Raw genomic sequence first — 110,385 nt, forward strand, 5'->3', positions numbered from 1 at the left:
CCGGAAGCGAATAATTTGCTGTGATTAAGAGAGTTTCAGCGTGTGCAAATTATAAAGGGCGTAATTAGCCTCCTTGGTTTTGCCAACAGATAGTACTCAGGGCATGCAGACATTGATTTTGCTAATGACTTTTAAGGCATCAGGCATCAATCAAAGCTTGTGGTACTCTGCCGGCACACGAAAATTCTTAGCTGGAGTGCCAAGCAAAAGCAAGATGCAGTCCTTGATGGACCAATAGGACATTTCTTAAACATCAATTGTCATCCCTAATTTCTCTTCAAGTAGTATACTACAAACTAACCCAGTACAGTTCTGCTCAATCGAATTTCTTAATTAGGCCTGCATGCAGGCACATTTTTGTTCTTGACAAGACGATTTAATTAATTAGCTGGAGTACATGAGAAGAACACAACGAACTGTGTTAGCCAAGAAACGTCAACTGCTGGGAACTGAACTTCCGATCAAGTTGGTGAGACATCCACGGCTTAGAAACCACAAGTCAGAAGTTCAGAAATCAGAAACAGTTAGTTAGCTAGGAAAAGAGAGAAAGGAACACATAAAAGCAAGGGCAAATCATCTGTGTTATCCATCGATCCAACTCCATCAACCACAACGATCATCGCCCCCTGCTTTTCCGATGGATGACGCATGCGTGTTGCTTAATTGGTTTGTGTTTTCGTTGCATTTCACTGCATCCACACACACTTCAGCCTGCTGATCTCTGCATTCTGCGTGATATCACATTACACAATCGCATTCAACCCGCACAATAACTAGAAGATGCATCCACTCTCCAAACAAAATAATGGTGGATTTTTTTTTATTTTGTTTTGTTTTTTAAACTCCGTCCTCGTTTGAATGAATGAATATAATATAAATCCACCGGCCAAGCTACACACGCATATAGACTGTATATCAGCTAAAAAATTAAGCTCTTTTTTTTAGATGCAAATTGAGCTCATTGGGATCGAAGAGGCCGGTGGTTTTCTCTCACCTTGATTAATTAAGCTGTTTTTAATCCAGAGCGGGATGCATGTGTGCGTCGTGTTTGGGGGGGCAGAGAAGCTGCAAGTTGGACGATCGAGTTGCTTGGAACAGCGGGAGAACGAGCGCGCGGCAAACGGCCGCGGACATATTCGATTTGTCAGGAAATAGCGACAAATATATCGGCACATGAAATTGTTCTGCCGATCGATCGAACTAGTACTAACTGTTCGTATACGTTTTGAATTTCAAATCGATTAACCTCTTGCTGCTCTTGGAATATTCTTGGTCACTTGGTTTTGAATTTCATTATTTCAAATCAAATGAATTAATGAAAGAATGAAGTATCAAGACACAGATTGCAGTTTTTGCAATAATATTCAGAACCATCAACCATGCAAGCATATCGATCATGATGCTGATCAGTGATCACAGGCTAACTAATTATTCCTCTTGTTGCTGTTGGTGGCTTCTTAGGATGGTATACATAGATTAGATAGGAACAGTGCAAGTTGTAGTAGCTGAAGCCATTAATCAATTAGGGTTCATCACATGGGAACACCATGTGCATGCATGGATCATGGATGCGCCCAGCTTCAGTGGATGCGTCACATGATCAAGCGAAGGCCGGGGGCCCTGACCGTGGAGAAGCCCCAGCAATTGACTAAAAGGAAATTTTATGGCTGGTCGAATGAACATGTGAAGAGCATAATTAAACTGCATTTAATTAATTACAGTGCCTTTAAGCCTGCGACGACGATGAGTGAACACTGCAGCTGTTGCATTTGCAGGTACACGAGGAAACAAGGAGAATCCGATGTAGGATGTGAGTCCCATCAGGCCATCACTATCGCTACTGCAGTACTAGTACATGTTCGACGAATCGATCGTACGATCGATTGAGGATTTGTTATTTTAATCATCGCCTTTTTGGTTGATGCCTTGTTTTCCTAATAATTGATCAGATCTGGTTGATCGATCTCCGTTCGAATTGAAATCGATACATGGAGATGCACAGCAAGGAGATCGATGCATGCTGCTAGTACCAAAATGTTCGAGCCTACAATTATCGACGAATTAACCATCTCTCACATCACAGAAACCAAAATGTTCAGTGTTGCTCACGTCGTGAATTAAAAAGGCCAGGCGACGTGCGACGCCACCTGAATCGTTGGGAGAGCCGGCCACAGCTATCTCCGGACAGCTATAGTGAGCGCGTCGTCGTTTGCACAGCTATAGCTGCTGCCTGCACTGCACGCGGGTAAGGCAGGTTTCAGCTTTCAGGCCGGCCGTCCATCTCGGTGAAAGCGCGGGAGCATATGGAATAAAGTTTTCAAAAGAAGAGAAGAGAGCAAATGGAATAAACAAGGCAGGAACGCAAAAAAGAAAAAAAAAAGTTAATTTGATCCATGCCATTGTAAATGTGGCTATTTAGAAAAATAACATTATAATTCGTATATTCATAAACGTGCCACTCCAATTTTACGAAATTAAAACCATGCCACTGCTGTCACATTTTCCATCATCCTCTTTCTTTCCGTCTTCTTCCTTCCTTCTCCAGCCCGTCCGCCGCCGCCCACGCCTCCGCGAGGCTCTCCGGCGACGCAACGAAGACACGGACGCGACGGGGGCGGCGGCGGCGGCGCGCGGCGCGTGGCGCGACCCGGAGGCGACGGCGACGGCGACGGCACGGCTCACTCCTCCGGCCGCCACCTTCTCTCCGGTGAGCACGCTTCCTTTATCCCCCTCTCCCCTCCCCTTTCAAATTTAGGGTTAGGGTTTCCTTCTCTTCTCCCTTTCCCGTCGTCGCACGCACCGTGCCGTAGGGGCCGGCCGTCTGGTCGTGCTCCGGCGCCGACGCCGACGCCGACCGCATGTTCAGCTCTGGATCCGGCGGCGGCATGGCCGGGACACGGGAGGGTTCTTGGACGCCGGAGAGGAGAGGAGAGGAGAGGAGGAGGAGGAGAGAAGAGGGTTCTTGGTTCTTGGCCCGTAGCCTTCAAAGTGTCGGCACCCTCCATGTCGGCTTCAGCAGCCGGTGCAGCCCCTCCACGTCGCTGATCTTGTTCTCCGCCAGGTGCAGCTCCCTCAGCGCTGTGCTCCCCGACAGCCCTGCGAGATAAGATTCAGAAAGTCATCATCGCATCTCTGCAAGACTCGCCAAAACCCTGATGAAATTGAGAGTCATGTAGATGTAGTTGCAGTTGCAGGTTTGCGAAATCTGAAGGAATTCAGAGTCATGCTGCAGTACAGAGGAGTTTCTTCTTTCTTTTTCTTTCCAAAATTGCAGGGTTCGAACTTGATTCTTCTCAGGATTGCAAAATCTGAAGAAATTCAGTCATGTAGATATAGTTGCAGACTTGCAGTGCAGAGATTTTTTTTATTTGCTGGTAATAAGGTGTCAAGAAAGAATCAACCAGGTGTTTCACCATGTACAAAGAATTGTACTGTTATGCAACCGGAGAAAGCCGCTACTAGTTCACTGTTATACACTTGAGTCTGAAACTTTCTGCATTATAATGTTCATTGCATTAGTTCACTGGTTTTATTTTATGTATGTACAACAAGAAATGGATTGTTGCATTAGTTCAGTTCAACATGTTTTCATAAGATTATACTTCCTCAACATGATACTTGTATAAAACATGTTTATCATAGCTATTCAAGCACTAATATGTCTAGTGTTAAATGAGCTGATTGGGTAATTAATTCTGTACCCATGTTATATTGTATTTGATGATGAGATCCTTCTATTTGATTGAAAAACAGCAGCTCCTACTTTGATGCTAGCTAGCTCTAGTTCTGGGTTTTATGTAACTCTAGCTCTAGTTCCGGATATATAATCTTGGATGCTGAATTTGAATAGTCAGTGATGTGTATAAGTTGTGCTTGTTTTGTAGATTGCACACGCACCCATTAGACTTGGAGAAGACCAACCTCCTCCTTCCTGGGACCTTGTACCCTCTCCTTCCTGGGACCTTGTACCCTCTCCAAGAGGTACTAGATCTATTTATTCCCTTTGCTTTAAGTTGTTTATCTATATTTTGTGATGTAAATATAAAAAATAAAAGAAGTGGTGTAATGTAGACCAAAATTTCTTTTCCTTTCAACATACGGTTAAATTTGTATAAAAAAGCATAGAGAATATACAAGTTCTCAGATTTTTCAGATTTCTTAATTCTGAACATGCTCGGCGCTAACTAATAAAAGATCATCTTTAACTAAATTTGACAACTAAATTTGGTAAGTGCTACTGCCATGTAATCTGCTTTTTCATACATCCTGTAAGTGCTACTGCCATGTAATCTGCTTTTTCATACATCCTGTAAGTGCTACTGCCATCAATTATTGTTGCACTGTGCACTCTTTAAGAAAAAAAGATCCTTATTGCTCTTTTCATTTTCCCATCAATTTTTAAATATGCTTCATAACTTGGATCTTCTTAAGATTAATTCCCATAGTTTAGTGATTCTTTTGTGATTATCTTTCTAGATCTTTTGTTGATGTGCTAAGTGCAAAATTGTAAATAATTTGTGTGCTATCTATAGTACTACTATGGATATGAGAGCAAGATACCTCGCTAGAAAGAGGAGGGAAGAGGAGGACGATGATATGATGTTGTTTATTTTCCCTGCACTACATTTGTTGAGTTCTAGTGGAGCAAGGGAAAAGAAGCGACACCATACATCAAAGCTAACAGGTGATGAGCGTGTTCGGGAGTTGCTTGAAGGGCATGTAAAAAATTGCCGGGTAGCATTCAGGATGGAGCCGGAAATATTTATATCTTTGGCCAATTACCTTAGAACTGAAAAGTTGGTCGATGATACTAGGATTAAAGTTGAAGAGAAGCTGGCATTCTTCTTATACATGCTTAGTCACAATGCTTCATTTGAGGATTTGCAAGAGAAATTTGGGCACAGTGGGGATAGCTTTTATCGTCACGTAAAGCATTTCTTCAACTCAGTTGTCCCTACGCTCTTGAAGCGGTTTTTGAAGCCTCCAAATCCTAATGAAGTTCATTGGAAAATAGAAAAAGATCCTAGATTTTATCCCTATTTCAAGGTTCTTACCTAAACACATATCCTTATTAATATGCTGTTTTAAATTTTTAGAAAATCATATGTGATTTTTTTTTCTGCAGAATTGCCTTGGTGCAATTGACGGCACCCATATACCCATATCTATATCATCTGACAAAGCAGCTCCATTTAGAAATAGGAAAAATACTCTTAGCTAAAATGTGATGATAGCTTGTGATTTTGATCTGAAGATCACTTTCATGTCTATTGGGTGGGAGGGGTCGGCTACAGATGCCAGGGTTCTTACCTCTGCAGTAAACAAAGGCTTCCAAGTACCCCCTGGAAAGTTCTATTTGGTTGATGGTGGATATGCCAACACCTATTCTTTCCTTGCACCATATCGTAGAGTCAGGTATCATCTAAAGGAGTATGGGGCAGGTCGGCGTAGACCTCAAAACTACAAAGAGTTATTTAACCATCGCCATGCGGTATTGAGGAATCATGTTGAAAGGACTTTGGGGGTTGTAAAGAAGCGCTTCCCTATCCTCAAAGTTGCAACTTTCCACAAAATCGAGAACCAAGTGAAGATACCAGTGGCTGCTGCAGTGTTCCATAATATTATTCGATCACTGAATGGGGATGAGCAATGGTTAAATAACCAACCACATAATATCCATCCAAGCAATTATGTTGACCTGCCAGATGGTGATGAAGGCAATGATCAGAGCACTAATCAAGGGAACCTTTTGAGGGACACGATAGCACATCAAATGTGGAATGACTATCGATAGCATAGGAATTAGTGGGCTGTAATAAGTAGTATATTTGATTTTTTTTGATGTTTTGTGAGCTGTAATAACTACGACATATTACAAATATTATGTTATGAATGAACTATGGTGGTTGCATGTTACATACATTTGCTACAATGCTTTTGTTATGAATATTGTGTTATGCATCCTTTCTCAGTTAATATGCTTGGAAGAGGTTCTCCAAGGTTGACCATGCTTTTAGCGAAAGCTGCACAAAAGAAGAACTCTCTGAAAGGTCGTCCTACAAAAAAGCATGGAGGTTCTCCAATAGGTATGCAATTATAGAACATGTGAAATTCATGTTTGAAATTATTAAATGTAGATTATACATCAATTCTTATCTTGTGTAGAAAAAACAAGAGCCTCTTGGAACCCAGCCCTAGAGAAGATTCTTGTTGAGTTATTGCATGAGCACAACACTCCTGAGTATAGGGGTCAGAATGGATGGACTTCAGAAGCTTGGAACAAAATCGTGAAGGAATTCCATGAGAAGGACATATATGTCTGCTTAACAAAGTCCCAAATCTAAGAAAAGGAGAAAGAGCTAAAAAGAGAATATAGGATGCTGAAAGAGGCTAGAAAACAAAGTGGAGCTTCATGGAATAACCAGAGATGCATCATTGAGGCTGAGCCTGCTATATGGAACAATATAATCATCGTAAGATTATTTCTGACCATTACTTAATTTTGTAGTTAATTACATTATGCATCATTTTAGTGTTTTCCTTTTATTGTGTAGTCATTTCCTAAAGCCAAGAAGTTTCGCACCAAATCTTTCCCTCTATTTGAGGCCTTGGAGAACTTTACGATGGTTAGTTCTATCACAAGCTATAATCCTTGTTTTCAATATCACAAGTTATAATCATGCTTTCTTGCTTACCCTTTCCTGTACTCAATTTTCTTGTGTAGGACATACTGCAGAAGGAACCTACAATTTCACCTCAACTGAGCCATTGCAACATCCAATCATTACTCAAATTGAGAGTGATCAAGATGATCTCGGTAACACTGAGATTATCTTTCCAGATTATGAGGACACTTTGGCTTATCAAGTACAAGATGATGCAGATGCAACTGAAGATGATAATGCAAATGCTGAAAGGCTTAAAGAGATGCCGCAAAGAAGGGTTGTTGCTGTACCAAGAAACAAAGAAGAAAAAGAACCCAAGAGGCAAAAAAAGAGTGTTGGCGTAGAAGGACTTATGGAAAGGTACCTTGATATGAGGACCAAACAAACTGAAGATGAGGCTGTACAATTAGCAAGAGAAAAGGAGGCTCATTTAGCAAGAGAAAAGGAAATTAATGATTTTTCAATCAAGAGGTGCATATCTGTTCTGAATTCGATGGATGTGACAAAGGCAAAAAAGGTCAAAGCATATACCGTCTTCAAGAATGCAGAGAACAGAGAGATTTTTGTGAGTGCTTGTGATGAGGATCCAGAATCTGCCTTGAGTTGGTTAAGAAGTGAGATGGCTTGATAGGTACGGCTTCTCTTCCATATAAATCTTTTTTGGTCTGCTAGGCGAGTAAGATGGGCTTCACTCTGTCTTGTGTGACTCTCTGTTGTTAGTTACCTGCATGTTGTTTAGGGCTGTAAACCATATACTTCATCCTAGCAACAATAGGTGCAAGTTATATACTGTACCCTTCAATTGATTTCCTTGTCTTTGATTCACCAAGAACTAGTTCTACCTGAAGACAAAGATTGGTACTGTATGATAGATATGCATGTTTTATGGTTCTAGATTTTTTGAGAACTCATGTTCAAGTCTTTTCTGCATTGGCCATATATTTATCTGTTATACATGATTTCTGCATCTTCTGAAAATTCAATCATCTCAAGTTTTGTTTCCTTTTATCTGTTTGTGAGATAGGAAAGCTGATGTTTACTCATTGTGCTTTGTAGGTTCCTTGAAATCGACTGGTAGGGAAATTCCAGATAATTTATTTGATGGTAGCAATTTTCTGAAGTTCATGAAGATTTATTGCTTCAGATAGCATGATGAAAGTCAGGGCATCATTATAGTGTCTCCTGCTGCTCAGCTCATTCCACTCATAAACCTGTTTAGTTTGTGATTTATCTGAGTTACTAAGAATGCGTTTAAACTGAGTGCTTCCATGCCACACAATGAAATGTGTGTGATATTTGATATTGTGGACATTTTTTTTCTTTGTACCCATCACTGTTTTTCCTGTGCTTCTAATCTGCAATACTGTCCCAGCAAGCTTTGAAGCGTTGTTGCTCAGATTAGCTGCTCATTACAGCCATTGTAAATGAAAGCTTTGACGTAATTCAGGTCTGATTACAGCCGACTGATAGAACAAAAGCAGGTCTGCTCGGAGGAGCAGCCACGGGATTTATCATATTTTGATAGCTAAAATCCCTGGCTAAAACGAACATGGGGTTTAAGAGAGAGCAAGGAATTTCAACCCCCATAGGGATTGAGTGACATGGGAGGGATTCACTCAATCCCTCCCTGGATATATTCCACTTGGAGATTAAATCCCAAGGAACCGAACAAGGCCTCAAGCGGGACAAGCTGCTTGAGTAGCACAAGTTCACTCAAATAGAACTTTACCACTTGAATAGTGTTTTCCCAATCGCTAGAGTCTTTTCCGAGTTGGATACTTAGAATTCTCAAGACCTCCTTTCCCTTAGTGTTTTGACCGAATGAGGAGAACGGTGTTTACCCCCTGCTACAACACACCGGACTGGGGGATTTTTGCCATTGCATAAAGGGATTCATTCCATAATGCTCACCACACATGTGGAGAGGGTTGGGAAGTTGGCGCTGTGAAGTGGGACGACAATCATCGACGACGAGGTGAGGGGCGTGATGCTAACCCGCCGATTCACGTCCACCCACCGCATGGGACTGTGAGAGGCAACAAAATGCTAGGCGTTGGCTGGCGGCTAGTTCTGGGGTGAACTACAAGCTAGGGGCCAATGATGAAAGGGCAAAGCTGCAGACAGCAGACCATAGGAACACACTCATCGAGTTGCATCGGTTGCAGGAACCGTGAGCCCAAGCCAACCGTTAGTGGCTCTTGTGTGCATCATAGGCCTAGTGCGCAAAGGCTGGTAGGATGGTGACATCGTGGTTTTGGGGCCAGCTTATTGACTTAACCGGTTTAACTATGGTCAACGCGCCATGTCAACCGAAACCACCTTCAAAACAACAGGGGAATTGTTTTGCACTTGTTTTAATACTTATGGAGGCAATAAACCCGGTTTTATATCATAGGGATGCGAATTGGATTCGACTGATAGTTGAGAGAGCCAAATAGACTTTTTCCTAAACCTAGCTGGGTGGCCCGCGCAATTGCGCGGCTAGCAAAAAAAATCATATATTTTTTTAAGTATGATTTTACTTGAAATTTATTAAATAGCTATCTCATTCTTAAGACTATGAAAGACCAAACCTTATCATCATCATGTTTCTAATTATATAGTTTATAAAAATCACACTAGTTGCTACCCCTTATGTCATCTCCTTTATTTGCTTGCTCGATCTATCACTATTTCTATTCATTCTTCTGGGAACTTTTAAAAATTGGATTTTACAGTTTTTAGAGTTTATTGTCACGTTGGGTTTCATTTTTATAATTTCTAGATGTCTCGTCAAACGTTGCTATTATACTCCTCTACGGCTCGTCCACTATCTCTTCTCTTTATTGTCATTAATTGAGATTTTAAAAATCGAACATAATTATAGTTTGGGTTCATTTTTACTTTCTAGAAGTCCCGCCAAACTGTCAGCGGTTTTGCTATTGTACTCCTCTACGACTCGCCCGCTGCCTCCCTTCTTTATTGTCATTGGGGTTTTAAAATCGAACATGATTATCATTGGTTTTTTTACTGTTTAGAAGTTCCGAACCTTTAAAAATTGGACTTATAGTTTCATTTTTTACAATTTTTAGAAGTCCCATCAAACGATGCCACTATGCCCCTCTGCAGCCCATCCGCCACCTACTCTTTATGTCATTGTGATTCTAGAAATCGAACATAACTATCGTTGCAATTCATTTTTTATTTTCTAGAAGTCCTGTCAACCGTCGGAGGCTCTGTAGCTATACTCTTATATACCCCGTCCGCTGCTTCTCCTTTTTATTGTCATTGAGATTTTAAAAATCGAAAATGATTATCAATGTGGTTTTTTTTTTACTTTCTAGAAGTCCCGGCAACCGCCTTACTTGTTTGCTTCACGGCATGCCCGACGTCTCCTTTTAATCATTATTAGGATTCTATTTGGTGTTTTATTAACAGTTTTTATATGCCGTATCAACCGCCACCAACTCTATTCTTTTATAGGCCTGTTACTTAATTTATCTCGTCATGTGTTTTAGATAGTCTTTTCTTTCAATAGTCTTTATTTTTATCACAATTTTTAGTTATTTATAAATTTTATTCCTAATTGAATTTTTTTTTTCTAATTTCAGAGTTTATTTTTTTAAAAAAAATTAGTTAATACTGTATTGTGTTCTTTTAATGTTTTTATTTTTTATTTTCAATTTAAGTTGTTTTAAAATTGTATTCCTACTTGAACTCTGTTTTATTTTTTCTAATTTTAGATATTATTATATTTTTATTTGAAATTTTAATTAATCTCGTATTGGGTTCTTATATGGATTATTCTTTCAATATTACTTATTTTAAATTCCGAATTTCATCTAATTTTAAATTGTATTCCTACTTGAACTCTTCTTTATTTTCTTTTGCTAATTTTGGATTTATTTTTATTTTTATTCCGAATTTTAATTAATCTTATATGGACTCTTCTTTTAATATTCCTTATTTTTAATTCCGAATTTCAGCTAATTGTAAATTGTATTCCTACTTGGACTCTCGTTTCCTTTTCTAATTTTGGATTTTATTTTATTTTTATTTCGAATTTTGATTAATCTCATATTGGGTTTTTATATGGAAATTTCTTTCAATATTGGTTATTTTTAATTCCGAATTTTAGCTATTTTTAGATTTTATTTCTATTTGGACTCGCCTTTTCTTTTTTTTTCTTTTTCTCCGATTAATGTGGGAATTTCTAGCCCCCACAGCAGACGTGGTGGCTCCTTTCAAAGCTGTTTTAATAATATATAATAGATAGATAAAATAAAAGGTGCCGCTGCTCTGGGTTTATTTGGGCTGAAACATAGCCAACTGGACTTAACTTAAGTAGGCTGACGTCGGTATGTTTTGGGCTCTATTGGGCCGCGCTTTCTATTGGGCTGTGAACAGTGGGCCTATGGCAGGTTGCCTTTCCCTACCATTTATTCAATCTCAATCATGACACCGAATCAATTGTTTCACATTTTTATTTATCCTACAAATTTAATCTATTCATTGCTCATCCAAGAAAAAAAATGACTGACAAATATTAAACCTGAAAATTTTAATGGACATGCCTAATCAAAACACACAAGTCAACCACATTAAAGAACAAAAACCTGTTGTTAATTCTTTCCTATAGGTGCTATACATCAAAAACAGGGTGAGTGATATTTTGAAAGGAGAAAGGAGAGGGTGAGTGATATTAATTTTGCAGCTCTAACCACATCTAATCATGGTTGATTAATCATCTCTATGTTCCAACTCCCTCCCCAGAAGCCATTTTCAGCTACTTCTTGTTGTTCCCCCTAAACCTGCTCTTCACCACCCTCGTCGCTGTCGTTGTCACCTCCTTCAGCTTCTTTCTGGCTACTCTCTCTGTCTAAATTCGGGGCTTTGATCGGCAGAGGCTCAACGTCATCAGGAGGATCATAGTTTGGGTCAGCTAGAAACGTGAGCGCCGTCACCACGTCGCTGATCAGAGGCCGGCTGCTCGCCTCTTCTTGCAAGCACATCGATGAGATTGCCAGTGCCTGGTACAGCCCTTTCAGTGGGAACTTCATGTCCAGCAGTGGATCAGCCATCTTCACGAACTTCTTCTTGTCCCTGAACAGTGGCGCTGCCTGCATTTCAGACATACAGTATAAGATCACCATCTTGATTCTGAACTGAACGAGAAATTTTCATTGACTGAATTCTGAATCTCTGATCTTTTTTTCACGAACACGTCAATATATTAGAAAAAGAGCAGCATACAACTGTGGCACACTGAGGCGAATATAAAGGAATGTTACCCAGTGAACAAGAATCTGCTCGCGAGTGGGCTTGGTGGTGTCGATGGCTCGGCGGCCGGTGATGATCTCGAGGAGGACGACGCCGAAGCTGTAGATGTCGGACATCTTGGTGAGCTTGCCGGTCATGGCGTACTCGGGGGCGCAGTAGCCGTACGTGCCCATCACCCTGGTGGTGACGTGGCTCTTGTCGCCGACGGGGCCCAGCTTCGCCAGCCCGAAATCCGACAGCTTCGCGTTGAACCCGCCGTCGAGGAGGATGTTGGACGCCTTGAGATCCCGGTAGATCACCGGCGGGTTGGCTATCTCGTGCAGGTACTCCATCCCTCTCGCCGCGCCCACCGCGATCTTCATCCGCGTGTGCCATGACAGCGGCGACGAGTTCGGTGTCAGATCTGCACAAAAATTCAGAACAAAAAAAATCATGAACTTTAGCTCAAACCCGTCTGCATTTTGCTATGCAGATGTAATGATAGTTACTATACCTAGGAGATGATCTTGCAATGAACCGAGTGGCATGTACTCGTAGACCAGGATTCTCTGGTCGCACTCGGTGCTGTAACCGAGCAAGGTGACGAGGTTGGGGTGATGGAGAAGGCTAAGCATCAGCACCTCGACGAGGAACTCGCGGTTCCCCTGCAATCCATCCTTGTCCAGCTGCTTAACCGCTATGACCTGTATGAACATGGACACAAATTCACATCAGATACATGCTACTGATGCATTCATCAGTCATCACTGAATCTTTCAGGGTGTCAGGTTGATGAAGAGACTGAGGAAGGACAGTTCACAGTTAAATTCCGTTCAAAAAAAAAAACAGTTCACAGTTAAATGGTGCTTACTTCCTTGGTGTCTGGGATGAATCCTTTGTAGACTCTCCCGAATCCACCTTCACCAAGCAGGTTTTCCGGGCTGAAAGAGCCGGTTGCATCGGCCAGCTGACGGAACGTGAATACTCTGCTTGGAATGTTGTGGTTGCCGATCCGTAGTATCTCTCCTGCCGCTGCCCTGTTCCTGGTACTATCTGCACGAACAAAGTTTAGGATCTTGTTAGCTTATCAGCCGTAACCAAATTTTAAATTTCGACACTCCAATTTTAGAATTGATTTTGAAGTTTCTTTTTTCAATGTAGATTTTTTTTTCAACCTTACCTAACACAGTTAATAATACAAATATAAAGGTTTTACTCATAAATTATTTTTAGTTGCTTTCCTTTATTTTTCTCTGACTTATAAGTCATAGCTCAAAGGTGAAACTAGGTCAAGAGCATGGTAATTTTCAGATGAATTATACATATCACATTTTCGCCTTTATAAGATATAAAAGGAGATATTTTTGCTATTTCGGCACGAAGAAATCAGGAAAAGAAAAAAGGGAAGAAATGGTAGTATATTTTATTACTCTCGAGGGAGATCTCCTTGACGAGGCTGGCCAAGCCGGTCGGTTGGGTCTTGCCCTTCTTCTTCTTCCAATTCTTCTTGGTCCCCCACTTGTTCTTCTCCAGCTCCGGGCTCGTCGCGGCGCTCTTCCTCTTCTTCATCGTCTCCAGCGTCAGCGGCTCCTCCGCCTCCCGCGCGGCCTTGCCGAAGACGCCGCGCACCACCCACTTCCGCTTCTTCCTCTTCTTCGCGTCCGACGCCGCCGTGTCCTGCGCCGACGTCGTCGCCCCCCCGCCGCCGCCGCAGAAGCCGCGGATCCACGAGCAGCAGCTGGCGCAGCCGCCGCGCACCCAGGAGCAGCAGCAGCACGACCTGCTCGCCGAGCTCAGCAGCCCCATCGCCGGATCGACGCGAGAGTGGGCGAGCACCCTCGTGCCGACCCCCGCGCGCCGCCGCCGACGCCGACGACGACGCCGCGGGGTGACGATCTCCTCCCGCGGCGAGAAGAACACGGCATGCAAGGCGCTGGAAAAATAAAAATGATGTTCTATTTTTTTTTCTCTGTGGATGGGAATGAGCCTGCCAGACTCTGTTTTTCTCTGGATTGATAAAAATGGAAGGCCTGAAGCCAAGTGCGTCTCTGTGTTTTTAATGGTTGTTAATTTTAGCAACACTGTTATTTCCATTCCCTAATTTTTCGCATTAAAAATTGGTGTTAGTTTCTTTGCCATGGTTGATGGTTAGCCGAGGATGTTTGCATGATAGGGATTAAAACATTGGAAAACAGTCTAAACCATTTCCATAATCATATTTTTCTCGAAAATAAAATCAAAAACAGTAAAATTGGAAACGAAAACAATATCGAAAATATTGAAAAATTGGAAAAATACGGAATGAAACATGACGGTACATATTGGAAAACGGTAGCAAATACAGAAACATTAAACCATAAAAACGTATATTTAACTTTGCATAACTATGTAATATATATAAATAATTCAAATTTATACTATATAAATTATAAATTAACTCCATTTTAGACATGCATTCAAGTTATGTATTTGATTGAATGATCAATCAATCTAAATTGTAGGTCAAGTAGAGACATACTCTATAAATATATAAATATATAGACATATTTAGAAGTACAACAATTTTAATTTTCACAAAATCACGCTAAATATGGAACCATTTCCATTTTCAATATTATTTATTATTTCTATTTTCGTTTTGGTCGATTACCATTTTCATATAACTCGGCCGGCAGAAAGTCAGAAACGAACGCCGATCGGCCAGAAATTTCCATTACCTTTTTCTGTGATTTTATAATCCTTAAGTGTCGCACCCCAATCTAATACCGCCGTACAACGGCACCTGACAGGAGCATGTCATAGGGAAAACGGCGCGAACCGCTTCCTACGAAACCGCGATCTCGGTACCAGTCCCAGGACATAGTGCTGGTACCCACGGTGACAAATATGAATCATAGCAATCCTTAAAATAAATAGAGGACTTATTTACCTTAACACCAACAGCAGCAGCAACAGCAGCGGAACCAACGGTCTAACACCCAACACCACAGGCGACGGCTGGGAACCAGGACGAAACCCTAATCTTCACTTCACTTTATCTTCTCTTCAGGGCAGAGGAACTATATATATATATATTTATATAGAGCAAGGGTGAGTACTTTCGTACTCAGCAAGTCACGGGAACTTAGGTGGTTAATGCAAGCTTGGAAGAGAGGCAAGGTTGTTTTGCAAATCTTTTGTTTGAAATCATTTTGAAACCACTAAGTGATTTATTTCTTTCTAAGTTTGGGCCGAAAAGAGACTTGCGTCTCGATTCGACTTTAAGAGATGTTTTTCAACAGCTCATTTAGTAATGTACCGACCTCCCGGGTCAGATCATTACTTCTCGGCTCCCAGAGCCATTCCACTTGATTAATCGGCTCCCAGAGCCTTTTTCATTTTCTCGGACTCCCAGAGTCCAGCTGCCCAGCAGCACAACAATCCGCTTCCACTCGGGAAGCCTAGTCTATGATGCCCGCAGACATCCCGAATCACACAGATTCGTTTCTGACCACTCAGGTCGTCCATCTGCCACATAGGCTGATTCTGGTTACGATTCCCACACCACAACAACTTTTCACAAAGCACAGGCAAACAAATCTACGCAACGGGAACCACCTCACATCCGCCCATGACCGTGGGCACGGCTGTTCGAACAGTTAGTTAACCTCTGCAGAGGGGTACACTTTATCCACAAGATACGAACTTATTCCGAACACCCGTCGGTATCGGAGGTTCGCAACAAAGCCTTTCCCAAGCCGACCCAGGGATACCTCATGCCACATAGAAGGATCAAATCCTCACATAAACATAGGCCATTTTAGGCGTTCACAATTCAAACTCCAACCACCTCGATCGGTAATTCAGCAAGCTTCTCGTTCTTGCATTACCAGGAACCCGGTTTGGCTCCAACCGACCCCGCCCCGGCGTTCCCAACTATTGGCATGCGAGGTTTCCCTGAACCGACTAGTTACTTAGCCAGGGTGTCCCATTCCACCTTGTGGTTGCACTTTGATTATGTTCGATGAGTTTCCCACAGGAATCGGTCCTTATATGCGAATACGGGACAGTGCCACATAGGCACAACCCCCGCATCGCGAGTTTTCACAATTCATTTTATTTTCAAACACACCGACACCACATGTCGGGTTTTGAAGGCTTCACAAACCCATTTCCCAAGTTTTCGACAAACAACGGTGTATGTGGGATATTTGGTATACACGCTTAGAGAGCACGAATACCGAGGTACCACAAGGGTGGAGCGACAAGGAATCAGGGTAGTACGACCTACGGAAATTAGTGCGACTACTGGGTAGGTCCGTCGGTTTGTCACGCAAACCGAGGCCAAGCAAGTTAAGTGTGTGATTCTACTAATGCAAGTTGAAAACAAAATAATAATGAATTTCCAATTATAGGAGCAAATGATCAAAGGGTGACTTTCCTTGCTCAAGGTCTTCACGAAGCTTCACGAATCTTCGAGAAATCCCACGATCGACAAAAATCCGGTAACCGCAACTATACGCAATCAATCAAAACCTAAACAAAAGACCAAGAAAAGGATCCTATTTAGACTAAATAATAGTGCCATTAAATAGATCTCAATTTTACGGGAATACTGGAAGTGGAACGGGGTTAATCGGAATTACGGATCGGGAGATATGAATTTTGGGAGTTTAATTGGAATTTCTGGACAAGGAAATGATTTGTCGAAATTTTTTTTTGAATGCGGGCAATGATTTATAAATTTTATAGAAAAGAATATTCTTGAGAATTGACACGTGGGACCAACATATGGTGAGAGAGGTGAATTGGGAGGGAGCAGATATGGACTTTTGGTCACTGCATTTGGGAAGGGAGCAAAGATGGACTTTAGCTTTTGGGTGGGGGTACTGGGCTCGGCATGAGGGAATATAACTGGACTTTGGTTGATTGGACCGGGGGAGCAGCGCAGCCCAACGGCTGGCGAGGCCGAGAGAGGGGGGGGGCTGGCTGACGGGGCGTCAGCTTGACCCGGTCAAGCCCACGTGGACAGCCACGTTGGATGGAGGAAAGGGAGGGGAGGCCGGGCGGCCGATCTGACGGCTGGCGGCGAGCGGTGCATACCGGCGAGCGGCGGCGAACCGGGAGGGGCGGCGTGCACCGGAAGCAAGCGGGGATCAAGGGGAGCTAATTCAACGGTGCGGATGAGGGAGAGGTGGCGCTGCAGCGGCTGGCGAGGCGGGCGGCCGCGGCGGCGCGCCGGGGAGGCTCGAGAGGGCTCGGGGGTGGTGGCGGCGCCGGGAATCGGCGAGAGACCGGCCGGCGGCGGCGCGCGACGGCGCACGGCGGCGGCGGAAGCAGAGCTACGGCGGGGCGGCACAACACTGAGTGGGGCGTCGCCGGGAAAACAGAGAGGGGGCGCGAGAAATTACGGGAGGACGACGGCGAGCTGGTTAGACGAGAGAGAAGGGCCGACGACGGCGCGCGACTGCTCGGTGGCGGACGCAGCACCGCGTGTGGTACGAGGAGGAAGAAGGCGGTGATGCGGAAACAGAGCGCACGGCGAGCTACGCGAGTGCGGGGACGGCGAAAAAGGAAGCTGAGGAGCTCACCGACGGGAGGAACGGTGTCGGCGGCGAATTGGGGATGGGAAGGGTTGGAAGGCTGAGGGTGGCACGCGACCGAGCGGCGGCGCACGGCGGATGACGCCGAGGCGGCGCGGTGTCGAGGCGTGTGCGCCGGGGAAGGAGAGATGGAGTGCGGCGATGGGGCGGCGCAGAGCTCCTCGTTGACTCCTCGTGCGCACGTCGGCTTCCCGGCACGCGCGACGGCGGAGGAAGGGCGACAATGGCGCGGCGGCAGAGGGAAGTAAAACGGGAAGAAAAGAGGGGGAGCTCGGGCTTGGGTTTTATAGGTGAGGAGGAGAGGTCGGTTTGGAGGAGGGAAACCGACCTTGGCGGTCGAGCGCTCGGCTGGCGCTCGGCGGGCGGTCACGAGCGGGAGCAGCGTTTTCGCGGGCTGCGCGAAACGTGGCGACGGCGAGGATGCGAAGGGGCGGTGGAGGCGGTGGATCGTACGGCGGGAATTGAATCGCGGGCGCGGGAGCATCGGCGTGGCGCGGTCAAGGTGGGGGCACAGGCGCGGCAGGACGTTGTCGGCGTCCTCTGCCTCCGCGCGCAAGAAGACAAGGGCGAGAGGAGAGAGGCCGGGTTTAGAAGGGAAAAAGTGAGGGAGGACGGTGGAAAGGGAAGCCTCTCCCTTCCGTTTTGGGCGGCGGGCAGGCGAGGCGCGTGGGAGCGGCGTCCTTGCCGGTCGGCCATGCGCGCGAGAATCGGCAGCGTGGCTGGGATTTTGGGCGGCGTCGGCGGGAGTCAATGAGAGAGAGAGGGAGAGAGAGAGAGAGAAAGGGTGAGAGAGAGCGAGGAAGAAGGAGAGAGCGAGCGCACACGCGCAACGCACGTGCGAGGGGGAGGAGGAGGAGCGGCTGAGAGGAGATGGGCCGAGGGAGGCAAAATAGACTTTTTCGGAGGAGATTGATTCGAAGAGAATTTGAACTTGGAATTTGACTTAGATTTTGGAATTGGGATCTGGATGAGAGGAAGGAGTAGACGGAGGATTCAAGATGGGGTTTTGGATATTTTGGATCCGGGGAAGTATTTTGGCGATGATTCAAAGAGAGGGATAGAATTTCAGAGTTTGATTTGGAGACTTGAGTCGGAAGAGGAATTTCGAGGAGGCAATTTTTGATGGTGACGAGAGGGATCAAGGACGGATTTGAATTGAGATCTTGGCACAACTTAGACTCGCATACAAAGAACGGAAATTTTCGCATATAAGATTTTGCCGAATTAGTTTTTAACGTCTCACGAAAAGCGGAGCGTTACATTAAGGTACTAGGAAGTACCATATTTTCTAGTATAAAATTTGATATCTCTCAATATTATTTCCAGTAATAGGAGATATCAAATTTACATTAAAAATGTTGGTGCCCGTTGCTACCTCTTAACGCCGGTAAAATTTCTCTTTGTTTTTTTTTTTTGTCAAGGTTCTGATTTTGATAATTGTCAAGAACTATTATCCAGGGATTATTGCAGTAGTATTGAAGAATAAAATTGTCCAGAACGCACAAAATCATATATAGTACTTTATCACCAGCTATTTTGTTTTCAAAACATTTCATTATTCATTATTTGTTTTGATCACTATCTCGTTGCATGCAACACAGCAACGGTGTGATCCTACTAGCTATGAGGCAAGCCAGCTAAGCCTAGTACTGGCCGGCGGCGAAGATGCTGCACTGCTGGGGCTCAACCCGGCACATCGACGGCAGCTGCGCCGCGTACTGCCTCGCCCTGGTCAGCCTCACGCGGGTCATCCCCGGCTGCTGCTGCTGCTCGCCGTAGTAGCCCTCCTCCGACGACCCCTCGCCGTAGTACCCCTGCTCCGACGACGACCCCTCGCCGCCGTAGTACTCCGACGACGACGACGACCAGCCTTGCTCCAGGGGCATCGGCATGCTCTCCTCGTAGCTCCTCACCATCCGGCGGATGGCGGCGCAGCGGCACTCGCGGCTCACGTCCTGCAGCTGCTGGCAGCACTGCATCCGCAGGCCGAGCGCGCCCGGGCGGCGGAACATCGGCTGGAACCTCTCCCGGCCGGTGAGCTGCCGGTCGAGCACCTGCCGGCACGCGTCCAGCGGGCTGTCCTGCACCTCCCGCTGGCACTGCCTGTCCCTGAACCTCATCTCCGACTCGCTCAGCTGCGCGCCGGAGATGGCCACCATGGCCGCCATGAGCGCCGCCGCGAAGAAGACGACCTTGCTAGCCATTGATGATCAATCAGACAATCACTAGAAGTGTATATGTTTTTTTTCCTCTTTTGTTTGTTGGTGATGAACTGATGATGAGATGATGGCGATCGGATGGGGTTTTATAGGGTTTTTGTGGCCATGGTTGTGTGCACGGTGAGCTTCGTGTAGATCAAGTAGAAGCTTGAGGGTGACATGGATCGGTTGGAAAAAGAGCAAGAGTACAATGCTGCAAAGAGTGAAAAAGGTTTCCAAGATTTGGAGCTTGCAAAAAGATTTTTTTTTATTTTTCTCTTGGTGTTGGGTAATTTCTGAAGTTATGTATGTGGCAGATAACACTTTTGTGTCACCTATTTTTGTCATAAAGAGCGGCTTTACGTTTGCCTCTGATAAAAGATTAATGGATGTATCTACACTAATGAGATTGTCCTAGGGATAACTCTTAGCTCTTTGTGACGTGGTGGAAATGTGCAGAAAATGTGTGTAACTGCGCATGTTGCTTGTTGGTAGTAGTTTTGTACTTTTATGGGTGACTGAAAGAAGGCAATTATCTATTTTAAAAAGGCCCTTTAATTTGAGGAGGATTGGAAGCCCACGGTATATATGGCTCACAGAATATTTTGAAATGGAATAAGTTCATTTAAGGTCCCTTAACTTGTCAACAAATTTGATTTTCGTCCTTCAATCGAAAAACCAGATACAACGGGTCCCTCAACTATCAAAACCAGTGCAGATGAGGTCCCTCGGCGGTTTGGATGGTGGTTTTGGCTGACGTGGCGCTTACGTGGCTAATTTGACTCGGTCTTCATCTGACGTAGCATTGACGTAGCGCTTACGTGGCAATTCGATCCGAAAAATAATAAATCTCATGGGACCCACATGTCAGTTTCAACAAAAGAATGAATTAAAAAATGGTGGGGCCCACATGGCCCCACATATCATTGTCACCCCTCCTCTTCTTCCTCCTCTCTCACCATCTCTCCCCTCTCCTCCCTCCAGGCGCCACGGGGCCACGGGGAGGTCCGGCGGCGGCGGCCGGCGACGTGGGAGAAGGGCAGTGGGCAGGGCGTCGGCGGCGGGAGCGCTGGGTCTTCGCTCACGGCGTCGGCGCGGACCCCGCGCGGGGGCTCGTGGAGGAGATCGGGGCCGCGGCGCGCCGCCCGTCTCCGACGAGCTAGAGCTCGTGCGAGCGCAGTGCCGGGAGCTGCACGACTGCCGACGAGAAGCAGAGGAGGTTCGAGGTGTACAGGAGCAACGTTGAGCTTGTTGAGAAGTTCAACTCCATGTGCAATGGCTACAAGCTGGCTGACAAGAAGTACGTTCGCCGACCTGACGAACGAGGAGTTCAGAGCCAAGATGCTGGGGTTCAGACCTCATGTCGCAATTCCTCAGAGCAATGCCTGGAGAGAGCAGTGATGATATTCTGCCGAAGAGCGTAGATTGGAGGAAGAAAGGAGCAGTGGTGGAAGTGAAGTACCAAGAAGATTGTGGTGTGTGAGCAATAGCATGGTAAAGAAAGATTCAAACCTGTAAAAATGTTGGAGATTAATCGATGGAAATCTGGGTGTTGTGTGGATGCAGGTTCTTGCTGGGCGTTCTCCGCCGTGGCGGCGATAGAGGGGATCAACAAGAACGGTGAGCTGGTGTCGCTGTCGGAGCAGGAGCTCGTAGACTGCGACGACGAGGCCGTGGGGTGCGGCGGGTACATGAGCTGTTCGAGTTCATCGTCGGCAACCACGGCCTCACCAGTCACCACGGAGGCGAGCTAGCCGTACCACGCCGCGAACAGCGCGTGCCAAGCGGCGAAGCTGAACCAGAGCGCGGTCAGCATCGCGGGCTACCGGAACGTGACACCAGCAGCGAGCCCGACCTGGCGAGGGCTGTGGCGACGCAGCCGGTGTCCGTCACCGTCGACGCCGGCAACTTCATGTTCCAGCTCTACGGCAGCGGTGTCTACACAGGGCCGTGCACCGCCGTCCGCCGACGTCAACCACGGCGTCATCGTGGTGGGCTACGGCGAGTCCCCCAACACTCCCGCCACTGACGGCCCGCCCTTCCCCCGCGTCGTCGGCCGCCGCCGCCAGACCTCCCCGTGACCCCGTGGCGCTGGAGAGAGGAGAGGGGAGAGATGGGGAAAGAGGAGGTGTGAGAATGCTACCCACCATTTTTTAATTCATTCAAACTGACATGTGGGTCCCATGAGATTTATTATTTTTCGGATCGAATTGCCACGTCAATGCTACGTCAGATGAAGACCGAGTCAAATTAGCCACGTAAGCGCCACGTCAGCCAAAACCGCCATCCAAACCGTCGAGGGACCTCATCTGCACTGGTTTTGATAGTTGAGGGACCCGTTGTATCTGGTTTTCGGTTGAAGGACGAAAATCGGATTCGTTGACAAGTTAAGGGACCTCAGATGAACTTATTCCTTTTGAAATCTGGATCAAAATGTAGACTTCCTGGTAGCCCCAACATTACCGCTATGGGCCACGGATGGGCCTACTGTTTGGGCCCAATTGGGTCTAATATTCAGGCCCAACCGCCCAAGAGCAACGTCCATGTTGGGCCGGTTTAATGGTCACATCTGCCTTCAGACTGCTAGCAATCGGCCTGGTTAACCGGTTTAACTTCCATTTTTTTAAAAAAAAAAAAATCCTCGTCAACTAAAAAAAAAGTGACTCGTCCCAGCCTCGTGAAGTATTACCAGTTCATACTTTGGCTGTGCTAATCATTGGCAACTCCGAAGGTGAAATCTCGTTGTCAAATGACAAAAGTGATTTAAGTGATCAATCATTCTACTCGTGTGTGCAGGCAGCTAGCAGAAGGCCACCGGCCACATGCACTGATGCACCATCCAGTTTCTTTAATTCTTAGCATCTCTCCAAGCAGCCTGCAGTTAGCAGAGTGTACTGGGGACAAAAGAATCGGAGTTAGATAGCACAGGTTAATTAGCTTCCAGAAACTGGAAAAAAGAAACGGAGCAAGTAAGCTAGCTAGCTAACTAAAACAGTTCAGTTCACTGAGATGATGAGTCGCCATTGCTGCTGTTTCTGAACTGTCTAGTGTCTACTAGTTGCCCATGTGGCCATGAGAGATGAGCCCCCCGATGAAAGCTGGTGTTTGTTTCTGCTTCTGCCTACCTGCTATGCCTTTTCTGAACAAAATGATACCACTTCAACTACCTAACAGTGTGTCCACTGGTCCATCCATCTACGAGTTGTTGCAGGCTTAGCCGGCGACCCGGCGTCTCTCGTGCGTGCGGATGATTGATCAATTCCAGCGCGGCGACGCCGACGCCGCCGCCGGATGTTCGATCGATCGCTTCTCATATCATCGTGTATTCGTGGTGATCGCTGATCAGAGCTCTCTTTCCTGTTAGTTGCACATGTGCATTCCGGCTCTGACGACTCAAAATGCATCGTCAGCTGCTTTGAGTTTTCAGTTTGTTCGTTTCTCCTTTTTGTTGGTGACTGGTCGTCTCGCTTGATTCAACCTAGCTAGCTATAGCTTTCAGGTGTAAACTTGAGCTGGATCGGAGCACTCTCTGATTGGATTTTCAGCTCGCCGGTTCACTGTGTTCATTTATTTCAGGATTTGAAAAAAAGGGGATAGTTAGCTAGGAATGGCTCAGCTGACGGACAACGTGTTGTGGACTCATCGATCAGGCCTGTCGCGTGCAATGAACGATACGTAAGTTAATTCAGTACATAAGCGTAGAGTTTGTACTTTTTGCCTACTACTACTTCGGTTCTGCTCATGATTCAGGGTTCAGGACATCGTCTGGATTTCTACATTCAAACAGGCAAATATAACCAGTACTTAGTGTAGACGGATTCTAATCACCCAGTGGACATTCACTTGTTTATTATATGTCAACTAAATAGTTATAAAAAATTTTTAATTTTTTTTGACAAGATAGATTAATATGTAATATATCATTCCACAAACATGCAAGTTGAAATTTAATTTCTATAAGTCGTAACAAAAACAACAAATTTAACTGCAAATATACATATACTAATTTGAGTTTTATTTGTTATTTTTCTTTTACAATTTGTAGAAGTTAAATTTTAAGTTGCATGTTACGTTTGTGGAGTGATATATTACATATTGATTTATCTTACCAATTTTTTCATAATTATTTAGATGACATGCATTAAACAGTGCACATCCATTCGGGTGATTAAAAGAGTTTCCCCATAATAATCCTAACTCTCGTTCTAGAACCCAAATATTAAACTTATAGCATATTTGTCATTTTTCACTCCTTAAATGGATGTTCCCTCGTTTCTCGCATGCTATCTAAATAGTTATATTTTTTAAATAATAATAATAATAATAATAATAATAATAATAATAATAATAATAATAATATAGATCAATATGTATATCATTCTACAACATGTAGGTTTAAGTTCAAGTCATTTTTTTCATAATTGTTTATACGATATAAATAAAACAAGGGGACATCTGAACAAAAGAGAACTATCTCAGAAGAAAGCAGCATTTTTTTTAACTCCCATTCTAGTACTGAATCTTGAACCCAAATAGGTAAAGAGGTTAAACGGCACATTTGCCATTTTTTTACTACATTTTCACATAACTAACTTATCAGAAGCGCAGGATGGTACATGTTCTCCCTCCGTTTCAAAATATTTGACACCGTTGACTTTTTAGCACATATTTGACCGTTCATCTTATTTAAAAATTTTTGTGAAATATGTAAAACTATTTGTGTACATGAAAGTATATTTAACAATAAATCAAATGATGTGAAAAGAATAAATAATTACTTTAATTTTTTGAATAAAACGAATGATTAAACACGTACTAAAAAGTCAACTGTATCAAACATTTTAAAACGGAGAGAGTAGTTAATTAAGGTGTGAAATGGTATTGTTTCCTCGGGCATTAATCTTTGTCAGTTGCTACAGCCTGCAACAGTGCACATGGCTTGAACCGATGGTTACAGGCCACAGAAAAAAAAAAGGGAATCCACAGTACTTTGTCTGATCATCACCTCTAAAGTTAATCAACATGACAGCATGTGGATAATCTCCCACGTCCTCTCAGTTGCGGTTCAGAAGTTCACAGCGAGAAATAAATTACTCTTCAAATTGACCAACTTTGCTTTAGATTCCATGCAAAGCACACGCCTACAGGATCGATCAAGCAGCAGAGACATCTCGCACTGATTTTGTCAGTACAACGTACAAAAATACGTTCTCGATCGACGAATTCTTCTCCTCATCTCTTTCGCTGCTGCTGCTGGCCTGCTGCTAACAACCAGTAGGTGCTGCATTCTTGACTCCTGCCCGGCGCCCGCGATGATCAGAACTCCACAACCAACTGTTTCCGTAGCCGATTTTAAAAAAGTTTTTGCAGTACAATTGGTACTTCGTTCTTGGATGGCAATTAGTATCTGAATGCGTACCTGCTACAAGAAAGATTCGGCAAAGCGAAAACAAGAACAGCTCATTGTGCCATTTGCATAATTTGCATGCGTGATTCTTCAGAAAGTGCAGCTAGCAGGTAGCTAAGCCAGCCTACCACATGGGGGAATAGGGACAGGATGGGCCAGGACGGCGCCGCGCTATAAATCTCGCGCCAATTCTTGCCCGCAAATTCAGCAGCAGCAGCTACCAGCAACAAGCATTCTCTTCTAGCCTTAGCCTAGCTAGCTAGCTTTGTTGTCTAGCTCTGATCGAGGTTGGTGGTGATCATGGCGTCGTCGAGGGTGATCCTAGCGCTGCTGCTCGCGGCGGCGGCGGTGATGGCGTCGTCGGCGCAGCTGGACGAGAAGTTCTACAGCAATTCGTGCCCCAGCGTGGAGGCCGTCGTCCGGAAGGAGATGGTGCGCGCGCTCGGCGCCGCGCCCAGCCTCGCCGGCCCGCTCCTCAGGATGCACTTCCACGACTGCTTCGTCAGGGTAAGCTGTGCATGCAGTGTCCATTCTCCATTGCGTCGCGGCTGCTGGTGTATAGTAGTAGTGTTCGATCAGGTCGCCTGACAACCTCGTCGCCGGCCGGCGTCGACTGTCTGTGCATGCAGGGTTGCGACGGCTCGGTGCTGCTCGACTCGGCCGGGAACAGCACGGCGGAGAAGGACGCGACGCCGAACCAGACGCTGCGCGGGTTCGGCTTCGTCGAGAGGGTGAAGGCCGCCGTGGAGAAGGCATGCCCGGGCACCGTCTCCTGCGCCGACGTGCTCGCGCTCATGGCCAGGGACGCCGTGTGGCTGGTGAGTAGAGTATAGTACACTGCAATGCACGCATGACACGTGTACTCTGACACAGTTTGCAGAAGCAAAAAGTTCTCACCTCGACTTGTCGTCGTCGTTGTCTTCTCTTCCAGAGCAAGGGCCCGTTCTGGGCGGTGCCTCTCGGCCGCCGCGACGGCAGGGTGTCCATCGCCAACGAGACCGACCAGCTGCCGCCTCCCACCGCCAACTTCACCGAGCTCACCCAGATGTTCGCCGCCAAGAACCTCGACCTCAAGGACCTCGTCGTCCTCTCCGGTAACCATCACCATTGCCACCACACAAACTCTCTTCACACACGTACACACATCCATCCATGGTGTCTGACACGATCCATTGTCGATGTTGATCAGCTGGGCACACGATCGGGACGTCGCACTGCTTCTCCTTCACTGACAGGCTGTACAACTTCACCGGCCTGGACAACGCCCACGACATCGACCCGACGCTGGAGCTGCAGTACATGGCGAGGCTGAGGAGCAAGTGCACGAGCCTCCAAGACAACACGACGCTGGTGGAGATGGACCCGGGGAGCTTCAAGACGTTCGACCTGGGGTACTTCAAGAACGTGGCCAAGCGGCGGGGGCTCTTCCACTCCGACGGCGAGCTGCTCACCAACGGCTTCACCCGCGCCTACGTGCAGCGCCACGCCGGCGGCGGCTACAAGGACGAGTTCTTCGCCGACTTCGCCGCCTCCATGGTCAAGATGGGCGGCGTCGAAGTGCTCACCGGCAGCCAGGGCGAGATCAGGAAGAAGTGCAACGTGGTTAACTAATCATCTCTCTTAATTATCGTCATATATCATCAGCTGCTCGCCGAGACTGTGATTATGGATTTCAGCTTTTGATTCCGGCCGTGACCATCTTATAATTAATTTCCATGTAGATCATTATCGTAAGATTTACCTGTCCCTTCTTTTTTTTTCTTGATTTCAATCACTTCATTAATTAATTGTTTTGTTTATATAGCGAGCCATGCATGTATGTAACAAAGTTTTCTCCAAGTACGTGCTCATCATGATCATATGAATAAACTTCATTTTTTTTCACCTTGCATTATTATACATTTATTATTTTTTATCACTCATTGGTGCCTCTATCTCTTTGTCAGACAGTTACTCAGTTATGATGCCACTGTCGTCATTTTAACATGAAAACTAGTAAACCAAAATGAGTCATTACTAAAGCTGTAACACACAGCAACGCATCACATGGGTTGCACATCTGATCATTCGCAACTGACAACTATAATTGGAGGAACAATCTGGTCAAGAATGGACTCATCTATCATGCGTGCCATGACAAGTGTTCCAGGGCAATTTGATAATTGATATGCTGTTCAGTACTGTCAGCAGAGTCCCACAAACCTCTCTGGCGCCCTGCATTTTGTTAACCCCATTGTGCCTGCAGCTCTCTGGCCTGAATGTCTGTCCAAACTGAACGACAGAAACATTTCTTAAGTAGCTTTGGTCACATGGCATGCACTTACGAAAATGCAATTGATTATTGCTGATCATGATGGCATCTATGACACCAAATCAAATTAAGGCCGGTACGAACATTGGCTATTATTATACGCGACCGGCCTGTATAGTATGAGATGGGTACTGATCAGTCCTGACACCCTGAGTGCTATCTGCGATCTATATTTCCGTATTGTAACTTCATCAAGCAGTTAATAATTCGGCAAATTTAGCATCTCCCACGTTTAACTGAGCACTGGCACACGAACCTACACATATGCCATTTACGCGGGCCGACCTATTCAAAGGAGGTATCAAAATTTATAATTATAAAAAAAATTATATCTCTCGATATCTCTCTGGGACAGTAAATTTTTTTCGAAATGATTTATATACGCATGTTCAAGGGTCCTTACTTTTATGCTCGGCTGCTCAGGGACCTTGAAATTGGAAGAATTAATCTTAACAACAGATTAGAACGACAAAACCGTTGATGGAAGAGCTGCTAACGTGTTGTAAACCAATACGCTTATTAGTGGATCATTGGATCTGTTCCTTGTTTTTCGCACAACAGTAGAGGCGTAAGAAGATGTAGAACACATATGTCCTTTTACTTGTCCTCGAGAATATTGCAGAAATAGACAATTGACATAGAGATATAGAATAGAACTCTCTCTTATTAGATTTGTTCTCAAGACTATCTAAAAAATTGCTGGAAAAAACTTTCAAATCTAACTATAGTATAATTATAATATAATTTCCACTATAACTATAGTATGACATGTATATAAGTATTAAAATAATATATGCAACTTTATATCTAACTTATATAGAGATTACAATATAGTTACACTATAGTTATAATATTACACTACAACTATACTATAGTTACATTTAAAAGTTTTTTTGCCCAAAAAACTTGGGACGGTTTTTTAGCAATTCCGTTTGTTCTCGTGTACAATCAACCATCAATGTCTCATCCTACTCTCTACATATAATATACAAGGGTCTTAATAGGAGATAAATATTACTATCTTTACTCGGCTTTAAATTGGTCCAGAAGAAACGAACTTTATCTCCACAGGAGATATTATTTTCCAACTTTGAACACACACCTTTCAACATAAAATCCCCACTTGAGCTAACTAGCTTGTCCATCTAGGCCCAATATGGTTGGGCCTGGGTGACCCAATTCGGCCTGTCTCTCCCAACTAAAAGAAACGTACGGCCTCATCTGATACAACCCAACTCCTCAAAGGCCCCAACGCTTTCCCTCGCGAAAACGCCGCGCCACCGAACACCAGCAGCAAGACGCGTCCGCGAACGCGCGCCCTGGGCCGAACGGTTGCCGCACTACAGAATTTTTTTCGGTTTTAGATCTTTTGGCCGTACTTTTTTTCATCTGGGTCCCTTGCCGTCCTCTATTAGGGCGGCAAGGGATCCAGATGAAAAAGTACGGCCGCAAGCTCTTTATGGGCGGCCAAAATTGTAATTAGCCCCTTGCCGCCCTCTGTATGGGCGGTAAGGGCCTAATCGCAATTTTGGCCGACGGCGGCAGACGGCGCGGTCGACCCACCGTCTGCCACGTCAGCTTGCCGCCCACCATTAGGGCGGCAGGGGCTATTTCTACAATTTTTTTGGTCGATAGATTATTCCTGTAAATATTAAAAAAAATCTAAAAACGAAAAAAATTCTTCCCGCACTACACTGCACTCCGGCGCGCGCACCAACCAACCAACCAACCAACCAACCAACCAACCAAGCCTCCCAACTCCATGAGCAAGTTGCAGCAGCCGCAGGCCACAGGCTCGAGCTTACTAGCTAGGCGGAGTAGAGTCCGTCGCACTCAACGCTCTGTTTCACACACGCACGCACCCATCTGAAAGCACGGCGCGACCAAACGCATCGACCTTTGGTTTGCCCGCGTCTCGTCGCCATCTTTGTACTACGCCAATGGCTCTCCGCTGCCTAGCTGCTGCCGCAGTACAGCTTGATCGTTGCCCGTAACCTCCCGTGGCTCCGATCCCGTCTCCGGCGCGGCGCGCGGCTCGGCGTTGAGACAGTTTGCCGCCTCATGTCCCGGGAGCTGGAGCTGCTGCTGTTTTTGCTGGCCCTACGGGCGAGCGGCGAGGTCGTCGCGGGTTCGGCGGAGGCAGCGGCAGCGGCAGCGGCGTGGCCCGCGCTGCAGGTGGGGTTCTACCATGCCAAGTGCCCTGTCGCGGAGGACGTCGTGCTGGGCGAGATGAGGATGATCCTCGAGGAGGATCCCACGCTCGCGCCGTCTCTGCTCCGGATGCACTACCACGACTGCTTCGTCCAGGTAATTAACAATTTTTAATTGCCCCAAGCTACTTCATGCTCGTCCATGGCGATCATCGTGGTTGGGTTGGTTGCAGGGGTGTGACGGATCGATCATGCTGAGGTCGAGGAGCGGGAAGGGGGAGAGGGACGCGACGCCCAACCGGAGCATGCGGGGCTACGACGCCATCAATCGGATCAAGGCGAGGCTGGAGACCGTCTGCCCGCTCACCGTCTCCTGCGCCGACATCATCGCCATGGCGGCGAGAGACGCCGTCTACCTGGTACGCGCCTCACGGAACAAATCCATGGCTTCTTTGCAAATCGATATCGCGCTCTGCTTCTGAATGCTCCTTGATTCGCACAGAGCAAGGGGCCGTGGTACGACGTGGAGACCGGGAGGAGGGACGGCGACGTGAGCGTGGCCGAGTACGCCGAGAACGACCTGGCGCCGCCGGACTCCAACATCGTCGACGTCAAGACCTTCTTCAGCGTCAAGTCTCTCAACGCCAAGGACATCGCCGTGCTCTTCGGTACGTATACTACCACGCCGTCTCCTTTTCCCCTTTTGCTTCTCGCGTTGGACGACGGCGACAGCTTATCAGAACGCCGGTAATGGCCATTGGCCGCCGCCGGCGGCGGCGGCGGCGTCGTGCAGGATGCCACAGCATCGGGACGTCGCACTGCGGGGCGTTCCAGAAGCGGCTGTACAACTTCACCGGAAGGATGGACCAGGACCCGTCGCTGGACGCCGGCTACGCGGCGAAGCTCAAGAAGCTCTGCCCGCCGGGGCACGGCCACGACCACGACCACGACGGCCATGGCGGCGCCGGCGGCGCGGCCAAGGTGCCCATGGACCCCGGCAGCGGCTTCACATTCGACCTGAGCTACTACCGGCACGTGCTCGCCACGGGCGGCCTGTTCCAGTCGGACGGCAGCCTCCGCGACGACCCCGTCACGAGGGGCTACGTCGAGAAGCTCGCCAACGCGTCGTCGTCGGAGGAGTACTTCGCCGACTTCGCGGCGGCGATGGTCAAGATGGGCCGCACCGACGTGCTCACCGGCGATCTCGGGGCGGTCAGGCCGACGTGTGACAGCCTCGTCGACTAGTTTATTCGGCGTCCCGCCACATTTGTGATCTGTAGAATTTTATATGGTTTTCTCTGTAACATATATGTAATTTCGATTTAGATTAGGGAAAGGTTGAGACTTGAGAGAAGTTGCAGTTTCTACGCTTTTGAGGAGACTGATTGGAACAGCGTATGAATCTAGAGTTAAACACTTGTCAGTTGTCAAACTACTACAAACTAATGAATCTGTACAGATGGGCTTGATGACGAACCTTGCAGGGTGTAGGTTGGTTATTCAGCTGTTCTTCGTAGTAGCATTGTTAGTTTGGTGAATCCACCGTTTGGTCAACCATAAGTTGGTCACCAAATCTGACCAGATTGTATAGATTACTTAGGAACAAAGACTGCATCAACCTTATGCAAGCTAACCTATGTGAAAAAATAAGCACGGAATGCTTTTGCTAGTTAGAAGTCTCTTTCATGAGCAGCTCTGTTGCTCACTGCTTCAAGCTTAAGTACAATGCCAGGATGCAGAATATAGAAGTAGCGCCCTTCTGTAAGGGAAGGAGAAAAAACATAGCATTGGAAGCAGACAAATTTCAAAATTCAGTATATTTGTCCTTTCATTTGTTTTGACTTCAGTATCGGAAAATTGCATCTATTTGTAAATTTAAATTTATTTGCAAAAGGTAAATACAATGTTAGGCATTATGGCAGGATGAACAGAGAATTAATGGATTGACACTGTTATTTTCTACTCCATATGTAGATTCCGGTTGCTATTACTACACCACCTAATGCTCCAATGGATGCCAAAATTTTCATCTTTGAAGCACCTTGCTTAGTCACTGGTAATACCAGTAAACTTTCTATCTGCAGGAAAAGTTGAAAAAATGGTGCATATAAAATTAAAACCTGCAGAACTTTTCTGTTGAATAACTACCTAGATGGATGATGGATTTCCTATTGGTACGAAGCATATCACTGTTTAAAAATATCTAACCTCGATTGGTTGTTCCCAATTTTTCTTTATTCCAGAAACATGCCCTTTTCCTACAACTGCCACCACCGAGGAATGTTCCTTTGCTACCTTCAATAATTTGGAGGACATATACCTGCAAACACAATTTCAATAATTCAAGCACAAAAGATTGTGGTGGTAATCGAGAATATCAACACAAACTTTTTTAAGTAACTCACATATCACGTTCATGTAGGAGTGTCTCCATCAAGGTAGGAAATGCCTTACTCATCTCTTGAATAACAAGTGTTAGCATGTCAACATCCTCCATGTCCTTCAGCTGTATAGACAAGCATTGTCATTGCTATGCAAATGGAGTAAAGTCTGGTTAATTGTCTATCTATACTAAAGTCTAGAAAGTATATTGAGTTATATGAAATCACACACTAGAACTGTACATTTCAAGTCATCCAGGAAGACATCATACCATTTTATTAAGTTCCTCCGGGCTTGGTAAAAATATGGACTGGAAAACAATGTAGTACAAAAACTTTGCCCTGTGCCATAATGACATTCTCCCCCAAGTCCTTCTCAAAGTGATCTTCGAAACAGATAAAGACGATGATAAGATGGCACCACTGCTAATGAAATATAAGTACTGACCAAACTATTGTTTATTCTGTAGAAAGTTCTAACGATATCAAGATTCATATTCTATTAATCAAATCTTCTATATGATAGAGATCATTGTAACAAGATATGGAGTACATCTCAACTTTTGAGTTAAATAACAAAATATCTAACCTCATTAGTCCATATCATATAGCAAAAGATTAAGACGCAAGCAAACAGTGGCAACTATCTTTTATTCCATCCAATCAGCCAGATGTGATGAACATTTGAAAAATATGTAGTTTTTTTCCAGATGTCATGTCAAAAGATGCACCATTATGATAAAAATATCTCATCACAATTCAAAATAATGACAAGTGAAAAAGTCAATAGCATGAATACGTGGTTGCTTAACTTGAGGTAACATAATAAACTGTTATCATTTGTTTGTACTAGGTTCACAAAAAAATCCACACTAAAAGTTTATCACATTTATCCACGTATGAACCTTAAATTGGCACAGCCAGTCAGCTGTTATGAATATCCTCTCCCTTCTTCTTCTTGCATCTATCTATAACCTGTATGGAGGTTATAGACAACCAAATTCAACCACTAGATAAGTAGGTTGCATACCTGGACAGGGCGATCTCCAAGGATAACTTTGCCGCCATAACTCATTGCTTCCTCAAATGCCACTCGGAATTCGGCCCCAGGTAACACATCAAGTTGGCTAGCAACCTTGGATGCCAAAAACATAGCCCACCATGTAAATTTTTTTTAAAAAAAAACTTACCTAACAATAAGTACGAACTGCAAAACAAGCATCAAGGCATACCTTTGCAAGAAACCAGCTGTAGAGTATTCCAAAAGTGTTCATCTTCTTTTTCTTCCACATGTCAATCATTTCGTTCATGGTAGGAACCTATGATGATAACAGAATGATAAAACAAGTTAACTACGAGTAGATATAACATCTCGAACACTTATGTCAATGATGGCTGCAAACCATTAATAAGGCTAAAGTCTGTTGCTACACACTAGCATAGTGCTATAAGTTATATGCACTTAATCAAATACTGATAGAAGGCATGTCAGCACTGGCTCCTATTTATGATTGATCAGATAGTCTTTGGCATGGCCATCCATGCCAATTGCCAATACGAAAATGCAATACAATGCCACTGCCATAATTCCAACTTCTAATTCTCTCGCGTAAATAAATCTTAACCAGTGTTGTAAGAGATATATCCACAAGAGATATCTTTTCCCAGTTGAGCTTAATTCCATGAAGTATAGAACCACATTATCACTCTAAATAGTTTGTATTCACTATTTGAGGGAAGATAACAGACAAAATTCAGACGACAATAGACTTCAGCACTCTCATAGTGTATTCTCATGGTTCATAATTCATTCAGTTTTTACATGTACAATAACCTCAAACAAAAAAAAGAGGAAAGTGTTCCCTTCCTCGTGCAATGTACATAGGTAACAAACATGACAACCCAAAATGAAGTAAATTCTGCATGATCATACCTGAAGGTTTTGTGGTGTCAGAATGGCGACTCTGCTGGCACAGAGCTCCAAGAAAACAGCCTACATTTGTTAAAGAGGTGTTAAAATAATTAGTATAAGGTGTTCCGGATCAATTATCAATAAGCACTCCACAAGAAGGCAGCCAACCTGCCAAATGATTCACCAACTGGTAAATTATCGGTGATGAGTAAAAAGAGGAAGAACCTGAGGTTTCAGGTAGTCGATGACGGCTTTTACTTGGTCACATGATTCCTACAAAGTGAATCAACATACGAATATTCAATCCACAGTATAATCATAGTAAGCGCGACTTTGATGCATATAAGTTGAAAGTACAGGACACAACAACAGTTAACTAAATTTGCATCGGTCATAGCGCTACCACTACCACTACAAATACACGTCTATATAAATTACTATAAAGGAAAAAAGGGTAGTCTTTTGTTGGTACAGTTCGTGTTCATGAGGATTTTACGAGCCTGTTTGGCACAGCTTCAGCTTCAGCTCCACCTCTCTTCTAGAGTTGGAGCTCAGCCAAACAGTTTTAGTTCCACCTAAAATGGGAGCGGGGCTAGGTGGAGCGCTCTCACAAAATGAACTAGAGATGTAGAACCTGGTTTAGGCAGCTCCACAACTCTACTCCAGACCCAACTCCTGGAGTTAAATTTATGAGTTGGAGCTCTACCAAACAGGCCCTACATGTTTGCTGTGTTTCGCTCTCCAGTTTTTTCTTTTTTTTCACTGGTAATCTCAACCCTGCAAGTTCTTCACTTCCTAAATAAGTTACTAACGAAATTTGAACTAAGTTACTAGTGAAAACTTAAAATTTGGACTAATGCGAACCCGCAATCCAAATAAATCGAGACCAGATCGTCCCCTAGGTGTTCTCCAAAAAGTTCGAGGCTACATCATATATCGAGCTGACGAGGAGGCCAATTCACCTGTGAAACATGGGCGGTGCCGACGACGTAGACGCGGCAGGTCCCGCCCGCCCCCGCCGCCTCCGCCTCGGGCGACGTCTCGCACTCGAGGCACACCACCCCCTTGGCGAGCTCCTCGGGCAGCTCCTTCCTCTCCCTCTCCCCCTCCCCCTCCCCCCGCACCACCTCTCCCCCGCCCGTCTCCGCGTCGGCGAACTCCGACGCGTCCTCGTAGCCCCCGCCCTCGCCGTCGGCGGCCGGATCCATGAGCAGACCGAGCGGTGTGAGGCCGCGGCCGCCTCGGATCGGGCCAGTGCACAGCAGGGCCTGGACCAGTGAGGCCTGGAGCGGCGACAGGCGGCGGCGGAAGAGAGGCGGAAGCGGGAGGCGGCGGCGGTGGATCGGCGGCGACGACGAGTCTGGGAGGAGGCGACGAGGAGCGCGAATCATGCGGCGGCGGGCGTCGAAATTTTTTTTTTGAGAGGGATTTTTTTTTTTTTTTGATGAAGAGGAAGAGTTCGTCGTGCGGGCCGGAGATGGAGTGGACTTGGGGGAGGAGGTGGGGCGATGTACGGTCTGGATTTGTTTCGTCGTATCGTAGAAGGGATCTGGCCCGTCCGTTCGGTACACTGGACTCCGAGTCAGTGATAACTACGGCGCAGCCAGTTTTGTCTTTTTTATTGCTTCATCGGGCCGGAACCGGATGACCGGGCGATGGAATTCAGGGTCGGTTTGTGTCATTTAATTACGACGTTAACGTTAAACATGTACAACAATAATAAACTGATCAACGTTAATATTTTGTAAAGTAAATTTTTAGAGTAAATTGTACCCACGGTACAAAGAATTTGGTAGATACGTGCGATATAGTATAATAACTTGAAGAAAAACGAGTAGACTGGTATATAAACTTGACAATCACGTGCATTTTAATCAAAAACATAAATATATATCTTTGATTAATCTTAACTGCTAGGTTTTGGCTCATGAATTCAATTTCGTGTTTTGCCATGTTCATAACCCAATACAATGAATATGTTGATTAGGCGAGTCGCTCGAAAATTATGTTATTTGCATGCACTTATTTTTGATAATCATATATCTTTTGGTTTCAAATAGATAGATTATTTTATTGTTACAACTAACAGATAAAGCAATATATAATACATCTAAATCCTTGTCAAGATGGCTGGCATGAGTGGCTGCTTTTTTTATATGGCATAAAAAGTATGGTGTGCAATATTGATATTTAGCCAAAATGCACGCACTAGCCAAGTTGTTCCCTTATATACTCAGTTTTTAAATTTTTGCACTAGATTACACCCACCTACCCCAAGTTTACGTATTGTAGATGTAATTTACTCAAAATTTTAAAATAAGATCATCTATTGAAAAAACAAAGATAGTATGTAAAGAGCATTATAAAATAATTTATCGTTCTATGGGAGAAAAGAAATGAAAAGAGGAGTGAAATGAAAAGAGGAGTGCCTCTGCGTCGGTGGTAAAAAAGAAATGCTGTATGTCAGTGGTAGATATCATCGACCAAGATCCGACTGTGCCCAATAATCAATACTACACATGTCTAGCATGCCGGTTATGGTTGAAATAAAGTTATTTAAATGATGCATTCGTTTTTTTTCAAGTTTTATTGAGAACCTTTTAAAACAAAGGATTAATGTATAAATTTTGTAGGATTTAAATCTTATAGAATTTTTATATTTGACCTTTTTTGATATAAAGGATTGAAAGAATATCTAACTTAATTGCATGTAGATTTGTTTTACCGTTATACTTATTTTCTCCGTCAAAAAAAGACAAACCCTGAGTTTCCGTGTCCAACGTTTGACCGTCCGTCTTATTTATAAAAACTATGAAAAAAACTAAAAAAGATAAATCACTTATAAAGTATTAATCATGTTTTATCATCTAACAATAATGAAAATACTAATTATAAAAAAAAATTATATAAGTCGGACAGTTAAATGTTGGACACGAAAATTCACTATTTGTCTTTTTTTTTTTTTTACGGAGAGAGTATGTTAGAATCATGTATTTTTTTCTGCTTCTCTGTTATCCATTCATGGAATTCAGACAGGCCATTAATTCGACACATCATCAATATTGGTCCCGCTGATATTTACTCTAACCAACACCAACTAGAGTGTCAAGAGAAGAGTAGGAAAGCTTGAAGAAATCAAACACATCATCATTCCAATTTCCAAAGAGGAGAGTCGCAGAAAGCAATGGCTTCTACTGACCGCAGCAAGAAGCTTCGCGTCCTGCTCATCCCATTCTTCGCCACCAGTCACATCGGCCCCTTCACCGACCTCGCCGTCCGCCTCGTCACCGCCAGACCGGACGCCGTCGAGCCCACCATCGCCGTGACCCCGGCCAATGTCTCCGTCGTCCGATCAGCCCTCGAGCGGCATGGCTCAGCGGCGACCAGCGTGGTCAGCATCGCCACCTATCCGTTCCCGGAAGTGGCCGGCCTCCCTCGGGGCGTCGAGAACCTCTCCACTGCCGGCGCCGATGGGTGGCGGATCGACGTCGCTGCCACCAACGAGGCGCTGACACGGCCGGCGCAGGAGGCGCTCATCTCGGGCCAATCTCCTGACGCCCTCATCACGGACGCCCACTTCTTCTGGAACGCTGGCCTCGCCGAGGAACTCGGCGTGCCCTGCGTTTCGTTCAGCGTCATCGGTTTATTCTCCGGGCTCGCCATGCGCTTCGTCACCGCCGCCGCCGCGAACGACGACTCCGATTCGGCGGAGTTGACTCTCGCGGGGTTTCCAGGGGCGGAGCTACGGTTCCCCAAGTCCGAGTTGCCGGATTTCTTGATCCGGCAAGGGAACCTCGACGGAATCGACCCGAACAAGATTCCCCAGGGGCAAAGGATGTGCCATGGTCTCGCCGTGAACGCGTTCTTGGGCATGGAGCAGCCGTACCGTGAGAGATTCTTGCGCGACGGCCTCGCAAAGCGCGTCTACTTGGTCGGGCCACTCTCGTTGCCGCAGCCACCGGCCGAAGCTAACGCCGGTGAGGCATCGTGCATCGGTTGGTTGGACTCCAAGCCGAGCCGGTCAGTGCTGTACGTATGCTTCGGCACGTTTGCTCCCGTCTCGGAGGAGCAGCTCGAGGAGCTGGCTCTCGGGCTGGAAGCCTCCGGCGAGCCGTTCCTGTGGGCGGTCAGGGCCGACGGGTGGTCGCCGCCGGCGGGGTGGGAGGAGCGCGTTGGTGAGAGGGGGGTGCTGGTCAGAGGGTGGGTCCCACAAACGGCGATACTTTCTCACCCGGCGACGGCGGCGTTCCTGACGCACTGCGGGTCGAGCTCGCTGCTGGAGGCCGTGGCGGCCGGCGTCCCGCTGCTGACGTGGCCGCTGGTGTTCGACCAGTTCATCGAGGAAAGGCTGGTCACCGACGTCCTGAGGATTGGCGAGAGGGTGTGGGACGGGCCACGGAGCGTGCGGCACGAGGAGGCGATGGTGGTGCCGGCGGCGGCGGTGGCGCGAGCCGTGGCGAGGTTCTTGGAGCCTGGTGGGGCAGGGGACGCGGCGAGGCTCAGAGCGCAGGAGCTCGCCGCCGAGGCTCACGCGGCCGTGGCCGAAGGCGGGTCCTCGTACCGCGATCTGCGCAGGCTCGTCGACGATATGGTCGAAGCAAGGGCGGCCGGCGGCGAGGCTGCGGCTGCACCGCAACCTCAGTAGCCTATAATGCCAATGCGTTCGTCTGTACGATGTCGAGTCATTCCACTGTTGCAGGCTCCCAGTTCATTTCGCTCAGTTGTCATGATGCACTGATGCAGGCCTTGTTGTGACTTTGAGAAACGTTTATTCAGAGTGCAAACCGCAGAACACTTCTTCAGTTCAGTTCAATGAAATCAGTATATTGACTTGGTTTGTAATTTGAAGCTTTTAGGGGTAGTTTGGATATAGGGACTAAACTTTAGTCTATGTTACATCGGATATTTGATATTAATTTATAATATTAAATATAAGCTAACTATAAAACTAATTACATAGATAGATGCTAATTTGCGAGATGAATCTATTAAGCCAAATTAATCCATTTTTAACACATATTTACTGTAGCACAACATTATCAAATCATGTACTAATTAGGCTTAATAGATTCGTCTCGCGAATTAGCCTCCATCTATGTAATTTATTTTATAATTAGTATATGTTTAATACTTTAAATTAATGTTAAACATCCTTTATCCAAACTACGCTTTAGTAGTTTGGGAAATCTGATAAGAAATGGGTTGGGTAATCTTTTCTTCTCTTTTTGAAGAAAAGAAATTGTGGATGATTTGAACAGCTATTCTTCGCCATTCTTGACAATCTCCAAGGGTTCTCTTACAACGCTCGGGACGAGCCAGGTGACACCGATGAAGATTGCAGAGAAGCTTGCCTGAACAAATGCTACTGCATTGCATACTCAAGTGAATCTGGATGTGCAAGCTCTGTATTACGACCTGTACAATCTGAGCTCAGCTAATAAACCTCCATACAGCAAGATCTATGTTGGGTTCCAAGCTCAGGAGCAAGAGGGGATTGACCACAAGATGTGTCCTCTTGGTGGTTGGATCAATAGCTGTAGCTTCTGCAATGTTTGCAGTGTTGCTTCTATGCAGGTACAGGAGAGACTTGTTTGGTTCGAGTAAATTCGTCGTAGAATGATCTTTGGTTGCCTACTCATATGCACAGATCAAGATCAAGAAGGCAACGGAGTGGCGACGGCGTGGGCGGTGCCCGGTGGTGCGGCGACGGGCGAGGCCGACTCCGCGTGGAGGCGTGCGCGGAGCCCGTGCGACGGCGGCAGCTTCGGCTGGCGCAGCATTGGCGGGGCAGCTCGGCCAGCGACGGCGAAACCCGGCACGGCACAGTGGCGGCAGTGCGTGGCGTGGTGGCGGCGGTGCATGGCAGGCGGAGGCCGGCACGGTGGCACTGGTGGCGGCGGGGTGACGGCTGGTGGCAGTGGTTTGGTCGTGGGAGCGAAGGAGGCGACGGCGGCGCCTGGTGGTGGTCGTGGCGGCGCGGTGCTCGGTGACGACGGCGGCGGTGTCCTCCAGATCCGTGCGACTCGGCTGGATCTGGAGGGTGGCTGGCGGTGGTGGCTGCGGCAGCTAGCGGCGGCGGCGGAGGACAAGGCGGCGGCGTAGGGCCGGTTTGCTGGCTGCTTTGGTGGCGAAAGGCAACGATGTAGCGGCTGCTTTGGCGATGGCGGCGGTTTGCGGAGACGACGGCTGGTGATAGCGGCAGCGGCGACGGCGGCCGGCTTGCGGCGGTCGTGACTGTGAGGCGGTGGTGATGTCGCCGGATGCGGCAACGGCATCGCCGGCGACAGCAAGTGGAGGCGGGGAAGGAGTCGGGTGCAAGGTGTGGATGGCGACGGGCGTTCGGCAGCAGCGGTGGTGACCGTGACTGCGGTCACCGAAGGCATGACGACTTCGGTCGGCTAGCCAAGGGCGTGGCAGACGGCTACTTCTGACTGGTGTGGCATCGTTTGGAGGAGGGGTCGGAGACCAGCTTGGCGCAGAGAGGCGCAGCTGATGGTAGCGGAGGCCGGCTCGGCGTGAGAGGCGCGGCTGGCGGAGATGGAGGCCGGCTTGGCGCGAGAGGCGCGGCCGGCGATGGAGGAGGCGACCTTGGTGTGAGAAGGAGCTACTGGTGGTTGTGGCGCGGTCTTCGGCGCACGAAGGCTGGCCGGCGGGGGGGCGCCAATGCAGGGGTCCCACATGTTGGCAGAGCTTGAGTGGTGGTGGAGCATCGGGGCACCACCCATGGATTTGCAGGTGGTGAGCAGCGGGTGAAAACCCAGCCCGGCCTTGGCCGGACTGGCAACGATGATTCCCCCTCCTGAGGGCGTTGTTGTGCTGTCTCATCCCTCAAGGGTGGTTGCCGGGCAAAAAGCCCAGTCTTGCTCCTTTGAGCCCTGACGGATGGCGGCGGCGGTTCTTCCGTCGCTTCTCTTCTTGAAGACGTCGTTTTGACATCCCCTAGGGGGCGATCTCGTCTGTGTTTCTTTGTTGGTCTAGCAGCGATCGGTCACGCTTAGCAGCGGCCGGTCCGGTGCTTGCCTTTTCCCAGGCTTGTGTGTTGGCGTTGTCGGTGTGTGGGTGGTAGTATATTTTTTCCTTTTTGCTGGTTACGACCCTTCAGGGTTGTAATCTTGTAATTTTTTCCTGCTCTATCAATAGAACTTCGCACCGTCTCGTGCGAGTCGTTCAAAAGAAGAAGGCAACGGAGAATTTCTGTGATAATCTCGGAGAAGGCGGATTCAGAAGCATTTTTCAGAGGTACTTGCCCGAGAAGAAGAAGAAGATGGTAATGAAGGAGACGAGTGTTTCCGAGAACGTGGGAGCACACACGACGGCAACATTGGGCGACTTGAAGTCACCCTCCATCTCCTCCCACGGCGGCACGTTCTTCCGGTCTGTGAACAGTGACAGAGGTGAGAATGCGTCGCTCCCGTCCTCCTCGATGCCACCGCCGGCGGCGGCTTGTCGGTGCAGGTCGCTTAGTTGCATCATCATCGGCTTGTCTCCCCCTTCCCCGCCGCCGCCGCCACCACCAGCCCCATCGATCTAGTGCTGCCGGAGGCGGGATGCGAGCAACGCCGACTCATCAAACACCTGCTCCGCCACCAGATTGCCCTTCTCATTGTGCATGCGCCGAAGTCGCCGTAGAAGAAGCCGTGCGGACTTGTAGCCGGAGGAAGAACGCCTGAGAGAGAGGAGAGAGAAGAGGAGGGAATGAGAATGACACGTGGGGCCCATGTAGGCCCCACCATTTTAAAAAACATTTTTATTGTAACTAACATGTGGGCCCACGATTATTATTATTATTTTCCATATCAAGTTGCCACATAAGCGCGACGTCAATATCATGTGGGAGAAAGACTAAGTCAAACTAATCACGTAGGCGCCACGTCAGTTAAAACCGGCGTGCAAACCGCCATGGGACCTATATTGCACCGGTTTTGTAATTGAGGGACCCGTTGTATCTGGTTTTACCGTTGAAGGACGAAAATCGGATTGGTTGACAAGTTAAGGGAACTCAAGTGAACTTATTCCTTCTTCTTTTCCACCGAAGCAGCAGGCCCAGGCCAATCGGCCTGTTTGTCTTCCTCTCTACCAGCTAGCCCAAACCAGCTATTCTTCCCGGACCATCTTTGTTTCCTCTTCTTCGGCCCATCTGTCCCAACTCGACCAGCCTCGCCAGCCAGCCAACCAACCAGGACGCGAATTTTTTTCGTTTTTAGATTTTTTTTTTAATATTTACAGAAATAATCTATCGACCAAAAAAATTACAGAAATAGCACCTGCCGCCCAAATGGTGGGCGGCAAGCTGACGTGGCAGACGATGGGTCGACCGCGCCGTCTGCCGCCGTCGGCCAAAATTGCGATTAGGCCCTTGTCGCCCATACAGAGGGCGGCAAGGGGCTAATTACAATTTTGGCCGCCCATTCAGAGCTTGTGGCCGTACTTTTTCATCTGGGGGCGGCAAGGGACCCAGATGAAAAAAGTACGGCCAAAAGATTTTTCTATGTTATGTTAATAATAAATAAAGAAGTATTTATTGGTAAAACTTGTTAATATTGTTATAAAAATGTATTGAAGTTGGTTGTTGCGCAATTTCATATGTTAAGTGAGGTATTATTTTGTACCTTATTTGACGTATTAGTACTCGGATAATTTATATAGGCCTATCGCAGTCTAGGTCGTAGAAACATTATATGGACTTAAACAAGGAGAATTATGTAACATGAAGAAATAGTAGTACAATTTGAACATGATACAACTATTTGCATTGCGGTTACATAGATGATATTAGATTCGAACTAGGAGGGAGGTAGTGCAATAGTTGAACACAACGACGATGTAGTAATGGGACAAGGAAGCATGACAGTAGAAATTTCAATATGCCAAGTTGTCCGATAATAGCTAACCCCTACGTGAGGATCCCTCTCCTCTCTCAAACCGCGCTTTAGTAACCCTGTATTGCTCTGGTAGTTCAAGCTGCACAACACAGCTAGGTGGAGTTAGAACCCTTCTGGTGTCTATCCATTCTCTGTATTGACATCTCCTTGGTGGTTCCTGGGAGGAAAGAATAGATGTAAAGCAAGCAAAGTTAGTAAATGTTGTGAGAAAATAAGGAATCATGTAATTAAAATATTCTTACCATGAAATCGTCGTCAAGAATATTTGGACAAACAAAGAACCTTCGACCCAATGTTGTAGGATTTATGGAACGAAGAACCTGACAACGATCACCACACCTACATCTTGGACGGGCTTTCCATGGAGGGAGTGCCGTAGTTAGCACCCGCCAGTCGCTCTGTTGTTCACGACATTGTCGTTCATAAGCCGCTTTTCTCTGTAAGTATTGCTCAGTACTTTCGGATGCGAAATACCAGCGACCTTCTTGTAAACAAGTGGTTAGGTCGAGAACGGGATTTTCTGTATCGACCCACTCGATGTATGCGCAAGCCGTAGTGCGGGTCTGCTGAATAGAGTAGTGTTACGAAGAATAAAGCGATTGCCCATACGGAATGAATAAGCATATGCAGATAATAAAATACCTCACGGTCATAGTTAGGGCACCTAAAAAAGCGCCTTCCTCGAATATCAGGATTCCTCGAAGCCATTAGTTGGCATCGATCACCGCATAGGCAGAGAGGACGCTGGCACCAAGGTGGTAGTAGGTATACACAAGGATCGCTACGCCAGTTTGGATCCTCAACACCCCGGCGTCTAGCCATTGACGAAAGCCGGTCGGATTTGTAATGAAGCAAGTGGGGAAGAGAGTACTGAATGTGACTGAGTTCTGAAAGATTGTGAGGCCTCACTCGTTAAGGCGACTTATATAGGCGCAAAAAATCGAGTGATACCCCTGACATGTGAACGTGGTGGGGTATGGTGGGTACGCCTGATTGGTGCCGAAAGATACATGCATGATCGGCACCGAAAGTTACATTGGTCGTATGCGCCAAATGGCGGGCAAATACTCGTATCACACGCGAATAAAGGAGGCTGCATCGGTGCGGCAGAAAGTAGTCGTGCATGCGCCGAAAGGTATCGTGCATGCGCCGAAAGGTATCGTGCACATATAACAACAACGTAGTCATTACACAAGCATACAGTACTGGAAAGTGAAGCAAGTAAACAAAAAGAAGACTGCTCTGCTGGCCCTGCCCCGCGCCGCGACCACGCTTGGTCCTCCGGGCCTGTGCTCGCACGTGGTCCTAGGAGTAGGTGAAACGATCCGGTGGCACAGCACGGGTAGCACGAGTGTCCCGCGGAGGAGTGGCCTGCGCCTGGACCTGCGTCTGCACCGGCGGTGCGCCTCCCAGCTGTGAGGGGCCGATGACGTCCTCTGTCGAGTCTGAAGCGAAGTCGAAGTCAGTGATGTCGAAGAGCACGGTGGAAGACAGGAAGGGGTCCGACGAGGTCCCAGCATGGTCCAGTGGTGGACCCTGACTCGACGTGCCGGCTGCCTGTGACGCTGACCCTGCAGCCTGGGAGAAGTGGGCGGCCTGCGTCATAGCGAACTGGGCGAAACCTACACATCGACAACGGGACCCTTGTAAGCTAAGACATAAAATGTATGTAAATTGATTGTGGAAGTAATGTTGTTTTTTTAAGTACCTGTGGGGGGCACAACAGAAGGCCTAGCCGAGGAAGGCAGGGTGCTGAACGGTGCACGAAACCCTGAAGCAATCGGCAAGTGAAACGGCTCACTTATATGTGCGAGGCATGTACAGAAGTAGTAATAAAAATACTTACCTCCGTGCGGAGGAGGAGTCGGCCTAGGAACTTGCGCAGCTGGACGGGGACCAGTCGGTACGGGTGGCCGCTGTACAGCTGCGTCTGCCCGAGCAACGTCGTCTGCACGACAGGTGAGCACTCGGAGAATCGAGCGCATCGAGCTCCTCATACAGTGACTCCTCGTACGCGTGCTGGTCCACCTCAGGGCGGCCGATCGCAATCCTCTCAGCTGCCCAGATAGAAAGAAAGAGAGGGCACCCACCAAAGGTCGCGCTGGGATCCGTCTTCGTGCAAGACTCACAAAGTGCACGGTACAGAGCCGCCAACAACGCGGAACCCCAACTCCACTGAGGCACCTCGCCTACCGCGGCGTCGGCGATGCTCCTGGCGTAGTGCACGAGTCCCTTGTCGACCGCGTGCCCATGACCGCCACAGAACATCACCCAGCCAAAAAGCCAGAGCAAGTACGCCTCCAAACATCGGCTGTACGAGTACTCGTCGGCCTCCGCCTGTAGCTGCTCAACCTGCAAGCAGTCGATAAAATGTTAGGCACCTTAACTGCGGACTAAATATGTAATACGATTGTCATTTCGGTACAAAAACACTCACGGTGAACTGAAGCAGCCACCTCTTCGTAGGTCCGGTGTTGCGGTGGTGTGCCAACGGCTCGAGCGGGAGGTGCGGTGCGCGCTGTACTAGTGCGAAACGTGCCGTCAGATCGTCCTGCCAGTCCACAGCCGTGGTCACTGGCCCAACAGCGTCTCCCGCGAGCGGTAGCCCCAACAAGTACGATACGTCCTGTAGGGTAGGGGCTACCTCACCGCACGGCAAGTGAAAAGTGTGCGTCTCTGGCCTCCATCGATCGACCAAAGCTGCTACGAGGGACCTGTCCACAGTCCATCGTCTGGCCGGGTCCGCGTCGCCGGCCGCAGCCTCCACCAGCCGACACATCGGTAGGAGGCCGGCCTCACGTAGCCTGCAATAACAAATTAATATGTCATTATAAAAAATATTACAGTGCAACTAACTTATAGTAAAACACTGTTCGTACCTCTCGACAAAGGAGTCGTGAACCGTGAGTAGCTCACCGCACGTCCGTGCCCGGAACGTCCCATCAATGCAGAGAATGTCAAGAATGTCCCATCAATGCAGAGAACAGGACGACAGTTCACGAATGCCATCTTGCATGCATGTAGAGCTAAGAACGCCCTTTGCAGCACACTCTTGCCAGGATGTTCAATTGAGGGGAATTTCTTCACTTCGTAAGAGCTCCCAGGGTTTCTTTCCTCGATAACACCAAGCAGGCATGGCAAATTGTCATACAAGGCTTCGTAAGTTCCAAATCTCATCTCTATTATTTTCTATTTGGCCCTCCAGGCCTTGGCATAGCTAATAGTATACTTGTATGTCTCCTCGATGTGTCGGATTATTGACCTTGGTTCATATGTGAGATTATCGATGACATGCGCATACATCTCAGATGCAACAAATGCACATGTAATGTTCCTGTGGTATTTCTGAACACCAGGTAGAAAACATGTATGCTTGGTAACAACTGACACTGTCCAATAATCCTTCCATTTCCCCTTATACGCGTGCACTCTCCAGGGACAACCATCTTTTTCCTTAACACACCGAACTTCATATTGCGACCGGTTCGACTTGGCAACCCTAAACTCTTTATGAAGTGACACTGCAAAATGTTTTACCGCCTCCTTCATATCTTCTGCTCTGCTATAAATCGCTCCCTGAATAACCTCATTTTCTTTGTACTCCCATCTCACACTATCCTATTCAGAGACGATCAGTCCAGAAAAATCCTCACTAGCCCATTCTGCTGGATTAATATCCGTCTCATCATCTGACGAATCACCTTCCTTTACACGCTCGTTGTCAGAATCCTCCCTCTCCATTTCATCCACAATGGCACCGACAGTCTCCCCCTCGTCGGCCACTCCACCTGGTTGAATGCCCACTGGAGCAACTACGCCCCCGTCCTCTCGTGCGTTGACCTCCTCCACAGAAGTCTCGTTTACTTCAGCACTTGGTCCCTCGCCATCATCCATGTTCATCTGCACACCTGGATCCTTCGGGTGAACAAACGGAACCAAAGCTAGAGGCCACCCGCGTTGCAATGCATTTTCCAAATACCATCTCCACACTCGGGAGTTTTGAACTGGCATTAGTTCCCAATAAAAACCCTCAGTTGCCCGACTTACTATAACATTGATTGTTATGTCACTTGTCTGTGGATCAACTCTCAAGCCCCTCATTAACCATCCTTTTATAGAAGGTACACTCCTCTCAGCCGGTCTATCAATTCCCCTTTCTGATACAATAAAATCTGACAGATCTACCCCAGTTGGCCCGTAACAGACGTTTCGTGGTCCATGGTAAACTTGGAATATTTGTTTGTTCGACATATCTGTCAACGAAATAACTAGATCATATTACTCTTTCATGCAATAAACATCTACAACGTAATATCTTCTTGTGTAAGCCAATGCAACGGTAATGTATTGATTCCAAACTAGCAGATCTACGTAGTTACCGATATCTATAATACGCACTTCTAGATTAGTACAACTAAAACCCTAAAAATATAATGCATTTATTCAAACAAATTTTTAAAAAATACACACTATTTTTAAAAAATATAATCCCCCGTTTGCCACGTCAGCTTGCCGCCTCAGAGGTGGGCGGCAGGGTCTATTTTTATAATTTTTTTGGCCGATAGATTATTTCTGTAAATATTAAAAAAAAATCTAAAACCGAAAAAAATTCCCAGGACGCACCTGGACCTGGTGCGTCGGCCGGCCTCGCCGCACCTCGCGCTCGCGCGCGCAACCCTAACCCGCCCTCCCTCCCTGCCGCACCGAGCTCGCCAGTGCGCCGTCCCGCGACAAGCCGTGGACAACGCGCCCCCCTTTCCGCTGCCCCTTGAAATCTCAGCCGTGCTGTAGTGCCAAGCAGACCTCACAACGACGACTTCGTCGCTTCCCCGTACCAACCACCGCACGTACAGCGCCAGCTGTACGTAGATCGCGTCACCCGAGCAGCGTTTCGCTTGTACCCGCCCGGCGCACCGGCCCCGCGACCGCGATGACGCCGAGTCGCGCCAACCATCCACTCCCTGTCGCGCGCCACGTCGCCTGCTGCCGCCCGTTTACTTTTCCTCATCTCCCGCGCGCGCCTTCCGCTGCTGCACCCAGTCCACCGCGCCGCCATGCCGCGCCACCGGAGCTCGACGCAGAAAGTGGTGCGCCGCGTCCATCCTCCCCACCACCACCACAGTCCTCCTCCTGTAACATCCTGTGCCCCTTTTTCATCGTCATCGGCCTCCTCCTTTCCCCCACCAAACCCATCTCCAGTTCTCCACCATCACACGATCGAGCATCTCGGGGCCGCGACTTCTTGCTTTTCCGCCCTCGCCACCACATCGACACGCCGAGATCCGCCGTTGCATCGCCTCCAATCGAGCCCGCTCACCTCCTGCATCACCAGCACCACTCTCCGCCTCCCTGGCCGCCGTCGCGCCGGGTCGAGTGCCGCTCGCGTGCGCGCCTCCTTCCCCACCGCCGATTGGATTCTTGTGCAGAAATCCATCAATTCCTCAATCCTCACTAGACACATCAACGCTCCAACTCCAGGCTAGAGAAGAGCAGAAGGCTTGCGGAGAAGAATGGCTTCTGCCGAGCGCAGCAAGAAGCTGAGGGTCCTGCTCATGCCCTTCTTCGCCACAAGCCACATCGGCCCCTGCACCGACCTCGCCGTCCGCCTCGCCGCGGCCAGACCGGATGTCGTCGAGCCCACTCTCGCCGTCACCCCGGCCAACGTCTCGGTCGTCCGATCAGCCCTCAGGCTGCATGGCTCTGCGGCGAGCACCGTGGTCAGCATCGCCACGTATCCGTTCCCGGAAGCGGCCGGCCTCCCACCGGGCGTCGAGAACCTCTCCACCGCCGGCGACGAAAGGTGGCGCGTTGACGCCGCTGCCTTCGACGAGGCGATGACATGGCCAGCACAGGAGGCGCTCATCAAGGACCAATCTCCCGACGTCCTCATCACAGACTTCCACTTCTCGTGGAACGTCGGCATCGCCGAGGAACTCGCCATGCCCTGCGTTCAACTCAACGTCATCGGTTTATTCTCCACGCTCGCCGTATACCTTGCCGCTGCCGTCGTGAATGACTCCGATTCGGAGGAGCTCACCGTCGCAGGGTTTCCGGGGCCGGAGCTACGGATCCCGAGGTCAGAGTTGCCGGATTTCTTGACCGCTCATCGGAATCTCGACTTAGTGGACAATATGCGCAAGTTGGTACAAGTGAACACGAGGTGCCATGGCTTCGCCGTCAACTCGTTCTTGTTCCTGGACAAGCCATACTGTGAGAAGTTCATGTGCAACGGCTTCGCGAAGCGCGGCTACTACGTCGGTCCCCTCTGCCTTCCGCAGCCACCGGCCGTAGCTAGCGTCGGTGAGCCCACTTGCATCAGCTGGTTGGACTCGAAGCCGAACCGATCGGTGGTGTACATATGCTTCGGCACATTTGCTCCCGTCTCGGAGGAGCAGCTCCATGAGCTGGCTCTCGGGCTGGAAGCCTCCGGTAAGCCGTTCCTTTGGGCGGTTAGGGCGGCCGACGGGTGGGCGCCGCCGGCGGGGTGGGAGGAGCGTGTCGGTGACAGGGGATTGCTTGTCAGAGATTGGGTCCCGCAGACGGCGATACTTGCCCACTCGGCGACGGCGGCGTTCTTGACGCACTGTGGCTGGAACTCAGTGTTAGAGGGTGTGACGGCTGGTGTCCCGTTGCTGACATGGCCGCTGGTGTTCGAGCAGTTCATCACGGAAAGGCTGGTCATGGACGTCCTGCGGATTGGGGAGAGGGTGTGGGACGGAGCACGAAGTGTACGGTACAAGGAGGCGGCGCTGGTGCCGGCGGCGGCGGTGGCGCGGGCCGTGGCGAGGTTCTTGGAGCCTGGAGGGGCAGGGGACGCGGCGAGGATCAGAGCGCAGGATTTCGCGGCGGAGGCTCATGCGGCCGTGGCGGAAGGTGGCTCTTCGTATGGAGATCTGCGCAGGCTCATCGACGATCTTGTTGAAGCAAGGGCGGACGCCGGCGAGTCCGCGCTGCAACCTCTGTAACCTGTCGTTTCTCTATACGATACCGAGACATTCGTTCCAGACTCCATCCAGTTCATCTCGTTCTGTTGCGTTCAATCAAAATAAATTACGATGTGATGTATTGATACATGGGATCACCTATATATTTGTTGATATAATTTTTTAAAAAATTTGACAGATGTAATTATAGTATAATTGTGATATAATTACACTGTAACTTATATGTAACTTCTATGAAACTTTCAAAAATATCTTGTAATATAATATTGGTGAAACGGAGGTTGTGGGGACGAGTCCTCTCACATGTGTGCGCTGTGACTTTCTTATTCCTCACTTTTATAAGTCTTGAAACAAATATAACGGTTCAAAATTACGTGAAAATTAAGTTATATATAAGTTACACTGTAGTTATATGCATGCATGTTACAGTGTAACACTACTGGATAAAGGGTTTTTAATCCTAGTTTGTAACCCCTTAGTCCCGGTTTGAAATAATCAGGATTAAAAATCATTAAGATGGAGCCAAGGTAGGTTCGTTCTTTTCTTTTTTTCATTATTTTTAACTTTGAATATTGATTTCACTATATCCCAAATCATCCCGTGAAATCCCCAAATCGATCATCACATAACAAAAAGGATCATCTCCATATCCCCAAATCAATCATCTCCAAATACATCACAAATACATCATATATTCAAATCACACACAGATCAAATACATCACAAATTCTCAAAAACAATTTCATCACAAATCCTAAAAAAAAAACAAATCTCCTGCCGCCGCCGACCCCGCCCCTGCCTGGTTGCTTGCCCTCCCGGCTCCGGCGTGCGCAAGCCACCGCGGCCCTCCGCTGGCCTCGCTCGCTCACTCCTCCTAGCTCGCTCCTCGATCTGCCGACAGGAAGGAGAGGATAAGATCGGCTTTAAAGAAAAGGATAAGAGAGAGAGGAGGAATAGGAATATGAGGAGTTTAGGAGGATAAGTAATAGGAATTATATACAGTATATGGATTTTTAAGTACCGGTGTTACCAACCGGGGTTAAAGATCAATTTTTAGTCTCGTTTGGTCACACCAACCGGGACTAAAAATCCCTGGCCCCCTGACAGCCTCTAATAGTAAATGAACCGGGACTAAAGATGATCTATAGTCCTAGTTGGTGGGCCAATAGAGTTTTAAACTGGGACAAAAAAAATCATCTTTAGTCCCGGTTTCTATTCAAACCGAGGCTATTGTGGATTTTGGCCGACCAGGCAAAGATGGTTTCTCCATCAGTATAATTATACTAGATTGTACTGTAATTGTATCTGTCAAAATTTTAGGCGAAAATTTATTGATAAATATATAGCAAAATTGTTGATACATAACTTTTTTTTTTCTGCTGCTGCTGGAAAAATCACGTTATGGAGAGTACAAATTAACCGAAGAACATTTCTGACCTCACTTCATCGAGAAAAAGACTATTTTTCTGAGTACATGTAATTTTTGCTAGCTTGGATATAACGTGAAGCTTTTAGTTTCCGGCTTGCTAAAATTATGACGCTATATTTTTTTAAGGGATTTCAGTCACTTTTTTTCTCCATGTGATTGCTCGGTCTCTTATATGTATATGTATGTTTTCATCTCTCCTATTTTCTATTTCAAGTAGATAATAAATTACTTGAATCCTAATTCTCTCGTACATTGTGCATTAGAAAAATTACAATCATAATGTCGACGTTTGATGTCGCGATTTCGGTATTTGCATATTATGGGGATCGTTGGAACTAGGATATACGCGAGACTGAGATAAAAGATATGGGGACAGAGATTTTTATACAAGTTCGGGCCCCTTAATTGTCAGGTAATAACCCTACATTCTGTTGGCCGAAGCCGGTATTACTCTTATTCACCATAATCACACCAGTACAATATTTGGAGTAGCCTATTTAACTGTTGTCGACATGGCGGTCTGAAGGTCTGACTCGTAGTCGATAACAGGGTCCTCCTCGAGTTCGTGCCCGGCGAGATCAAAGATAGCGCTTTCGTCTCTCCTGACAGTATCCGGAGACACCATAGGGGACTAGCCGTGCCTATCTTCGAAGTCGATATCCAGCGTCTTGTCTTGGCGTATGTTGATATTGTGTCTTGATTTATTGTTTCGTGTCTTCTATGGTGGTTGTGTGTTGATCGTCTGTGTCCCCTCTCCTCCTAAGGGGCCTTGTATTTATACCCATAGGTGTCCCCTTGTCCAAATAGAACCAGAGAAACCAATATGGATACAATCCGAGTAGTCCTTGTCGTTTCCATGTAGAAATTTGGTTATCCTTCCTTATGCGGAACTCCTCCTATATCCGAAGGTTGTTTCCGTATAAGACATAGTATGTGGTGGGTCCTGCCGAGATTTAGTCAATTATTATTAGGTATGTGGTATCCATAACACTGACACATAATATTGAAACTTACCATGTAATTATAGCGTGAGTTTTGATACTTTCAGTTACAAATATAAGTATATGTAATTCATAGTTGTAAATATAGCTAGTTTCGAGGGAGGTCAAGCAGACTACACGCAGCAAGTCAACACTGAAAAGGAGAGTGGCGATGAGTCATGGGCAAGGCCAATGTTTGTGACTCAATTGACAATAAGAGTAGGAACCGCTGAAGATAGCAATAACTATGGCAATGTCTGCAATGGTTAAGCTCATGGAAAAACACAAGGTGGTCCTACCGAAGAAAAAAAATTACTTCCCAACCATGCCCAACAGGCAAAGAGCAATGAAAATATTGTATTATATTCCTTGTGGTAGCACCTTAAGCTTAAGATCATTTTTTGTTGCACTAAACTTATCATGTGCTCACACAATGGCTAAGGTGTTATACTATTGCAGTATTTAATGCTTAAGGTTAACTTTTTGGATACATTGTGGTTGCCTGAGGCCGCAAGCATCAGCCGCGCCACCGCCCGTCCTCAGACCTCAGGTGCGGCGAGCGGCGAGCCTGTGACTTGCAACAAGTTCCCGTTTTTATTTAAGAAGAAAGCAGTTCTCATTTTTTTTAAGAAGAAGAGAGTTGGTCTAAACCAGCCATAAATCCTCACAGTCGCTTGGTTAATTAAAGCAATCAGAAAAACAAAGGACAGGGTAAAAGCCTGCGGCAAACAACTACTGAGACCACAGTGCAACACAGGGTTGCCAAGCTCTTACTCAACCTAAACCACCAGAACATGTCCACACAAATTCTATCTGAGTTTTAGCCGACACACTTGGTTGCCAAGCTCTTACTCAACCTAAACCACCAGAACATGTCCACACAAATTCTATCTGATTTCAGCCGACACACTTTTCAAGCTACTAAAACAGTATGGTCTGTAAAAAAAAATTCTATGTAAAAGTTGGTCTGCAATATAAATAAATTAACTTTTCAATTTTACAATAATTAAAACTCAATTAATCATAACTTTCCCGTTTCATGTGCCCTCACTTAAAATCTTCATGTTAAGCAATTTCAAACATAGGCACATGTTGGGAAAAAATTTCTATGGAAGATTTTTTAAGGAGTAAAACAGCTTCAAAGACGCTGTTTTTTGTTTGAAAGACGCTGTTTAACTGTGTATATTGCTTATCGATAGAAAAAAAAGGGAATATTTCATTGTTTAGATAGGATTAGTGGCCTAGTGGATGGCCATTACAACTTTAAACGTTATTCGGGGCATTATATACGTCGTTCACCGAGTAGTTATTCTGCATTCATTCAACCAACACAGCAACGTTCCAAACTAGAGAAGAACAAAAAGCTAAGGGCGTCTTTGAATCGTAAGAATGAAAAAATGTAGGATTTTGATAGAAATGTAAGTGTAAAACAGAGGATTGCAAAACACAGGAATGACCGTTTGATTGGACCGCAGGAAAAACACAGGAATTAGAGGAGAGATAAAGACTCAAAGGAAAGTTTCCATGAGGTTCTACCTCATGTTAGAATTCCTCCAAAATTTACATGGCATTAGGCATTCCATAGAAATTTCATAGGATTCCATAAAATTCATTCCTTTGATTCAAAGCGCTATATAGAAAAAATTTCTATAGGAATGAAATCCTCTAAAATTGTTATGAATTTCCTTTAAATAAAAAGGGGCCTAAGCTTGCGGAAAAGAATGGCTTCTGCTGAGCGCAGCAAGAAGCTTCGAATCCTTTTCATCCCGTTCTTCGCCACAAGCCACATCGGCCCCTTCACCGACCTCGCCGTCCGCCTCGCCGCGGCCAGGCCGGACATCGTCGAGCCGACCATTGCCGTGACCCCGGCCAATGTCTCGGTCGTCCGATCAGCCGTCAAGCGGCACGGCTCCGTGGCGAGCAGCATGGTCAGCATCGCCAAGTATCCGTTCCCGGATGTGGCTGGCCTCTCTCCGGGCGTCGAGAACCTCTCCACCGCCGGCGACGAAGGGTGGCGCATCGACAACGCCGCCTTCAACGAGGCACTGACACGGCCGCCGCAGGAGGCGGTCATCAGGGAGCAGTCCCCCGACGTCCTCATCACGGACTCCCACTTCTCCTGGATCGTCTACATCGCCGAGGGCCTCGGCATGGCGTGCTTCCGATTCTGCGTCATCGGTTTCTTCTCCATCCTCGCCATGCGCCTCCTCGCCGGCGCCGCTGCCGACGCGAACGGCTCCGATTCGGAGTCGCTCACCGCCGCGGGGTTTCCGGGGCCGAAGCTGCAGATCCCGAGGTCCGAGGTGCCGGACTTCTTGACCCGCCAACAGAATTTCGACAAGTTTGACATGCGCAAGTTGCAACAGTCGCAAGACAGGTGCCATGGCATCGTCGTCAACTCGTTCTTGTTCCTGGACAAGCCATACTGTGAGAAGTTCGTGTGCAACGGCTTCGCGAAGCGCGGCTACCATGTCGGCCCACTCTGCCTTCCGAAGCCACCGGCCGTAGGCAACGTCGGCGAGCCGTCGTGCATCAGCTGGTTGGACTCGAAGCCGAGCCGGTCGGTGGTGTACATATGCTTCGGCACATTTGCTCCCGTCTCGGAGGAGCAGCTCCATGAGCTGGCTCTCGGGCTGGAAGCCTCCGGCAAGCCGTTCCTTTGGGCGGTCAGGGCGGCTGACGGGTGGGCGCCACCGGCGGGGTGGGAGGAGCGTGTCGGTGACAGGGGATTGCTCGTCAGAGATTGGGTCCCGCAGACGGCGATACTTGCCCACTCGGCGACGGCGGCGTTCTTGACGCACTGCGGCTGGAACTCGATGTTAGAGGGTGCGACGGCTGGTGTCCCGTTGCTGACATGGCCGCTGGTGTTCGAGCAGTTCATCACGGAAAGGTTCGTCACGGACGTCCTGCGGATTGGCGAGAGGGTGTGGGACGGGCCCCGTAGCGTGCGGTACGAAGAGAAGGCGGTGGTGCCGGCGGCGGCGGTGGCGCGAGCCGTGGCGAGGTTCTTGGAGCCTGGAGGGACAGGGGACGCGGCGAGGATCAGAGCGCAGGAGCTCGCCGCGGAGGCTCACGCGGCCGTGGCCGAAGGCGGCTCGTCGTACGACGATCTGCGCAGGCTCATCGACGATATGGTAGAAGCAAGGGCGGCCGCCGGCGGGGTTGCACCGGCACGGCAACCTCAGTAGTCTATTAATTTCGCTCCGTTGCCATGAGCGATGCACTACTCCTGCAGGGACTTCAGAAGTGTTGTTCTTGTCACTTGTGACTGTGAGAAGCGTTTATTCAGAGTGCATGCAAACCGCAGTCTTCAGTTGATCAGCTCCAACGAAGATCTGCACCTGCAATATATATTGGCTTAATTTGGCCTTGTTCTAATTTGAAATTAAAGCTTTTAAGTTGCATCTGATATCTGTCGTTGCCTTCAGAGGTTTCTAATATTTCCCTTCTGAAAATTTCATCTTGTTTACGTGATCATGCCAAGTTAGTGGATATTCACGTTATCATCCACAAGTTTCTAAAAGATTGCTCATTCCTCATCAGATTCCCCGGAAATATCATTTTTGTCAATCCACTTGTACTACCTAATCTCTATTATATAAAAGAACCCAGTGATGGTAATGAAAATCTCCCATCACTTAGAGTTGGTGGGATTTTCTAAGGCTAGATAAATATATCTGCTTGTTTTTTTTATGTTTGCTTGCAAATTATATTTGACAAATATAATTTCAAGTCAAGAATCTCAGATATATCTTTTGAAATCGGTTGCAAGTCACGGGTACTTTGCTAGTTACTTCCTCTGTTTCGTAATGTAAGTCATTCTAGCATTGTCCACATTTATATAGATGTTAATGAATCTAGACAATCTAGATATATATGTATGTCTAGATTTATTAACATCTATATGAATATGGACAATACTAAAATGACTTACATTGTGAAACGGAGGGAGTAATAAATATCTAAAGTCATGGAAAAACTAATTAATCTTTCTCATAAGCACATTAGGCCTCGTAAGCTGAAAAACAAATGCCATCAAATGCATGATTGGATAAAATGATGACCGTCCGATCAGATACATACTCCCTCCATAAAAAAACAAACCCTAGGTTTCCGTGTCAAATGTTTGATTGTCCGTCTTATATAATTTTTTTTATATTAGTATTTTCATTATTGTTAGATGATAAAACATGATTAATACTTTATGCATGACTTGTCTTTTTAATTTTTTCATATTTTTTAAAATAAGATGAACAGTCAAATCTAGGGTTTATCTTTTTTAAAGGACGGAGGGAGCATATGTATTATCCCTCCGGAGCCTTCTAGTGCCTCTCCTCGCGCACTTGGCAGGCATGAAAGAGAACAAGCAACATATTTGGGAACTTAATTGGCGGCAATTTCATAAGTTGAGTACTTATGAATTTGACACATGGACCAAATGAAACAAATATTGTCTCTAGTTTTTAATATATGATGTCATTGACTTTTAAATACATATTTGACTATTCATCTTTTTCAAAACTTTTTTTCAAATAAATAATATATAAATCATGCTTAAAATACTTTCAACGATAAAACAACTCACAACAAAAATAAACTACAAATATGTAAATTTTTTTAGTAAGACAAATAGTCAACCGTGTGTTTACATGTTAATGATGTCATCTATTAAAAACCGAAGGTAGTATGAATTGTTTATGTAAAAAACATAGAAATTCTATGGCGGTTATGTATGTGACCTATGGGCAACTTCATAGTAATATTTAGGTCAAAGATCATTTTAGCTACAAAAGAAAAAAACAATCTTAATCTTTAACAAAGATGGTTTCTCATGGTCGTGCAAACACGCGACTTTGAGTAGCTAGTATTTGTGAAAGGACGACGGGTACCATTATGTTTTATAGAAAAAAAATATATTGTCAGCAGGTAAGCGACCCAGATCGTAGCTGATCAGCGTGCTTACTTTTTTAATTAGTAGTTTCAGTTACCATCGCATCGTGACTCACGGAGTGTACCTGCTTATATTATTTTAAGTCGATCATAAATCAAATTTTGAAATGCAACTATACGTCGAGCGCCCAATTCGAGGGTGGAAAAATCGGACGCCCACATCAAGCTGACGTCAAATTACTTTAAACTATTTTTTCTCTTAAATTATTTATCCAAATCATAACCGAATTGCACCATTAAATTCATTACAATTAAATCTTTAAAATAAGACCACATAGGGATATATTCCAATGGAAAAAATTTAACTTATTATTCAATTATTTTTAAATATTGCACGATGTTCCACCAAGTATATCGAAATTTGTTTCACTAAGTAAATCGAAAATGTTTCAATCGTTTAAATCAGGCGTTGTTTCACCTTATATGAAAACAATGTTTCAGTTCACTGCAACCTTTGGTCCATACATAGTGAAACATTATAAGTATACTAGGTGAAGCATTTTTTTTTGGAAAAAAATGAAACGTATTCCCTTATTAAAGGGTTTTCATAATACGTGGGTGATTTGTTGTAAAAGAATGTTTCAGTTCACTGCAACATTAGATCTATACAAATAAAACATTATTAGTACATTATTAGTACACTAGATGAAACATTTTTGCTAGAAAAAAAATAAAATAAATTCTGTTAATAGAGGGTTTCAAAATATGTGAGTGATTTGTCACAACAAAATATATATAGTGGAGACACGTGACAGATAAGATCAAGGACATGTGGTGGAGAACAGGAGCACGTGACAGGTAAGATCAAGGACATGTGGTGGAGAACAGGAGCACGTGCACATCCGGGGGAGCGTCCGATTTTACCTGCCCCGCCTGTCGCCCGAGCGCCACGATTCTCCCAGATTTTGGCCCCTTTCCATTAAAAGAACATGAGATATTGTTTTCCAGACAAGGACAGAACAAAAGCAGACTATTATCTGTTCTTGCCACGACACAGTACGAATCTTCGATGACAAGAGGGCAAGACAAAAATACGTGGCAAGCATGCAGCATCAGAATACTACCCTTTAATTAATCGTAAAATAATCAAATCAATTCAGCAAATATTAATATATAGTCTGTGAGTGATCTAGCTGAGATTGAGAAGCGGCTATTCCACAATAGTTCGATCGTCATCTGATTGCAGACATCGCCCACTTTCGCCAACCAAGAGCAGGAAAATGGCTTCGGATGGCAGCAGCAAGAAGCTTCGCGTCGTGCTCATCCCGTTCTTCGCCACCAGCCACATCGGGCCCTTCACCGACTTCGCCGTCCGCCTCGCCGCGGCATGGCCGGACGCCGTCGAGGCCACCCTCGCGGTCACGCCGGCGAACGTGCCCGTCGTTCGATCGCTGCTCGAGCGGCACGGCCCAGCCGGCGCGGGGTCGGTGGCGATAGCCACCTACCCGTTCCCGGCGGTGGACGGCCTCCCGGCGGGGGTCGAGAACCTCTCCAAGGCGGCGCCCGGGGACGCCTGGCGCATCAACGCGGTGGCCGACGACGAGGCGCTGATGCGGCCGGCGCAGGAGTCCCTCGTCAGGGAGCTCCGCCCTGACGTCATCGTCACCGACGCGCACTTCTTCTGGAACGCCGGCCTCGCCGACGAGCTCGGCGTGCCGTGCGTTCAGTTCTACGCCATCGGCGCCTTCTCCACCATCGCCATGGCCCACCTCGTCGGCGCCGTCAAGGAAGGCGCCAAGGAGGTGACCATACCTCGGCTCCCCGGCCACGACTTGACGATCCCGACGACCGAGCTGCTCCAAACCCAAGAACGCCAATTCGGGGCCATCAGCCTACTTTGGCGTCGTCGTCAACACGTTCTTGGACCTCGAGGCCGAGTACTGTGAGATGTACACGCGAGACAAACACGCCAAGCGTGCCTACTTCGTCGGGCCCGTCTCGCCGGCGCCGCCGCCATTGCCGGCATCCGGTGAGTCACCATGCCTCGACTGGCTGAGCTCCAAGCCTAGCAGGTCAGTGGTCTACCTCTGCTTCGGTAGCCTGACCCACGTGTCAGACACTCAGCTCGACGAGCTGGCCTTGGGGCTGTAGGCTGCCGGGAAGCCATTCCTGTGGGTGGTGAGGACTGACATGTGGGCCCCACCCGATGGCTGGAAGGAGAGGGTCGGGGACAGGGGGATGGTCATCAGAGGTTGGGCCCCACAAAAGGCGATACTGGCCCACCCGTCAGTGGGTGCCTTCGTGACGCAATGCGGGTGGAACTCGGTGCTAGAGGCGGTCAGCGCCGGTGTCCCGGTCTTAACATGGCCAATGGTGTTCGAGCAGCTGGATTTTTCACATTTTGGTCCTTTTGAAAAACTTATTTCACAAATAGACCCCTAGAAAAACTTATCCCAAAAATGGTTCTTTGGGGCGCCAGAGTAGCTGGCGCCGTCGTCCAACAGGACGGCGTGGCGCCGTCCCCCTGCCGACGTGGCGGGGCGATGCTGAGGTGGCTAGGGAGTGCGCCAGAGTGGCTGGCGCCCCCCCACCGGGAATTTTTTTTTTGTTTTATTTGTTTGATATTTTTTTCACGCTTAGGGACACACAAGAACCAACCATAGAAAAATTGAACTCAAATGGACGTAATATGTGACCTGTAGAATTTTTCCTCTCCTCTCCTCTCTCTCCGAACTAGTGCAAAGGAGAGATGTGCAACTTTTTTATTTTTATTTTATTTTTTAATTTTTTTTTCACACTTAGGAACTCACAGGAATCAACCATGTAAAAAATAAACTCAAACGGACAAAATATGTGGCATGTGGAATTTTCCAAAGTTCTACCGAAAAACTTTTCTCCTCGAAAACACAATCTTGCAAGCGGAATTTGGAGGTTTTAATATCTCCGAACCCGGCAAAGCTGGGGAGAATCGGATGTAACATTTTCTGTAGATGTCCGTGCATATATTATTTGCCTGATTCCGAGTCCGTATGAGAAAGTTACGCCTATTTTAATAGATGACATATTCTGTCCGTTTCGGTAGAGTTTTGGAAAATTCTAGTTTGAGTTTATTTTTTATACGGTTGGTTCCTATGTTCTCCTAAGTGTGAAAAAAATATCAAAAAAATGAAATAAAAATAAAAAAAATTGCATCTCTATGTACTGTTTAACTTATATATGTCATTTCATGTGGTTATATTTTGAATTAGAGTGCATTATATTTAACATGCTGATCAAAGGGTTTTACTAAAGGAATTATGGTCTAATTTTAGTGAAGGTGCAAAGTAGACTAAGTGGTATGCTAGCTATTTTCAGACTTAGCTAAGTGGTAGTTTGAGTTTAAATTTTTTTTGTGGTTGGTTGTATCGTGATCCTAAGTGTGAAAAAACATCCGAAAAAATAAAATAAAAATGACACCGTTGCAACTCCATACAGAGAAACAGGAATGGAGGCGGCGGCGCCAGCATGGCTGGCGCCCTCCTCCTGCCACGTCGGTTCGCGTGCGCCACGGTGGCAGGAGGACGGCGCCAGCCTCTCTGGCGCCGTCCCGTTGGATGACGGCGCCAGCCACTCTGGCGTGAAAAAAGGACCATTTCTGGGATAAGTTTTTTTAGGGGTCTATTTGCGAAATAAGTTTTTCAAAAAGACCAAAATGTGAAAAATCCAGGTTCGAGCAGTTCGTCACCGAGAGGCTCGTGACGAAGGTGCTCGAGATCGGAGAGCGCTTATGGCCGGAGGGCGCCGGAGTACGAAATACCAAGGATGAGGAGAAGGAGGTCGTCCCCGCGAAGGCGGTGGCGGAGGCCGTGACGAAGTTCATGGAGCCAGGAGGGGCAGGGAGGCGGCGAGATGCGCCATCAAGGAGCTCGCCGTGAAGGCTAATGCCGCCGTAGCAGAAGGCGGCTCATCGCACCGTGATCTGCTCCGCCTTATCGATGATCTCATGCAAGCCAAGTAATGGTAATGCTTGTAAGATAAACCAGCTCTGTTTTAAAATATTTGTTGCTCTAAATTTGTTGTAAGTTAATTGGCCATCAATTTCTATGAACTCATACAGTTTACTATCATAAGATTAATATTTTTAAATTCACCATAAGAAATGCTTTCATAATATATAATTTACATTTACATGCCGTTGAACTATATAATTTTTTCAAAATTAATGGTTAAAAATAGACATGTTTGACTTTAGACAGATCTAAAATAGCAAGTAATTTGAAATGGAAAGAGTAACCTTTTTGTTCTATTTGATGCATTGAGCTCCTGAGTTTATCAGATTTATGTTTAAAAGACGAGCTGTTTTACTTTTACCTCAAGTTACAGCTCACTGCAACATCTACTGATCAATTCGCTCAGATGCAGCCTGAACCACTTCCCAAACTGTAGCAGTTCACTGAAACATAGGCTATGTTTAGTTCGTACTAAAATTGAAAGTTTGGTTAAAATTAAAACGATTTGATGGAAAAAGTGAAAGTTAATGTGTAGAAAAGTTTTGATGTGATGGAAAAGTTGGAAGTTTGAAAAAAAAAATTTGTAACTAAACACGGCCATGCTGATGAATTCACTGCAACACTGACCTCTAAGAAAGATCATTGCTTCTCCTCTCTTCCAGTCGCATTGGAACGCCCAGGAGAAATCTAACCAACTTGGCTGTGTTCGTTATAGGAGGTTGGGAAACGAAACGGTTCATTAGCACGTGATTAATTAAGTATTACCTATTTTTTTAAAAGAATGGATTAATCTGATTTTTTTAAAGCAACTTTCGTATAGAGTTTTTTTTTTTAAAAAAAAAACGCATCGTTTAGCAATTTAAAAAGGGTGCGCGTGAAAAATGAGGGAGAAGGGTTGGGAACAATCTCATACGAACGCAGCCTTAGGTCACCGGTGAATTGGTCGCCATGAGATTGTACAGCACTAAATACCTGGATATGAGAACTTTCACTGTACAATATACTTGTGGTATATACTGTTAGTATAAACGATCTATACTTGTGATATATACTGTTAGTATAAACGATCTAACGGTGTATATTGATTTAATTTTCCACCTAAAATATATGCTAGTATAAAATTTACAAGGGTTTCCCTAGAAAAAGTAAAACTTACAAGGGTCAGGAATTAATTTAGATAAAAAAGTTTCGGTACCCGCATCGAGTTGTATGAATGTGTTTACCTAGCTAGGAATGTTCAGAACGTGTAAGGCATTTCACGCACATCTGTTATGTTACACCTTACATTACGTGATCGGTAATTGGTCACTTGTAATCAAAGTATGTAAAATTTTAATGATGATTAAGGAATTGTGCCACCGCAACACGCACCATCATCTCTCACAGGCGTACAAATGAAATCCAGCAGCGATGCCGGCAGCCTGACATGTGAACGAGTCCCAATTAGACCGGAATAACTCTTAACCACAGAATTCAATTTTCTATAAAACTTCTAATTTACCCATCTATATACTAGCACTACAATGTAAAAGTTCTCCAGTAAAATATGCACAAACATATCATGGAAATTACAATAATCGTTTTTTTGAAAAAAAAAGTTAAAAAGGATCAATGAAGTTCTCCGTCTGCTTGGCGCCTTTTTTCCGCATACTTTACGGCAACATCTCTGTTCCTCTGTTCTCATTCAAGATAATAAAAGTTAGTGCAGAACTTCCCCAACAGAAAAATGCATGTGCAGCTAAAATCAGAAAACAAAAAATGAAATGACCAAGTGCATTTTTTGCCAAAAAAAACACAATTTGTGATAAAGACTACTTGTTAATACACAATTCTCCAGGTAGTTTTTTTATTTTGGAAAGAACACTAATTACTGTGCAAATAATTACCGAGATAACTAGATACTACAAATTACAAAGAGTAATGACTGAGGAAGAAGGTATTAGTTGCTTCATGAATGGCAAATGCAGCAGCTAATCACTTACTGGAAATCGAATGACTACTTGAAAATTGAATGAGCAATTGGGACAGTTCTAAAGTAGAGAGTTAGGGAATTACCTGCTTTATAGCGTTGAGAGACACATCTGGATCATTACTAATGAACCTCCCATGAGCATTCCGCTGAGCAATGTACAGGTTCCAGTCGAACTCGCGACGGAGATCCATGCGCCTGAAGTGTTCATCCGTCCAGCCCGCGTATCTCGTACGACCAAAAGGGAGGCCCTTTGCGTCTTCGGTCTCATCGAGCTGCTCCGCAGCTTCGTTCAAAATACTGAGATAAACACGCCAGTTAATTTTGCCATCTTTGAACAGGTACCCGCATCCTCCTCAGCATCACCAGCTGCTGGCACTGCTGCTACAGTACACATGAACAACATTAGGTCACAAGAAACAGGAATCCCATCCGAGGCGACTCCAAATTCATCATACCTGAATCCGAATCCTCTGTGTTCTTGTCGAGATGCAGAACTGCGACCAACCCTGCCAACGCACCACTGTAGAATACTCGCCTCCCCGTCGCCGCCGCCGCCGCCTGAATAGAGAGCCCCAGCCAGGGCTCCGCCTGCGCCTGCGCGCGTGGCGAGAGCCTCCGGGTGAGGAGCGAACCGAGGGTCCGGAGGGCCATGGCCGCCGGCCGGAGTGCGCGCCTTCTTCCTCCGACGACTCGAATTCCTCTTCGCCCTCTCCTCCGCCGCCGCCGCGCGCCTCGATTCGATTTCTTAGTGGTTCATGGGCTTGATTGATGGGTTTCGCTTCCGATTTCCGATTGACACGGCTTTGGAGAGGCGTTGGGGGGCCAAAATATAGGATAGGAGTCCGGTTTGCCTCCCTCAAGTGTAGCTGCAGTCTGATTCGAATAACTAAACCCTCAACTGTAGTCACAGTCTGATTCGTATCCTTAACTGTAATAAAAACTGTAATCTCTTCTTTTATAAAAATTAAAGGTGTTTCCGTGTTCCATCATCCGTGTTTGAGTCGATTATAAAAATTGAAGATGTTTATGTGGTTTGTTATCCGTGTTTGAGTCGGTTTTAATTTTATGTTTTGGTTTTAATCTATATCTCTTCTTTACTATTATAGAAATTAAAGATATTTTTGCCAGTATTTTGGTACGTCATCCGCGTATGAGTCAGTTTTAAGTTCGTTTGCTTTTGGAAATACATATCCGTATTTGAGACGGTTTTTAAGATCGTTCACTTTTGGTAATACATAAGGAATCATATAAGAAATCTGTTTAAAAAAGGATAATCGAACTCCTAACTGCAGCTTATGATTTTCTAAAAATATATATATCCAAGCGAACTCCCACAGTGAATTTCATCTTAACTAAACCATATAATAATAATAAGATTAAAATAAACTTCACCTGTTGCAATGCACGGGCATTTTTTCTAGTAAAATAATATAATAAAGCTTCCTTTAACTATTAAAACCGAGTTAATTTAACCTTCCGTAAGGGTTTCCCATCATTCTGAGCCTGCACATTTTGCCACCCATTTATAGGGAAAATTGGAGCCATGCCATTATAATTTTGCAAAATTTAAGATATGCCATCCTGACCCACATGTCATTGACTCATGTGGGTCCTACATGTCATTGAGATACCGATGACATATCTCAAACTTTACAAAATTATAATGGCATGGTTCTAATTTACCTTTTTTATATCACATGAATGCATGAACTCAAAATCATTGCAGTTCACTGCAACATCTACGGACGAATTCACTGCAACACTGACATAGAGAAAGATCAGTTTTAGGCTCAGGTATTACAAATTTTGGCCTTCAGATCAAAGCCAAACAACTACGTGTCAGTGTACATAATTTTGGCCTGTGGACAAAGCTCGTGAATTGTCAATTTTTGTGTTTAAACCACGAACTGTTTTACGAATTAAATTTGAAAATACATTGTTCATTCATTTTTTTCTTAGGAATATTCGGGATGCAAAATCTTTTGCAGAAATATACCGTCTATCTCGCATAACCGTTGCGCGAAAATGACGTGGGAATAACGTTGCGGACGGTATCACTAAGTGAAAACGCGAGACCGCGCGGCCTCACGGAATGGAAGAGCGATCAAGCAATCAACGATACCGGTGCCATGCGGTCTCGCTCAAGCAATCAACGATAATCCGTAATCCAGATAATTAATCACTAATTATTATTATTAGTTAATTGTTAATGAAGTAATTAATAACTAATCAAATGGAGTCGTTGGACAATGGACTGTCGCTGATTGCTTGAGCCGGTCTCGCTCTTCCATTTCGCGAGGCCGCGCATGGTCTCGCGCTTTCACCGCGTGATACCGTCCGCGATGTCATTCCCACGTCATTTTCGCGTAATAGTTGTGCGAGACAGACGGTATAGTTCTGAAAAAAAATTTGTATCCCGAATATTCCTGATAAAAAATTGAATGAACAATATATTTTCAAATTTAATTCACATGGAAGCATATGAACTCATCAAACTCGTTATGGTTCACTGCAAACTTCTACTGGCGAATTCGCTCATATGCAGTCTGAACGAATTCTCGAAATCGTAAAATTACATGAAAACATCTGCTACTGTCGAATTCATTCAGAAAAGAAAAAAAAATCTAGTACTGATGAATTCACTGCAACAATGGCCTCGAGAAAGATCATTGCTTCTTCTCCTTCCTTCCTCCGGTGACATTGGACACGAGCCCCCGGAGGAATCTTGCCGACTTGGTCACCGGCGAGTTTGCGGCCATGACGTTGTACAGCATGGTCTCCACCTCGCCGATCGTCGGCCGCCGCTTCAGCCGCGACACCACCTTGAACTGCTCCGACGCCGGCGCGGCGGCGTCGTCCTCCACCATGAGCACCCAGCTCTCGCCGCCGAACCTGCCGCCGTCGACGCACCGGAGCAGCACACCCTTCTTCTTGCTCAGAAGGCCCCTCACCTCCAGCCCCGTGAAGGAGTACACCACGCTGAAGGAGCCCACGAATCCCCTCGCGCCGCCGGCGAACCCCTCCTCCTCCTCGTCGAAGCTCCACGCCGGGTTGAACATGACCACCGGCTTGGTGTCCAGCGCGTCGGCGGCGGCCTTCATCTTCTCCACCTGCGACCGCCCGGGCGCCAGGAACACGGCGGCGTCGCAGCTGCTCAGCGCGTCGGGCGCCACCGCGTCGAGCTGCGCGTGCGCCGTGGATTCCCCCCAATCATGGGGCTCCCGTAGAGCCACACCCATCTCCTCGGAGGACGGCCACACGAGCAGCAGCCTCGCCGGCGCGCCGCCGCCGCCGCCCTTCCTCGACAAGCCGAGGCCCGACGAGAACACGTCGGAGGCGAGGCGCGCGAGGGAGCCCGGCGAGTCGTCGACGACTGGTATCTCGGCGCGGAACCGCGGCTGCCGCTGCTGCTTCCTCTGCTTGCCGAGCGGCTTGCGCAGCGCGGCGGCGAGGCAGGACCTCGCCTGGGACACGGCCTCCTCCCTCGACGACGGCGGCGAGGGGGCCGCGCCCGCCTGCGTGGACGACGAGGAGCGGACGGGTCGCGGCGGCTGCTGCTCGCGGAGGAGCAGCGAGAGATGGAGAAGAGATCGCTGCCGCTGCGGTGGCGCGAACTGCCGAGATGGTGGCGGGAACGACGGTTTGGGCGCGAGTTTGGAGGGAGGAGTGTTCAGGAAGCTCAAGGCCATTGGCGCCAGAAGCTTCGCTGCCGGGAGGAGAAGATAAGGTGGCTGCTTGCTTTTGACATATCAACTGCTCTAGTATCAGTATGTCTCATTGGCCATAATTTCTTCAGAGATTCAGTGCTCAAGCTAGCCTTTTTTTTTTTTTCACTTAGATGTGATTACAAAGATGGTTATGACTAACTGACAGCATGCTATGCTTAACCTTTGTATTGAGGCAGACTTTCAACATCACAAAATGGGCAACGAATTCCATCATTAGTCACTGAACTTCAGCCAACAATGAACAGTCAGTGTGAAGAATACACATATTGAAGTGCTTCATCAAATGAGCACACCGAGGATTATATATGTCGAGAATGCTTGTACCCACACAAACTACAATAATTACAAACAAATAATTTCATATTCTCAGTGTCATTGGACTGTCGAGCATGAGTTAGCGTAAGCAAAGCATTAAGCTGAACCAGGAATGCTGAATTTGCAGGTTTTGAACCATGATAAAAAGTTATTCGGTTCCCAGACTCTCAACTCAGGCTGTGTTTAGATCCAAAGTTTGGATCCAAACTTCAGTCCTTTTCCATCACATCAACCTGTCATACACACACAACTTTTCAGTCACATCATATCCAATTTCAACAAAAATCCAAACTTTGCGCTGAACTAAACACAGCCTCAGATGAATATTTCAGGAACAGAACTTGTCAAGGATTCCAGGGTTGGGTCATGAGAAGCAGCGTTTCCTTGCATAGGCAGAAAGTGGTATGTACAAAATCATGCGAAACATTATAGGAACTATTCAAGTCAAATTACAGGTCATGCCTCAAACAATGAGGTAGATATTCATGTTCTTAATATTCAAATTCAAGCATTGTTCACTAGAGGTTCAGATTCCAATTTGTTCAGATTCCAATTTGGTAATCGATTTACGGTTGCCATGCAACCTGTGGCCCTACAGTAGATGTTCATTCAGTGAGGTATCTTCAGAAAACATTCATGCCATCAGCCATGTCAACAACTCAACATAAGAAACATGAGGCTGTTCAGAATCCCACTCCTAGGGGAGTAACCACAAGAGTAAAACAAGTTACAGTTAAGAATTGTGATGGCCAGTTTCATAATTCAACAAGGCAACTTCACTCAACAAATCATCTAAGCAGGTAATAGCTCACCTCGTTTTGTGTATCTTCTCAATCTTCTCAATCCCCTTCTCCTCAAACTCACCCTAAGTGACCAAACCCGACAGCATGGACAAATGAACCCTCAGAAAGCCAGAATCAGGTGCACTAATTGATCCATTGGTTGGGGATTAGAACATCATCTTATTGCTAGTCAGATATTCGGATGACAAAGAAACAACTTAGTATTTTTAACATGTGCTACAATTTAGTTCCCAGGGGCGGAAATTCAGAAAGGTTGCAGGAAGAGACACCAGCACGACATATAACAGAATATATGTGATCAACGACTCAACGAGGAAATTGGTGGTTAAATGCAGGGCTATGTGATCAACGAGGAAATTCGTGGTTAAATCGAGGGCTATGTGATCAACGTTTGATTTCTTTCCTTCTGAATGAATAAATTGTATAACATTCACTTCCTACATAAATTGAGTTTTCTGAAATTAGGCCAACATTACCCACGAATTCCAGTGTTGTGGACCTGCTAGTAAACTGCAAGCTTCTATAATCCTAGCGAGCACACAAATTCGAAAGCTTTCGTTGGTGTCAAGTGAACTCATCTACAGCAGAATACAAAATCAAACATGATAGCTCAAATCTTATCAAGATACTCATCAACAACTCAAGTTTTATTTCAAGATAACGCCTGGGTAGCTGATACAGGTATGCAGACGAAAGATCACACCTATATTACTCATAATATATAAAACCTGGTACAGCTCAAGATGCCCAGGTGCCGGAGCATGTGGGATGCTCAGAAGACGATGCGGAACTGCGGCGCGCCCTCGCCGGCGGCCGGGACGAGCTCCCAGCGGCAGGGCTCGAGGTCGTCGGACACGGGGCAGTACCCCGCGAGCGTCACGGCGGCGCCGGACTCCGCCGCCGACCCGAACTCGAAGACGGTCGCGTCCGCCTGCCGCTGCCGCCGCAGCACCTCCACCGCCCCCTGCGTGCCCCCGGCCGCCGCGACCTCCGCCACACCCGCGCCACCCGCTCCCTTCGCCGGCTCCGGCGAGCCGCCGCCGCCCCGCCGCCACCACGAGAAGAGCCCCATCTGGATTAGGGAAATATTAGGGTTTTTGGACTTTTTGGTGGGCGAAAAAAAAATCTGAAAGAAGAAGAGATCGTGGAGATATCACTACCCAGTGGGCCCCACATGTCAGCCTCTCCACAAGTTTTTAACTAAAGCTATATGGGCTTGTGAGTTGTGATGCGATGGGCTTCTGGGCAGCCCAGTAGGAAGAAGCGGCCCACGGAGATTAGTCGTCGTCGTCGTCGTCTCCCTCGCATGGCAAATGCAGTGGAAATCTCCAGAAAAAGGAAAAAAAGGCGGGAATCACATCGTCTACTACCTCCAAACGGAATCACACCTCTCATCCTCTGCTTTCCGCAAAAGCCATCACCACCACCACCACCGCCTCTTCTTCCTCCTCCTCCGCGTACAAGAACCTCTCCCCGCGTGCGCCCAGCACACACACCTGCGCCTCATCTAGACAGGCAGTCGATCGATCAGTCAGTCGCCATCAATGCCGCCGCGGCGGGGGATCGAGGTCCGGCAGGCGGTCGGCGACGGAGCAGCGCCGAGGTGGCGCATGTCGCTGCTGGAGAACACGTTCAGCTCGTTCCTGCAGTCGATCGGCGGCGGCGTGGCGGCGGACGGGGCGGCGGCGAGGGCCGTGTTCGGGGAGGGGTCGCTGTTCAGCCCCTTCCTGTTCGGCAAGTTCTTCGACCCGGCCGACGCCTTCCCGCTGTGGGAGTTCGAGCCGGAGGTGCTGCTCGCCGCGCTCCGCCGCGGGGCCAGGACCACCGTCGACTGGGCCGAGACGGACTCCGAGTACTACCTCAGAGCTGACATACCAGGTAAATTCACCATCTCGAGTACTGGCTTTGATTAATTTCTCTCCTGTTTTTCTCCATTTCTGCGTAGTTAAGGTCCATATCTGCTTTCTGTTTGTGCATATTGTGATTAGTTCTCATCACTAATCTTGTTAGTAAAAATTAATGAGTATAGCATGTTTTAGTTTGTGTATGCTCTTCCTTAGTTCATAGATTATCTTCTTTAGCATGTTTTAGCACGTTCTGAAGGGAAAAAAAACTGAGTTAACCTTACACATTTGTCAGAGATTATCTTGCTTGTGCGCAATCCAATCTTCAGGTTAACTGGCAGGAACAGCTGAGCCTGATAAATGTTTGTACTTTGTACTAGTGTTGCTGGATCAATTTTCTGAAACAGAAGTTCTTGCAAAGAGTGCACCAAATTAATTCACATGCCGTATTGCTATCAGCAAGAACTTCAGAATCAGATTCAGATGCCACGGAGACAGGGAGTTTTTTCAACTTCCTGTAGGAAACCAAACAGTTGACATTTGCTAGAAGTAGCCGGGTTATACCAGAGGATAAAACTTGCAACATGAAAGTAACTAGGGTCATGTGGTTTCCCCCTTTTTCTTCCTGCGCTTTTCTCTGCTTTTTCACTACAGTAACATTGCGATCTCGCTGTCTCTGAATTTACATATTCTTTGCGTCTGGTTGCGGTGCACCATCCACCATGGTCCAAAAAAAAGCAGACATTTTTTTAATCAGATGAGGAAGAGAAAAAAGCAGTCATGGCGTGTGCCGGACGATTACGAAACCCTAAAAAGAACCTAATCGCTTTCACATTATTGTAGTGAAACTAGTGATCGAGTTAATCAAGAAGCAACTGCTGAGAGACTAGCCAACTGATTTTTGTTCAGGTGGGAGGAAATGCGACGTGGAGGTGAGCGGCGACGACGCCATGAGGGTGGTCGACGTCAGCGGGCTGTGGCGGGCGGCGCCGCCGCCGCCTCCGCCGGACGGCCGGGACTGGCGCGCCGGGCGGTGGTGGGAGCACGGCTTCGTCCGGCGCGTCGAGCTGCCGGAGGACGCGGACTGGAGGAAAGTGGAGGCCTTCTTCGACGACGGCGAGGGGTTGCTCGAGATCAAGGTGCCCAAGTCCGGCGACGCCCACCAAGCGGCGGCCGCCACCGCCTGAGAATCCTAACCTCGCCGGCGTCGCCGCGCGATTGGAGAGAGCAAATTATTCTTCTTCTGAGTTCTGACAGTGACGGTGAAGATGGCACAAAACTTGATAAGAATTTCTCAAAGATATGGAGGGACCAAAAAGTGAGCAAAGATCATCTCACACATGTTGCATATGCATTAACGTCCAATCCATGTGCCTGCAGATGATTTGTACTAGTACTAATGTGTTAGCTTACCGTTAAAAATGGATCATTAATTAGCATCGTGCATATGCATCAGCATCACAGTCACAGCATCGCTGTCGAATTGGTCGACGATAAAATGGGTCATCGAGATCATAAATTCGATTCCGGAATACATGAACATATATACATATCTAGGTCGCTGCTTTGAGAAAGTTGGATTCTTCCATTTTCTTTCGGCCATGATGTCTCGCTATCACCCCGTTCTTTTTTCTCTCCCAGTGGCGGCAGATGAGAATCGGAATTGACGAAAGCAAGACTGCTTTTTCTTCAGATCTTCAGGTAATTGTACCGCGTCGAAACTTTGATTGGCCTGATGGCTGATGGCACTCATCATTTTGGTCACTGGATTGCTTTAGATTTTTGGTCACTGGATTGATTTAGATTTTCAGCAAATAAATAAAAAAAATAAAAAAGCATTTTTTTTCACTCTCAGTGCGCACCTGGCAGTTGTTCGGTTTTTTTGTATCACTGTAGCCTGATGCCCTATTAACTGAATTCTCATGCCACTCGATTAGATGAACATGTCGACAAGTGTCACTAGGAACTCCCTGTTCTTTCCGATTCTTTATCAGCAGCTTTTACTGGTGCATCATGTATGGTATCCTGGAGTAATCTGTACTGGCAAATGACAAGAAAGTGCAACCTGTGAAGTATCAGTACAGGTGGCTCCTATAAACCGGAGCTGAATTCCATGTCCTTTTGCTCTGTTTCTCCAACCTAACGTTCGTCAAAATCAATGAGAAAAAGACAGAGATACGACAAAGCAGGGAAACAAACATACCCCAAATTGTGTTTCAGTCACGCTCAGAGATGCTGAATCCTGTGGATTTTACCCATCTAGAATTGGCCTACATGCTCGTTGTGTTCTTGGAGAGACCGCCCCTGGGATAGAAAATTGGGGTGCAGTCGTGCAGAGAATGACAGGTTCAGGTTATGTTTATTGGGGAATTTCAGCCTGTATCTGAACTGACAAACAAGAGTCTGGCCGGCTATGGTTGCTTCCGCAGTCACCTTCTCACGGGCTAATAATGCAGATAATATTTTGGTTCTTGAGAAAACAACGAGGAATGCCATATTTTTTATGTAAAATTTAGTATCTTACTTTAACTAATCATCTGAGTTATGGAGGTATTGAGAGACTAAGAGGCCAAATTCTACACTGAAAAATGTGATACATAATACCTCTTCGAATACAATAAAGTCACGCAATAATGTAACTACTAGTCTACTACAAATAATCATCGTGAAAGTGAAACATATCAGATACAGTTACTAAGCTGACTGATACAAACATGAACAAGAACTGTCTGAATTGAGCTTCTCCTTTGAGCTTTTTGGTCAAATGATTTGGGGACTCCCTTTGTAGTTTGATCAGGCCAGTATCAAGAAGCCACGTATTTTACTCCCTCTGTTTTCCTAGATAGTACTTCCTCCGTATCATATTATAAGACTTTTTAGCATTGCTCACATTCATATATATGTTAATGAATCTAGACAAACATCTATATGAATGTGGGCAATGCTAGAAAGTCTTATAACCTGAAATAGAGGTAGTAGATAATTTGTTACCATTGATCATCACTTTTTCAATTTTGACCAGTACAATAATTATTGTTATATGGTTAGTCTATGATGAATGAAAGTTTAATACCTATACACTTTGATAATTTGGTATCTTTTAAAGTACTTATTCTTTTTTTTGGAAAAAAAAGAAGAAAAATTGTCAAAGTTGAAATGTGAATAGTACCTTGTACTCTCTCCTCGAGACTTCATAATATCCCAAACGTATCTACCATAATATTAGCACACCAAATCTCATACTAGTATATAATCAAAGCACAATCAGACAAGGATGTTGTGGATGACATCACAATTGTCTTTTACCCCATGGAAAGAGTCCAAAGGGATATCCTATTTTTCTACAAGGAAATGAAAAGAGGATCTTTCACAGTGGTCCTATAAGTAGGGACCATGTCATTCCAACAAGCAAACCAAAACAGCCTTGCAAGCTTCTCAATCCACTTCACTAATCACTAACCTTGCAAATTTTCACAACTCCAAAGAGCAAAACTAAATTGTACGAGGTAGCAAAGCAACCCAATCCTTCAGCAAAAAATGATCCTAACTTGCCCAATGGACACTTGACAAGTGTCGCGGATCGCAGCCATCGGATGCAATTTGATTGGCTCTTGATCAGCCTCCGGATCGTGTAGCGCAGTGGTGGCTAGCACGTAGGTAGCAACAAAGCCATGGACATGGAGCATGAGCTCAGGGGCGGCGGCGTCGGGGCGGCGGCGCATGGGCATGGCTCCATCTGCTTCTCCGGCGGGCCGGTGCTCGTCGACGGGCGACGCATCCAGCAGCTGCTCCTCCACTGCGCCGCCGCGCTCGAGTCCAACGACGTGACGCTGGCGCAGCAGGCCATGTGGGTGCTCAACAACATCGCCTCCTCGCAGGGGGACCCCAGCCAGCGGCTCACGTCGTGGCTGCTCCGCGCGCTCGTCGCCCGCGCGTGCCGTCTCTGCGCGGCGGCGCCGGCGGGCGCCGCCGTGGAGTTTCTGGAGAGAGGCCGGGCACCGCCGTGGGGGAGGGCCATGTCGGTGACGGAGCTCGCCGACTACGTCGACCTCACCCCGTGGCACCGGTTCGGCTTCACGGCGTCCAACGCCGCCATCCTCCGCGCCGTGGCCGGCGCATCCGCCGTGCACGTCGTCGACCTCAGCGTCACGCACTGCATGCAGTGGCCGACGCTCATCGACGTGCTGTCCAAGCGGCCCGGTGGCGCGCCGGCGATCCGGATCACCGTGCCGTCCGTGCGCCCCGCCGTCCCGCCGCTTCTCGCCGTGTCGAGCTCGGAGCTCGGAGCCCGGCTCGCCATCTTCGCCAAGTCCAAAGGCGTGCAGCTGGAGTTCAACGTCGTCGAGAGCGCGACGACGACGTCTCCGAAGAAGACGTCGACGACGCTGTGCCAAGAACTCGCGTCCGTGCTGTCCGACCCGCCGTCGCTGGGGCTAAGGGACGGCGAGGCGGTCGTCGTGAACTGCCAGAGCTGGCTCCGGCACGTCGCGCCGGACACGAGGGACCTCTTCCTCGACACGGTCCGGGCGCTGAACCCCTGCCTGCTCACCGTCACCGACGAGGACGCCGACCTGGGCTCCCCGAGCCTCGCGTCGCGCATGGCGGGCTGCTTCGACTTCCACTGGATCCTGCTCGACGCGCTCGACATGTCGGCGCCCAAGGACAGCCCGCGGCGGCTGGAGCAGGAGGCGGCCGTCGGGCGGAAGATCGAGAGCGTCATCGGCGAGGAAGACGGCGCCGAGCGCTCGGAGCCCGGCGCGAGGCTCGCCGAGAGGATGAGCCGGAAAGGGTTCGCCGGCGTCGTGTTCGACGAGGAGGCGGCGGCGGAGGTGCGACGATTGCTGAGCGAGCACGCCACGGGGTGGGGCGTGAAGCGGGAAGACGACATGCTGGTGCTGACGTGGAAGGGGCACGCCGCCGTGTTCACCGGCGCTTGGACGCCCAACTAGTTGAGCCTAGCTTAGCAATCTACAGTATACATCAAGTGATTAAAGCTTAAGCTGGTGTTAGACTGTCTATTAGCTCAGAAGTGACAACGGAGAATCAACTGAGGAGGAATTTCTGGTTGGATTTAGTGGATCGTTTTAAACTTCTACTTCCATGACAAGATATTTCAGTTGAATTCTTGATGTTTTACTCTCAATCTAGATTGTTTTAGATCAATTATAAACATGCACCTCCCCCAAATTAATATCCGTGAATTACTGTTGGAATCGAAATATTTTCTGGTGAGAATGATGATTCAGAGGGAAAAAAACGGACGTGAGTTTGGATGCTTAATTGGGTTTAGGCCCATTATATTGAAGCCTACACTAAAATTCACAACCCAATCCAATTATAATTGGCCCAAAAGTTATACATCATGTAAGATTCATAAGGCCCAATAATTATTGGGCCGTGATGAGCACGATCCAATTGCTACCCACAAGGCCACAAATCCAATCCCATGGTCGCCCCAACCACCACCGCTGCATCGCCGCCGGCGATGGACCGGCGAGTCCAGCGGCTGGTCAGCGGCGTCGCCGCCGCCGCGGCCACCGTCTCGCTCCTGTACCTCATCTCCCACGCCTCCACCTCCTGCTTCCCCGGCGCCACGACGCTTCCCCTCGCCCGCTTCCCGCGAACCTCCTGCGACGCCGCCTCCCGCCGCGTCGTGCCGCCGGGCCGCCGCCTCGCGAAGCTCCGCGCCTCCGCGCGCTGGCGCCGCCGCTCCGTGGCACTGGCATCCTCCTCCGCATTCGCCTCGCTCCGTGGCCTCCGCCTTCTAGCTGGCTCCTCCCGTGCCCTCTGCCTGGCCGCCGGCGCCGGCCACGCCGTCGACGCGCTCCGCGCCGAGGGGGTCGGTGACGTCACCGGGATCGACTTCGTCGACTTCCCGCCGCTCGTTCGCCGCGCTGACCCCCACCACCTCCCCTTCTCTGACGGCGCCTTCGACCTCATCTTCTCCGACGACCCCGCGGGGTTCTCCGGCGCCCTCTTCCCGTCCAGGTTCGCCGCGGAAGCCGAGCGCGCCGTCCGTTCTGGAGGCACCATCGCGCTCGCCGTCGATCGGCACCTCGATCCGTCGGCCGTCGCGGTGCTCTTCAAGAGGTCCCGCATTGTAGACCAGAGGGATCTCACCATGGATGGATCACAGGTTAGGATGCTCATCTTCCAGAGTAATGGCACTACCTTGAACTCGCATTAATTCGTTTATCATTGATTGATGCCATGTTATGCTAATTACTGTTTATGTTCATGTTGTAATGTTAGATGCGTGTATAAAACTAAGCTCCGATTATGTGTAAATTAAGCAAGGAAAAATGTGACATTATCTAATGCCAGTTGATGTGCATGAATACTACCATGGACCCATGATTTTCCTTCAGCCATCACTTTTATTTTGCTGCTACAAAATACTAAATCAGCAGCTACCAAAGCTACCATTTCATCATAAAAAACATGTGCTGAAGCCTGAAATTGCTACTTAACAGACGATACTGGAATGCCCTCTAAATAATAACACAACCCAAAAGTTTCATTTTTTTCCGATGTACTTGTTATGCGCTGCAATTAGGATAAACATCAATAAACTTAACCCTGAGTATGAAGCTTCTTGGAGTTTGGCCAGTCCATTTTCTTCGCTGCGACTGGTCACTTGTTGCTACAAGCTGCTTACTACGATAGTTGATTGAGAGACGTTAGTAGTTAATTAAGCTATTTGCATCTGGCGCCACTGCCACACTTTGGAAGGAGAAAAGCATAGTATCTACTATAATACTACTTGAACACAGTGAAGAAAATGGCTCACATATGATATCTTAAGATCTTGTGCAATCCTTTAATGGCGTCACTATTAAACAGGACAATTTCTGATAGGAAACTAATCATAAATCAGTAGATTTCCTTGTATGGAGTAAGCATTTAGTTATCTATTCTTCTTTCACTAACTTTTGGAGAGTGGTACCCTGCTAAGTGTTTAGATTAGCATCGAAATATAGGCATAAGCAATATTGTCCTCATTTCAGAAAACAATGCAGGTCAATGTTCACCAAGGTGCCAAGCCCTAATCAGAATGTGGGATTACATAACAGTGTCTAGCTCCTAATTTGCGATAGGACTAGGATCATTCACCTAGCTGGGATGCAGATCAGAATGTAGGATTACATAACAGTGTCTCTTGCTTTTCATCTTTCCATGCATTCTTCATTTTGCATATTTGGAAGAAATTATTTTATTAGAGTAAAGGCCAGAAGGCCATGCTTTTTCTGAAAGCGAGTAGTTTTGCAGAGTTATGCTGGGGTTACCAGCTTTACATTCAACCCAGAGCACACAAGGCAAAAAGAGGAGGGCAACCAAAATGCCAGAAAGCAGGGTAGAAAAACAGCTTATATCTAATCGAAGCAGAAAAAACCACAACCAACTCCAGAACAGTACTCCTTAAGCAGTGAACAGTCTCTTGCAACGCTGCTATCAGGGACTCCAAGGAACTGAAGGGAACAATCTCACACTGTCTCAGCGACACCTTACACTGCAACAAAAGATGATAAGAAAAGGAATTGTTAGGGGGGTTAGAACCAGCTTGTGTCTGAAAATAATGCCATTTCACACAATCCAGAGTTGCCAATACGCTGCAAGACGAAGCATAATCTTAACTCTAGAAAGTTGAGATCCAGTTCTCCCAATGTCAAGGTTAAAAGAATCCTGAAAGCTAATATAGGGATCATATCCCACCCCAAGGCAACCCGACAAACACACCAAATGAATGTGTCTATAGGGCAAGTAAATGAAATGTGATTTGCATCCTCTAACTGGTCACAGAGTTGACAAAATTTAGATCTCACCCAATTTCTTCTCTTCAGTTGACTTGTAGACTGAATTATGTTTTTGCAAGCCAATCAGGGAAAGTGTTTATGTTTCAAAGGTATGGGTGCACCCCAAATATCTTTCATTCTCAGGTCTAGAACTCGTCTAAAGGTCAGGGCTCTATAGACTGACTTTTGGTAGTACAATTCCTGTTTTTCTCTGAAAGCCACAGGTTAGCTTATCAGGATTTGCTTGCAAAGCTACATTTTGCAGCAATCCTTCTAGCTCTTCCCAAGAAGTTAACTCAGCGGTCCCAAAAGACCTCGTGAACGTTAAAATCCATATTTGGATGGAATTATGACGAAGGTGTCTCTCTTTTTTGCCAATGATTGTCCACCTATCCCTTTATTTGCAACATCTATAATGGCATAAGACATATATAGTACAATGTTTTGTTCTCTTCTATTGCTGTTCTGTTGGCTTTGTGTTCTCTTCTACCTCATCATGCCTGCCTGCCTGCTGAATTTTCTTCGTTGGAGTCTTCGTCTTTCCTGGATGCATGCATATCCACGGCTGGAAAATGTGTGGAATGGTAGAATGATTGGTCTTTTTCTAGGTAAAATCAATTCAAAGTCTTTTCAGTAACTGTTCACCATTGACAAACTGCGGTAAATGTTTGTTCTTGCCGGGCCTTTGTTGATGGGCGACACCTCGAGGCCCAGCGACTTTCCTTCGGTCTATAGCCTACAATTGTACATATATGCACAAGTCAAGATGCCGCTACAAGAAAAAAAGGGGGCCCATATCACACTTAAAAGCTTGGCCTGCCAATAATTTTGATGAATGTTTTGTTCATTACCTCCAATTTGACCAAAAAAATCAGCAAGAAACCCATGTCATGTGGTAGTGTGACCAAAGAGCTTTAGGTGGCCCTGTAGCAGAATTTGGTAATCACGAATCCAAATATATGAAGCCCAAATTCTCGGTACTGTACCAGACAATTGGACACAGAACCAAGCATACCATTTGGCTTTTGCAACTTGGGGATTTTTTTTTCTTTCTGTTTTGTGCAGAACTGGCTGTTATTGCAGAAATTCCTGCATTCCAAACAGGCCAAGGTTTATACTAGCTGTGTGGAGGTTCTGAATATCTTCGTTTGTTGTGAAAAATCCTGCACTCCAAATAGGACTAGGCTTAAACTAGCTGAGCTCAACCGTAGGGTGTGTTTAGTTCCACGTTAAAATTAGAAGTTTGAAGGAAAAAATTAGAAGTTTATGTGTGTAAGAAAGTTTTGATGTGATGAAAAAATTGAAAGTTTGAAGAAAAAATTGAAAACTAAACAAGGACTACAACTAATGAATTCTTCTACCCCGGAGGACGCTGGAGCTCCCGTGGGGGGTTTGAGGGGACCCTTTGAGTCGAACTTGATAATTGTTTACATGCACTACACTACACAACACAGGCAGTACTACTACTTAATATCTACTAGGCAGGGGCGGAGCTAGTGTATACTAGGGGGTGTCCAGGAACCCGATCAAGAAAATTTTTTAGCTATACCTTATCTATTTTCATCATGTATACACCTCCTCAATGCAAACTTAGACACCTATATTAGTTTAAACTCAATCTAAAGTAGAGTAAATTAAGTAAGTGACACCACCCTTTATTTTGCTGTAGCTCCGCCCTTGTTACTAGGCATGCTGCAAGCATGCATATGCTCTATATAATCCTAGAGCAAGCTGACAATGCAACCACAGTACAGCAGTCATAGCCTCCGATTGATTGTGCGCATGTCGGTCGATCGGCTTCACGAACTGCGTCGCGACGATGACGACGACGACGACCCGGCCGATCTGCCAATCACATCATATCGGCGCGTGCTGCAGGCCAGGCTCCATCGATCACACGTACACTGCACCCCTCGCACGCACATACTGTACATCTCGCTGTTAGGTCGCGACGCCACTGTCGCCCGACGGCGACCGCACTGGCGACCGCGATCGCTGGCGAGATCGGAATGTTCCCCCGTCCTGCCGGCTCGATCGATCGTCCCCTCCTCGTCGCCACCGTCGCCGTCGCACTTGACCGGCCGGCCGGCCGGCCAATCGTCGGAGCAACCACCACACACCCTGTACGTACGTGTCACCTTCCTCTTGTTGCCTATCGCCTAATCGACCAACTGTACTGCAAGTGTGCGTGTGTGTGTGTGTGCAGCATCATCGTTCGCCAGCTAGCTGGGTCACGCACTGTGTGTCACAAGCCACGAATTATGCCGGGTAGTGAGACTATGTGTCGACTACTGCCAATCAGTAGGGATTGTCTGCAGTAGATGTCGCTGATATATGGGATCCCGGGTCCACGTGTCAGCCACTGCGCCACGGGAAATGCCAAGCAACACCGCAACTGTAGGAGTAGATGAAACACGGGTGCATGGGCCTGGGGGCTAGCTTGTCGTCTCGTCGCCGATCGATGCAAACGAGAGATGTGGCTTAATTCCTGGGCACTGCAGAGCGTGGCCGTTCTCCAGTCCCAGATATGATGATGATGAGGAAGGAGGAGGAGGAGGCCGGCGACAAACAGCCAGGGACAAGCTAAGGCAATGGCACCAGCTGACACAGCCATCTCCCTACCATCCGTGCACCAGCTCTCACGGAATGGGGCTCCTGCCCTACATGTCCCCTTCGGTTCCTTCCTCCTGCACGTGTGCATGCATGCACGCCAGCCACTTGGGCTCACTGTGCTGATCTTTTTCACATGAGATATATATCCTATTGATTAAGAAATTGAATAAAAAACTTTGTTTATACTCTTTTGGAGCCCATTAGTAACATTAAAGAATCGTATGTGTTTCAATCTGGATCACTATTCTCGTCACGTACATCATTCACACGTTGCAATCTGATTTGTCTAGGATCAGGTATATATATATCGATCCCAGCTCCCAGCTGTACTTGTGTGTGCTTGTGTGTTCAACTACCTTACCCAACCACCCAAGTTGTCACTTGCCTCTTGATGAAGATACTAATACTAGTATACTACTGAATATTAATCATTGGACTATTGTGTGCACGTAGAACAAGTGAGTGTGCATATACACTATTCTTTTCATCTCGTATTATAGCAATCTATTACGAATCTGGATATGAACATATGCAGATTCATAATAATTTAAAATGTTTCTCGTTAAGTATTAGTTAAGTATTAGGGAGCGGAGAAAGTAGCCAGTATTCCACGTATTTGGATGGATAATTCATGGTTATGGACGGTCAAGATGTAGACACGTTGTGACATGGGGTGTGCCACCCTGCAGGTGGTGGTGTGGTCAACAGGCTGGTTGCCGTCGAGCTAGGCGCACGTACGATGGAACGACAAGCGAGCGTGAGACGCGCAGGGCACGTTGCTATCATGCCTCGCCTGCCCCATGCAGCGACCGGTCGTCCCGGGAGACGATTAAATTCGATCTATCGATCTCCCAACGCTCTGGGCCGGCTGCCGCCCAGCTCGCTGTGTGTGGCATGTAGTGGGTGGATGGATTTCTCCCACGTGTGGAAATTTAGGGTTCACGATTCCGATGCCGGATTGAAATCCACTCACGAGCGATATCATCAGATTTCGGTGGAATACGTTAAGAAAACCGATAAAAACCAATAAAATCTGAATATTTTTTATTAAAATTTAAAATTCAGTGGTATATGGTGGCCACCACACGCATGCCAAGAGAATAGTAGATATGGAATAAGGGAGAAGCCACACTGGCTTAGGAGGAGGTAGCAACTAGCAAATACTACTCTCTCTGAGTTGATAATAGTTGTCGTTTTGGACAATGATACGGTCTCTAAAAAACAACTTTGACCATTATTTTTTATTAATATGTATAAAAGTGTTAACAAATATATGATCTTATTAAAGTACTTTTTAAGACTAATATATACATGTAGTCACTATATTTGAAAGACAAATATTTTTAAAATGATTCATAATCAAAGATTCTAAAGTTTGACCTCACTTTTATTTAAAACGACAAGTATTATCAGCCCGGAGGGAGTCCTAGCTAGTCCGCACGCATCGTGACAATGCACATATGAGTAACCAACCGCACATTGCTAGTACTATCCGAAGGCAAAATTGCCACAGAATATAAAATAAAAAGTCTGCTCTTTAATTTGTTGGTGGGCATCGTGAGAATGAGGCTTTACCCAACAACACCTAAAAACAAAATAATTTGTTACATCACACCGCGAACATTAAAAATACAATATTCACTTGGTTGAGATGAGAGAGGAACCACATAAAGTATTTATTTTACCCTTGTCTTAGACTTCCTTCCCAATTGGTTGTGCATGGTGACGGCGGAGCTGTCTTGGGCCTTCGTCTCATGACAGAGTGGCTCTTGCACGGTGATGGCGAAGTGATCTTCACGGTGTTTGTGGTAGCAGAACCACCCCCAAGCAGCGATGGTGTTAGCCCTGAGGACCAGGGGATTGGGCGATTGGCCTCAACAATAGCGAACCGGCTTCGAGATAATGCCAACGAAGCGACTCCATCCGTGTGGTATAGCGTGCGTTGCTTGCCATGGCATACTTGGCACGAATGCACTATTGAGCCCACTATCATCACTTGTTGCGTCGTTGTTGTCGTCGAAGCCGTATTTGGAGTCATGGGGATGAGGAGCTGCCCATTTGATTGGGTCAAAGATCGAACCACTGGGCTAGGAAAAAAGTTTGGTCCTAGGGGCAAAGTATCCATTTCACAAAAAAATGTCTCTCGAAAACAACAAGAAATCATAAAAGATGTGTGCGTGTGATATTCACAAGTAAATAACCACGTCTTTACAGTGTTCATGGACAAAGCTACATTATCACATTGCCTCCAACAAAGATCATATTTTTTTTCCATGGCAAATTCTTTGAATGTTGGTGATTGATAGAACAACTCTGAATAGTTCTAATAATGTTTATTTTTCTATATAAATTTTAAATCTAGAAGTGATTAATTATATTTTGGAACGGATGGAGTAAGGAATAACAAAATGAATTATACGTTTGAAAACAAACGACCTGGGAAACAAAGCTGTAGTACTTTTCCAGAGGAGAAATCAACAACAAAGATACGGTTGGCTAAAACGACAGCAAACGGAACAATCATGTCGAATCCGAGAAAAGGGGCGGCCCTTTCTTCCTCCTCCTACCCCTCTGCTGCTATAGCTGCTGCATCGATTTGCATATGAATGCATGCATTGATCGATCCTACAGACAGATCGATGCTTTCATTTCTCCTTTGGATTCAGGCATCGAGTATTTGGATAAGCTTCTCCTGCCTTTTTCTCTTGTCACAGTCACTGACATCGATCGAGCTAGCTCTAGCTATGCCAGGGTTAATCTGAGCCAAAAGAATCAACACAACTACAGAAGCAGTGTTGAAAAAATGGGGCAGTGCCTTTTGTAGTTTTTCATCAGCTGCAATGGAGTGCAATACTGCACTGGACCAGGCAGGGTCATGGTCTTCTCTTGAACAAGGACTCATCAGATCATATCACCAGATGCAGTCAGCATCTGCTTCGAGCTGTTGCTGTTCCTGTCAGGAATCTGCTCCTTTTTTTCACTGCAGTGTACTACTAGCCATGCAAGAGCTAGGGGGACATGGAGTCATGGAGCTTTTGCATTCTGGCCGTTTGGTGCTTGTGCTTCATCACATTCACATGCAGTTTCATGATCAAATAGCTCAGCTAGCTGCTGCTGATGCTGTCACCAGCCAATCTTCAGAGAAAGCTTGCACCAACCAAGCACGGACTTGCCGATCTTGGAGCTTTCCTTTGCAATAAGTTTCGATGAACTTTTTGCCGGTGTGACGTTTTTCCACAAAAGAGAGGACACGAAAAAACAGCGAGAAAGAAGATGAAAAGGTGACTTCAATTTTTTGTCTCTGTATTCTGTCATGCTTCATAGTTTATACACAAATGGGAGAGGCACGCAAGAACAGCAAGAAAGAATATGAAAAGTGTAACTTAAAAAAGAATGACAAAGAGACAGTCTATCAGGGAAAAAGGATGGATTAATTGGTGCAGAAACGTGAAACGAATAGATTGATCCGGTCAAAAAAAAGGCCTCCTTATTGTGTTGATTTTAGCCACATATATATGTTCATGATTCATCGTGACTCATGTGTACAATCCTATATGCTTAATGTATCACCATATTAACAATGTAAAAATGGTTATAACGTGAAAAAAAAACTATTGAGAAAAATGGTTAGATGCGTGGTGAAGTAATTAAAAAGACAATTCTCAGCCAACACCATGGCAAGGAAACATTTTTCTTCAACTTATCAACTTATGGATAATGTGTACCAGTTCTCGAACTAAAATTTCTAACAGAAAAAAAAAATTCTATGGACGTTAGTGTTGCTTTGATACATTAAACTAAGCTATTTGTTAGATTAATATATAGTAAAATAATATTTAGTTCATCCCAATATAAGCAATTGTTCATGATATGCCCGACCATCCATAAAACAAAATACCCCCTAACATTATTGCTTAATCCATCTGAATCAAGTTCTTTTATAGTATCCCGCATTTCTATTTCTACAATTATACACGTGTTCTATACTGGAATTATAGATATAGCTGGTTGATGAAGTTTCTGGAGGGTGCTCATCAGTCATCATGCCGCTGGCATGGGATCTTTTGCATTTCCAAGCTTGACAAAGTTATTCCGTTCCTGCTTGCTATGGGGGCTACCAAACCATAATGAACTTGCAAGCAAATCCAACGTACCCAACTGATCAACCAGTACAGCAAGTTTATCACAACAAACCATTTCAGTCTAGACACATGGGAGCCACTACTAAAGGCCAATTGTCTTTTCAGGGAGAGAGAAGGATAAAGGGGAGACTAGAGATTTTTTTATGTGTATTTGAATAATATGAATATAAATTGGAAGGAAAATAAATTATCAAGCTTAAAGCTAGCTAGGCTATAGAGTTGATATCTGCTCTAAGTATACACTCCATTCGTTTTAAAATATATGACACTGTTACTTTTTAGACATAGCATTTGATCATTTATCTTATTAAACAATCAGTGTAAATATGTAAAAGAATTATAATCTATGCTTTAAGTACCATTAATGATAAAATTGATTCGTAACAAAACAAACGGAATTTACATAATTATTATTTTTAATCAGATGAAAAATTAACATCATTACAAAGTGAGCACAACTTAACTGGTTAGATTCCTTATGGTGAAACATATATATCCGGATTTAAGTACTATACTTAACACTGGGCACTTATATTTACGATTAATTAATTATTTTTATTGGTATTGCGACATACCCGTCTACAGTCTTGGAGGTGTTTATAGCAGCATGGTGAGCGTGTGCGCGTTTATATGGGTTACATGTGTAAACTTATACGTTTATATTGTGTTTCTAGAAAAATGGTTGACATCTTCATATATTTAGAAATTGGGTATTAATCATATTGAGGTTCTTCCTTAGTAGAAATTGCAGGATATGGTTCTAATTGTGGTACCTCTCACGGGTAGTTCCAACCCTCCACATCAACAAGTTTTTATAGCATTGAATATATTGTCATATAAGAAAAAGATGATGCATCAAGAGAGTTACTAGGAGAGAGAGAGAATGAAGATACAATTTCTCATGTAAGAAATTAATTCTACACAGAAACCAAAAATGAAAACAATGAACGTGGATGAAGGAAGAGAGACAAAAGGTGATGGGATGATAATTTATTTCGAACAAACCATCTATTGGGTATATATCCAGTTTTTACGGATAGTGTCTACTCCTATATGATACGTCAACTATAAAAGCTACTGGCTGGTTTATAGGTTGGTTTATAGTATTATAGTATGATCAGGTTCATACCAGAGCTGATCGTTAATTCATAGCAGCTTTTATGTCCTGCCATTTGCTTAGTTTTCTTTAATGAAGACAAGTGATCGTACCAACTCCAGCCACCTTCCGTTTTTGGTCATGTTCGCCATAGCATTAAAAGCTGGGTAAGAAGCACATCCAAATTGACTTTGGGAACACTTCCGGTACATTCAAATTAATACTCCCTCTGTTTATCTCTAGAATTAGATTTATTTTTCTTTAACAGAGGGAGTACAGTACTAGTTATACTTTCAGCTTAACGGTTGTAAATTTGGGTTTGGAACAACAAAAGCGAGTTCATAATTCTCCTCACCATGGCCATAATGAGATCATGATGTGCATTAGCAAATCAAAGGTCGTCTAATATAATGTACATACATTCCCAAAGATAAAAAAAACAAAAAGGAAAATTTTAGTACTTTATTACAAAAGTGAGAGAGGAGAAAAGAAAAGAAAACAAAAGCCCAATAGCTAGATGATCATACGTACGTACTACTACCCTGAACTAACACTCGTTGATTAGCTAACCGATTAATCAACCATCCATGCTTAATTAGCTCCTTAATTAATCACCATAGCTAGCAAATTCTCTCTCACACAGCCAAGCTATCACAGGTCGTCGTCGTCTTCTTCGCGGCGGCGCCGCTGCTGATCCACTGCTTGTTGCCGCCGGCGCACCATTTGGGGCACTTGGGGCTGAAGTAGGTGGCCTGCACCCTGCCGTCGAGCAGCTCGACGACGGGGCCCGGGCGCACGCAGCGCGGCGCCTTGTACTGGTTGATGGACGCGCCGCGGCTGAGCGCGTAGTCCATGAGCTTGTCGAACGTGCCGTCCGCCACGACGCGGATCTCCAGCGGCCCGATCGACCGGTCGGCGGCGCGGCACTGGCGGTACACGCTGTTGAGCCCTTCCTCGACGGCGAGGCAGCAGTCCTCGAACACCGACGCCGGCACCGGCGTCCCGCCCGCCGGCGACCTGAGCTCCCAGAACAGCACGTAGTGGCCCGGGATGGTGGTCGCCGTGTCGGCGTAGCTCGTGTACTCCACCAGCGACGCCCCGAACGGCGCCAGGTGCTGCACCGCCTCGGTCACCGCCGCGTGCAGCTCCGCCTCGTCCGTCTTGTCGGAGTCGATGCTGAGGGCCACGTTCTTCCGCCGCACGAAGGCGAACATGGGCGCCGCGTTCTTGAACCCGGCCACGCGCAGCACGTCGCCCACGCGGTAGCGGTACAGGCCGGAGTAGGTGGTGACGACGAGCTCGTACTCGTGTCCGAGCTTGACGTCGACGAGGTCGACGAGGCCGCGGTGGTCGGGCTCCGGGGCGGCGACGTCGTTGGCGCCGGAGTTGACGGGGAGGAACTCGAAGTAGCACATTGTTGGGATGAGGGTGTAGGCGACCTCGCTGGGCTTGCACATGGGGTTGAGGTTGAGGCCGAAGTAGCACTCGGAGGAGGCGTACATGGTGCAGGCGAGCGGCAGCCCGCCGCCGTAGAACTCCAGTGTCGGGATGTACTGCGCCATGGCGCCGGTGACGATGACGTCGATGTACTTGGTGCTGGGCCACACCCTCCGGATGATGCCCTGCCACGACGGCCTCGCGCACTCCGCCTCGATCGCGTCGGCGAGCGCCGGGTCGGCGCCGCGGAGCACCCTCCCGACGGCGCCGCGCACGGCGGGGTCGGTGACCCCGCCGTCGAGCTCCCCCGCGCGGATGTCGCGGCACAGGCTCGGCCAGTGCTTCTCCAGGAAGCGGATCGCGCGGAGGAAGCCCGACGCGAACACCGCGCCGACGCGGAGCACGTCGGCGCGGTGGACGAGGCCGCAGATGAGCTGCGCGTACATGCTCTGGTACGCGTCCTCGCACAGCACCGCCTCGTCGGGGCTCGTGTACACCGTGTACGGGTCGTGAGGCCGCTCGAGGAAGTAGCGGCTCCGGTAGAAGCTCGTCAGCACGGGCCTCGCCGGCAGCCCGCCCGGCGTGCGCCACTCCGACTTGACGAAGTAGAGGTACATGGCCTTGCCCTTGTCCAGCCCGGGCACCTGCCGGCTCATCACCGGCATCAGCAAGCTGTACAGCCCCGACCGCCGCTCCATCTCCTCCTCTATCGTCGGCATCAGCTTCCTCTCCCCACCCGACGTGCCGGAGCTGCACGCATTATACATCACCACACCATTAGTTCACGCCGGCGAAGTGCTCGACCATGTGTACACGCATGCAGGAGTAGAGCACACCTACCTGGTGAGGAACTCGCTGACGGGCTTGCCGGAGAGGATGGGCGAGGTGTCGCCGTTGGCGATGCGGAGGACGTCGGGGAGGATGTCCTCGTACGTGACGAGCGGCGCCAGACGGCGGAACGCCTCGTCGGCGCCCGGCGCGTCGCCCGGCACGCCGAGGCGGCGCAGGTACTCGGCCTGCGCGTTCTGCGCCAGGATCTCCTCCAGCACGCGGCGCTGCTCCTGCCCCGCGTTCCTCGTCACGCGCTCGATGTGCTCGAGCTTCTCCCGGTGCTCCGCGCACATCGCCGTCGCCGCCGCCGCCGCCGGCGACACCGCGGCCGCTACCGCCTCCGGCATGGCACGCGTGTCGTGTAGTAGTAGCTAGGGAGTGCTTGGCTTAGCTGAGCTTGTGATCAGTGAAGTGAACTAGGCTTGCTGTCTCGAGTGATAAGTGACAGCGAGCGAGGTGAAGGCGGTATTTATAGGGGAGTTTCCAGGGGCAAAACCGTCTTTGCACACTGCCACTTTGTCCTCACTGTTTTGTCCCGTACGTACGAACGGGAATATCACTTTAGTAGAAAAGTAGGAGTATATAAATAGCAGGCAGCAGCTAAGATAATGGATGATCTATTCATCGTGTTTATAACTACTAGTTTTATTTTTTTTGAAAAGATTTTAATTTGTTCGTGGTTTGGTATAGCAACAAGGCGTGGTTCATATGATGAGTCACATAAATGACGTGCAGGCCTGCAAGTGGCAACAGTTTGTTCCAGATTGCCGAGTCCCTATCGGCCATACGATTTGCGTGATCCCCTCCAATTTGGTTGTGTGTGTGTGTTATTCGTAGCCAAATTTAAATCAAGAAGTAACAAAAATGTCAGTAATAAAACGTTAATGGAGCAGTGCCAATTATTGCTGCCGCCACATGCTGCGCGCCTAGAGTGCTGGAGATGATCATCACGAACCAAATGTAGAAGTAGAACCTTTGCTTCCCCTCGGCTTAAGCCGCGGAGCAATTAATTTTATAATCGCTCGTTCAACGCCACTTCGCCAAACTTTGTGGCCTCATCAAGAGTCATCATCCTTATATACTCCCTCTGTTTGTTAATAGATGACACCGTTAATTTTTAAACACATGTTTGATCATTCATGTAATTCAAAAATTTTATGAAAATATATAAGATATAAATTATGATTAGGTACTTTTTGATAAGACGTAATTTTTTTAATAAAACGAATGGTCAAACGTGTGATAAAAAGTTAACAACGTCATCTATTAAAAAACGGATATAGTATATAAAAAGATAATCCCCAGGTTTATAGCCGAGAGTTGTCGGTTGATTAACACTAAGGCCAGTCTCAATGGGAAGTTTCACGGCACGGTTTCACATACGCCACACCATGTATAGTTAGATGAAACTATGAATCAAACGTTCACAATGGAGCATTTCATTTACACGGTTTCCAAAACAAAATAAAGCAATTAAGGCCTTTCGGTTGCTTGATAGCAGCCTGATCATATGCACCAGGTGATTTTGTAGCCATGCATATACAAATATATTTCTGGAACAAGCATACAAGTTCAGATAAAATGGATAACTGCATACGGCAAGCAAACTGCTCATGGAATAGCAAAGTTCATCCATATATAAGGTAGTTAAGATAACTTGGATAAGTTCAACCATACGATAAACTGGATAAACTAAAGTGACTGAAATCTGGTATACTGGACCAGATTGACAAAGATAGATAAGGTAGATAAAAATAATTCAAATAGACTTCAGCCTTCAATACTGCAGGATGATATTGACTTCAGCCTTCAATACTGCAGCAAACAAAAGCACATATCTATAGCAATCAACAGCATCGACATATAGGATTAAATTAATAGATAGCATCGGGGCAGCAGGGGAGGAAGAACAGAGATGGTACCATGAGTTTGGGCCTTGCTGCTCTCCATGACCGAATGGAAAATTGGGGGGAATGCCGCCCCATCCTCCTCCTTGAGCAGGCCATGGGGGCATGTTGCTCATCGGGGCAGCAGGGGACGAAGACGCAGCAGCAGGGGTCGGAGTCGGTGCAGCAGCCGAAATCGACGCAGCGGAGGTGGAAATCGGAGGCAGCGGGGTTCGATGCGGTGGTGATGGGGAACCTGGACGCGATGATGGAGCAGGCGCCGCCGGTCTCTTCAGTCCAAGCTGCTTCCCCGCGCGATTCTTGCCTCCTCTGCCACCTCCGCGCCGCCGTGAATCGGACGCCGGCGGCGGATCCATGCCTGCTCGATCTGGTGCCGTAACCCTAGCCACGACGCTCAAGAATGGACAGATGATGGGCGGGCGGGAGGAGGAGGATTGGGGAGAAGGAGGCGGGAGGAAGGGGCGGGAAGAAGGACCTGGGGGGCGGGAGAAGCGCGCGCGCGCGGGAATGGCGAGCTCGCCGTTGCCTCTGCGCACGGGATCGAGGATGAAACAAAAATCGCCCTCAATGGCCGTTTCACAGAGTTACCGAGGCCTAGGAAACGACGCAGAGTCGTTTCACCATGGTGAAACGATTCTCCCCTCTTTTCTCCCTATTTCATGCAAAAATGCCTTCTATGCTGATGTGTCAATGCATTAAATGTGCATGAAACTCTCCTGAAATGCCCATTGAGACTGGCCTAACGAGAGGATAATCTAATCTGAAGTGCACGTGATCATCAAATCGTGTTGACGCCATCGCGCCATTCATGGTCTCTCGCAGGTAGTAGTAGCTAAGACGCGGCAGACACGGCGGGCGGGATGGCGCGCGCGTGCCGGGCGTCGGGCCGGCACGGCAGCAGCGGCGTGTGTGCCAATTCCCGGTGGAGATGCAGCCGCTCACGCCGGCCGCCTCAGCCGCGCGCACGTCGTCCTTGCCCGTACCCACCCGCCGGTAGGGATTCTAAACTCTCTTGGAATATCCACTGTTATTTGTATGTTATATTCGAATTATTATAATTCTTTTCAAAAAAAAAGATAGGTTAATATGTGATAGACATCACTCCGCAAACATACAAATTAAAATTATCTTTTACTCCCTCTGGGCTGATAATACTTGTCGTTTTGGATAAGGGTGAGGTCAAACTTTAGAATATTTGATTATGAATCATTTTCAAAATATTTATCTTTCAAATATGGTGACCACATGTATAGATTAGTATAGATTAGTCTTAAAAAGTACTTTAATAAGATCATATATTTGTTAATAATTTTTTACATATTATGATAGAAAATAATGGTCAAAGTTATTTTTTGAAGACCATACCCTTGTTCAAAACGACAAGTATTATCAACCCGGAGAGAGTACTGTTTTCAAAAAAACAGATTAAGCTATGATTAGTTAACATATAATCACAATCAAATTGATTCTTTAGTTCCAATGTGTAAAAGTTACATTTATCGTTGCATGTTTATGGAGTTATTTATCACATATTAATATATCCTGTTAATTTTTTTTATAACTGTTTACATGACATGCAAATAACGAGATGATGTTTTCTCGAGAGTTTTGAATAGTTTCCCTACAATTCACAGCTTGCTAGTACTACCCAGTACCCACGTCACAAACGTTTCGTCTTCGGCTGATTATAAGCCATACGATTATAAGACATACTAATTTGCGAGTAAATTATATTTATAGCTAGACCTTTAAAAAATAAACTAGTATAATAAAATGGCATTACATCGACTCCAAAATTTTAATTTTGGCATGCAACCATAGGATAGCTTGGCTAGATTGTCGTTATGTGGATCGAGCCGTGAAGGGATTAATTAAAGCAACTGCAGGTAGAATGAATCCGAAGACAATTAGGGCAAGTGCTATAATGCTCCATATGCTGCTCTTAAAAGTGTCACATTAGATTGAATGATGAGGTGGAGGAGAGAAGTGAGGAGAGAGATGATGAGTCACCCCTAAATTAAGAGGCAAACTCCACACAAATTTCAATAAGGGTGTGAGAGTATTAGAGACATTGGTATTTGTGTACTAGAGGTGACATATTGTATGAGTTGTCTCTTAGTTCATAAATAAATGATATGAATAAATTTGGAGGTGGTAGTTCCATCTATCATAGCACTTGCCCTTAGGTGATCGATGATCGCACGTCCTAGGATTCATATCCGGATAATCAGGGCTACTGATTCAGGAGGGGTGGAAATCAAGAAAAAGCTGCAGGCTTTTGGGAGAAAGATGCATGCACGGGACGCAAGAGCAGACAGACATGCATGCCAGGCCCAACCACATGCCGCTTAGCTGCAGCATCAGGTGTTCATGTAACTCTTAATAATCGATCAGGTAATAGTTGAGCAATCACAGTGCTGTCAGTGCATGTCGCCCTGGTCATCAGGGATAAGGTAAGCTACGGTAAGATCATTAGCTCGGTGAAAATTGCAATTATATATCTACAGGCAAGACTCAAGAGGCAACAAGACTTGGCTAACTGCTAAACAAGTCTGTGTGAGAAGTACAATGCACAAGTCTGTATGAAAAGCAACGAAGCTTTGGTGAAGCCATCCCATGTGCCCATTCATGGCCTCGTCATCTACTCGCAAAAGTCGCAAAGCAGAAGCAAATTCATGGTCGTCAGATTATGCTAGAAATACATTATACATGTACTCATCCACAAAACAAGTGTCATTTGGAGGTGGATTTATCTGATTTAGAGGAGTGTAGTGTAGCCACGAAACCTTTTTCTTCCTTCCTGCTCATTCTGTCCAGACAGAGAAGAAACCAAAGCCGGCCAAACACAGAAAATGTTGGCAAGATATGATGCCTGCGTACAAGCTGATGTGATGCAGCATCTAATTGCAGGATCCTGCATTGAAACAGATGTCCATTTCAAAATTTTCGCATGCATCAGAGATATAAAACTTTACTTCGTTGTTAAGTCTAGCTTCCTCTGAAAAAAACTGAACTCTTACAGCAAGTTTATTGTAGTGCTTTCATAGAGATATATCAGTTCAATTCCTGCAGAAATGTGAAAAAAAATCACCTGAGGATTACATTACAAATTTAGTGTGAAGACTCGTAGTCAGTATGTAGTAGTAACAGGCTCTAGGAATTGCGAGAGGGCAGGCAAGCCCGAGAAGCAATGCTGCAACTTTTGATGCAGCTTAGCTAGCTTGTTCCAATTGTTTACGACTTGTACTACAGCTACTCCAAATCTCCATCCCTTTTGCCGCGGCTCATGTCCCCCTTAACCCCGTCACTAAGACCCTAATCCTGCATTAAGATCGTAGGATAGTCACACTACTAATCCTGCTCTCAATCTCTCTTGTCTCCTAGCTACTACTACAGTGCTTGCTAAATGCTAAATATTCTGATGTTCACACTGATCTCTTGTGATCCCAAGATGCGAGAAAACACATACGAATGTTGGGTTAGGTACTGCAACTTGGTCACTTAATTTAATTTACAGAAGTAAGTGGCTGATCGAGTTGGCTAAGTTGACTGACCAATTGATAGACAATTCCTCCTCCTGCAATCCCAGGAGGCCACTACTGATCACCAGCTAATCCAACAAAATATGGTTAATCGTATCCGGTGATCCTGTCGACTAGTCCAAGTAAGTGAAGATTGATTCAGGATTTCTGGGCCATCTGGTAATCGTATCAGACATTTAATTATGAGTTCCATATGTCATCAGTAAATTTAAAAAAAAATCCGGCAAAATTAACAAAAGGGTAGTAAAGTGCAAACGCAACTCTGAATCATGCTGTCAATTGACGGAAAGTGCAGGGTACAGATGATCAGAGGTCGTTAACCCTCTAATAAATCATTTTTCTTGATTGCTAGCTGACAGATCCCGTCAATCAGTGCAACGGACTTGAGCACTCTCCGTATCTCTCCTTTTTCTCCCTCCACATCACAGCTAGAGAAGCTAAGATATGATTCAATTCTCCATGTCTTCATTAGCTTTAATTCTGACGGCCAATTAGCTTCTCATCCATGGTCAAAGGTTTGCTTTAGCACAAAAGCTCTAATTACTTTTGCTGCAACATCATGATGCTGCATGGCTATAGCAGCTTTCTAGCGAATCATCTCACTAGTACCTTTGCATCGACAGTGCCCAAGCAGGCAGCACTAGCAGAAACAACCCATGATCGATGGCCACTAATTTTACTGTCAAACCTGCAACGCAGAAACAGTATGTTAATTTGAAGTATAAGAGTTGTGTAGCAGCTGGGGACATTATGGATTCTGACAGTGATGGTATAGGAGTCGCTAAGCTGAACCGTGTGTATTCAGCGCGCGATGCGTTTTAACTACCACAAGTACAAGTCCGAAATAATTAAGTGTTGCATATGTACTGCGTATGTTGGCGCACGAGCGTGCACCCAACCAAACAGTAACGTGAATGTCGGGCTTGAATCCGGCGCGCACGGCCACGCGTGGAAAGCGACCGAGACGTCGGCAGAGGGAGCACGGTCGCCGTCGTCCGGCCGGTCGTCGATCCATCATCCGCCACACCCGTGCGCCCGGTCGCCATCGTCGCTGCATGCTAATCGATTGATCGATCAATCGAACAGAAGATTAATTTAAGGGCCCCATAGTTAATCACTAGCCTTTTGCACTGCCGGCCACTTCGCCGGCGGTTGTGCAGTGTCGCCGGCCGTACATAGCGGCGGATCTGGCGAGTGGGTGGCGAGGTCAAGACTCAAAAAGTGTCCGGGTTCGATTGACGTCGTCACCGACTTGGAAAGTTTGGGGAATATTTACACTGTTGATATCCGGCAAAAATCTCGGCGGCGAGTGCTGTGCGCCACGATTTCCAGATCACCCCCAGCTTTCCGGCGGAAAGCCTGATACGACGACGCTAGCTCAGCAGCTAGAGTACATCTAGCTGGGTATAATGCGCGCAGCACATATAGCGGCCTAAAACACACTGCTCCCCCCCCCCCCCCCCTCTTCATCGCGTCGCGTCACTGAAAATAAAATGAAATAAAATCATCCTATAACCCCTAGCACGATCGTTGTTATTAATATCGTTCTTTTACGCGCACACCATAGTACGTTCGTTGCGCTACGCTACGTTACGTTTACGTACGCGTACGTGGTTGGGTAGGCCGCGTGTGGCAACAACGCGTCGTGCGCGCGGGGACGACGAGGGGTTGACAGGTGCCGGCACGGCGGGGGCGCACGGTTAAAGTACACAAGGCGACGACGCGATCACGTCGCGCCGGGGCGACATGTCGGGGACATTCCTTTAGGCCCGCGCCCACGCTTGCCCCCCCTCCCTCCCCTGCCTCGGCGTCACATGGCGCGCCCGGCTATTATTCCACCGTGAATAGCTAGCCAGCCAATCTCCCCCAGTACGGCGCGCGGGCGACTGTAGTGCGCGCGGGTCGCTCTCGGGACAGCGCCTTTCGAAAAGGCCGGCATGGATGGCAATATGGCATCTCCGCCTGTGGCCTCTCGACGTGCGCCGCTGCCCACCATCACCCGCGTTTCTGTCACTCTATCTCCATCCATCCATCCATTCATGCGTCCAGGAGCGGAGACAAGATTTCACTGAGAGTAGGACTGAGCTATGCTGTTTTAAAATTTTCACTGAGTTTCCATCTAAATTTTGGTATTTTGCCATTGAAATTCTTTGTCAAGCCCAAGCCCAAGCTGCCCCACAGCCACTGCATGCGTCGTCGATCTCCACGTCGCTACTGCTGCCGCTCTCTCGATCGATCGCCTGATTGGTCTCGGCGTACGTGGCGGTGCGTCGCCATGGGATGGGATGGGATGGGGCATCTGGTGACGACGTACGACCCGTGACTGGTGGTGCAAGGCCGGGTATTGTCGCGCGCCTCTCGATCTCGTCGTCGGCTCGAGCACCGGCCGTTCAGATTTTTCCGGTCGTGCGGCCGATCGATCGACAAAATTTGATCGAGCAGTGTACGTCTCGGCTGGATCCCACGACGACTCATCGTTGCAATTTGCTTTTTGCAATGCTGCCATGCCGTTACCATGTAACGTATTGCCAGGAGAAAATGATTGATGCAATGTAACGTGGCCGACCGGTGCAATAACGCCTACGAGTTGCCGAGACTTATGTACTCACTATATACGCCCTCCGTTTCAAAATGTTTGACATAACTTTTTAGCTTATATTTGACCGTTCGTCTTATTCAAAAAAATTTTATGAGATATGTAAAATTATATGCATGCATAAAAATATATTTAACAATAAATCAAATGATAGAAAAAAATTAATAATTATTTAAATTTTTTCAATAAGATGAACGGTCAAATATATGATAAAAATTTAACAGCATCAAGCATTCTTGAAACGGAGGGACCATATACTTCGATTCCTACCTGCTCGCGCGTACGTGGCGTTGCCGAGGAAAAGAGAAACACGGCACGATCTACGGACAGATCTGGACGACGCGACAAGTTGTGGTACAGAAGTGGGCAACCAGTAGGATACTGTCGTAATTAAGGAGTTTGGATAAGAACAGGAGAGTACTCAAAAGGTACACTATGCCTACTCAAAAGTGCAATATGCTAGTATCGTGTCTCAGGCTGGGAAAGCACCCTGGCCGTCCTTCAATTTTGGGGGTGCTGTGCAAAGTTGAAGAATAAAAAATCAATCGATGATATAATGTGAAAATAATTTATACTCCGTAATATATTTCATAGCAATCTAGAATAGCCTAAAATGATAACATAAAATTAGGGATTACCAGATTAGAAATTACCAGAAAGAATTAGGTCAGGGACGCGGCAAGCGTCAGGCGACGACAGCATTAGGCGGCACGACCGCACGAGAGAGAAAGGTAAGGCGTCGTTTACTCCTCTCGTTCGTTGCGATTGGCGATTGGCGAGATCCGCAGTGGGAGGCGATTCAAGATTGCGAATCGGCACAACTGCGCGAACTGACAAAGGTGTAATCGAAGCCGAAACGACAAGAAAAATAACAGATTTTTGGACTAGTTAGACTACCAATTTACTTATTGAGTTGTATATCTAGTTTTTAAGTTTTGGGTCTAGGGAGCCCTTGAAAATTGGGGGCCCTGTGCGGGGGCGCTGGCCACACACCCCTAGCTAAGGACGGCCCTGGAAAGCACGCAAAATATGAATCATTAGTACCAATTAACTAAAAAATATGTATAATTTATTTTTATAAAAATACATTATTTAACCGTTCAAATAATGTGTCTATGAAAAACAAGAGAATACAAAGTGGGAAGAGAGACCGCCGAACAATCTTCTCCAACACACATAACTAGGGACACACGGTAATATGAAAGATTTTGGATTTCGGACAATGCCCAGCATCGGTCGACCGGGGGAGGTGGGAAAATCGGTCACTCCCTCTTCCCCCACGTGCGCACCTGTTTGGGCCCACCCACTTCTCCCTCCCATTTTTCCACAAAAGATGTTTCACCTAGTGTACTTACAATGTTTCACTATTTATAGATCTAATGTTGCAGTGAATTAAAAAAAATTGCAACAAAAAACCCACATATTTTGGAAACTCTCTATTAAGGGAATTTGGTTTATTTTTTGTTCCACCAAAAATGTTTCACCTAATGTACTCACAATGTTTCACTATGTATAGATCTAATGTTGCAGTGAACGAAACATTCCATTGCAACAAAAAAAAACTCACATTTTTGGAAACCCCCTATTAAGAGAATTTGGTTTATTTGTTGTTCCACCGAAAAATGTTTCACCTAGTGTACTCACGATGTTTCACTATGTATAGATCTAATGCTGGAGTGAACTAAAACATTCTTTCGCTATTTGTTGAAACATTATTTTTATATAAGGTGAAACAACATCCGATATAAACGAGTGAAACATTTTCGATCTACTTAGTGAAACAGTTTCAATATACCTGGTGGAACATCGTGCCACATTTAAAAATAATTCAACGATAAGCTTTTCTTTCGTCGGAATATATCCATGCGTGGTCTTGTTTTGAAGATTTAATTGCAACGAATTTAATGGTGCAATCGGATCATGATTTGGATAAGTAATTTTATAGAAAAATCAATTTAAAATAGTTTTGCACGTAAATCAGACGCTGTCACCATGGTGACGTTAGCGCCCGATTTTAACCTCCTCCCATCGGACTCCCGAGCGGGAGTCACGTCCAAGATTTCTGTAACGAACAGTTACACGACTAATGACACGGCAAATTATCGGATTCTTCGTGATGGGTAATCCATCTAGGCCTCATTTATTTGGGCCTCCATCTTCCGTATGTGTGCAGGCTAATGAACGAGTGGGCTCAAGTCCCGGCTCAACTATTACGGGCCTCACATTGGTGGCAATCCCGTTCCAGGCCTCCGGCCCAACAAGAATTCTCCGAGAAGGCGAAAGTGTATAAACGCCGCTTGATCTTGTGGTTCTCCACGATAAGATTCAGGAGTCGCCACCGAAGGATCATCGTCGATAGCTCCGCGGCGGAAAGCCCAACGGCCTGCTTTGCGTGCTGCATGCAGCTGATATCCCAACGAAGGAGAATCCACATGGAAAAGATTTCAGCTTCGAGATGAATTCGCTTCCAGATTGGTTGATCAGGATGAGCAAGCTCCTGTGCAATTTCTGAACAAGTAAACCGTTAAAACAATGTTTTCTTCATACTGCTCTGGGTGTTACTTCAGTGTATGATCTCACCCTGGAAAAGACCGATTATGCTCGTCTCTGAATGAAGAACAGAGTGTATTTCAGCATCGATCTCTGAATGCGTGGTTAGCATTTGTCAACGTCTGGGTCCGAACACTCGCAGCTGAGTTCATCGAGGTGTTGACAACGCTTGAGTTTAATGAAAATGAAGACTAAATATGGGCACGTAAAATGGTAATAAAATCATTAGCACATAATTAATTGAGTTTAATTATTTTAAACTTGAAAAATGAGTTTAATCAAGTTTCGTACAAATACATTATTTATCAGTTTAAAAAACGTGCTAATAAAAAATAATAAAATTTATATTTTAATTAGAAAATGATCGAAGCCTGATCGAGTAACCGACCACAAAACATGGTCCATTAATTCTCTTGCGTATCCAGGACACCAGAATTTCATAACTTTGGTAAGAAAAGAAATGGAGGACAGTTAAGGCCAAATCTCTTTCCGGGAGTGGCAGTCGTGCTCTGATTGCATTCTTGCTGAATGCTGATGATCATTGACCTAGCAAATTAGTGTATAGCTTTCTGCTAGTTTTTACTTTGACAAAGGAAACATCCAGCTTTTGTTCGTCTCCTGCTACATATTGGTTAGGAAATATCTTGCTCTGGCACAGCATGATTCTGAGATGAATGGTTCATAGACATGGTGTTCGCTGGAACCAGATTTCCAGATGTAATTCGTGAGTCAATTAATTAGGCTCAAAGGTACGTATGCTAATATAATGGGCAAAATGTCCTGTCCTAGACAACAAAATCCTCAGAAAAGAACAATTATAAATAATTAAGCGATTGCATCAGGGAAGGAGACTGACTGATTTTTAACTTAAGACAGGTCTCTTTCGTGGACTATATCTTTATAAGAGATAGGACACGTGCAACAGTACAAAACTGTTGTCATAATAATGGAGTACTAAACAGTACCAACTACTGACAGACATTCTGAACAATTTTTCTTGTGCTTTACCTCGTGTCGACATTCTCTTCTTATTAGTTTAGATGTACTAATACTAGCACGCAACGTCTACTACCAGTTTCAGTCCCTTAATCTGGATGATTGTTTAATTGTTAGCTCTCACCATTTGAAGGTATGCGTGTCTTTGAATTCGTTGAAAATGTACTGAAGTATGAACCAAACCAGGCTTTCTTCATGGCAGTTGCGTCCTACTCGTAACTAACCCTGTCTGTTTCATTCTGCCATGCATGCATATCCTTTAATTAGCCTTCTTCTTCGACAAGGGATAATCTTCTAGCTGCGTCATGACGCCAAAAAGGAGATTTAGTTGCATACCTGCATGCTAGCTTCTCAAGCAGTTTTCCCTGGGCAGTTGGCGACTCTGAGGCTCTGACCTTGCAACGGCATATATTCAGAATAGATAAATGCTATACTAGGTACATGATCCAGTTCATACTTTATACAAGAGGCGGTTGTGAAATCAATGTTTTAATTAAAGTTTAGTGACGATCAATTATCAAAGGTGCTGAATAAGTGATTAAGTTTATATCTGTGAACTGCCTTGTAATGGCAGTCAGACCGCGGATCGGCCAGGCGGTGATTTGCAGGTGCTGCCGGTTGGACCATAGGCAAAATGGTGGTCGAACCGGTCGGCCAACGGTTCGTTCGGCAGACTCTATCTCGGAGTTATTTTCGGTTTTTTTTTTTTTTACAGTATTACTTTATAGCGTCCGTTCCGTCGTGGCGCCTAGCGCGAAAATTATCTAAAAAAAAACCCTAATTGCGAAATTTATTTCTTTGCTTGTCGTCTAGTGTCCGTGCCTTCTCAAGATCTCAAATCCCCGATCTATCGTCGAGTTCAATTCCGAATCCAAATCCTTCCAAATCAAATTCCTCCGCAAAAGTCTATTTTGCCTCCCCTGGGGTCGATGGGCCGAATTTCTCTCGGCCCATCTCCCCCTCTCCCCCGGCTCTCTCCCTTCCCTCCCGGCGCTCGCTCTCTCCCTTTTTCTCTCTCTCTCGCTCTCCCCCCCTCCGCTCCCCTCCGCTCCGCTTCGCCCCGCCCGCGCGCCGCGCGCGTGCGCGTGAGCCGCTCGCGCCGAGCGCCCTCCCTTTCCCCTTGCTCTGCCGCGCGCGAGCGCGTGAGCCGCTCGCACCGAGCCGAGCCCTCCTTTCCGCTCCCTCGCTGCCGCTCCCCGCGCGTCGTTCGCGCGCGCGCGCCCGCGTGGTTGCCGTCCGTGCCGCGCCGTCCGCGCCAGCGCGCGTGCCCGAGCCGCGCCACTCTATCCGCCGTGCCTCCCATTGCAAGCCGCGCGCGCATGCCGTGGTGGCCGACCGCCTGGTCGCCGCCGTCATCAGCGCCTGCCCGCGCCTGTCGCCCGTGTCGCCGCTCCGCTCCAAACCGCCCCGCCGACATCGCCGTCGTCATCGCCTCGGACCCGCCACTCCGCGCGCAAGCCGCCAAGGGACGGAGGCAGAGCCCTCCTCCCTCTGCCGCGACGCCCCCGCTCCCCTCCTCCTTTTTCCCAAATCGGCAAGGGGGCAAGCCCCTTTCTCCCCCTCCTTTTTCCCCTTTTCCTCCCGCCGGCGTCATCCTCCCTCCCTCCTGTCGCCATTTTGGCCGCTAGCCGGAGCGCCAGCTCGCGCCTTGACCGCCGAAGTCGGTTTCCAAACCGACATTGCCGCCCCCTATAAACCCAGGCGCCCTCCCTTCCCCTTTTCCCCTCCCAATCTTCCCTGTTTCTCGCCCGCGCCATTGCCGTCCCTCTCGCCGACCGCAGCCGTCGCGTGTGTGCCGGAGGAGCCGGTGCGCACTAGGACGCGGAAGGGGACTCCGGGCGCGTCCTCTCCTTCCTCTTCCCCGGCCCGAGGCCGGAGAGATCCCTCCCGCGCCGTCGGCCTCTCGTCACAGCGCCCCTCCTCATCTCGGTGATGCCTCCCTCCGTTCTTCCTCCTCGCTCCATCTCCCCCCCCTTAGTTTTCGGTAGTAGCTCGAGTAGCCTCCCCGTAACTAGCCGGCGCCGCCCCGACCGTTGCCGCCGCTCGTAGTGTGCTCGCCGCCGTCGCCGCCCGCGCTCCGTAGCACCCGCTCGTCGCCGGCCTCGCTCGGCGTAGCTCCGCTCAATCTGACGCTAGCAACGGATTCCCGTGGCCGCGTAGATGCTCTCACCGCCGGGAATCGGCCCCTCGTGACCTCGTCGCCGTTTTCCCCTTTGCTCTCCGCCGGTTGCCGCCGCCGAAATCCGCCGCCGACGGACTCCCTCCGGCGAATCCAAGCCGTTGGCTCGCTCCCTCTCCTTCTTCCTCGTCGTCCCGGTGTACGCCCCGTCGCCCCTCATCGTCGCAAGGCGCCCCGGAGAAACCGCTGCCGCCCGCCGTCCATTCGCGGCCGGGCCTTCGTCTTCCTCCCGCCAGCCCACGTGGCAGTCACGTAGGCGCCACGTCGGCGCCAGCTCAGCCGAGGTCGGGTCGGGCCGACCCCGGTCAGCCCCTCCCGTGCGCGCGTTCCACCGCGAGCCGTGAGGCTGCGCGTGGGCCCGCCGCATCCGTTCCTTCGCAGACCGTGCGTGTGCACCGCGTCCCTCCCCCGCCCGCGCGTGTGCGCCGCGTGCTCGCTCCGCACGGTGAACCGTGTCACCGACAAGCGGTTCCCACCCGGGACCGCGCGCGGTGAGCCCGGTCCACCGGCTCTCTCTCCTCCCTCCCGCGCGTGCGACCGTCTTGAGCCGCCTTGGGCCGGCCGGCCCATTTAGCTCGGCCGGTCCGCCCCAATTCTCTTGGGCCGCACCCTAGCCGCCCGAGAAAAGTCTATTTTCCCTCCCTCTTTTCTTTTCTTTTCTTTTCCAAAAAGGATTTAATTAAATACTTTTCCTTTAGACCAAAAATTCAATAATCTTAGAAATTCAATATCTTCCCAACCGTAAATCCGTTTGACTCCGTTCAACTTCCAAAATTCCTCAAATCTCGAGATCTATCTAATAGCATGCTTAGAGGTCATTAATAGGGCTTTATTTTCGCTGTTTGTTGAGTTGTCCCGTTTCGCGTGTAGTTTCGGAGCCCGAAGACCCGCAGTGCGAGGATTTCGAGGATCAAGCTCCAGATCTCGAGCAAGGCAAGCCACCTTTGAACATCTTGAGCCTATATTTGAAATTTAATTATGTTGCTTGAAAAATATTATGCATAGATAGGATCGCACTTAATCTGTCGTCCCGTCTGCAAGGCAGATTGGCGGACTTACCTAATTTGTTGCATTTGATCCTTCCCTTGTTAATTGTTACATCATGTCACCTTGTAACCATCTAGTTGCGTCTCGATATTCGTGCATCCTGCGCGAGTATCGACGGACGCCTTCAAACTTAAAATCTAAAAAACTTCTTGGGTAAAACTTGGGTTTTACAAAAGCCTTGGAAAACCCGACACCTGGGTCGGTGCTTGCGAACTAAATGAATTTCCCAAAACCGCGGACCGGGGAACGTACCGGGTGTACGGTTTCCCGCTCTCGCACTTAAGGACCGATCCTTTGGAATTTCATCCAAACATAAGACAAGTACGACCACATGGGTGGAATGGGACACCCCTAGCTGAGTAACTAGCTTATCAGGGGAGCCTTGATGCCGAGAGACATGTGGATTCGCCGGGGTGGTGTCGGGGAGGACCCCTGGGCTTCCTGGCACAGTATGGTCTGGGACCTAATCTGTTGTTGGTCTGGGACCCCTCTCGTCGGCATATGGTAAACCTGTGTCGGCTTTCGAAATGCCTTGTCATGAAAGCTTGGAGGTCTCCCGACGTGGCTAATCCCCACGGGCTGGGTGATCCGGGTTAGTAATGTCGTGTGGGTAAAGTGTACCCCCTCTGCAGAGGTTAACAAACTGTTCGAACAGCCGTGCCCATGGTCATGGGCAGATGTGAGGTGATTCCTAGCGTAGTTTTGATTGACTACTACTTGTGAAATTACTGTTGTGGAAAGGGGTTCGATGTTTGAAAGATTCTGCAGCTGATGGGATCAGCTAGGCCCGGGTGGCCGTTTGAAAGTTGTTGGCCCGGGTGGCCGGTTGAAAAGCTGTTGGCCGGGTGCCAATCTTGTGTCATTTCTAAAGACTGATACATTGCACATACTCCGACCGGACGAGACGCACTGTCTCATCCGCGTCGTTTGAGAAGCACTCACCTAGTTGTTTTTAGAAAAGAGTTCAAATAAAATCAATTGCAAAAACAACAGCCTTTCCTTGAAGCCTGCATTAAACACTTAATTCCCTTGGCTTGCTGAGTACTCCCGTACTCACCCTTGCTCTATATAAATATTCCTCCCCTCAGTTGCTGAAGAAGATGAAGCGGATCCTACTGATGAGGAGTTCTTCCAGGAGCAAGCCGGCTACGATGAGTTTTAGGGTTTCGGCCTAGTTCCCAAGTCGCGCCTGTGTTGATTGGTCCAAGTCCTAGCTTCCGTTTCCCTTTTGTAATGCAGTTGTGAGCTTGGGATCTGTCCGCAGCCCAATATGACTGTACCTCTACTCTATAATAAAGAGACCTCTGTTGCTGTGATATTCTGTCTTCCTGTGATACCAGCACTATTTCCTGGGACTGGTATCGATTAATAGGTTAATTTGGAGCGTCACGGGCTAGTTCCGGTTGGTACTAGTTCGGGGCGTGACATACTTTGGTCGGACCGACGACCTTAAGACGGTTGACGGATACTTTTATTTCGTGAAAAGAGTTTGATTTTTGACGTATCTACTCTTCAGTCTCTCTATAGTAAGCTTGGTTCTTGTATTCGATTCTAAGGAGCGGCAATGGTGCGTGCTGCGTGCGTTCGTCCACGGCAGCTAGCTAGCCGGGCGGGGCAGCGGCAGGAGGGGGTGATGGGCTCGCCGGTGCTGGCGAGATAGATGGAGTAGTGGACGGGTGGTGCTGCCGGCGGCGACGGTCGCTTTTGGGGCCTTTGACTGAATGCAACCGGAAATGTGGTCGGCCCGGCCAGCCGGACCCAAAGGCGGGCGCGTGCGATGACCGGGCCCCACGGAATCGATCGTCGATCGTCCACGCACGCGCGACGTCACTGCAACTCTCTGCAGGCTAGCTGCAGCACAGTGTATATATACTCCCTCCGTCCCAGGTTTACGTGTCTAACATTTGACTGTCCGTCTTATTTAAAAAAATTATGAAAAATTTTAAAAATATAAGTCATGCATATTATATTATTTATATTTTATCATCTAACAATAATAAAAATACTAATCATAAAAAATTTCATATAAGATAGACGGTCAAACGTTAGACACGAAAACCCAAGAATTGAGTTTTTTTTAGACGGAGGGAGTATGTAATTAATTTCCTTAAGAATTTTCGCGTGTATTTTGAGTCTGTGAATTCACGGTTAATGTTGAGTAGAAGATAACTAATGTGATGTTTATCGACAGACTAGATAACGAAAGCTAGCTAGCTGATAGCCTGCTTATTAGTACCTGGACATAACTAATCGCCATTGCTTTACACTTAAAGAAACCCTGCAGCGCACACATCCTACTTTGCTTGCTCGCAAACAATACAATAACTCCAATGATCAGCATCTTGATAGTTGCTTGATCCTGGCAACTAGAATAATAGAAGTTCTTCGGAGGCAGCAGCCAGCTATGCATTATATTCTAGCTTGGACAGTACAGAGTTACAGGTCCTTTTTGTTGTGTTACAGAATTATTATAATCATGTGATGCCGAAAGAAAAATGGAAAGTGAGGCAGATGGAACCCCATGTTTCTTGTGGCCAAAACCTCTTACTTTGCGCTGTACTACCCTAAAGACAAGTGCCTAAAATTGTGGACTTAAATAGCATGCATCTCCACTTTTCAGAATTATAGAATAATCAACCAAAATAAATTGAGCAACTTGGTAGCTACTACAAAATAATTGTGGACCAGATCATTTTCGTCCGTTCGAAACTAATTCTACCATCTACCATCTTCGAAAGAAGGTACGCTGAAGGGTATCACAAATCATATTCTAAGATTTTTAGTGCATCATCAAACAGTATCGTCTCTAGAATCATGAACAAAAAACCCCCTCATTTCTCTATCAGAGCACAGCAGTGAACATGGCCACGGCCGGTGCTTGTGGTTTGACTACTGAACGATGTACAACCGCGTTACTGTATGCCTACAAGACTTGTTGATTTTCTAGTCCAATCAACACAAAAAGTGAGGCCTTGGCAACCATGAAAATACTTCTTATTAGGCCTTGTTTAGTTCCCAAAAACATCACATCGAATCTTCAAACACATGCATAGAGTATTAAATATAGATAAATTTGAAAACTAATTGCACAGTTAGGGGGAAATCATGAGACAAATCTTTTGAGCCTAATTAGTCCATGATTAGCCGTAAGTGCTACAGTAACCCACATGTACTAATGATGGATTAATTAGGCTCAAAAGATTCATCTCGTGGTTTCCAGACGAGTTATGAAATTAGTTTTTTCATTCGTGTCCAAAAATCTCTTCCGACATCTGGTCAAACGTCCAATGTGACACCCAAAAATTGCGAACTAAACAGGCCCTTAGCTATACCCCCATCAAAAGGTCAGAACTCACACAAAGTCAGAAGTACTCCTCCTTCTTCCCCCCCAAGTCCACTAGCTCTCCACTCATCGTCACACGTTTTCGTACGTTACACCACTGATCGATCAATAATCGCTCATCACCCGATCGATCGATCGATATATTCTGGCAAATCTGTATATAGATCGAGCCTCTTATTCTGCTTCTTCAGGTAAGTCGGCGTCGAGCTGATTTGTTAACGGGTAGGACGACGTCAAGAGCGGTAGCTCGAGCTCCGTTCGCAGCCATGGCGGATGAGCATGAGTGGTGGAATAGCCCTTGCTCTGCGCGCACCGGCGACGACGAAGCCGCGTGCTCGACGGCGGACGCCGATGAGTCAGCGGTTGGGAGTACTCCGATGAGCTTCGGCCATGGCGGCCAGCCTGCTAGTTTATCTGACGCCGCCGCCTCCTCGTCGTCGTCATCGTTCCTTCTTGCCGGACAACACATGGATTATTGGACGCAGGACTTCATGTGAGTAGATCGAGCTAATCAAGATCCAGAGAGAATTAATTAATCGAGCTACCTAGCTAGGCATAGGAGTATATTGATTTTTTTAGTTTAATTACCTTGCGCATGGCGTGGCTGATGGCTAGCAGGGGAGGTAGAGCAGCGGCAGCGGCCACCGCGAGCTTCGACACGCTGCTCCAGCTCCAGCTCCAAGGCGGCGACGCGGCGAGCCGCCGCTTGCTGCTCGGCGACCACGCCGCAGCGCCGCCGCGTCACCTCGTCGTGCCAGGGGCGCCCTACGGCGGCGGCGGCGGTGATGACACGGCGGCGCCGCCGCGAGGCTTGTCACCGACACCGTACGAGGCGGCCGACAACCTGCAGCAGCAGCAATCGTTCCCCGGCGGCCACCACGTCGTCGTAGGCTCGTCGTCGGGGCTCTTCCGGCCGGCGACGACGGCGCCGCCGCCGCAGTTTCTCTTGCAGGCGTGACAATGATCTTAGTTATTAGTATCTACTTAGCTAGGGTTTCTTCTAAATTGGTTTCTGATGGTGCAGTCCAACACGGATCGCCTCCATGATCATCATCAGGACGCCGGCTCGCCGTCGCCGGCGACGAGAAGCTCTCCTGGCTCGCCGGCGGCAGCGAAGAAACCACGGATCGAGGCGCCGTCGCCGATGCCGACTTTCAAGGTGCGTGAGCTAGTGAACACTGAACAAGAATCGATCAATCGCCACATTTTTTCTTTAGTTTTTCGTTGCTCCATCATTTCCAGCTCGATCGATCGGTCTCACACAAATCGATCGATTGCATTATGATGGCTTTTGGATTTGGTTTTGATTATATTCTCCCTGCGCGCGCATGCTGCAGGTGAGGAAAGAGAAGCTCGGGGACAGAATCACTGCGCTCCAGCAACTCGTCTCGCCTTTTGGAAAGGTTAGTACAAATATATTTGCCCTCTTTTTTTTCTGAATTTCTTCTACTTTTTCTGCATTACCAGCAGTTTTATTTTAGCTGCACAAGCTTTACCAGTAGTTGTTTGATGATCACTTCCTATTTCACTCTCTAGTTGTTTGAATATTTCGTAGTTGATCAATTATTAATGTATATATCCTTTTCAATTCGATCGATCAAACTGCGATTTCTAGACGGATACCGCATCGGTTCTTCACGAGGCCATCGAATACATCAAGTTCCTTCACGATCAAGTTGCCGTAAGTACTACCCTGCAGAGCCTATATATAAGCAAACCCTGATCAAATCTCTGAAGAAATTCTTGGACAATTATTCACAGACAGAACTAGTTAATTAATTTTGTCATGATTCACATAGCCATTAATTGATTGGACTCGATTGTACCTGCATGCAGTCTCTGAGCTCACCGTACCTGAGGTGTGGGCGCCCTGTGCAGCTACAACACCAACAGGTATATCTTGAAGAGTTTAACCATCATTGTTCTAGTTAATTAACCTTAAGTATCTACTGTAGTAGAAGTAATCTTGACCGTTTATTTCTAATCCAACAGACCATATCAACTACTCGAAATAGAATTATCTTTTCTACTGTAATATATATTGAGATCACTTCTAGCGTGATAATATAGGTAGCAGACTAGTACCAATAGAGAGCAGGAGCACCACAAATGCCATATTTTTTAAAACCTTTATGGTACTCTATACCGGTAGTATTCTACTATCGATATTATCACAAGGTGATCTTTGATTTATGATGAGTTCCATTGCTAGTGTGTGTGTATATACCTATCATTAGGGAGCATTGTAAAACACCTCAATTTTTTCTTGATTTTGCACCATACATCACCTGGATTTTTCTCATGAACAGGGTTCCCATAAGGTGAATGGTAACTGTGAGGGGAAGCAGCTGGACTTGCGCAGCCGAGGCTTGTGCCTTGTTCCGGTTGCGAGCACTTATACTGTGGCCAGTGAGACTGCGACAGAGTTTTGGCACCCTACCTTTGGAGGCACATTTCGGTAGTAATTAACTAGCTAGATACTAACTGTGGCCATGACAGTGGGAGATCTAGGAAATTTTTAGAGCCCAGCTTAGCTGATGAATTAACCCAACTACTACAGTGGTGCACATGCATGGTGCAATGTGTCAGCTGCTCTCTCTTGCATGCATATGGTGAGCTCTAGCAGTTGCCACAGGATCATTTGGTCTAGTTGTTAACAGTCGCTTGAGATATATCAAATATTTTTTTATGTGAGAGATATATCATATATTTATATGTTGCTACATAATAACTAGAGGTACCAATGGGAGAGTTTAAGGTACCACAGGTGTCACAAGCTAGCTAACATTAGAAATTTTGCACGGTATATATGCTTTGTGGTACCTCCTCACAAGGACCATAAAAATCCTCTCCACACTCACAAATTCCTTGTATGTAGTTCTAATTGGGCGATGTATATATATATATATATCTACCTATCAAGCATCAATTCATGATAGTTAAAAACATGGCAGGTGCATATATATATTGAATTGAAATATGAGAGCAAAAAAGGGCTTGGGTGTGATCAGTATGAATGTTTATGCATGGAATATGCATGTGCAGATATTGCACTAAAGAAAAATTCAGAAGCAAGACCTAGCTAGCTAGTAGGTGAGTTTCCAAAAACAGGTTAACATGAATGGGTATATTTGTTGGGACAGTTAGAAAAGGGGATGAAATATATGATACTTATATAAGAACTTTCCAAGGAATAATGCTATGGTCAATATTATATATATTGATGACATGTTGGGGTGGGAGGGGAACAACAACTGCTAAAATTTGGAAAGAAAAGCTAGGTGACAGAGTCTTAATTAGATGAATGATGAACAGTTGGTTCATGTCTATCAACCATGCATATTATTGCATTGCCTATATATGATCTTGGAGTAGTAGAGGTCACTGTACATGCCTCTTGTTACCGTCTGAAAAATTGTCGGTGTTCGTGTAACATCGTAGCATGCATGCGTACTCGATCTCTAGCAAATCAGCTGTTAGCTAGGTATTCCACGATTGGCACTGTCTCCTAATTACTCCAGTTAATTGATATGCTACCTGATCTTTTATTCCCCTTGTTGTAAGATACTCCCTTCGTCTCATTTTAATTAAATACAGTTGTGAATTTCTATGTCCAATATTTATCCGTTCGTTTTATTTAAAAAATTTATGAAAGAATTAAAAAAACAAGTCACACATAAAATAATATTCACATTTTATCATCTAATAAAAAAAAGTTCTAAATGGACGGTCAAATATTTGACATAAAAACCCATAGCTGTACTTAAAATGATACGTTGCGGGGATATATACATTATCCTTTAATTTCTTGCAACGAATCAAAGTTGATAAACATCCCAGAGACAACATTGCGATCAGGAATTTATGTGCAGATTAATTACAAGGTTAAACCGAAACAGACACAATCGATGCGTGTGCTAGATGAGTAGCTGTTGATTGGGGCAGGCTTTCCCTTTCCCTCCTGTGTGATCGACTGATCGTGTGGGCACATACACTGACTTACAAGCTACGCGGTTTTGATCAAGCGCGACAGAGATAGATGTGACCCTGTTATCTATGTGAAATAAGTGGATCGATAAGACGTGAATATTAGGGAAGGAATATCAAATAATTAGAAAATATGAGGCTTCGAATCCAGATCATCTAGTCCACCACCTTATGGAACTAGCCGGAGGATCCCTGGGTGTTTCTCAAGCAAATCGATGAGTACATATTTGGATAAAATTTTGCTAAATTTGAATATATTTTGTCACTATAATATATATTTTTTCGGCAGAGAGAACCCTCTCCAGTAATCCCAAAACTTAGGAAAATTTGATCTCAAATTATTAAGCCTGCGTGTACTAGCTCATTATCCAAGGATATGTTCGTGATGAAGAGCTATTTCCACATCAATCAGGATCAGCTTGTAAATTAGAAAGCGTATAATTATGGAACACCGCAGATTGCTTGGCATTATCTGTGCTGTTAAAATGCATCTCTGAATCTAATTCTGTGTCTGCCTTGGGTTTATTTTTCAGAATTTGCAAAATGCTTGTGTATCTTTTTTAGATTAAGAGAGGCGACAAAATTAATAAGTTCCAGTTACAAGCTCTACCCAGCTGCAAGCAGCCGGCGTCATTGAGTTGGAATAACGCTGAGACCCTGTAGAATTGTTGCAAACTTGCTGTGCATGGCATATGAGCAGAACATG

General features: G+C 46.7%; 17 protein-coding genes, 1 long non-coding RNA gene and 3 pseudogenes across 20 annotated transcripts; 14 read left to right on the forward strand and 7 right to left on the reverse strand.

Moving 5' to 3' along the window:
• Positions 1–2,482: 2,482 nt before the first annotated feature.
• Positions 2,483–8,040, forward strand: LOC4339219 (uncharacterized; annotated as a pseudogene).
• Positions 2,544–5,916, forward strand: LOC136351205 (uncharacterized). Its single transcript, XM_066310364.1, has 3 exons — positions 2,544–2,707; positions 3,885–3,981; positions 5,126–5,916. Exon 3 carries the CDS (start codon positions 5,228–5,230, stop codon positions 5,792–5,794), a length of 567 nt encoding a protein of 188 aa, XP_066166461.1. The 5' UTR covers positions 2,544–2,707; positions 3,885–3,981; positions 5,126–5,227; the 3' UTR covers positions 5,795–5,916.
• LOC136356457 (uncharacterized) lies at positions 2,544–5,916 on the forward strand. The gene is made up of 4 exons (XM_066310363.1): positions 2,544–2,707; positions 3,885–3,981; positions 4,533–5,046; positions 5,126–5,916. Exons 3-4 carry the CDS (start codon positions 4,540–4,542, stop codon positions 5,219–5,221), a joined length of 603 nt encoding a protein of 200 aa, XP_066166460.1. The 5' UTR covers positions 2,544–2,707; positions 3,885–3,981; positions 4,533–4,539; the 3' UTR covers positions 5,222–5,916.
• A 3,129-nt stretch (positions 8,041–11,169) lies between the features above and the next one.
• LOC4339220 (probable serine/threonine-protein kinase PBL7) lies at positions 11,170–13,892 on the reverse strand. Its single transcript, XM_015782608.3, has 5 exons — positions 13,334–13,892; positions 12,775–12,956; positions 12,418–12,607; positions 11,936–12,327; positions 11,170–11,764 (listed from the first exon to the last, which is right to left on the reverse strand). The coding sequence occupies exons 1-5, from the start codon at positions 13,707–13,709 to the stop codon at positions 11,450–11,452; spliced, it is 1,455 nt and encodes a 484-aa protein (XP_015638094.2). The 5' UTR covers positions 13,710–13,892; the 3' UTR covers positions 11,170–11,449.
• Positions 13,893–18,939: 5,047 nt separating this feature from the next.
• LOC4339221 (19 kDa globulin-like) lies at positions 18,940–19,773 on the reverse strand. Its single transcript, NM_001402582.1, has one exon. The coding sequence runs from the start codon at positions 19,687–19,689 to the stop codon at positions 19,129–19,131; it is 561 nt and encodes a 186-aa protein (NP_001389511.1). The 5' UTR covers positions 19,690–19,773; the 3' UTR covers positions 18,940–19,128.
• A 36-nt stretch (positions 19,774–19,809) lies between these two features.
• On the forward strand, positions 19,810–21,764 carry LOC107280989 (vignain-like; annotated as a pseudogene).
• Positions 21,765–25,296: 3,532 nt separating this feature from the next.
• Positions 25,297–26,981, forward strand: LOC4339222 (peroxidase 1-like). Its single transcript, NM_001402583.1, has 4 exons — positions 25,297–25,597; positions 25,720–25,908; positions 26,022–26,184; positions 26,280–26,981. Exons 1-4 carry the CDS (start codon positions 25,391–25,393, stop codon positions 26,699–26,701), a joined length of 981 nt encoding a protein of 326 aa, NP_001389512.1. The 5' UTR covers positions 25,297–25,390; the 3' UTR covers positions 26,702–26,981.
• A 2,321-nt stretch (positions 26,982–29,302) lies between these two features.
• LOC4339223 (peroxidase 1-like) lies at positions 29,303–31,027 on the forward strand. Its single transcript, XM_015783658.3, has 4 exons — positions 29,303–29,708; positions 29,785–29,970; positions 30,054–30,219; positions 30,345–31,027. The coding sequence occupies exons 1-4, from the start codon at positions 29,463–29,465 to the stop codon at positions 30,794–30,796; spliced, it is 1,050 nt and encodes a 349-aa protein (XP_015639144.1). The 5' UTR covers positions 29,303–29,462; the 3' UTR covers positions 30,797–31,027.
• Positions 31,028–31,353: 326 nt separating this feature from the next.
• Positions 31,354–35,315, reverse strand: LOC4339224 (uncharacterized). Its single transcript, XM_015783657.3, has 9 exons — positions 34,807–35,315; positions 34,070–34,117; positions 33,866–33,925; positions 33,165–33,251; positions 32,963–33,067; positions 32,205–32,318; positions 31,957–32,057; positions 31,760–31,871; positions 31,354–31,629 (listed from the first exon to the last, which is right to left on the reverse strand). Exons 1-9 carry the CDS (start codon positions 35,233–35,235, stop codon positions 31,504–31,506), a joined length of 1,182 nt encoding a protein of 393 aa, XP_015639143.1. The 5' UTR covers positions 35,236–35,315; the 3' UTR covers positions 31,354–31,503.
• Positions 35,316–36,972: 1,657 nt separating this feature from the next.
• LOC4339225 (probable UDP-glucosyl transferase 73B6) lies at positions 36,973–38,686 on the forward strand. The gene has a single exon (XM_015783659.3). It carries the CDS (start codon positions 37,029–37,031, stop codon positions 38,487–38,489), a length of 1,461 nt encoding a protein of 486 aa, XP_015639145.1. The 5' UTR covers positions 36,973–37,028; the 3' UTR covers positions 38,490–38,686.
• Positions 38,687–47,737: 9,051 nt separating this feature from the next.
• On the forward strand, positions 47,738–49,972 carry LOC4339226 (scopoletin glucosyltransferase). Its single transcript, XM_015783660.3, has one exon. The coding sequence runs from the start codon at positions 48,237–48,239 to the stop codon at positions 49,689–49,691; it is 1,455 nt and encodes a 484-aa protein (XP_015639146.1). The 5' UTR covers positions 47,738–48,236; the 3' UTR covers positions 49,692–49,972.
• Positions 49,973–53,654: 3,682 nt separating this feature from the next.
• LOC4339227 (scopoletin glucosyltransferase) lies at positions 53,655–55,488 on the forward strand. The gene has a single exon (XM_015783661.3). It carries the CDS (start codon positions 53,801–53,803, stop codon positions 55,265–55,267), a length of 1,467 nt encoding a protein of 488 aa, XP_015639147.1. The 5' UTR covers positions 53,655–53,800; the 3' UTR covers positions 55,268–55,488.
• A 2,658-nt stretch (positions 55,489–58,146) lies between these two features.
• On the forward strand, positions 58,147–61,108 carry LOC9267551 (scopoletin glucosyltransferase-like; annotated as a pseudogene).
• A 4,249-nt stretch (positions 61,109–65,357) lies between these two features.
• LOC4339230 (uncharacterized) lies at positions 65,358–66,699 on the reverse strand. The gene has a single exon (XM_015782461.2). It carries the CDS (start codon positions 66,617–66,619, stop codon positions 65,597–65,599), a length of 1,023 nt encoding a protein of 340 aa, XP_015637947.1. The 5' UTR covers positions 66,620–66,699; the 3' UTR covers positions 65,358–65,596.
• Positions 66,700–68,402: 1,703 nt separating this feature from the next.
• LOC9272665 (uncharacterized) lies at positions 68,403–68,891 on the reverse strand. The gene has a single exon (XM_015782462.3). The coding sequence runs from the start codon at positions 68,846–68,848 to the stop codon at positions 68,549–68,551; it is 300 nt and encodes a 99-aa protein (XP_015637948.1). The 5' UTR covers positions 68,849–68,891; the 3' UTR covers positions 68,403–68,548.
• Positions 68,892–69,159: 268 nt separating this feature from the next.
• LOC4339231 (22.3 kDa class VI heat shock protein-like) lies at positions 69,160–71,147 on the forward strand. Its single transcript, NM_001420689.1, has 2 exons — positions 69,160–69,654; positions 70,530–71,147. Exons 1-2 carry the CDS (start codon positions 69,321–69,323, stop codon positions 70,805–70,807), a joined length of 612 nt encoding a protein of 203 aa, NP_001407618.1. The 5' UTR covers positions 69,160–69,320; the 3' UTR covers positions 70,808–71,147.
• A 1,889-nt stretch (positions 71,148–73,036) lies between these two features.
• Positions 73,037–74,763, forward strand: LOC4339232 (scarecrow-like protein 32). The gene has a single exon (XM_015783230.3). It carries the CDS (start codon positions 73,292–73,294, stop codon positions 74,567–74,569), a length of 1,278 nt encoding a protein of 425 aa, XP_015638716.1. The 5' UTR covers positions 73,037–73,291; the 3' UTR covers positions 74,570–74,763.
• A 259-nt stretch (positions 74,764–75,022) lies between these two features.
• Positions 75,023–77,865, forward strand: LOC4339233 (uncharacterized). 2 transcript variants are annotated; one of them, XM_015782882.3, is made up of 2 exons: positions 75,023–75,756; positions 76,890–77,865. In XM_015782882.3, the coding sequence occupies exons 1-2, from the start codon at positions 75,067–75,069 to the stop codon at positions 76,995–76,997; spliced, it is 798 nt and encodes a 265-aa protein (XP_015638368.1). In that variant the 5' UTR covers positions 75,023–75,066; the 3' UTR covers positions 76,998–77,865. The 2 variants fall into 2 exon arrangements, with proteins under 2 accessions (XP_015638368.1, XP_015638369.1); XM_015782883.3 differs by lacking the exon at positions 76,890–77,865 and having other exon boundaries at positions 75,023–75,987.
• Positions 77,866–85,561: 7,696 nt separating this feature from the next.
• LOC4339234 (probable indole-3-acetic acid-amido synthetase GH3.4) lies at positions 85,562–87,973 on the reverse strand. Its single transcript, NM_001420690.1, has 2 exons — positions 87,542–87,973; positions 85,562–87,451 (listed from the first exon to the last, which is right to left on the reverse strand). The coding sequence occupies exons 1-2, from the start codon at positions 87,877–87,879 to the stop codon at positions 85,900–85,902; spliced, it is 1,890 nt and encodes a 629-aa protein (NP_001407619.1). The 5' UTR covers positions 87,880–87,973; the 3' UTR covers positions 85,562–85,899.
• Positions 87,974–89,140: 1,167 nt separating this feature from the next.
• LOC112938991 (uncharacterized) lies at positions 89,141–90,008 on the reverse strand. Its single transcript, XR_010741232.1, has 3 exons — positions 89,915–90,008; positions 89,455–89,820; positions 89,141–89,347 (listed from the first exon to the last, which is right to left on the reverse strand). It is a non-coding gene; the product is annotated as an uncharacterized lncRNA (long non-coding RNA).
• A 15,687-nt stretch (positions 90,009–105,695) lies between these two features.
• On the forward strand, positions 105,696–108,399 carry LOC4339235 (transcription factor bHLH68). 2 transcript variants are annotated; one of them, XM_015782678.3, is made up of 7 exons: positions 105,696–106,185; positions 106,308–106,644; positions 106,717–106,851; positions 107,030–107,095; positions 107,308–107,373; positions 107,529–107,585; positions 108,002–108,399. In XM_015782678.3, exons 1-7 carry the CDS (start codon positions 105,959–105,961, stop codon positions 108,152–108,154), a joined length of 1,041 nt encoding a protein of 346 aa, XP_015638164.1. In that variant the 5' UTR covers positions 105,696–105,958; the 3' UTR covers positions 108,155–108,399. The 2 variants fall into 2 exon arrangements, with proteins under 2 accessions (XP_015638164.1, XP_015638165.1); XM_015782679.3 differs by having other exon boundaries at positions 106,311–106,644.
• Positions 108,400–110,385: the final 1,986 nt, after the last annotated feature.

The sequence above is a fragment of the Oryza sativa genome, chromosome 5 (assembly GCF_034140825.1).
Source record: "Oryza sativa Japonica Group chromosome 5, ASM3414082v1".
Classification (NCBI taxonomy): domain Eukaryota; kingdom Viridiplantae; phylum Streptophyta; class Magnoliopsida; order Poales; family Poaceae; genus Oryza; species Oryza sativa.

Coding starts and splice junctions, on each gene's coding strand:
- LOC136356457 (XM_066310363.1), top strand. CDS start 4,540: ATGGATATGAGAGCAAGATACCTCGCTAGAAAGAGGAGGGAAGAGGAG. Junction 5,047..5,125: donor GATTTTATCCCTATTTCAAG/GTTCTTACCTAA, acceptor TTTTTTCTGCAG/AATTGCCTTGGTGCAATTGA.
- LOC136351205 (XM_066310364.1), top strand. CDS start 5,228: ATGATAGCTTGTGATTTTGATCTGAAGATCACTTTCATGTCTATTGGG.
- LOC4339220 (XM_015782608.3), bottom strand. CDS start 13,709: ATGGGGCTGCTGAGCTCGGCGAGCAGGTCGTGCTGCTGCTGCTCCTGG. Junction 12,957..13,333: donor CAAGGAGATCTCCCTCGAGA/GTAATAAAATAT, acceptor TTGTTCGTGCAG/ATAGTACCAGGAACAGGGCA. Junction 11,765..11,935: donor AGCAGATTCTTGTTCACTGG/GTAACATTCCTT, acceptor TCTGAAATGCAG/GCAGCGCCACTGTTCAGGGA.
- LOC4339221 (NM_001402582.1), bottom strand. CDS start 19,689: ATGGCTAGCAAGGTCGTCTTCTTCGCGGCGGCGCTCATGGCGGCCATG.
- LOC4339222 (NM_001402583.1), top strand. CDS start 25,391: ATGGCGTCGTCGAGGGTGATCCTAGCGCTGCTGCTCGCGGCGGCGGCG. Junction 25,909..26,021: donor CCAGGGACGCCGTGTGGCTG/GTGAGTAGAGTA, acceptor CTTCTCTTCCAG/AGCAAGGGCCCGTTCTGGGC. Junction 26,185..26,279: donor GGACCTCGTCGTCCTCTCCG/GTAACCATCACC, acceptor GATGTTGATCAG/CTGGGCACACGATCGGGACG.
- LOC4339223 (XM_015783658.3), top strand. CDS start 29,463: ATGTCCCGGGAGCTGGAGCTGCTGCTGTTTTTGCTGGCCCTACGGGCG. Junction 29,709..29,784: donor ACCACGACTGCTTCGTCCAG/GTAATTAACAAT, acceptor GGTTGGTTGCAG/GGGTGTGACGGATCGATCAT. Junction 30,220..30,344: donor GGACATCGCCGTGCTCTTCG/GTACGTATACTA, acceptor GGCGTCGTGCAG/GATGCCACAGCATCGGGACG.
- LOC4339224 (XM_015783657.3), bottom strand. CDS start 35,235: ATGATTCGCGCTCCTCGTCGCCTCCTCCCAGACTCGTCGTCGCCGCCG. Junction 31,872..31,956: donor CTCCTACATGAACGTGATAT/GTGAGTTACTTA, acceptor TTGTGTTTGCAG/GTATATGTCCTCCAAATTAT. Junction 31,630..31,759: donor ATTGGGAACAACCAATCGAG/GTTAGATATTTT, acceptor CTTTTCCTGCAG/ATAGAAAGTTTACTGGTATT.
- LOC4339225 (XM_015783659.3), top strand. CDS start 37,029: ATGGCTTCTACTGACCGCAGCAAGAAGCTTCGCGTCCTGCTCATCCCA.
- LOC4339226 (XM_015783660.3), top strand. CDS start 48,237: ATGGCTTCTGCCGAGCGCAGCAAGAAGCTGAGGGTCCTGCTCATGCCC.
- LOC4339227 (XM_015783661.3), top strand. CDS start 53,801: ATGGCTTCTGCTGAGCGCAGCAAGAAGCTTCGAATCCTTTTCATCCCG.
- LOC4339230 (XM_015782461.2), bottom strand. CDS start 66,619: ATGGCCTTGAGCTTCCTGAACACTCCTCCCTCCAAACTCGCGCCCAAA.
- LOC9272665 (XM_015782462.3), bottom strand. CDS start 68,848: ATGGGGCTCTTCTCGTGGTGGCGGCGGGGCGGCGGCGGCTCGCCGGAG.
- LOC4339231 (NM_001420689.1), top strand. CDS start 69,321: ATGCCGCCGCGGCGGGGGATCGAGGTCCGGCAGGCGGTCGGCGACGGA. Junction 69,655..70,529: donor CCTCAGAGCTGACATACCAG/GTAAATTCACCA, acceptor ATTTTTGTTCAG/GTGGGAGGAAATGCGACGTG.
- LOC4339232 (XM_015783230.3), top strand. CDS start 73,292: ATGGACATGGAGCATGAGCTCAGGGGCGGCGGCGTCGGGGCGGCGGCG.
- LOC4339233 (XM_015782882.3), top strand. CDS start 75,067: ATGGTCGCCCCAACCACCACCGCTGCATCGCCGCCGGCGATGGACCGG. Junction 75,757..76,889: donor TCACCATGGATGGATCACAG/GTTAGGATGCTC, acceptor GTAGTTTTGCAG/AGTTATGCTGGGGTTACCAG.
- LOC4339234 (NM_001420690.1), bottom strand. CDS start 87,879: ATGCCGGAGGCGGTAGCGGCCGCGGTGTCGCCGGCGGCGGCGGCGGCG. Junction 87,452..87,541: donor GTCAGCGAGTTCCTCACCAG/GTAGGTGTGCTC, acceptor TAATGCGTGCAG/CTCCGGCACGTCGGGTGGGG.
- LOC4339235 (XM_015782678.3), top strand. CDS start 105,959: ATGGCGGATGAGCATGAGTGGTGGAATAGCCCTTGCTCTGCGCGCACC. Junction 106,852..107,029: donor CGCCGATGCCGACTTTCAAG/GTGCGTGAGCTA, acceptor CGCATGCTGCAG/GTGAGGAAAGAGAAGCTCGG. Junction 107,096..107,307: donor TCGTCTCGCCTTTTGGAAAG/GTTAGTACAAAT, acceptor TGCGATTTCTAG/ACGGATACCGCATCGGTTCT.